The following is a 144,179-nucleotide window of genomic DNA, read 5'->3' as shown; positions in this document are numbered from 1 at the left end:
TTCCTGCAATCTTTACTCTTGCAATTCAATCTGCTGCTGTTTGCATTTGCACTACTTTTGACTTTTAATTAATAATAACAGGCAGAACTCTCATTTGTCATCTTCGGTAACAGAATGATAGCAAATGAACTTTTCCAATTAAATTCTCAGTGATTTTTTGGGTGGCAAAATCAAGTGTTAATAAAAGAGTGCAAGAGAGTATTGTGGGAGAGAACCCTCAACCAAGGACAAGGCTATTCCTGAAGGGTACCTTTCACATGTATCTGCACTAGAAAGAACACAAAGAGTAGCCATTTCAAATACTTTCATGAAATATATGGAATGACTTTAGAAAACATAAATTGTCTATAGTTTAGGAGAAGATCTAGACTGTGAATGGAGATAACATTTTACAGGGTGACCTAAAGGGTGTCACAATTCCCTATCAATCTCTCAAATAAGTTCACATCTGCTATTGCTGAGATACAGTAAAATCTACAAGCTTGTAGATTTCCACAGATATTAATCATTCAATAACTAGCACAGAGAACTATTTGAATTTCATCACATTAAATCAATAAAAAGCACAGATATTACATTAAAATGTTGTTAGATGTCTGCTAGCATGAGTGAAACTAGTATTTGGCACAGGATGTTAAATTACATGACCTGGAAACGAGAAGCATTTAGAGATCCTGTATCAAATAATGTCTCTAGTACCTCCATTAAAATGGAACTATATATTTGGGAGGGGGGGGTAAGGATTCACTGTATGTAAGTCAACTATGAAAATAAAAGGTTTGTTGTAAACAAAGAATGAAAAATAAATAATTCTGAATGTATATAAATTAGTATTATGCTTTCCTGTTGAATTGATTTCAGTCCTGACAATTTTATCTCAAAAGATTACATCAATAATAAAAAAGGGTTTCAAAACACATTACTGAAGACATGTAAATGGCTTTGCAAATTTGAGTAACGTGAAAGATCAGCAGTTTCATTAGAGTAAAGAAGGACAGAGTAAAATACACAGAACAAGCTGAAGGAAAATATATGCCATAGATATTCAACCTAGGGAACATATTGATATGAGATACTACTAATGCCTGATGAATTTGAGACTTGAGAATTGTATAAAATTTCCTGTTAATGAACATAAATCAGCATATAGAAAGTTAACAAAAAGTTGTTTTCCTCTGATTAGATTATTTCAGGTATGCTTACTGTGGAGCCCTTCATGACTTCCCCTGAATCTGCCAATTTATAGAGGAAGGAACTGGACTAAAAGTGTAGCAAATTTCTAGTTCATAGTATATTTGTGATTGCATTTTACTACATAAATTTCCGAATATTCTGCTGAAGAAGGGTCAAACAGAAGCTTGATTTTTGCACCAATATATTGCATCCTGTCTGTTTCTGATCTCTCTGCCTTTGGAAACATGAAATCAAGAAATTTGCTGATTTTTCCTGCTTGACAATTTTTTTCTTGTTTAGATATTCCTTTTTCTGTGTTCATTGTAACACAGAGATAAATACTATGAATACTTGAAAGTGGAAATACGCTGCAAAACACTTCAGCGTCTCTCTTTGGATGTTTCATATTGGGCCTCCCTCAGTCTCAAACCTTTCATAATCACGGTGCTTTACAGGAGAGAAATGTAATTTATTGTCACCAGAAACAACATCCTTAATACAGCACCATGAATGACTGCTGTCGCCGTTCAGTTGTATCTCATTTTCTGAGAACTAGTTCCAACAAAAACATCCTTTGTTCCCAAGAATGCACACATAGATCAAAGTATTAGCAAGGCTACCATAGCCGATCTCAACTCTAACATTCTGAATGTCTGAAATTATTATGATATTTTATTTATGTAAACACCCTTTTAAAACTTACAGATGAGTGTTAACCAGTTATTATGGTGTTTCACAAGATCTTTTTGCAAAGAAACCTCTCTCTGATGCTAGATAAAGCAAGATTTTTATTCCTCAGCTATACTGGTGGTTTCCAAAGGAGTGGTTACCCCAAATATCACTGACAAATCACAGTCTTGGGGTAAATTGCATGGTACTATCAGAATATTCGTAATTCATCACATTCTCTTTTATGTTTACTAACTTTGCTGTTGATCCATGAGTAGGATATCCTTCAATGAATGCAATCTATTTTTACAGCTGTTTTAAAATTGATTGGATTGTGGGCACGCCTATTGAAATCAATCAACTAATTGAAGAAACAGAATGAGATTTTTATTATAGGGTTTCAGATAATACCAAGTCCCTTGTAAAAAGTTTATTTCTTCTCTTTGTTCTGCTTTTGGAAAACTATAACTGTGGGGTTTTTCAACTGTATAGGTCATAAGAATTACAAAGATTTCCAAAGCAAAATCACTGAATAATCCCTGACAGAGTGGCTTACAAAGGTATTTAGTCTGCTATATATCATCATCATCAGTGTTCTTTCACAGACATAGAAAGATATCCTTTAGCTATCTGCTCAAAGCAATTCAAATATTTCAGTTTTGATGATTATCTAACCATAGAACTTTTTAGCAAACCTCTTAGAATGAATGACACTACACAATACATCACACAGCCATTAAGGACAGAAACCATTTTTGTTAAAGTGATAACCAAAGTTGGTTTCTTACATCTGGGATTGAAATTCTGCTGCCCTGCTAAGTTCCTTTGGGTCAGTCAGTTCTAGAAGAGCACAAGACTCAAGGGATTTCAGCATTCATATCTTCATGAGGTGATGGTGCAAAAAAATAGCGATGCCATAGGGAAAACCAACTGGCTACAGCTGGCAAGTTGGAAAAACTTGGCATTTTTCTTTCAGAAACCTTGAGGCCTATTTGGTTACCTATGGACTGCTAAGGCACTAAAATTGATTTCAATGTAGATTTTCATATACCTCTCTCGTTTTCCAAGAAGCTTTTCTAGTGTCAAGAGATATGCATGAATTTAACTGTATTTTTTGAGTAATGCTCATTCATCTGAAATAGTTGCATTCATTTACATTCTGTAACTTTTGTGTGTTAAAATCCATCGTTTGAATATATCCGTGCTAATGCGTAATAAAAATGTGTAAACTTGTTTGGATACAAATATAATAAGAGAGTTAATTTATAATGCTCTCATAGGATTTTCAGCACTATCCACAATAACATCATCATAGCAAATTAGTGTACAGTGGTAGAACTAATACCAAATGAACTGCAAATCCTTCCACATTATCTAACTAGAATGATACACCAGTACATAACCCACAAGGGTCTGTCTAGTGTTTTGTTCCATATTTTGTTATTGATTTGCTTCATGAAATAGAAAAGAGACATCATATTTGAAGATGACACAGCTTAGGATGAGGTGCAAATATAACGGAAACCAAAATTGCATTCAAAAGGTTCTTCATAAACTGAAAAAGTGATGCTGCAAGGAGGCTACTGCTCTAAAGGAACAAATTTCAAAGTGTTACATATTAGCAGCAATGATCAGCTGTACAGACAGGGTATGGGCAGTACTAAGAGAGGGAGAACACGATTTACAGAAGTCTAATACCTTGTTGTTCAAGTCATGTGGAATTATACTTTTGGTCTGCCCAATATCAGCTAGAAAACTCCACCCAGTCTCTGAAAATGATAGTCAAATAAAGTTATGTACAGAGTCCAGAAAAGAGGAAGTAAAATGGACAGAGATCCAGAAAACATGACATGCAATTACAGGTTGGAAGGAAGTAGCTAAAAAAGCTGAGAAAAGGCAGTAAGGAAAGGAATGTTATTAACATGGCATATGCTGGATATGATGAGAAAGAATAGTCTGAAATTGCAGAAAATAAGAGTTAAACCAGACCTTACAAACTACCAAGTAATTATAAATTATAATAATATATTGCTGTAAATACATTTAGCAGATTGTAGAATCACCGGTAGCTACATGAACCTTAAAGACAGGTTTGATGGCTAAGTTCATCCCAAACTCCATATCATCCAAATTCAGTTGTAAGCACCCAGTCTTAACCAAAAACAAGTAAAGTGGCACAATCTTAATTAAAAATAAGCATTAATCCCAGCTGAAGGAGTTTAATTGTCAATTTATACATTTACATGTAATGTAAAGTACAGTTTATCTTTATAAATATGAAGGTAATAATGACTAACTTTAGGAGGTAGGAAAAAATATTTTCAATTTCATTTTGGTAGCGACTCACCTCTGAGCAACTGAGTATTTCAGCAGGTTATAACGCCCAGAAGTCCTTTGCATTTTCAAAGCTGGTAAGGGAAGGCAATGAAGTGGTGAAAGGAAACTTTTCACCACTGACTTAATATTAAGGAAACCAGAAAGAGTGAGAAGCAAGGAGATTTTGAATATGAATAGCTCTCATAAATAATCTGCATAAAAATAATTACGACTTGCCCCTGACAGATTCCTTTCCATTAATACACCTTGAAGATGCAGGCTTGTACCTCAGTCAGAAACCATGAACCATGTTTCAGCTTTAGTGCTAGACACAAATAGGGTGAGAAAAACTTTCAGAACTAACTACATAGAGCTGTAGTAATCTTTTCATTTCTGTACTATTGTCTCAAGACCCGGATTATCTTTCTATTTTGTAAATAAATATGCTTACTTCACCTTTATCTCAAACCAGGTGTATTTAGTTATTCTGTGAATGGAGATTTATTCCATTCCAAAGTATGTGCAGAACCTGCAGATAGGGACAATCAAGCACTTTAGCATTTCCTATCGTACTATTAGGAAACTGACATTGACCCTGCGCTAACTGGAGAGCTTGTAAAGTAGGCATTTATAATCAAACAGTTTTTAGATGTCAACCAAAAAAATTGTTTAGAATCTGACAGACCATCTTTAAATCCATTCTGGGACGGTTTTAAGACTGGATTTCCGAAGGGTCTTGGAGAAGGCTAGAGCAGACTATTTCTTACAGTCTTTTCCTATTTTTCAAAAGCCTATGAGTATGCCTACTACACAGTCATATAGTATTAAAGCCTTGGTAGGTGACAGAGATTGTCTTTAATCCAATTTACACAAGCAGGAAGACCAAAAAAGATCTCACAGATTTTTAGAGCTATACAGGCTTTCTGGCATCCAGGATGCATGATCTCAGGCTCCATTATTCTAATGTCCTATTTCCTGATGTTTTTACCTCTACTATGTTCTCTCTCTCTCTGAAGTTAACACCACTTAATAAATGAATCTTACTGGAGACCTAGTTATGTTATTTTTCATCAAGTATGTTGGAAGGTCCTTGGTACATGCCTAAATTCATGTAGGATTAATCTTGTCCACAGTGGCTGTCACATTTTGTACGCCAAGGATACAGCCCAGATTCAACTGAAGTATCACAGACTAGTAAATCTGTATGAATGGCTGAACTGTGATTGCTGCCTCTGTAGAAATCCCTGGTCTTCAGAAAATTAAAGAAAATATGGCACTGCTAAGACTGAAGTGAGAAATTGACTAATTGACTACCATATCAAGATTTACCTAATTACCTATAAAAGAGCACAGTTTCTAAGGCATCCCCTCCAGAAAAAAAAACTTTGCTGAAAAAGATCATGGGTATTTCATTTAATAACCACTCTTTGTATGTTTTGGTCTTATTTTCTGAACTCTTTCATAAAGATAATTTGTAAACTAATTGATACTTTTGTAAAATATTTGAAAGTCCTTTTGAGTAAGAAAATATGGGCATTGAAAGGAATTTAAGCAAAGTCTTTTTATTAATAGTATACTCAGTTACCATAGCTCAGCTGGCACATATTTAGTTCCACTGTGGTCTTTTTATTTTTAGTCCAAGGCTTTAGTTTCTTAAGCCAGACCTTGCAGCACTGAATGAAACAATTCAATAAAACCAATTTGGATACAATACTCAGAACTGGTACTTACTGCAATATCCAGTGTTGGGGACAGGCTGCCTGGAGTCCTGCCAATGCTGATTTAGCAGTATATGCCAGCTCAGTGAGTCAGAAACAGTTTTTACATGTGCCAGCTCAATTGTGCAAGGTTGCTCAGAAATCCCTTTCAATATCCAGGCAGAATAATTGCTGTATTTCCAATCTACTTTCCTTAGGAGAAAGGAACAAAGGAAAAGAGAAGCATCAATAGAACGGCTTTTACTATCAATTTTGTAGCCTGCTGTGGAAGGTCACTTTGAAAATATTTCACTCTAAGTGAATATTTAGGTCATGTGATAGTAGGTGCAGCTTTCTGACATTCAAGTATACAAGAGAGAAAAATAGTAATTGAAAAAATAACTGCTTTGAAACAGTAAAAATGAAAGTTTAAAAAGTCACTTTCCTAGGAAAAAAAAGTTTAGTGAAGACTAAGGAATGTACACACGTAGTTTGATGTGACTTTAGCCCACATATCGTAACTGAGAGCAAAAGAGAAAGATGAAGCACAGGTATGATCTTTTTAAACATGTTTTTAATGAAATGATGTGGTAAAGGTACAGCTGTATGAATATTAATTTCCCCTCAGTATAGAATGAGTTTGTAGAAAATTTCTGTTTTAGACCAATTCCTGTAGAGCCCCTCTGTTCACTATGAAATATGAAAACAGCATTTTTAAGAGCCATGTCAAAATACCTATTCATCATTTGCCTGGGACAGTGTCATTACTGATGGGCTGCAAAAAGAGCAAATGGTTATTTAGGAAGCCAGAACCCAATAGGAACAGGTTTCTCTTGTTTGACTTAAAAAATAGTAACTGGATAAGGGGATAAAATTCACATTATAATAGTAACTGAAACCAATAACCATCGCTTACTGAGTACCTATCACAAGACTGGTTCAGTGTAAAACAAAGAAAAGTTGCCATCTACTCAAATTTCCATATAATGAACTTAGAATTTCAGTACGAGAAACATTGTCTGAACATGCAAACCCATGTTCCCTACCCCAAATCAAGTTACAATAGCTGGACTAGGTGATTTGGGAAAAAAAAATCCTCCACTCCTAGGCTTTGAAACAATAATCAGTGTGATTAGTAACACTGTTTTTCTCCAATGCGTTTAAGAGTCAGATAACTTCCTCCTATTATTAACCTCTGAAAAATCCCTGTCAGCATTTTTGTACCAATCTCTCTTTCTTTTCTGCTTCCACCACTACTGACTCTAACAAAGCTGGCTGACCTTCCCATCGGAATTCCTTCTTGATGAGTTTTATATGCCAACTTCCTTTTATTTCATGTCTCCGTTTTACACAATATCAGGCAGGCTAAGTTCTAGTTTATGCCATTCTAATCACTTGAAACACTGAAAAAACAGTTACCTTTCATTTTCTCATAGACATTATTTACCTTTTACCCTTCTTCAAAAGGAAATACTCAATAACTCTTGACGACTGATGATGAGGTGCTTATAATAACCACTTAGATACTAACATTAAAACATCACCAAAAAAATATTACATAGTGACCCCAGTTCCTTCTTAAATATGGTTCACAACAAATACTGAAATAAAAATATGGGAATTTTTTTAAGTTTAAAATTATTTTCTCCTTGTTAGTCAAAATGAGCATTTTAACAAAATCGTCTATTTAGATTAAATTTCAGTAGAGTATAAATTTAAAACAATGTCAATACAAGTAGGTGGATTGCATGGGGTTAACCCACGATTGGATGGGGTTTGGGTCCCTTCAGCTTCTCCTGTGTAACACCTGCATTGAAAGACACACTCAAAAAAGGTAGGTCCAAAAAAGCGTTAAAAACAATAAAACCAAACATATCTTCAGGTAGAAAGAAATGGATATAAAAGCTGAATTTGGGAGTGTCCATATAATCTCTTTTCTACAGCTTTGGTTGTTCATAAACCTCATTACCACGATGCAAAATTTAGCTCATGATAGGAATTAAAATTTTCTCAGAGAAACTTAGCCTGAGGAATGTAGTAGGGGGTCACTGGAAAATATTGCATCATATAAAGATATTACAAGTGTCATAGTGACACACTGTGCCAGATTTGTGGTCTGGAGGTCTGTACAGATCATCTACTGAGCTGTTCAAATACATAACAGGGACACAGAGTGCTGTGGCCTCCTTTCAGGATGAAAACAAGGTTTTTATTGGAACTTTGAAATAACAGAGAGAAAAAACTTAGACTTCATTTCTGAATTACATGTATCTTTACCCAGGCATATATGATGTTCAAAGGCTACAGAGATCAGTAAACTTCAGCTTAATCAGGCATAATCTCAAACCCCAATATTAAAATAACTTGTGTGGTCATCTTTATTAATCAGAATTTTTCATTTTTTTCTATCGTGAACAAAGTCTTATTACTAATGAAATGTCACAAATCATTTCTGCACAGTTGCTGAGGAAAGTGAATGTGTCAGTCAAATAACTTCTGATATAAAGTATCTTTCTGCAATAGCAGCTTTGAAATGACTGACACAAAAGGGAAGGTTTGACCATGGCTGGCATGTGCAATACCAGGCACAGTGTGTTAATCATGTTGCCTGTATAGGTGGCAGGTTTTTATGAGATTTATATATGTATATGCAATTTAAGAAAAGAATAAATGTGAGAGCATGGAATTTTGATAGTGATGGATCACTGAATTCCCAAGTGTATAGGTGATATTCTCAAGAATTCCCAACATAAACATGTGACAATCATATAAACATTCCCATGCTCTAATCTCTTCCTGCATTAAAACTAGTGAAGAGTGGAGTAAATCCAGGAAATTAACTTGGAGGATATAAAACCATCATCCACTAAACAGAATTTTATTCCAAAACCTAAAATGTGTAAGATTAGGTGGCCATCAACCTGTAGAGGGAACAGACATACATAGTATAAGTGAGTTAACGTGCAATGGTTGGACTGTGAGAGACAATCCTATCCAGCCATTCTTTTCTCCCCATTCATCTTAAACTGTTTCTAGCTGCACTGGTGCTTTTTGTTCTTTTGAGGAAAGTAACCTAGGTTATATTGGAAATCAGTCAGAGCAAGAGGGAAGATTTTCCCCAATTATTATTAAAGGCATTTGATGAGAATAATTAGTTGGAAGTTAGCTGTGATGGGATAAGTAAAATCAGGTTCCAGAATGTGGTTGGGAATGAGCACCATGATCAAGGGATGTGATACACTTTGTTAGTAAAGCCTTTGCTGTTTCTTCTCTATATGGTATCTTTTTGGAAAAGAAAAATTTTGTATCACACTTCAAAGAGAAGAGCACTGAGTTTGTATAAGTGAGACAATTTCTTGTAGTGGCCCTTTGGGGGAACTCTCTGTGTGTATTTTCGGGTATATAAATTCAGGGATACTTTTTTCCTCCTGATTTTCCTTATCATTATGTATTATACTTATGTTACACTCTAATATACAATAACCTCTCTGTAGACAAAAGTTACTAGGAAAAAAATATGTGTAAATTGTCTTATGTAGAATTTTCAGGGCTTAGATATAGAACTGCTCTTCAAAAATGTTTACACCAGTCTTGATTCTCCCTCTGATTTGCTATAAAATATCAAACTCAATGTTCCTGCCAGATTTTTCAGTAAGCATTTCTGTCCTTTTTAACAAGGCTCTTTTAAGATGTTGGAGCATGTCCTCTGCCATTTTCCCTACTACTCAGAAATCAAGATCCTTTTTCTACTGATTACACTCATATAATATAGTCCCACAGATCAGAAGAGGATGAGATCTGCTTGAGAGCTTTTGCAGTCACCAAAAGACCATGAGGCTTTCAGTTGCCTGTAGCTTGTCTTGCCAATTTGAGCAATAGCAATATTCTCATTCAGTAAGAAGACCCATAAAGCCTAATGTTTTCAGATTGCTCAGATGTTACAAGATAGGGCACCCCTGCTGCTGATTAGAATCAGGTGAAATAATTCAAGTAAGTCAAAGTAATTATATCTGAAAGTTCTTGGCTGTAAAAGCCAAGATTGAATGTATGAATGGTAAGATTGTACCTTTGGGCTGGTTTGTGACAGTGGCAAACAAGCACTTTTTTATCCTTAGTGAAATCTGCTTACACTGGATAGACCTACCTACATATAAGGAAGCAATAAAGTAATGGTCCTGACAAATCTAAAATTCAAGGTTTGATTTTACAGATTAAATTTGAAGCTATTGAAACATAAAAATTTGAAGGAATTATTGGAATGGAGAGAATAAACACTGAAAACAAGGAATCTTCAAGTAGGATGACATTATTATTATTTAAATGAAGAACATACAGGATTACATCATAATCAAGGCTTTATGTGTGAACCCATACGGGCAAAAATGTATATATTTTTGCATTAAACTGATGAAAAATTTCAAATTTATCCGCTATAATTTTTTGGTTTTCAAGTACATATCTGTCAAGCTCATGATTACTAAATGCAGTTCTGTCACATTAAAAAAATGTATCTGTGACAAAGACGAGATGACTGTGAACAAGGCCAATGACACAGAGCTACACCAGGACAGAATAAAGCAGAAGGTTTGATAATGAGAGATTACACTTTCCAGCTATTCTTGAGGACCAGAGGGAGGGAATTATTTGTCTTATGCTGGCAGCAATTTCCCTAAACCATGTGAGATGGCATACCTCAAGCTGTTGCAAATGTAGGCAGAACAACCACAGGCCATGGCTCTTGGTTGGATCTAGGTTCCCCAGGGTATAAAATATATTGAAAAGGCTCCTAAATAGGGGATGAACACTTAATTTGACTGTTTGAATGGAAGTCCCGTATATTTTTTCAATCACTAACCCTTGTTCACAGCTCCCTTGAAGCTTAATAATCAATTCTGATTATTTTTTTTAAATTAGATTAGCTGCTCATGGTTACAGTTTTGCAACTGTAACATATCAGATGTGTTAAGCAGAACTTCTGCACTGTCCCCCTTTTTAGGTTCTGTAAAGCTGCAATGGACAAAGGTTATTAAGTTCCTGCTGTGTTGAAGTTTCCTACAGGTTAGTTTTAATAAAATGTTTGTTTCTTCAGAAATGGGGCCAAATTAATCCCCAGTCCTTGCAAACTTTAAAGTTAAGCCAAGGTTTCCCCAAGAACATAGGAAAATAGAAATATATTAGTATTTATTTTGAGATATTTTATTAGCCCATGATTCATCATTTTTCTGTAAGGAAATTGTGGTTAATTGCAACACTTAAAGATTGCGTTGTGCATATTTCTGAAGTGATAATACTCATAGCTTTTTGTCCTTTATAATGTCACTACAAGGGAAAAAATCATTCAAAGTTTTCAGTTTTAGTGAACAAGAAACACCTTTATCAAAACACAAAACCATCTATTCTTATGCAAATTCTTGTCAGACATCTAAAAGACCCCTTTTGTCATTCCTCTACAGGAGCTGATTGATTCATGCTACTAGTTTAAAATATACATACAAATCAGAGCTCTAAGAAATTTTTTTTATAACATCAGATAATGTAAACTTTATCATAAAATACTTCACTATTATATATATTTTATTGCAATTCAAACCCAGTCAAGTGTTCTGTAAGGATAATGTGCCTTAGACTGAAGTAAGGTACTTATACTAAAAATGTACTGACTTTATCCACCTCATTCTGTGAAGGTAGATAAGAATGTAAATGTGTGTATGTGTGTCTGCTTGTGTGTGTATCATGCAGACCATTCATAAATTGTCATAAAGATTAGTCACCTAATTAGTTGCTACTACATATTATTTTTTAAAAGATCCAGATAGAAGATACATTGGCAAATGTTCAGACCATCTTTATGTTATTACATCTAACTGTAAACATCAACACATTTAATTATCATGCAAGCATGAACAATTATGCCATTACTTTGTAAACATACATGAAAGGTTATTCATCACTGCCATACATTATAAAATATTAGTAATATCATGAAAGACAACCATACCAAACTTCTACCCAGTCTCTGGTTTACTCATCATTTGAGAAGGTCACAATAATATGGTTAGGAACATACAAGATAGTCTTTTTCTGATGGAGAATATGTATCTGCTCTATCTGAAACACTGAGATTTATCTGTATTATTTTGTCATTAATTCCTCATTGAAATTACTTATAGAAGTTTATACATCCATATTTAGTCACGTACTTGCCCCCACAGGAAGAAAAGAAAACATCTATTTCCCATCTGAAGAGGCCTCATAAAACCTGAATTATATGTGTTTCAAGGTATGGGGGAGAAAAGAATATAGGATCATAGAAGCCATAATGTGCTTTTTAGTTTGTTTGAAAGCAGATAAGCAGTAGGCTAACAAAAAAGTAGCAGTTTTATATTACCATTTTTACACATGCTCCTACACATAAAAGACACTAATTTTAGATCATATCTAGACTTGAGGTTGTCTAACACTTCACTATTTTAGTATTCAAATTTGACTTGCATTTAAATTTCCTAAAATTTCAAACTCTGGACCGAAATTCTCATGTCAGGTGTTGGCTGCTGAATATTTTTCAAATATTCAAATGCTACAAAAGCCTTTCATAAGGAGTTCTTAGCCTATGTCTGCTTTGAAGCAAAACCTTGGTTTTGTCCACCAAATACAGTGAAGTTTTGAACTTTTAGATGCTACAGTTCATCTTGTAGTAAGGAATCGTACTAGATCTTAGTAAGAAGCTTTTAGAATTGAGCAACATAATTTCCTGAACAATAAGCATGCTTAACATTGCATGACACTGTGTACTAGACATGCTTCAACTCTACCCAGCAGCCAACATGCACATACAGTCCAATGTATTCCAATTTAAACAGCCCAGAAGTGCTTTAGGCATGTCAGCTCCAAACTGCATCCATTCTAATACATAAATTCTAAAACACTTAGCCTGTGTTAAGACCACAGGCCTATTAGCTCCAGGGCATCAATTTGCCAACATAACTATATTATTTCCATCTTAATTGCTCCAGAATTTTTCTGTTGTGAGAAAAATACCTGTGAAGCATGCTGGGAATATGGCTATAACATCAGCTTGAAAACAACAGCCTATTATTTACCAGCTATTTTTCCAGATAAGCTACTAAAGTTCTGTGCTGTTGATTACATGCAAGATGCAACATGGTTACTTTGCAGATAATTTTTGCTATTTATTTTCTGGCATAAAAAAAAAAAAGATCAGAAACTACATGTATTGCAGTGCAAGAATGTCAATTTTCTAAGTTCAAAACTTAGGAAACCCAAGAATTAAGGTTGATTCAGCAATGTTAATTCAGGCCTTACATGTATGTTGTATGTATGTTTAAGTTGTAAATCCTTATTTATTTGTTCTTGGAAGAAAATTTTCACATTTTGCCTGATTGAATAGACTACAGTCTGTTCTGGAAACATATCAAGGATAAAATGTGATGAAGAATAAAGATCAAGAAAACTGATTCATCCATCGTGTAACTAGGAAAGTCTGTAGGACCAGAGTGTGTCTGGAAACAGCAGGTGAAGGATAATGGATTTGAATTGTGACAGTGAGAACTGAATCTACCACAAGGTTCTAATGTGATGGTAATTGAGATACTTAAATCAAAATTTTTATATGGCTGCTAATGACTGCTAAAAATGGCCACATTTTCTAGGTATCTATTTGAGTCATCCTTTGCAGATCCATACAAGTGCCAAGTGATCACAGCTGTGACTGAAATGAATTGGATCTATACTTGTTTTTTAAAATGCTCTGAAAATTCAGGCCCAAATGCATTCAATTAGCAAAATATTAGTGAAAACTTGATCATTTTAGCCTCTTTCAAATCTTTAATTTTTTGCAGAGATTCCTCAATATTTGGCAGAATTATTTTACAAGTTTTAATCATCTTAGATTTTTTTTGTTGTTTTGATGTAACTTACATAGGCAGACTTGAATGTTCAGACTCAAATGACCTATAACCCACCAAAGTATCTGTGCCTAGCGTCAAATTCAGAAATCATATCAATGCTTGCAATACTGTTTTCACTTGCAGTAAACCAATTGAGCCTCTGAATGAATTTAGCACTGTAATGTTAGACTGACTGTAAACCTTAGCTGGTTAAATGAAGTTTCAGATGGGCAGAGAGATGCTATTTCTATTGCATTATCCAGGAAGTTCACTTTCTTGCTTGTTTTCACTGTTCCTACACCCACTGGAAATGTGGAGTGTCTTCACCATTTTCAGAAACTTACAGACAGCATCATGCAAGGACATATGTTGAAGACTGAGATAATCAAGCATACATCAAAGATTTCAATTTCTGACCTCTGGGCTACTTCCAAGCTAGCTTTCATCTGAGATGTGTTTTTATTTTTTTAATTAATTAAATTAACTGACAGTTTATTTCCTGGTGGTAACAAGATCATATTTATAAACAGGATATATTCTGTATATCCTACTTTGCAGAAACAGAGTTTTAGTAGAAAAATTTGGCTGTTTCTAGATAATGAAAGAAATAAGCCTGGGAGGATCACAGAATCACAGAATGGTTGGGGCTGACAGGTCATTACTCCCACACCTTACTCAGGCAGGGTGAGCTAAAGCAGGTTGCTCAGGACCATGTCCAGCCACGTGTTAAGATTATCTCCACAGATGAAGACTCCACAACCTCACCATACAACATACCTGTGTTCAAGTCAGTTTATCTTTACTTCCACATTTTTTTCTTCTTCTTAAATTGTTTGAAGTCCTCCCTAATAAATGGTTATACCATCATAACATATTGCGGATGAATACTCATCTGTTTTCATCAACCTCTAACCTACTTCTAGGACAACTACTTTATTAAAACAAATGCAAATTAAACACAGTACCTTCCAATTCTGATAACCAGAAGCAGATTGAAGCCTTATGGAATTAAAGACACAATTATTTTGACTGAATTTAATTCCGTATTTGCAGACTTCTATTCACTGTACAGATTTAAATGGTATAGTCTGCATTTTCTACTCAGGTGCCAGGACTGTAAAGGTGTAATGCATGCTTAAACTTAATGGATTTTATCTCCATCGAATCCCAAAGCATTAAAGTTTCTCATGTTGCAAAGTTTCCCATGTTGCAAAGTTTCCATGTTTCACATGGTTGTTCTGCCATAGTAGAAGAGCTGGTGATTGTGGTCTGAGAAACAATGTTTTGAGCAGTTTTGTTGAATAACATCTGTTCTTCCTCAAAATTGAACTTTGAGCACTTACAATTATGACCATTTATAAATCAATAGTAGTATTCTTACTATGATGGGTTGCCAACTACATTCTTTTAAAAGTCTAACATATTTTCCAAGTTATTGCTGGATATCTGTTAGGCATTCCTCTTCCATCATTGCTCTAGGTAGGTTTTCTGAATTGTTTTGTGACTATCTTTTGCTCACCAACATATTGAAATATGGTTATAAAGTGTATGTCCTTCTTATAAAGCTGATAATTATTGGTTCTGATTAAATATTGTGAAAGATATTGTAGTAGTTCAGCAGACTATCCTCTCAGGGAGAATGAAGAGGTAGAAAAGCCTGTTTGTAGCAAACACAGGCAACCTTCCTGCATGCAAAATTCATCATTGCCTTCAAAGCTATATGCTCAGACTCTTCAGTCAGAAGTGGCAGTGCTGAATGGGGTATACATGTGTGAGGTTTAGGGCTATCGTGAGGTTTGGGCTTTATTAAAAAGGAAAGTGAGTTTTTAACCTAATTAAAAGCTTTGGTCTTTCAAGAGAATATAGAAAAAGAAAGAGAAGAGAGTAATACCCTAAGCCTCAAAGTGTCAGATGGAAGTTTCAGTGTTGAAGTGTTAGTCCTGAGTGTAAAATGATCAATCAGGAGGAAGGGAAATCATAACATGAGATGGGATAACATTTCTGAAGACAGAGCTTAATTTCTCTTGGAGACCTTAAGTATGAGCTAAAAATGGTTCAATTATGTTGTCAAAACTCAAACTAGAAAAAAATGTAAAATAAATCACATACAGAATTGATGGTGTGCATGTTGACGTAAGAGGACAAGGCTTGAGCTAGATGTGAATGAATGAATTTGAGAGTGAAGACAGGGAAGAGGTGACACAGTGATAAAAATTTTTCCAACCTGTCCTTACTACAAGGTGTCCCAGTTTTCTATTCTAGCACTGAAAGTAAGATGGAGAGTGCCCCCTTTTTCTTCTTTTTCTTTTTTTTTTCTGAATTCCTGGCCAACTTCCCTTTTCCCTGTACCAGAATGTTTCCCTGAGAACCCCTGAACACAACACCCCAGTTTTTCACTTTAAAAATATGATCAGTCTGCAAGAAGATAGAATCTGCAGATTGCTACTGACTTATCAGTTAGTTTGGCATCATTTTCCACATGACCTATCTTCGGAGATATTTTAACTCACATTCTGAGTGACACTTCCAAATGGAAACCTCGATGTTTAATGGTTGATTTTGCAGCACCAGACAGTCTCATAATTTTGATCTGAGTAACATCTTGGTCTGATGCTTTTCATATTTGCTATATTTGCTTTCATCTACACCAGTGTAAATATACTTGTATTGTGAAGTGTCTCAGTCTACTGACACACAATTTATTCTGAATACTATATCATGAAGGACAATAGAGGTTTGAAGTACACACCAAATTTCTAGAATGTGGGTAGTCTTTTCGTAATCATCCACCTTCATTAGCTGAAAGAATACTTATTATATCTATCTGACAGATAATTACTGATTTTCAGGCAAAAGGATTCCAAATATCTGTCATCACAGCTAGAAATCTAGAATCTTATCAACAGTCTCCAGATGTAAATGTAGATTTGATGTTTTATGGATAGAGGCAGATGGTCAGAAAGGGAAATAAAACCACTGATCTTTGGCAGAAAATATAAAATAGATTCTGACTTTCTCATCCCTAGTTACCTAGGAATTACTTGGAAATTCCTTTTGAGCATAAGTCTAGCGGGAAGGAAAAAACACAATCTACATCCTCTTGGATCCTCAAACATTTGCCATCCTACTGGGATGATCCCTATTTTGGCAACAGAGGAAAAGTAAAATAAGTTTCTTTATCCGTTTGTGTCAGAGAGTATATTCCACTACCATTTGAAATGCAGGAAGAAATACCTCCACAATGATTAAGTCATAGTATTTAGCCTCCTAAAACAGCCTCTGGATGGAAGTGCAATGTGTTCCAATACAGTTTGCTTTCATATGTGCAATTTGTTTGTGACTCATGAGTCCCCATCAATATGCCTTCTGTAGAAGATGTTATAAATGCCATCAATCCTTTATTTGTATTTGAATCTCATGCATAAGGCACTGAGATTTCATAAGATACCAAGCAGATTTTGAGAGGACAGCAGTTTTCATCTTCGGGGAAAAAAAAAATCATGTATGAGCAAGATTTTAGTGAAAAGTCAATATGAAAGAGCAACAGAAATTCCTGACAAAGCATCCTCCCCTTGAATCCCTCCCACTGCTTCTCCGTTGTCATCCTTCTTAAGTATCACCTCTCCTTTCCATCAGGACTGGCACTCAAGAATAACAGATGGCAGCCTCAAGATTGTAGCACCCTTTAATGTCTGCCCTTTACTGTCTGGCAAAAGTGTTGACATTTCTGCCTTGAATGAGAACTGAAAACATGTAAAAATATATTCAACATGAACAGTCAGTGTCTAAGATGTTGTTTACACACTGCTAATGGGCTTTGACTTTAATAGAATGATCCTTAGGTCTGCAGAACCCACAGTCAGGTGTGAACTGGATATTTTCTTCTGTTATTTCCCTTACATTAGAGAAATAACCAGTCTTACTGCCCATGGACTCAAGAGCTGTCCCTACTATTTCCATCTGCAAATAAGAATGCACTGTTGTGGGTTTTCTTGCAAGCATCAACCAACCTCTGGGAGTATAACCTCCTAGAACTGTCCCCAGGAAACTCTGCCTCCTCCTCTGGTAATAGTTGCTGAATGGGTAGAAAGAGATGAAATGAGACGCTCCAGTGCTATTACACATTGGAGTCTTAAGCAGTTACTGAACTTTGATATTCGTCATCATGGGATTTTGTCTTTAGTAGTGTATTGATGATCAGAAGGTAAATTGTACAAATGCCTCTTCATTGCTGAAAGCAAAGTTTATTTATTTGTTTGCAGAACTGAGCACAGAGCGAATTGTTCCTTTCTAAGAGCAATCTTCAGGGAAATCTCTGGAATTTTTTTTTTCTGAAGTACTCAAAATAGGTACCCAAATCCATAAGTTCAGTATTTTCTGTAAAACATCAAAGAATCTCAAAGTACAGTGGAGCAGAGTTACATCATGGTATTGGGCACTGGCTGAATGCACCTCCGGCACTTTTGAAGAAAGCACTACAACTCCTGCAACTCATTTACAGCACTGATTTATTTCTGGTGGACATTAAAAAACTCCTGTCTCGGCTTCATCATAAACTATTAGATAGCTATTTCTATAATTTTTTGAGACAGCATATCATGTTTTATATGTTTGCAGAGTTTTCTTTTTTGTTCTTATTTGTCTTTTAATTATTCCCAGTTGTTATGAGGCAGAAAAACCCTATTTAACAAAATACATGGTTCTTTGATCCTCAAATATGTGGAACAATTCAAGTCAAACAGGTGACAAAATACAGGACAATTTACCAACAAATCCCTCAGATTAATGTATACTGCTTAAAGATTTAGCACAGAAGGACTGCATATGTCTGGGAAATGAGTACTACTTTCTGCTTGCGAACCCTGTATTTTGACAGGCCATATTGTCTTGAGATAAAACGTCAGAAAAAGAATGAATAATTTAATCAGAAATAAATGAGACAAATTGTATAAGGGACAGTACATGGATTTCCTTCTTGAAAGCTGAAGTCTAACCATGCTTCACATGACTGGACAACCATTCCACACTAAACAGCGAGCTGATCAGAATGAGGTTTCTTCCTGCTAGTTTTTAAACCAAATAAATAAAATATTCAGATTGCTGGCAGATGCAGGGAGATATTCTGTGGATTTAAGGAGGCACACAGCTTTTAACGCCCTTACTAAAAGTCTGCAAGGTGATTTTAAAATTAAAACTATTACCCAACTGATTTGAAAAATTTTAAGAGTTTCTTTTTTATTCAACAAAACAATGAAAAGGATAGGTTTCACTTCTATAAAAATATTACAAGACTTACTTTTTGTATGCAAGTTTTTATCTGAAATAATATTCCATACAACTTGATATTCTGAAAAAATTGAATACTTCTGTACTTCATTAGACATCTCCCTTCTCTTCCTCAGCAGCATGAAAAGCTGTAGCACAGGATTATTTTTAGATGGAGTGAGCAGCATGAGAAAATCTGTGCTTTATTTAGGAAAAAATACATATATTAAGAATTAAATGTGAATGGTCTCTTTTGATCAAAAGAGTTGGAATAAGCATGTGGGCCACAAATGTCTGATGTCGAGGCATGCTATTCCCGAATTTCCTAACTGTTCTTTCATATTTCAAACGCTGTTTTATTTCATCTTCACGTTAGGACATACTGAGTGATAGGGTTAGAGAGAACTAGCGGTTTTAAATTTGCACGTGTAAACCCTGTTTATTGATATTTTGCTGACATCTAGTGGTGACAAACCTGTTAGCCAGATTTCTGTCCTGTGCTGATGCAGCAGGATCATCGCTTTATGAAGAATGTTTGTAACTGAGGGTTTAAAACTGGCATTTCATAAGCTGCAAACGAAAATGTTCAGCAACCATCCTCTTCTTTTACTGCCTAATCAAAGGGAACTGCTAACTTCTGGTACTTTCAAATACAAAGGAACTGTTATTCTTGTAGATTGTTTTAGAATTTCAAAGTCAGGTTCCATTAACATTGTCCAAAGCAGTAGCAAAATAGAAAACTAGAACCGGGGTTAGATGGTGCCATAGAGAAACCTTGATAGCCAGCCTGTTCTTCAGTCTCCACCCGCTGCCAACAAGTTAAAAATATTGTGTGCAAATTGGAAGTGTTTGCCTGCAATAAAGAAATACCTGGTGCTGACAGAGTCGCATGGTGGTTTGGGATGTGTCTAAATCAAAGAGAACAAATCTCAGCTGCCCTAGTTGTGAATACTAAACCAGTTACATATATTAGATAGCTGCCTTTGTTAGAATTCACGTCCATATCTGCAAAATCAGTCTCAGGCCCAATGTATGCAATAAAATAAAAAAAGGAATCAAGCTGTGAGAATTCTCTTTTCTCTCCCTCAGAGAATTAGTGTTGAATAGAGATACTTTGGTTGAACAGCACTATTTTCTACAACACAAATGTTTTATTTTTAATAAATATTTATGAGGAGTTGGCAGGGGAGAAAGAGGTTATATTTTGATGATTAGAAAAAACAGTGATTCAGTAAATGACATTAAGCTACTGGCTTTTCTGCTTTTGTTTCAAAACTATGAATATGTAGTGAGAGAGCGTGTGAGTGTGTGTGTGTGTGTGTGTGTGTGTGTGTGTGTGTTTGAAAGAGAGTGTGTGAGACAGGTGGCAGCAGGGTTGCTATAGCAATTACTTGTCACTAATGATAGGAGGGTAATTACTGCAGCAAATTCCCACATAGCTATTCAGCACACAAGTTAGACTATTTCCCATCCTAAAATATTCTTTCTGTATGTGCAAGATTACCTTTTTCACCAGATGGCTACCCAGCTACATTTCTAAAATTTATAATAGTGTAAAACCAGAAGTTCATTAATTATGGTCTGAATGGAATCAGAATATAGCCACCACCATCAATTTTGAAAGATGTAGTGTCTTTTGGGGTATACTTTTCTTTAGATGCAACACAAAATTTTGTTTGTTGGAACGCTTTTCATAAGTTCAATGTCAAAAGCATATTGAGGTCACCTTCAATGCTGCATTCAAGAAATTGAGATTAGTACGTGATTGAGGCTGACTCATTTAATTGCACAAGATGTAAATCAGGTTTTTCTGCAGTGAACTAATAAAATTAAACTATTAATAACTGTACAAACAACTCCAAATCGGGCCATGTTTGAAGGAAAATAGATTCAGGCACTGAGAGAGTCATTGGGAGAGTTTCTTTGCAACATCATCATTAGTATATTTTTCATTTCCTCTCTTTCCATTATTTGTAGCTTAACAGTGGCTTATCATCTCCTGCAGATCAGAAAAAACGCTACATTTCTCTTCATCTTTAGGCTGCTTCAATCTGCAGTGTTAGAAACATTTCCAAACTAACAGAACTGAAGCAACTTCTTTCCTAATATATATAATGAAAACACTTATTTTGTGTAATCAGCACTAATAAAATGGTCTCAAAGGTGTCTATCTAATTTACACAAAAACATGATGTTACCTGAGCCACAGTATTCCTTAATGATTCACTTTTCTTTAATGATTCTCTTCATCCTTTTATTACCTTTGAAATGAAAATATGGTTTACGGGCATTACCTCTTAATTAACTGCTGGCAAATATGTAGAATTACAAGCTACTGTAGAGAGTTCATTTTTGCCCCCCAGTTGGCTGGACTGTGATGACTTCAGAGAATACGTAATATTTTCTCTCTTTCCAAGATGAAGTAATGAATTTCAGAACTAGGAGCTGGAAAGACAGCACTTAGGCTTCCTAGGTGGATGAGATTATCTACTATGCCATAATTAACAACCATTTCATGCATTCCTAAAGTGTATTTCTCTTTGATTCACTTGTTATGAAAAAACTGTTCATCTCTGGCTATTCATATTAAAAACAGTACAAATCTGCTTACCTAGGCTTTGCTCATTTTCCATCCATCAAACAAAGTATTGATAATTTTTTTGTATCTGCAACAGTTAATTTTATTAATGCAAAAAAAGATAACTTTCATTTGGTGTACTAATATTGCTAGAAAAAACCCTTATAAAATGCAACTGTTTTCAGATATTTTTTAGTACTATTGAGTTATTTCAATTCCTTGATAAAAGTAGGTGAATATGCTGAAAGTTAAAATCCACTTGTCAGCTGCTGACCTTGTACAGTAAGTAAAATAGTACTTGCTGTTACAATATAAATAATTGTATAAATAGGTATTGTTTAAATAGGGACTATCACAATTTTGTTTCTTTTATTTATGTCTCAGGTGAAGGTTGATTTATAATCTGCTTCTGATGTGTAAATCAGTAAATCTTATGAATCATTTTATCCTCAAAGACAGCACTTGAATTCCAAGAATTTAATGAAAAGCATTTTCCATTTTTCTCACTAAAAATACATAGCTTGGTGCCAATTAAAATTCAGTGCACAGTGTATCCGGTAACCCTGATAATCAGTAAAAACATGTCAGAGAGCAAAATGGTTTCTCCAACTGAATGGAAATTTCAGTGAGCAGTTAAACTACAATAGGAAGAAATTCATTACTGGAATACCTTGCTGCCTTACAGCAGTTGAAAAGGTGATTAAAGAAATAAGGACACGAAACCATATAAAATCCTGGCAAAAGTGGCAGCGAGGACAATGACACATATTTCAGCTTGTACCAATACTTACTTTGGCTCAGAACATCAACACAACATATTGATCCGACTGCTACATGTTAGATCAGTGTACAAGAATGACAATTTCTTCCCTGAACCCCCACACTGGTTTTATTTTTTCAGCTCTTTGACTCTTGTGGACTTGAGTTCAAGTCCCAAATGGATTTCTGATCAGCAGGGTAGCTGATTTCAGAATACAGAGAGAGAGAAAATGTGTAAACTTCGTGAAGTACTCCACAAGCTCCAGCTTGCAAAGCTCACAGAGATTGCAGCCCATCCAGCTCACAAGCTCTCACCTAATACAACATGCTGTAAGTTGTGAAGAAATGTGTTTAAGTATAAATAGTCTCTACTGGCTTCAGGAAGTAAAACTGTTCCCTTAGTTTAGTCAACACATTGCTTGCTGGGGAAGCTGAGAGGCCGATGTCCTAGGCTCACCAGCAATTTCTCCCTGTAAAATGAAAGTTAGCAATAATTGTGTGTATAATATTGTCTATTAGGTGGTGCATAAGGGCTTGCATTGTATGTACATACTGTAATTGTATAGAAAACATTACAGAGTGAGCCTGCTTTTAGCTTGATGCCTCATACAGTGGTAATTAAGGAGAACAGTCTTTCGATTTGCTACTATTTGCAGTTCTGCAGGAAAACTAGGTTTAGGCTATCTTGTGCTGTGCATTGTTGCCATGTTTAATCTTCTGATTCTCTATGAACAATTACATGTGACACCTATGGGGAATTTAATTGCTCTGCTCCTGCCTCTATGGCAATTGTAATTATGGTGCAGTACTATTGGGGGGGGGGAGGGGTGGAGCAGGGAGGAGAGAAAAAAATGGAGTTTTTTTAGAATATAGCACTGAATAATGCCAAGGTTATATTTATACAACAGCATAGCTCCAAGAATTAGCTTCCAGAATTAACCCTGTGTTTCTTTTCATGAGAGGCTAGACAAAATAAAAGCATTGGTTATTGCGGATATTCTCATGTAAAGCTTTCCATTCAAGCCTATCAAATGCGTGTATCCTCCCAACATATGTGGGAGTTATCACAGCTTCTTTTTTTCCCCCCTCCTTCTCCAGCTGAGGAAACTAAGGCACAGAAATGTTCTGCCTGATTTGTCTTTATGAAAAATCCAAAGGAGAGCAAATTAGTATGTGAGAAATTTTGAATTTCTAGCATTTCCAAGCTCCTTTTTCTTTTAGTGGATGCAGCTTTGAAGGAAACATAATGGGCAAAACACATGGCTTTTTAAGCTATAGGACCTTAAAAAAGTCTGTGAAATGGAACATTATAAATGCATAAATGTTGCTGTGCACTATTCTGCAGATAAATCCTGTTGAGCAGAATTGAAGATGTCATTGTCTGAATCACACTGTATGATCCCAACCAAAGGAAGTTGTAGACAGTGTTATGCTATTGCATTCTGAAGGAAATTTTAAAGAGAATCCAAAAAGCAGTGCTGTATTAGAACTTCTTTTGTTCCTTATAAAAAAAGGAAAAAATTATCTCTGCTTCATTTGCAGCAAGGCCTTTTGATTTCTTTTATCATCTTGATGATTTTCAGAACTGATCTTGATGGCAATTCAGTTAGAAATTAAACTGTCATCGAGGAGTCCTCCAGTGGCTTTACAAGTTAACACTCTTGGAGAAGTGGTGTACAGATTAAATCAGGACAAATGCTCCACGGAATAGAGGCCATTCTGGCTAAAGACCTCATTTAATAATAATGCAGAGGCTTATTTGTCTTAAATAAACACTAACCATGCAGAAGTGAAATGCACTCACAATTCTTCATAAACCACCTGTTCACCTTCAGCACCTGTAATAGTCCCCCTAAAATGAAACAAAACATGGCCAAATGTAACCTATAGATAGCAAAAAGCCAACCCACAGCTTTGGTATAATTATACTGTACAAGAAATACAGATTTAAGATAACTACTAGGTTTTTCTCTTTGCAGTCTAACCAACATAAGTTTAGTCATGCCAGAGAAGGTATAATGCTATAATTGCCTGTATGAATCTTGGTAGACAATGTGCTGCAGAAGTGAAGGTGCACAGTACATACCCCTGCAGATCTGCTGCTGTGATTAACCTGAGAAATTTTTTATGAAAAAGAAAGTAACTAAGAGAAACGTGTTTTCTTCAGATAATTATCAACTTCTTTTGATACTGACATCAACAGAACTGACAAGATCTCTTTGAACATCAAGATTACCTTTCTGTGCATTCTTTCTTATCAAAAGAAAAAAATACCTACATTGACATGTTAAGCTTTTCCCAATTTTCCTCTTAAAGAAGCAAAGGAGTTGATGGAAGATCTTTTCTAGACCAAAGGGAATGATTCTTTTACAAGAGCCAGTCTAATTTTTTCCACAAAATACCTTTTTTTTCTCTCAGTTATGAAAACAGCTAGCCTTTTCACTGAATAGTAGTTCCATGTGTGAACTACGCATATCCATTCTCCCCACTGTGTATTTAAGTTGTAAAAGACTTCTGGACTGGTACAAGACCAGTCAGGTTTTCCACTCAGAAAACAATCTGTGTGTTCACAGCCAATGTGATTATCTCCTTGAGAAGTCAGCACATGGGAACTGTCATTTGAAGACCTGCATTTTGCCACCATCTGGCCAAACAACATTGAATAAGTCACTTGCAGTCTTTGTTCTTTGAATTTCTCATTTATAAAGCTATTATCAACCAATATTTGCACAAATTCTTTTGCGCTTCTGTTGTACATTTAAAGTCATTTTTGTCTTTAAAGTCATTAAATGCCTTAAAACCATTTTCTGGCCTTGTTTTCTCCAAATTTACATATCTAACCCTCAGTCTAGCCCGAACTGCATCCCTTGTTTTGCAATGCGAACAGTGCAGGTATAGTACAAAAGAGAAGAGACTCCAAACAGTGAATCTGAATGCACTTTTAAACATACTTTTCCATTGCAGATATTTACAAATGAAACCCTGTAATGCAGCATTTAATTCCCACAAGAAGTGTTATACTCATTATATCTTCTGTCCGTATACAAGCTTCTGCTGTGTTAGTTGTATTGCCATTTTCAGCAGGGACTCAGAAGAGAGAAAGGATAGGAACTCAGACAGAATTACTAAACTGAAACACAAAGATAATGAACTCTAATGCAACAGGACAGCAAATTAAAAGACTGGGAAGTTGTTAGCCCTTGCAAAAATAGGAAGAAAAAGAGCTTTATTCCATACTTTTGAAGCATTCTTCAAAGCTCAGAGAGCCTACTAAACGAAGCAGTCCAGTTAATCTGCCTAGAGCTCCTCAGTTTGGCTCTCTTTACAAAAGAAATTCAAGCAGACATTTTTAAGAGCAATTATTTTTTTATGAAAAGGAAATAACTAAGACCTAGAAAGGCACATTAGGGGCTACAAGACACACCAATCAGGAAATGGTTTAAGATGCCCATTCAGCTCAATTTGTTTTAAAGTATTTCAAACCCCCTGAATACAGCAAATTCTACAAATAACCAAGTGGCTGGGAGACATAGTGCATACTGCCAAGCAGATTTAAATGCAAAACCAAGACTCCTGTTTCCCAAAGCTGTGGAGGGTGATTATAACATTGTCTAGTCTTAAGGCAAAATTAGTCTCTCTGTTTCTCTGTATTTCCCTACCAGAGTCCTAATGTTCCCCTTCTGTGCAAATATATCTACAAAAGAACAAACTTATATAGAAAATTGGTAGTTCCAAAAATGGCATGGATTTGGCAAAATTGTGCCCTGGTTCACAACATTATCAGATAGAAATAGTCAAGCATTATAAAACACCTCCTGTCCTTTCCTTTGGGATCAAAATTAAAAATACTTAAAATTATGCGTTTAATAACATTTTCCAATTTTATTTACTTTTCATTTTGAAAACCTTATGAAAATCTTTATAACACCTTAATTTTTTTTTAGAAATATGGAGTCTATGAATCTGTCTTTTATTTTAAAAAATCCTCAGATTCCCTCTCTATCCAAATAATTTTAGCAGCTGAAATATACAGAAATGCATCATGTATCACAAGGCTGTGAAAAAAAAATGGAAGATGACAATATTGGATCCATTCCCTGCACTTTAGTTCCATTGTTCCAGAAGTTTATGGGTGCTGTCATATGAAAGGGTACAAACCTATTATAATACTGACTTTTCAAGTAACTAGCGTTCTGAAAATGTTCTGACACTTACCTGGGACTGGGGGAATTTTCTTTTTATTCTGGAAAAAATAAATTCTCTAAATCTCTTAGTCTGGATAGGAACTTAAGAACTAAAAGAAATTAAGGCAATGTTTCCAGATTTTTGTAGGGGGAAAAAAAAAGAACTATCACTCAGGAAATCAGATACTCAGCTGTGTCTGCAGGTTATGGAAAGCTACAACATAGTCTTTCTGCAGAATGAGAGTCCTTTGCAAGGCTTGCAAGACAGAATAATTCAGAATATTTCTAAGAGTATTGATTTTCTTTCCTATTACCCACATTTCTGATTTTAAAAGCCTACACAATAATGGTGAAATATATGAGGCTTAAAACCCAGTAAAAGCTGCATAAGGAATCCCTGATTTCTGATCAAAGGCAAGCTATTTGAGAAATGTCATGAGCAACCACAACTATTTGAAAGATAAACTAAAACCATCTATTGAGAGATAACGTGTGAAATAACATCTTTTAAATAAAAAATACTAAATGGGCTTTAAAGCAGAATATGAATATAGTTAAATGACAAATATCAGATTTGTTTCTAAGACATAGGGAAACAATTCCAGCGATTTTCAGCGAAGAAGCACAGAGTGACACATAATAAAAGCAGTCAGCTTCCACATTTCAGCACAAGTTTCACCACAAAATGCAAAGAATAGAAGGAATGTATTAATAAGCATGTAACTACAAGACAAAGCTGTTGTGATGACTGCAGTTGTGCAGAAAAAGATTCTTTATTGGATTTCATAAAAATCAAAAATAAAAAGTTGTTCTTCAGATCACATATGTGTGATATAGGAAGCAAATTAATATCAAAGATGGGTCAGGAAATATGATGATCTGGTGGAAAAAGGTAGAATTGTGCCTCTTTTATATGTCAGTGCATGTTGCAAATTCACAGTGGCACTTTTCTAGAATACTGTCCATCCTTTTGATTGTGAGACAAAAGTTTCTGAGGGGAAAACCCAAAGTGCGTTCTCATTATCTGAAGAAAAATGTGGGGAAGAAAAACACCTTAACTAGCTTAATGACATCCAAAATTATGATATGTTGAATATGTATAATACTGAAAACCTTGTGAAACACCTGTATTACATGTAAGTTTTCATAACCATTCACAGTACGTAAAAGCTCACCATGACTGAATTCTCAATCATGTGACTGGAATATCAGTGTTTACCACAATAAAGTGAACTATTCAAGAAGAGCTCTAAGTGAACACTTTTCCTTACACAGAATAGCTGCTACCAAGGATAAGGGACTAAACTTTCCACCCCAACAGGTAGAACACAGTTACCAGACATGGGTGTGAAAACAGAACTACAGCAAGAATTATAATTGCGTGTAGAAGAAAAGTTGTGACTTTAACCTTTCAAAGTAATGGTGAAGTGATTAATTCCATGGTCATGATAGCTATTCTTGCAGAACAGTATGGTCACACTCATTCCTGAGGATCAGTCCTGCAGAAAACACCAAAGCTAAAGAAAACTAAAGCTTACAATGTTTACAGGTAAGTCAGGATACTCAAAATACTACAGCCCAAGTTCCTTCACTGAGAAATTGTTCCCTTATCACTAATAGCAAAAGTCATGGCACACACAGCAAAGAAATGCTATGATAGAAGCCTAGATGGTTTGGATTCAATATTTAAACCCTATGAACAAATGTACAGTGGAACATAGAATCACTTTGGCTACAAATATGCCTGTCTGCGGGATAGTTATATCGAAGTGATTTTATTGGGTATTTGTTGCTATTTCTATCTGGCATTATGTTTAGGTTTCACTTGCAGTTAATGGTAAGCAGAATGAAGCCTCAACTTAAATGTTCAATTAGTTTTATTTAAGCATTAAAAGAATTTCCTGATTCATGGAATCTAGTTTCATTTGAGCCAGATTTTATATATATTTGTCATTATCTTTTCCTATCCTTCAAATAATGTTTCAAGAAAAATGTTTATAAAACCTCATTTTGTTCTGCTAACCCTGCAAACTAAATATGTTTCATTTATTTTTAAATTAAGTGAAAATTAGCCAGGTGTGATAGATAAGTTTTCTATACACAGGTCTAAATATTGACAAAAGGAGACGTGTCACTGGAAAAATCATCAGTCTAGCAATTATCACGTTATCATGTTAAGTGGAAAAAGATGTGAAACTTCCAAATGTGTCAATACAGATTATTTCATTTCTACCAGCTATCAGCTATACTGTGAACATCAGTGCCTTAGCGTCTACTCAGAAGCAAGTCGGTTTCTGCAAGTAAATGTCTTAATGTGACATCAGGAATTGTCAAATCTCTGGCAAAACCATGCATATGCTCTTCAGAAATGGTCTGCCAAGCAAATATTAGACATTTCTAGAAGGTCAGACAGTACAGAGGTAGAGCCAGAGGCCCAGAACTGGAACAACCAGACTGCAAGAGCTGTCTTTCTCACGGGCATGGCAATGATTTTCAGCTCCAAATGTGAGTAGAGAGGGAACAGAGGAGAAGGAGCTGCTCACCATGTCCCCATAGAGGAAGTAGCAGCAAAAACATGCTACAACTTCTTTTAATAGCAAGTCCAAAAGCCAGCTGTGATTTTGACAGCTGGTTCTTCCAAATTAAATTACATCTCCTTCAGCACAGTCTTGGCAGTTTTATATTTCCTTCCCTAAAACTTCAAATTTTGGCAGCCACAAAAGAAAACCTTTCTTCACCTTCTTCGGATCTCTGCTACTCATTTCAGATTCCCTACACATTAATAATTTCTCCTATGAGGAATGTATTTGTCATTTTCATAATCTAGTCGAAATCACATTATTTGCAAGTCAGTTTAACCTTTTCTACCACTGCTGTCCATCAAAAAATGTTTCAAGAAGTTAAATTAAGGTGCATTGATTAAAGAGCAGCTGACAAAGCAAGGAAGATAGAATGACGATCCTTGTAGCTGAACAGGGTGCATTTAAAACACATATTTTTCTTTACAATGTAAATAATTAATTTCAAGAGCCCTGAGTAGACTAGTGTCTAAACTAGTGTTCAAGTTTCAACTCTTTCTCTTATCAAAAATAGCACTGATAATTTCATAGCAGCTTATGAGAGCCACAACTCACAGAATTCATTATTTTGGAGGGAGGTCTTAGAGAAAGTTCTCAACCCAGTGAGAAAAAACAGCATGATAACAGGACACTTGAGACGAATAACACTTTCTTGCAAGGATCTTGCAATGTTGCAAAATGTTGGATCTTGAAAAAAACCTCTCTCAATGATTTTTGAGTGGTCTTGGAGAGGTCCCAGCTGACTGGAAGCTGGCAAATGTTACTCCAATTTTCAAGAAGGGCAAGAAGGAGGAGCCTAGAAAATACAGGCCTGTCAGTCTCATTTCAGAGCCTGGTAAAGTTAAGGAAACATTATTCTGGAGCCATTGAAAAACACTTGAAAGACAACACAGTCACTGGTCACAGCCAGCACAGCTTCATGAGAAGAAGGACCTGTTTATCAAGCCTGATTTCCTTTTATGACAAGGTAACCCACCCAGTTGATCAAGGGCAGCCAGTTGATGTAATCCTTTTGGATTTCAGTAAAGCTTTCAATACTGTCTGTCACAGAATCCTTCTGGACAAAATGTCCAGCACGCAGCTGGATAAACATATCCTGGGATAGGTGAGCAGCTGGCTCATGGGTTGGGCACGAAGGGTTACAGTGAATGAGGTGACATCAGACTGTCACTAGTGGGGTTCCACAGGGCTCCATCCTCAGCCCTGTGCTCTTCAACATCTTCTTAAGTGATTTGGAAACAGGACTAGAAGGGATATTGAGCAAGTCTGCACAAAGTACAACACTGGGAGGGGGTGTTGACACCCTCAAGGAGAGGCCCTGCAGAGTGACTTTGACAAGTTAGAGAGCTGGGCAATCACCAACCATATGAAGATCAGCAAGGGAAAGTGCTGGATTCTGCACCTGAGACAGGGTAATCCTGGACGTACAGACAGGCTGGGGAATGAGATGCTGGAGAGCAGTGCCATGGAAAGGGACCTGGGGGTCCTGGTTGATGGCAAATTGAATCTGAGTCAGCAGTGCCCCGGCAGCCAGGAGGGCCAAGCGTGTCCTGGAGGGCATCAGGCACAGCATCACCAGCCTGGCAAGGGAGGGGATTGTCCCTCTCTGCTCTGCACTGGGGCGGCCTCACCTCCAGTGCTGGGGACAGTTTTGGGTCCCACAATAAAAAAAAGGCATTAAGCTATTAGAGAGCATTCAAAGAAGGGCAACAGAGATGGTGAAGGGCCTGGAGGGGAAGCCGTATGGGGAGCAGCTGAGGTCACTTGTTCTGTTCAGCCTGGAGAAGAGGAGGCTGAGGGGAGACCTCACTGCAGTTACAACTTCCTCTTTAGGGGAAGAGGAGGGGCAGGCACTGATCTCTTCTCTGTGATGACCAGTGACAGGACCCAAGGGAATGGCCTGAAGCTGTGAATGGGGAAGGTTTAGGTTGGTTATTAGAAAAATGTTCTTCACCCAGAGGGTGGTTGGGCACTGGAAGAGGCTCCCCAGGGCAGTGGTCACAGCGCCAGCCTGACAGAGTTCAAGAATCGTTTGAACAGTATTCTCAGGCACAGGGTGTGACTGTTAAGGTGTCCTGTGCAGGGATAAGAGTTGGATTTGACTATCTTTGTGGGACCCTTCCAACTCAGCATATTCTGTGATTCTGTAATCTCATATAATCTAAGAATTTTTAATACAACTTTTAAAAATTACTTTTAGAAATCCAGCGTTGCATTGATGTGTGCTGAAAACATCAGATATTCTTGGTAATAATTAATCCGGTAAGTATTAATATAAGGTAAGCAGAATGGGCAGTGCTTCAAACAAAGTCTGGGGACATCTATAGAGAGAACACCACCCATTTCAGTGACATTGGGCCAGACCATTACTGAATGACTCCAAGCCACAAGTTTAATTTGTATGGGTAGTTTTGTAAAGAGCTACAGTACACCAGTATTATTTTCTGGCTGAATTATGTCCCACCTTTGCAACTCCTTGAGGAGGCCTTCTAGAATGCATGTGGGCAAGACAGAATTTGTGACATAGTTTGATCACAGAAATCCAGTTACTGAAGTGCTGATCTTGCTTATAACAGCATTCATTATACCACGGTCTAATAGACCTTTTTAGGTGAAGAACAACAGTATCTTCTTAATTTTATTTGCACTGCTTTTTCCTTAGAAGCATCCTTATTTGATAGTTTAAGCGTCTTTTGCATTAGAAGTGCATTATGCAGGCTGCTGGTGTGATAGTGCAAGCATTATTCAAAGTTTTAAACTATTTGTCCAAGGAAATAAATCTGCATTTGCTAAGTTCTAATAAGCACTAACATTTTATTAAGATCTACTGCCTTCCCATTTATTTCCTTCAAAATTTACTATTCTTTGACTTCTAAGCAAGAATTCTCAAACACATAAAACAGTGACAGATTACTTTCATACAAATATCATAATTTTTATGTAAAATGCCTCAATGAACAAATAGGTTTTTCTTATTTTTAATGGCAAACAGTTTGCATGGTATTAAATTTAAGATATTGCAATCATCCCATTCTTCTCTTTTTCAATGTTCTCAGGAGTCCACAACTTGAAATCTCCTTTAGTATTGAATTTAAGATAAAATTTCAGTAGCCAACAAGAAAGATATTTTAGTATTTCATTTATATCATTTTTACTCTCCCTTGGTGCTCAGCATCAAGCAAGATTTGGCCCCAAGTTGTGGAGATTTTGGGCAATAGCTTCCCCATGCTTAAATTTTAAAAGTAGTTGCCATAGCAACTGCCAGACACGGCATATGGTGTGTCTGTTACCTCCAAGATAACAGAGCAAGTTCTAAAGAATTTTCTTTACAATATGTTATGAACCTTTGTACTTTTTACAATTTTTCAGAGTGCAGTATAAGGTACTGTTGTTCCCTGACATTCTCTTCAAGTTGAATGCTCATTTTGTAATTCTCTCTTTCATATTAGGGAAATATTTCCCCCTCTCACTTGTATTTTTATTCAGCAAAACAAGAAAGAATAAGGTGAGGAAATGGAGACATTTATTAAGTTTTATCTAAAGATTCTACTTAGTTTTGCTACCGTGTTCCCTTTCCTTCACAGTGACAATCCAAAAGACAAAAATACAGAAAAAGACAGAAATCTTGTTAAAAATTCTCTATTATATAGTTGCTGGGCATGCAAGCATTTTGCAGAACTCTGTACAGCCTTTCAACCCTTTGACTCCCATACCCGTTCAGCTTCTCATCTCAAATGAAGAATTAATATCTGTGCAAAGTGGCCTCAAACAAGAGGAACTCAGAAACACACCTGTCACGTCCTGTTTGGTAGGAGTACATACCCCTTGTATAGCAAAGATTTATGTCCACATCCCTTTCCAAAATGGTTTTTCACTGCTGTGTGTAGTTCCTAAAAAGAAAAACCCCTAGAACAGCTTGTGGGTGGGATGACACCACCTACCTTCCCCCACACACCAAGAAGATGCCTCTGTCCATCAGGGCTCCCAGAAGTTCAGCCTTTCAATGCTTGCCTTGCTTTGCAGAATCACATCTAGATTTGAGAAATAAGGGTAATAGGCCTTTATTCCTCCTTCTGCACCTCTGTGGTTGTATAGGCTGAAACAGGATTAAAAGAATAGTTACTAGGATACATAATAATGTTCTGCTCTATAATTTTCTGTCCCCCGAGTCCTTCATTCTGACAACTTTCTGCAATTCAGGCACCTTCTGCAAAAATCTTCTAAAAAATTAAAAAAATAAAACTCCACCAAAACAAGATGTAAGAGTGCACATTTAATTCTCCCCCTGAGGAGAAGCTAAGGAAGGCAATGAACTATTCATTATACACTTAGTTTAATGCCCAACTACAAGATGGTGACACTACTCTGATGAAGACACAAGATAGTGTAAGAACAGAGTAAAATATTTTAAAGGGAACTTTGCATGTTTGTGGGTAGTTTTTTCCTCTATTTACTCTTATTTTACCATGGTTACTTCTCAAGGAAGGGGTAGTCATTCAGTAATTGGAACTGCGTGTTGTTACCTTCAAGAAATACTTGGTCAAATGTCTTGCAAAGAAATGTTGTATTTATTTAACAAGTTGCAAGGTTCATTACAGCAATTATTAGTGTAGATGTATTTTTTTAAAATCCTCTTTGCTGCCTGATCAAGGGGAGAAAGAGACTAAAGAGCATAGCAGCAGGTACTATTTCTGGACACTATCTTTCAGTGTAGCTTTCAGTAAAGGCTGAATGATTCTACTGTGGGAAAAAAAAAAGAAGACATTTTTGCTGCTAAAAAGAGACTAGTGGAAGCATTTTTTTTTCCTAGTAATAGCAGTTGAAATTAACTAATAACCACAGTTTCAGGAAAAGCAATGGTAGAAACTTCAGGTTTTAGCTACTAAATGGCATGTAACAGAGAAGAAATATCATGCGAGTTTCACCTCATCTCGGTCATGCATTAACAGTTTATTAGTCTGGAGCATTTAGGAGAAGAAAATTACTCCTGATGTCCCAATGATAGAAGAATGGTGAGAAAATATGGTAAATATGTTAATTTTTGAAAATATTGTATTTATTATATATAATGTAAAATATTATAAAAGTTACAACAGATTTTATTAAAATTATATTAAATATATGAATTATATATTTAAAATTATATAATATAAAAATCTTTATTACATGAATATTCTATCATGTCGGAAGACATAGCTGTCACCCACCATGCCCCACTTTTATTTGTGCTGTAGGCAATATCAGAGTACATAGAATATCAGTTTAAATCACTTCAATACCCATGAATGCCATGTTTCTCCTAAATTTCAATTTCATAGATTCATATGGCTTAGTTTTCCTTGCCAGCTCATGGACAGCATTATTTTTTGACATTGGACATAAACTTGATATTAAGGTCTCCACAAGCTCCTAAGGGAACAGCTGATGTCTCATACTTATTCACTTCCTTCTTCTGAAACCACTTTCTTCCACTTAATCCTGAATTTTTCTAGTTCTGCTCTTAGCAACCAACCATTTCCATGGGCACTGGCAGTGTGTACCAGCCAGCCACCAGGCCACACAGTGTACAAGAAGGGGCTGAAAGAGGTGGGTTTGTTCCATCCTACGAAGAATAACCAAAGGGGAGATCTTAGTGATCTTCTTGCTGTTTACTGCTTACTAGGAGAGTCTGGAAGAACAGAGCCAAACTCCTTATAGGGAGCACAGATTGCAACATGGGAAATTCCAGCTAGATCCTAGGAAAAATGCTTTCATCATAGTCAAACAGTGGAACAGGTTTCCCAGAGAAGTTGTGGCATTGCCACCACTCAAAACTCAATCAGGCAAGGTATCGAGTAACCCAGTGAATTGATCCTGCTTTGAGTGAAGCCAGATGACCTCAAAAGTTCTCTTCCAACCTAAATTATGTGGTGATTCTGTGATTGTATTCAGTTCAGGAAAGCTCAGCAGGCAGTGTTTACTGCTGAAAAAACTACTTTAATTGAAAACCTGAGTATCCCTGAGAGTTTTAAGTGAAAGGGTGTGATTTATCCAAAGTAGTTTGTGCCACACAGGGACAGGTTGTTATTGTTCTCTTTTGGATGGCTTTTTTCTTTATTACCATAGAGTATGTTGAATTTAGTAAAGTTATTCCTGGTGAAAACACAAATAGCAGAGAATCAACTCCTAAATACGAATGCACCAAAAATAAAATAACTGATAAGTTTCCTTTCAGCGTGGCTTATTCTATTTCAGGAAACACAGAACCCAATAAAATATATGCAAAGCCCCTCTGTAATTAAGTGTCACTGAAGTATATTGCTACAGTGTATTAGTGACTCCATATAAACATATTTCCTCCTGAATGGTTATAAACAGGCACACCATAACCTCGTTTTTAGCTTTTTTTCCACATTATAAATTCATTTTTCTCTTTGCAAAATGTCACTTTCTTTCCAGCAGGTTAATCCCAGGAGGTCTGGTAACTACAATTACTCCATTTAAATATTCCACAGATCTGTCAAGACTCAAAAGAATTCTGTAGTGTCAGTTTAAATATAAATATATATAATTCTAGTTAATAATCATCACTTCAAGTCTGTTATGAAAACTGTATTACTCATTCAGAGTGTGTGTGATGTTGTGTATGTATGCAGCATTTGTTGCAGCATTGTCATTGATTTAATTGTTAAAAAACCAACCATACTAATGGCAACACATCAATGACCTCATGCAGATAACAACATTGCTTTTAACGAGGTTAACTGGTCTATAAGCGTTTTTTTCTAATTACTTAAGGGAAAAGCACGAGAAATTTTCTAGCTTTTCATATAGAGTATGTACTATTGTAAAAGCAAATACCAGCAAAACATATTCTATGCTTTTAATTTCTATAATATTTCCATCTGAAGAAAATACTTTCATTTACCAGTTACCAGAACTCTTTCTTTTTTCTTGATGGTGGGCAGAGAGGTTTGGAGAAGTCAACAATTTTCTGCTACCTTATAAATAGCCCAGAACACTACAGTTAGAAGAAAACCTTCTTAATGGCTTCAAAATAAAAACTGCTATGTTGATCAAAAATAGAAAACAGTTTATTTTTTTTAAGTCTAATGTGCCCATTGGATCTTTATTTACTTGTCCTGCTAGAATAGCTCTTGCAATACAGGTAGAAATGTAGCTCTTTACAACAAAAGTTTCAGGGTAGCAGAACGAATATGCCCTTATGCCCAGCAAACTAATACCAACAAATAGCATTTTGAAGCTTTTAATCTCCATGACAACCCACCTCAGATTCTTCAATAAAATGTCACAAACATACTGATTTATGCACACCTACCATAAATATCACCAGTGTTGTGCATCTTATAAACATATATAATGCCATTGATCTCTTACTCTTGGAAAACTCATCAATCAGCACTCCAGCTAAAACTTCATTTGTATCCTTCTATTTATATTAAGTGTTGAGTAAACAGTTCAGTTAAATAAAAAGACAAAGAGATACATACAAAATACGTCTCAAACATATAAGGACATTCCTTGAGTTTGACAATCATCAGGAAAAATACCTGTTATATAAATAAAGTGGAGGAATTACTTCAAATATCTACAAAACAGAATCAGAATTCATACAGCAGAACTTTTCAAAGTACTCCTTCTGCCTCAAAAAGGAAAGAGTTGACTTAAATATTATAAGCAGAGTATTCACTAAGCTGTGTGAGTAAGGATCTAATTATTGATATTAGTCACATTCTGATGTAAATGCTGCTTATGCTAATGCTGGAAAAATCACGACAAATGTTCAAAGAAACTGTCCCAAGACCAAAGTTCAATTCAAGCCACTCTGGGAAATGGGACATTACAGACATCTACCTATGTAAAGAAAACAGATACTCGCTGCAATTTACTCAGCACTCACAAAATTCACCAATTACAGTCCATTATCCTCCATGTTTTCAGGACTGGTTCCCTGGACCAGCCGTGCTGCCCCAGCTGTAACATACCTGCTGGGGGCATGCACGGCATCGATGCAGAATTCAGTACTGTTGCAAACCAAAGAGCAATGTATGCTCAGGCCTGCACGCAAGCCTGCCACACTTGGCTATGCATGGCCTGAATGGCTCACCATAGCTGCCACCATACCTCCCTCCCAAAGCCTCTGCCCCCTCCCCCAATCCTCTGGAGCCTCTGCTCCAGCACATTTTGACAGCATTTCCACATAACCAGTTTTAACAATCTCTCATATCTAACACCTGACCCAACCACATAGACTTTATTATTCATGGTTAATTGAACATATTTCAAGTACAATTTATATCTGTTTAGTCATTCTGCAAGGTAATAACTGACAAACTGGGCAGATTTCTTTTTCCTCGCTTCTCCAGGGACTGTCAAAGGGTAGCCTACCATCAGTATCAATTTTGGGAAAAGCACTTTTCTCCACACACACCAAAAAAAAAGAACCAATAGAAAAAGTCAGACATCAGCCTTCTCTGTGGCACCCCAGGCCATCCTTCACTTTGTCATGAGTCTGCTTATCACAAGGCCTTTTATCCCAATTGGAAGCACAGCTGATAAACTCAGGTGAGAGATCTCTGAAACACCATCAGGTATCTTTTGGGATAGACATGAACAAAAATTCTCAGCATTCTCCTCTTCTCCGATCCTTTCCACCATCCCTGCACTGAGCTCTACTACAGAACAATACCATACATCCATTTAGAGAGGAGCAAAGGCCACTTCAGCATACGTATATTTCCATGGTATTTCACAGGCCCTGAAGGGCTTAGGATGGACTCAGGACATGTTGAAGACCTTCAGCATACATGTGCATGTCTTGATCCCAAAAAGAGTCTCAGAAAGCATCATGGATGCAGGCGGTTGGTTCCTATTTCGCTAGACACATAACAGCAATGTGCTTCAGAAAACGTGAGGGGGAAGAGCAGGAGGGCTTCTTTGCAGTCTTGGAGTAACGCATTCAGCACTGTCTGGCTATTCTGCAGACATCCTCCAGCAGTAACCCATCAGATATGTAGACTCTACCTTATTCACTTAAGATTAGCTGTGAACTCTGTAATAAAAGTGCCAGCTTTAATATCAGCAGAGAATTCTGCTTTTGCTCTACATGTCCATCCAAAAACAAAAGCTTCCTGCAGCCAAGTACATCCTATAATGTATCAATACTAACAACGCTGTCTGTCCCAAAAACCTCCAGTTTTGCCACCCCCCTTTGTATGACTCTATCAATAGTGAAGACATATTGTGCATTCTGAAATGGCATTGCATTATACTATAAAATAAAGGTAACTTTCTTAAGTTTCATGGATAAGTGCCAAATTATGTTTATTTTCAGATTTCAGCACAGGAAGTCTGCAGTCCATTTCACTGCAAGCCAACAAAATGAGTCTGTCAAGATGTATTCCTCAAAATTTGTTGCTCTGCTCTGTAACTGCTTCATATAATACTTTCCCTGCTTGAGAAACTGCAAAACAAGACAGAAACTCATCTGCCTTTTAATTAGCCATTTATGCTCAGCCTAAACCTGGAAAAGGGACAGAATGTCTGAAAAGCCAAAACCTAATATTTTCCCTAAGAAGACTGTAATATTTTCCCTAAAGAAGACTTCCAGTATTTTCTCATACTAAAAAGGTTCCAGGATGACAGGGTTATATATAAGAGCATACAAGGCAAAACGAAATGCTACTACAAAAAAGGTATCTTGAAATTCTTCCTCTTCTAGCCTTTCCTCGCTTACGGCCAGTTGCATCACATCCAAGTTTTCATTATCTCCCTGCATTAAAATGACAATGTAAGTTACCAAAAGACAATGTATAACATACCTAATCAGCTTTCATGTAAGTTGAATGCCACATGCAGCATCAAAATACTAATGCTTAATTGTCTAGATTTGTCTACCTGTCTAGATTGACCATCTAAATTTCATACTTAAGAGTTCCCTTGAAATGCTTTATTTCATAAACCAGTGCTGATGGTGCCAAAAGGGCTCAACAACATTATTTAGGTACTCATTACTTAAACACAACAAAAGGTAGGAGTTATCTTTTACCTGTAGACAGCCCAAGGTTGGAGAGCTAGAGCCACCGCTAGAGCATGAATCTTTGTAGAAAATAAACCCATAGAGATTAGCCTTATTATTTTCTCACTATTTCTTTAAGGCACTGTTAAATTAAAAGACAGTGAGCTGGACTTCTCATGGCACCTGAATATAGCTGAGAGTAGATTGAGAAAGTCACAAGTTCAGAGACACTAACTCTTATTAATCATAGTTATTTTTTACTTTACAGCAACCTCCTGGGTAACAACTTCATTTTAGATAAAAAACTTCCACTGCTCCATGTGCTTCTAAAGGAAATCTAATACAGGGAACTCAGGTTTTATATGGCTTTAGCAGAGCTTTTGAGCTGTCAAGACTCAATGCAGGCTATTAGAAGATTTAGCCAGGCAACTCATAGAAAAAATAAGCACCTTCTTCCAACTGAATAAGTTTAAGTTTTAAACCAATACTTCACTTTTTAAAAAAATGTTTTATCTGTTCATTTTATAACTACTGCACCACACAGTTAATTCTCAAGTCCAAAATACCACTTGTCTAGAATCCTAATGACATTTACAGGGTCTACAATTAAATAAACAAAAGATACATTACCATCTCTCAGTGTCTTGTCCCTGTAAAAATTACATACTGCACTTCTACAGAAATGTATCATTTCTTCTATTTAGTTTATTAGCTACAGAGAAGAAGTTTTAGGTATTTTTATGTCTTGTAGCAGTAGTCTCTAAACTATATGCAAGTACTTTCAATGAAAAGAGAAAAAACTATAGTGGGAATAGCTTTATTGTCATATTTTCACTAGTGGGTGTGAAAAGTGATTTAACTTACAGGTACTGATTATTTAATTGTATTGATATAGAGCATAGAGCCTACCATGACTAGTGAATCATTCAGACTGACAAGAGGAGGTGTAAAAACTCTTCTTACTTCTATTCTGCCACATCCTTCCAGCTTTACAAAAGAAAAAGCTTTATTCACAGGTGGGGGTTAGTAAGCCATTAAAGTTCTTGATAACAGCTATGAATACATAAAACAAACAGGTCAAATCCACACAGTATAATTCTGTAATTCATTGGATAATGAAACAAATTATTCCAAGAGATGACTATAACATCAGATGCACAATATAACTGACTCTGAGCCCACATATGGTTTAAAAATAATCTTTGTAAACTTTACAAAATTAAGCTTATATAGTGTGTTCCATTTCATTTGTTAGTGTGTGACCTTTATTCAATACAGTTTTATAAGCCCATATACTTGTTTAGATGTGAAAAGATACCATAAACTATTAAAGTCTTAGCTACATTGTATGAAAGTAATTGTCCTTTGTATTTTTAAGCCTATAGGCCTGCAGCAGTTAGTCTGTAAATAATTGTGCTTTCAACAATAGTTAACCAAAAATTAATCTGAGTCAGCAGTGCCCTGGCAGCCAGGAAAGCCACCTGTGTCCCGGGGGCATCAGGCACAGCATCACCAGCTGGGCAAGGGAGGGGATTGTCCCACTCTGCTCTGCATTGAGGCAGCCTCATCTCCAGTGCTGGGGACAGTTTTGGGTGCTGCAAAATAAGAAGGATGCAAAGCTGTTAGAGAGCATCCAAAGAACGGCAACAGAGATGGCGAAGGGCCTGGAGGGGAAGCCATAGGAGGAGCAGCTGAGGTCACTTGGTCTGTTCAGCCTGGAGAAGAGGAGGCTGAGGGGAGACCTCATTGCAGTTACAACTTCCTCTTTAGGGGAAGAGGAGGGGCAGGCACTGATCTCTTCACTCTGGTGACCAGTGACAGGACCCAAGGGAATGGCCTGCAGCTGTGTCAGGGGAGGTTTAGGTTGGATACTAGAAAAATGTTCTTCACTCAGAGAAGTGGTTGGGCACTGAAAGAGGTTCCCCAGGGCAGCGATAACAGCACCAGCCTAACAGAGTTCAAGAAGCATTTCAACAATGCACTCAGGAACATGGTCTTGGGGCTGTTCTGTGCAGGGCCAGGAGCTGGACTCAATGATCCTTGTAGGTCCATTTCCAACTCAGGGTATTCTATGATTCTATGCAAAATAATTAGCAGAATTTAGATAAATTCTCAGTCTGGCTTTCAGCAACATGAATAGAAAAAGCTACCTATAGATAGGTTTGAATATGACTATTTGTGTCAGATTTTAGAAGTATAACAAAGCACAGGTTTGGAATCAAAAAGTCTGTTTTTCTTTTCTTCCTCATCAGTTCTATGTTTTTCACTAAACTCATGATGCTGAAAAGCAAGCAAGTAAGGGATTCAGATAAATCTCTTCATTTCTTTCCAATATCACTTTATGATGAGGATAATTTAAAAAAAAAAATGCAAGGTATCTGCTTTTCCTTAAATACTTATAATTTTGATTTTTTTTTTTTTACAGCCAGCAGTAGATTTTAAAATTATACCTTTCTCATTGTTTTTCCTATAGTATTTAAATAACACATACCTTTCTGTTTGTGTGGGTTTTTCACTATGTATTATACATATCCAAAATTTTTATCTTCTATTTTTGGTATCATTAATATTTCCTTTATTAGTATAAATGAATATTCTTGGAAGATGGGTAAAAGTAATACACTGAAGGCATTAACTAATTTGCCTAGTAACAGAAACATTAACTGTAAGGTGAGGTTTTAATTTTTATTACTTTTTTCCTTGCTATTATCAGAAGAAACAAAATAAGGTAAGAGCTGTATTATATAAGATTCAGTGCTAGTAAAAGAGTTCTGAATTAGTGATCATATTCACTAAAAGGTGGAAGAGTTCCTTTTAAGTACTGTCATGTATTTGTTTTGCAAGAAATTAAGTTGTTTCTTCAACAAAACACTAAAAATCTGCCTGTTACTAGTAGTGCAATACTGAAGGGAAATCTTATCTCCATTTTTCATTTTGTACAAAAGACAACTGCAATGAGTCTGAATGCAAGACAAAATCATACAAAAATGAAGTTGAGAATGGTTGTGTATCCCGCAAAATTTCAGAGACAACACATTAGTAATGGCCCATTGGAAGAAAGCTGGAACATCTGGACAACTCTTTAGTGAAAACAAGTTTTATTTTACAGAATAAAAGTTAATGACATTTCTGACTGGCTAGCTATCTTCAGATAAGGAAGACAGACTTTACTAAGTAATGCAACATGAAAAAAATATTACAGTAATCCTGGTCTGAGGTGAAGTTTGCAGGTCCTAACAGAATAATCTTTGTGCTTGTAAATTTAGCACAGCTTACTCTTAACAACTGGCATCTCATGATTGTTGATGACATCCAAGCTGCTTTTCAGAACAATGCATAACAGTATTTTTATTTAAGCATGAACTAAAAATTATGTCTGGCAATTCACCCTACTTGTCAATTTCTAATTAATAAAAAGGATGAAACCACTAGAATTGAACTTACCCTGCGAAATGACAGGATTGAAGAGAATCATAAGAACAACTTAGAGACATGAATAGCAAAAGTGAGCACTGATACAGGATGTTGTAAGTCTGATAAAGAATTCTATTAAGATATTGTTATTCAGCACCAAATTGTAAAAAATCTTTTTAGATGAACTGAAAAATCATAGAATTGTAAAGTTCAAAGAACAGATAATGCAATTATAACAGGATACAGGTGAGCTACTTAAATTATCATATTCCACTTATCTCAGTGATCATAATCATTTTGCAACTCTATTATATTGAGCTATGTAGAATAATTTAGAAAATCATTGACTCCATCTAGTGGTAATTTTCTGCAATTTTTTACTTGCAACTGCATCAATAGAGAAATCAATTCCAAATTTTCATTTTAATTTGTTACAAGTCAAGAAACATCAACAGATGACAACAATCAAGAAGATCGGCCTACACCTCTTGAAAGAACAGTGCTCAAAATATTCTGCAAAGAAAGTCAACATCATTTTTCATACATTATAATTTAGGAAGCTGAGACAGAGGGAAATGAGACAATTTTGGCCAGTGGCAGAATATGGACAAGAACCTCAGCTTCCCCAACCACAAGGTTGTCCCCCAGGGAACCAGGATGAGGGAGGCAATCTTTGTCCTTAGATATCTTTGCCTCAGATTACCAGTAGACTACTGGTGGCTGGTATTTGGAATGGAATGGAATGGAATGGTATTTTTCCTTTTCATAACTTAGAAGAGGGAGGCATATCACTGCAGCCAGCACCTTAGCCATGACAAGCAACCACATTTGCAGCCCGCTGAGACAAAATAAAGAATCAGACCTCAGAACATGCTCTGCTTACTCAGCACCCACAATGTACAGTTTAATCAAAGTGGCAGCATGGTATGAAGAAATTTACACTGCAACTCCCTAATGATCTAGCTTATTCCATAAAATTAAAAAACAACAACAACAAAAAAAACCTACAACAGGTCAAGTCTCCAGGTCAATAGCTGTATTTTTTTTTTTTATTTTTTTTAGTTTTTCAAAAATTTTTCAAAAGCATTTAATCTAGATGAAGTAAATTTGGATCATCTTGTTTATGTAACTACTAAAATGTAAGTCTGCTGGAGAAGCCTGAGACATGGAAAGCCACATGTTTATTCAGGGTCATTGAAAGAAAAATTAAGTTCAAAGTGATCAGAATAAAAGGAACTATAGAGAAAAGTGATTTTAACATTGTGAAGCATTGGGGTTTTGGGGGAATGTGGATATCAAAAAAGGTCAATTTTTATTCCTTTTTTTACAAAAGTACTTCTAAATTCAAGCAATATAGTGGACCCCAGGAGGGAGACACAGTGTTCATCTCCAGAGTTTCCATGACAGGGCAACAAAAATATCACTGTTCCAGTCTATGTAAAGTCAAACACATTACACTTCCCAATTAATAATTTGGAAAACTGTTAATAAATTCTGAACTGATCGACAGATATGAGGAAAATATCAACTACTGATAGGAATAAACATCATTCCATAAGCAGGATGAACGGAGTTCAACTCCAGCTTGAGCTGATTGACACTACCTTGTCAGCCACAGTCTGCACAGCCAAAAGAGCTATGACACTGAGCGACGGATTAACACTATAGTGACCTGGGCTTTCAGAGCTAAAATTTGAATGTTGAAAGCATTCACTGGTGAAATTATCCAAAGATTATTTTGAGGAAGTAAACTTGGCAAACACAGTGCTCTCCTAAAAGCAGTATAATTGTACATGTCAATGAAGAAGCTTACTTCCACTCCGCTGGTTTTAATCAACCACAGTTGACTCACAGAATTTCTACCACTAAACCCCATCCCACTCAAACCTATCTTCTCTTTGACAAGAGTACTAGTGAAAGTTCACTGGATTGAAGAAATTCTTAGCTACTAACACTTGTTCTCCCAAGCCATTATGTTCAGTGTTCAGTACACTTCTTCCAGGACAAAGTAGAAGTATTCTATATGCTGTCCTTATCAACACCTATGGACAAACAGAGCATTGTTAAATAATTCTCTAGAAAATCGAGAGTGATTCCATAGCTAGTCAGTTTAAAAATGCTGTAATTTCATAGAATAGTTATCTCTCAGACATGATTACCAAAACAAAACATGTGAGGAAAAGTTCTTTTCAAATTTTCAAGTAATGGAGATAGAAGGTGACTTCAGATCTTCATATGAGCTAATTGCAGCCTTGTAAGAGATCTGTCAGCTAGGATATATTACACCCTCCACAGCATCTGATTAATATTTTGGTATTCATAAATAAGATGTAGATCAACAAAATAAATGCAGTACTTGAAACAAATACAGTAACTGTATTTTTCGTTGTAAGCGATGCAGCAAACAGAGTTCTAAGTAAAACAATAATGTATTAAAAATAACAATCTCAGGTACTGGCACTTTTCTATTTCCCTTTAAAATTATACCATAGAGATGATCCCCAGTGCATAGCTCTAATACTGTGGTCTTATAGCTGCATATTAGAACTTTCTTCTCCTATTACAATCATACCTTAGAGAAAAGAAAAATGTCTGAACAGACTTTTTAATAGGAATAATTTTCCATGCTTCTAGTTTAAAAACTATCCATTTTATAATAAAATTCTTTATTTGTAACTATTTGTACTTTTGAAAAAATAAAGGCTGTTTTCCCTTGATAGTCATTCAAGTATTCCAGGAATTAAGTAATCACCTGCTATTTTTAATCTTTTGTCTAGCCAATTTTCAGATCCTGGGCAATTTGCAAAATGTGAGAAGTCTGGATAATCACAGATTGTGGTAGTGAGTTTCAGCTCTAAATTTCTGCAATGAGATAACACTTAAGAGACAACATCTCAATCTAAATTGTTTCTGTTCTCCAAAGCAGGTCTTCCTCAAGAGGAAGAATTTGTAGAGGATAGTAGTATAAACACAGAATGCCTATGTAAGCATACCACAGATAAAGTCAGGTGCAGAATATATCATAATCATTAAAACAGTCAAGATTTCAGGTTGTCTAGCCATTTTAGAGCTGAGAATTTAATCTCATCTCAGCACTTGAGAAGAAATAATAGAGATGTTTATGATCAAATTTCCTTTCTCTGTAAATACAAAAGAAATCACTGATAACAAATACAAAAATCAGGACTCAGACTCATTTGTCACCAGGAAATGATGCTTCCTTGGCTGTTTTTAGCTCATCTGGTATTTTCCTTACATCTATCTGTGAACTTTGTAAGAGCAGTGCATAAGTCTTTCCGCCCCAGACTCTTAATTGTGGCAAACAAAGTGTAGGTATTGTGACCTCCCTGATACCTTCCTGCTTTTTACTTGTTGCGGGTCGGCCCTGGCTGCATGCCAGGTACTCATCAAAGCTGCTCTATCACTCTAGTCCCCTTTTCAACAGGACAGGGAAGGGAAGAAGTATAATAAAACGTGCGTGAGTTGTGATAAGGGTAGGGGAAATCACTCACCAAACACTGTCACAGGCAAAACAAACTCGACTTGGGGATATTAATTGAATTTATTACCAATCAAAAGCAGAGAAGGATAATGAGAATAAAACAAATCTTAAAAGCACCTTCCCACCACCCTCCCTCCTTCCTCAGGGTTCTATCTCCTTCCCCCCTCATACTCCCTGACATGACCCAGGGAGACAGGGAATTGGGGTTATGGTCAGTTCCTGCCACTGCTCAGGGAGAGGAGTCCTTCCCCTGCTCCAGTATGGGGTTCCTCCCACAGGAAACACCTCTCCACAAATTTCTCCAGTGTGAGTCCTTCCCAAAGGCTACGGTTCTTCACAAACTGCTCCAATGTGGGTACTTTCCCACGGGGTGCAGTCCTTCAAGAACAGCCTGCTCCAGTGTGGATCCTCCGAAGGGTCACAAGTCCTAACAGGAGACCTGCTCCAGCATGGGCCCCTCTTGATGCTGACATCTTCAAAAGTCACCAAAAAGGTTAACAATTTGCCCAGAGAGTTACAGGGAATGAGAAGGGTTTATGAAAGAGAGTCCTGCCTTATTCTTGCAAAATGTGGAATATGTAAAAATTTTCTTAAGAAAGGGTGTTCGTTGATGTTTGATCTTTGTATACTTTCAAGCCTAACCAACAACAAAGATTTAATCTGTGAAACAGATAGCAGCCAACAATCAAGCTCTAAGTGATGTCCAGGTGTTAGAAAAGCAAATTACTTGTTCGCCTTGTTACAGTTTAGGGCTTGACATGCTCTAATGATCTCAGACCCTAAAGGGAGGTTAAACAAGGCTTGGGAAGAAGGGTAAACTACAAAGAATGCATAATTTATGGGCCACAAGGACATTTGGCAGAACATCCAAGATAAGGAAGAAACTAATAAAACCAACCCAGCAACTGTGCTGAATCAGCTCCAACTGTGTAAAAGGTAATTCCGGCAGAGGGAACTCTGCAGCCACCAACGCACAGACCACCAACCCAGGAAACCCACTGATTCTAAAGAAGAGATAGACTGAGCATGCAGACTAATTAGCATGAGAAGCAAAAGAATCATTAACCAATAGAAGATAGGCTATTAATTAATAAGAGAATTATGTAATTAATAGCCAATAAACATTATTGCCTTTGTTTGATGAAATATATAAATATTAAAAATTTTTGATAGTTGGTGTGCTTGATTTATGGAAACCTTGCACCCTCCACAGAATAAACAATTTCTCCTTTCTAAACTAGACTCTGTGTCTGTGTTTGGAGAGCTCCCAAAATTGGCAACACTCCCTCCACAGGTCTGCAGGTCCCTGCCAGCCCGCTGAAGTGCAGGCTTCCCAAGGATTCACAGTCCTCTCTTGGGCATCCACCTGCTCCAGTGTGGGTCTCCTCCACGGGCTGCAGGTGGATTTCTGCATTCTGGTGGTCCTCCATGGGCTGCAGGAGCACAGCCTGACTCACCATAGTCTTCACCATGGGCTGCAGGGGAATCTCAGCTGTGGCAGCTGGAACATCTGCCGTCCTGCCTTCTCCATTGACCTCGGTGTCTACAGAGTTGTTCCTCTCACATTTTCTCACTCCACTCTTCTCTGGCCGCAGAGATGTGTTACATCTGCACAATAACATTTTCTTCTTAAATATGTTATCACAGAGGTACTACTGCCATCACTGATGGACTTTGCCTCGGCCAGCAGCAGGTCCATCCTGGAGTCAGCTGGCATTGGCTCTGCCAGACATGGAGAAATTTCTGGCAGCTTCTCACAACCATGTAGCCACCCCCAGCCCCAAAATCTGGCCACACAAACCCCATAAATACTTAAGTAAAATACATCAGCAGAGCAATCACTGAGGCCATCACCGTTTTTCTTCTGCTTTTGTCAGACTCCAGAACTAAGCTTTTGTGGCAAAATTCCTATATTAGTATCTAAATCTTTTTAAAGAGATTAACTGTTACAAATCAACAAAGTTGCCAACAGACATTCTGGATCTTGGAGCTGAGATCTTCATTCTTATGTAATTCAAAGGTATTTGTGCTGCAAAGGACAATTACACCCTCGGGGTGCACCAGTGGTTTCATGTGGGAGTGGACCTGTATTTCTGTCTTGTCTGGGTCTGATGGAAAAAAAATGTTTGCATAGTGCACTGAAGGATGATTCACCATTGCCCAAGAAGGCAAAATTAGCATCTTGATTGTCACAGTTAAACACAAAAGTCTTAAAAAATATATATTTTTAAAAACCCTACCACTCATTTTTGTAAGGGCAGATTCCTTTTCAGATTTGTCCTTGTATCTGTAAAAATTTGTGGATGATATTCAGGGCATCATTATGAAAGGAAAAGAAAATATGATTGACTGGATACTAGATGAAAGGAATTTAGAGTCAACTCTGAATGATGGTCAGCCCTCAATGACAATTCCGGGGTATGTTTCTAAATGCTTCCATGCTTTCCAAACCCTGGGTCTCTTTCTGACATTTTCACTGAAGAGCAGCATAAGTCCTAGACTATTAAGAAAGAAAAACTAGTACTAATCACCTCTTCAGTAGGGGGTCTCCGTAAGATTTTGGCAGAAGTAACATGCGAAGGGGAAAACAGACAGAAACCTTCAAATTTAAGAAAAAAACCCCATCATCTAACACACACTTTTGATTGATTTCAAGGTTTGAATTTTGACTGATTTCTGTGTCCCCTGACTGCTCCCCCATCTGAGTCTTCTTGGATTGCTTAAGGTAAGCTCTTTCGCTCTGCTCTTGTTTAGTTTCTACTGGATGAATAAGCTGGCTACAGTCTATCCAACTGAAAAGCTTTGGTTCAGCAGATTTCAGCTAAGTTTGCTCACTTCTGCTTATTTATAAAACCTATAAGATTTCCACAATAAATTAAACAGAAAATACCAGCCCTTAAAGGAACAACCCCTGTCCACCTTTAAAATAAATATTTATTTAAATGCTCAAAGAAAATGTGTTATATTCTACTTTACAAGATTCTTGCCTGAGGTGGATTAGGAATTTCATAAACAAGCCTACTTATGTCCCAAATTATGCTAAGTATCTGTATGCTCAAACAAACATCTCAAGAAACATTAACCTATTTTAAAGGTTTAAGAAATACTGGAAGGCTTCAACATTCAGAGAACTAAGTGGCAGTAGAATATCAAAACATTTTCCCAACTAACTATTTTCCCTAAAGCTACTTACCATGCAAAAATAGATATTATTTTCTTTTGGAATATTTTATAAGTGTCTGAATCAAAAGTATTTCATCAGCCTCACCCACAATCGACTCTACAAAATGCTTTCTACAAGGCAAGTATTAGCTGATACTTAAATATAACTTTCAAACATAAAACAAAACATGAACTATTGAAGTAAACCAGCACATTCGCATCTACAAACTAGAGTTTGTTCATTTGGATTGGGAGAAGTGGAAGTTTTTCTGACTCTTACTTACAGGAAGAAAAAGGAAAAACTTTTAAAGTTTTTTTTACTGAATCTAAAAATATCCACAAACTATCATGTAAAAAATCAGATATATATAAACTATAGCTGGTCATCACATGTAGAAGGATAATTTTAAAGTGCTTTGTCAGCTTCAGGAAGGATAACTGATACGGTGTGTGCAATCACTTTCACTCAGTAAATGCAGTTGTTTTCCCCCACCCCGGTTCTTATAAGTATCCAGATACAAAAAGACCCATTTATAGTTTTAGCTTGGGGAGGGAAAATTGTAAGCAATTTTTCTTAGGTCCCATCTGAAAAGCCAAGGAGTGGAACAGTGCTGTTGCATTTGTACAGGCCCATCAGGCTGCTGACCCGGAATGAACACAGCAATGAAGGCAGCAGATGATCTCTGCGGGGTGAAGCCCCGCTGTCTCACAGCAGGAGAAATATCACCCCAACCACTGCTGTTCACACACCTGCCTGTTACCAGAGCAACCCAGGACCAGGAGATCTGAAACTGCTGTTTTGTGAGGAAATTTCTGCTGCCAAGAGGTTGTATGCTTGAGTTTAACAGACCCCAAGAACAGTGAGAAGTGATTTCAGATCAAACATTCAAACAAGAATGAGAAAATATAATGGGGATAACTAGGAAAACAAAACACTTGTGTTTTGTGGTAAATAGTAAGCTAGTACTTTTTAAAGGGTTATGTGAGAACAAAAGAATAAGACAGTCCATGATTAAAAAACACATATATATATAAATTTTACGGTAACCTGGCCACCTTTCTTTTAAAAACAATTAAAGAATAAGGACTTTATTAGTTATTATGTTAATTTTATTATTATATAACCATGTAAATTGATTATAACATGCTGCCATCATGATTAGGTCCTGAATACCTTTTAAGCTAGGATATGATTACTGAGTGTCTCCATATGTGATTTGGAGTTTTAGACAGCTTACCGTACTTCAGTACATTTAGAGGATGTACTGCTTGTCAGAGTTTTACATAAATATAGAAATACGTTTGAGGCTGTCTCATTAAATAAAAAAAAAATAATTCATAAAACCCAGCAAAACACACAGATATATTCAAATGTTAATTCTTCCTTTAGAGCTCTTTCTCCCTTATGGGTAGGACTACCTGACTGATAAAGACTGAACAAAACCAAAAATGTTCTGGTTTTTTTCTGACTGAGAATAATAACAATAATAATAATAATAATTTTCATAACTAACAGAACTTAACAGCTGAACCAAAATGAAATATTCTGTATTTGGAATCATATAGCATACATAACTGTATACTGTATAGGTATACGTATACTGTATTCTGTAATATAGACCAGAAATAGTGCTATCTATTACAAAAGATGGAGGTAGTATAATAATAACATCCTTTATTCAGCAGACCGTTACTTGGGACACATATATCAACAATGTGGCAGACTGGGATCGGCCTCTCCAAAGACAATATTAAGGCTTATCATTTTCATTGGCAGTGTGACAATTCCTTTTATATATTTGAATAGTCAGCAAGCCGGACAGGGTACGGACAAGAATGATACTGTACACTTCTTGAAAATGTGCATTTGAATCCATGTAGGAGAATGGAAGCTCTTCTGGGTACCAGGTAGGTCATCAGTTATCGGATAAAATGGGATACCCCCCATACTGAGGTACATTTAGGAAAATCAACATAATTTGTCAAAAATAATTTAACATGCAAGACTTGGGCAACACACAGAAGAAGTAGGTAAGCCCCAGATACACAAACCCAGGAGATAACAGACTAAGACAAAGACCAGGCCTCTGATAGGAGCCATTGAAGGAACCATTCCATCCTCTGGAGATTAAACTGGAACTTTCTAACTGATGAGGGGGAAAGATGATCACAAATTTGTCAGGAAAGAACACACTCATTATGGGGTATTTTAGGTTATTTATATGATTGCGCAGAATGTGTTACGCGATGTTTAGGGGAACGGGTGTGATGAAGGTACATGACAAGCAAACAAGCACAGGAAAATTGAGAGGTAGTGGGACAATGGAGTCAGTTGTGTGGAAACAAGCTGCCGGTCAGCACACCTGCCTAACCAACTCCAGATCCCAGATAACCTCTCTGTTCCGTCTCTGTGTGCCGCTAGAGAACTTCCAGCCACAGCCAGTGACCGGGGATGTAGCTTGGCTGTGGGAGTTCTTCAGAGACTCCGGGCTCAACAGCCAAGTTACCAGGGGGAATAAAGGTCTGGACCAGGTGTTGGAGAGACCAGCCTGGGTAGCGCGGGGATGAGCGGCTCTGCAGAGGGTGGGTGTTGACCTGATACCCGCTCAGCATTCCCACCGCATGGACCTCGGGACTGCAGCATTCCAGCTCTACTGGACAGGGAACGAGCACTCGCCTGCATCCTAAAGCCGCTGGAATGAGCTCCCTTGTGACACAGTGCACCACCAGTGGCGTTCCAATGGAAAAACATCAGCACAAACATCAAATACAGAGCTTTATTGAGAAACTCCATTTTATTGCAGCTATGGGGGGAAAAGGGTCAGCACTGCTGCCTTACACTGTGACACCTTAGGCCCCTCGAGAACAAGCTGCAGAAGATAGAAATTTAAAAAAAAAAAAAAGTGGTTTTCCTACAAAAGCCTCAACTTCTTGTTTCTTCAGGTAAATCCCCCCAAAGGGGCTTGTGGGGAGGCTGCCCGCTGTTCCGGGGCCGCAGGGCCGCTGGGCGGGGCGGGCCGGGCCGCGCTTCCGGCAGGGGGCGGATGTTGGGGTTTGAATCGGCCGTCGGTTGGCGCGCGGCGCGGCCTGAGCGGTGAGTGCCGCCCCCGGGCTCCGCGGCGTGCGGAGGCGAGTGCCGCCCGGCCAGGGGCCGCGAGGGGCGGTGGGGCGCTCCGGGGGCTGTGTGGGCTGCCGGGGCAGGGAGGCGGGAGCCCCTTTCTGCGCCGTGCCGGGAGCGACGTGCGGCAGCCTCCCAGCCCGTGCTTTGGGGAGCCGCCGCTGCTTGGCTCCCGCCGCTCGGAGGGGCAGGAGCTCCGGGAGTCGCTGACCAAAGCGAACGTGCTCCCTTTCAGCTCCACGCGAGCGGGAGACGGGCGGCATGCCGGGGAGACGGGCGGCATGCCGGGGAGACGCGGCAGTGCGGCCGCGGGAGGGGAGCGGGCGGCGTCGCGCACAGGACCTGCCGTGGCCCCTGTGCCGGGCGGGGGTGGCGGCTGAGCCCTGCGGGGCGCGGGGGGGCGCGGCCGCCTGAGCCCCATCACGGGGCTCCTCGGGACGTGCCGGGGGCTGGATGCCGAGGGACGGCTCTTTTCTCGGGACACGGAGCCGGGCAGTAACCGCGGGGTGACCTGGAGGCCCCGCCGTGTGGAAATTCAGGACACACAGCGTGCACAAATGAATTCCGGGAGGGTTCCTTTGTTCCTGTGCTGGGGGAACGTGTGCCTGATACCGTGCCTCTTGGGGCTGGCTTCGATTTTTCTTTTTTCAACATGTAGTTAAAACAATCCTGAAATGCCTTACGTTCTGGAGCAGTAAAAAATTACAGAATTTTGCAAAATCTAAACACCCACTCTGAGGACTTTTCTAGCCTGTTTAGGCAAAGTAGGTACATTTTATTTACACCAGTTTTCTAGACACTGGGCGATGATGTGTTCGTTCCTGTCTTGCAAACAGACTGATGGGAATTGCTTTGTTCTGTGAAAAGCCCTATAGGACTTATGCAGGGAGCCTCAATGGTTGATCCGTGTATCTTTTAACTTGTAAATTTGAACTTTGGATTCACTTCCCTGAAAGAATTTGAGAAAAGTAGAAGGAATTAGGGGTGGGGGTGGTGTAGCTGTTTGGTTTTTCCTTTCTATTTTACTAGAGCCAAGGAAAGGTGGGAAGGTGGTTTTCTTGTTTGCAGCCACATATGTGCTTTGTCGACCTGTAGGGCTTTCTACCAAAACGGCTTGTGTGGCCGTGTATAGGTAGCTTCTTTGTTGTAGTACCGCAGGAGCTTGAGAATGGTGAAACTGACAGTGACCATCCTGGGGAAATCCTGAAGAAAGGGAATGTGTGTGAGCTCTGTGCTTGTCTTTTGCTCCCTTTGAATATTTATTCCTTTAGGAAAAGGGAAGTGTGTTTCTGGGAAAACAGTAATCACTTATTTCATTTGACTGTCAGTTCGGTGTGTCTTTAGAAGCCTCATCACCTAATTTAGTGGCGGTGCTTTTTGGTTTGTTTTCCTTTTAGATTGTTTTCTGGCCAAGGTCTTTCGTGCAGCTACTCAGGTTCTTAGTGGTATAGGCAATTGCCTTGTGCCTGAGACTTCTGCCTCTCTTTCTTTTCCTTTCTCAATACAATTCTCCTTCCCTAAATCTCCAGTAAAATTGCTACAGTGCTTTATTTGCAATAGTTTGGATTAGCCTCAAGTTTGTTCCTGAAGCTGATATCTGGCAGTCATCAAAACTGTAAATACCAGACCGCATAGCTCGCAGTCTGACAGGCATCTGGTATGGACCTTGGATTTGTTACTGGTTGCTCCCCTGTTTGCTTCAGCATGTGAGAGGGAGTTGTTTGCCTACCTGAGATATAGCCTGGAGATTCAGGCAATCACCCATGATTCTTGGCTTGCAGAACTTAGGTAATGCCTTCTTCAGCTTCCTAAGGGAAGGCAAGTCAGAGACCTACAGATGTGTTCCTAGAAGGATTCTGAGAAAGAATCATCATCTTGGTGCTGTGGTGAAGAAACTGGGGATTATTTGGTTTGGGTTGGGTTTTTTTTGTCCAAGGTGGGATAGGGTGCATGGCATGGCACACAGTGGAGGGCAGTTCACATGATGTTTGAAAGAAATGCAAGTTAGATCAGTGTTTCTAAATAAATTACTTTGCACTTCAGAATTTAAAATACATAGTCCTACATGGTGTAAATTCCCTTGTATGCATGTCCCAGTTTTGGATTCCTCACCCTTTTTGGGGTGGAGTTTTTTCTGTTTGGCTTTTTTGTGGATTGGGATTTCTCTGATTAGGCCAGGATCCTGCATTTTCTCCAAAGAGTGGAGACTATATTCATAGTTACATCACTACTCTACACAGCTAGTTTTTGTTTCCAACTTCTTTGTACTAGTATAACCTTTTTTTGAGCAGAAGTCACAGCTACTCCATAGATGGTCTGTGAGCCATTATTTCTGACACTTAAAATAAGTAAGAACTCTTCTGTACAGTTAAGTTTGTACATAACTAGGTGTTTCATTGGACTTTATTTTCTCTTCTGAAAATAAAATATATTGTTTGTTAGTTTGGGGAGATAGGTAAAAGTTGCTGTATCTTTCATTGGTCTAGGAATTTTTTTTCTGGACATTTGCATCCTGCTTTCTGAACCCCTATCTCTCACAATAACAGTTGAATTATAATTCAATTATAATTCAATTATAATTATAATTCAAGTCCTAATCCTGCTTTTAGTTTATTGAGTTTATGCGCTTTTTTTTTTCAGGTTTAAATAAAACATAAAAGAGGTATATAATGTTCATTAATGTACTGGATGTATTTAATACCTCATTTCTTTTGCATGACAGCCAGAAGAACTCAGGATGAGTAAACCAAATAATTTTGATGTTCAAAGTACATGTGAGTAAAGTTTTTATTAAATCATTTCAGAAATACTTAATCTGCATATATAATGCTAGTTATAACTTGTTTTATTTAGGCTCAAAGAGCAGGTGAGTTTCCAAGAATCAAATTACTGTGTCCATTTTGAGGCTCTTCAGTACAAAAAAGACAAAGACCTCCTGAGAGGGTTCAGCAGAGGCCACAGAGATGATTTGGGGTCTGAAGCATCTCAGTCTGAAGGAGAGACTGAGGGGGATTGGCCTGTTTAGTCTGGAGAGGAGAAGACAGAGGGAATCTCATTAACACATATAAATATCTCAGAGGCAGGTGCCGAGAGCATGGTGCCAGACTCTTCAGTGGTGCCCAGCAACAGGATGAGGAGCAATGGTCATGAACTAAAACACAAGAAGTTCCCCCTCAACATGAGGAAGAGCTTCTTTACGTTGAGGGTGGTAGAGCACTGGAAGAGGCTGCCCAGGGAGGTTGTGGACTCACCCTCTTTGGAGACATTCAAAACCCACTTGCACAAGTTCCTGTGTCACCTGCTCTAGGTGACCCTGCCTTGGCAGGGGGTTGGACCAGATGATCTCCAGAGGTCCCTACCAACCCTAACCATTCTGTGAAATTGTGTTGGAACCACCACTTGTCTCAGGAAATGAAAAAGAAATAAATAACTTACAAACTTCCTTGCATTTGTTTGCTGTGATTAGAATATTTTAAAATAGTATTTTCTGCAGATGTTTTAAGAAAGTAACCTTGTGACTTTAGCAGCGAAATAACACAGCTGTGTTTGAGAAGTACCACTCAGGACTTTCTTAGGCTGAAGCAGTTAACCCTATTCTTGTCACTACTGTGACTGTTCTTGATCTTAGAATATTTTAAATGTATTTTATATGTCTCCTGGGAATTGAAGGGAAGCTGTTAAATGTCCATGGAACTATGTTAGTGGGCTAGAAACTTCAGTAAGTGGTAAATCCTCAAGGTTTTAGTTGAATGCAGTGTTGTCTCAAATTGTTAAGTGTTTTTGAAAACTGTGGTAGCATATGGCTTGGCACTATTCACATGCTTTTCACCAATGTTATCCCATAGGTAGACAAAGAAATGGTTGATTCATGGATTCTAATATGGGGATAACTTTATGTATTGTACTAAAAACAACTAGGTGACATTTCACATGCACCTGGACATTGTTGGCCATTTGACAATTCTCTTTGGGTGTTTTGGGAAGAATATTTCAATTGGGAGCACAGTCTGCTTTGTGAATTCAGCTTGGCTGATAGACCTCTCCTGAATCAGCAGGCTGGTTAAGTATTTTCTTTCTAGTAACTAGAGGAGGAACAAATAGTACATTTTTCTGTATCTACTATAAAATTCAACATTAAGGAAAGGGATATCTACTGTCCTTTATCCAGTAATCTACTTGAAGATTGCATGTGATTAAAAGAGGTGAAAGCTACTGCTCTATAGCTGATCCATAGTAATTCCAGTACACTCACTGTGGTTATAAACATGATTCTACATTTTAGTCTGTGTTCTCTGTGGACGGACAGATGACTGCCCTGAAAAGTATGGAGAAAAAAGGATCTATGTGGAATACAATCTCACTGTTCATTATTACTGTTTGGTAAGTGTGTGGTGTTGATCTTGGAGTTTTCTGTTTTACCTGGAAAAAAAAATGTGCAGTAAGTATTTAATAGTGATAACCTGTCCAGTTGTAACGATTTTCTTGTTGTAAAGCTTGAACTGTGAGCTTTAACTCACAGCCTTGAAGGCTTGTACTTGTCAGGTGCAGCAGATAAAATAAGTAAATCCCAACAAGCCTTTATTCAAAGCTGAATTCTGTTTGTGGCCCATTTAAAGGAATTCATTAATTCTCCCAACCTATCATAGCAAATAGCAATGAAAGGTACATATTAAGACAAGGGGAACAGTTTGCACCTACTTCCATAACAACAGTGGAGTTTCAAAATTTGAAATGTGAAAATTCCACCCCTTGTGGAAAAAGTACAGAAATGTTTTCTTTTTTCCTCATTTCTTATTCTTGTTGGCTGTGAGCTGTTCTCTGACATTACATAGGACATTGTAACACTTTTAAGTCCTAATTTTCAGTTAAGTTATATGTACTCTGCTGATCATGTTAGTACAGTATCACTAATTAGTAGAAGCTTATAATTTAAACAAAGCTGTGGATATAACCTGCAGCTTTTGTTACCAACCTTGACATTTTCCAAAACTCACATTCTTAAAGGTATACTTAAACTACCTTTCAAGCTCTAAATTTTCACAGGTCTTTAGAATAATATGGCTACTTTACCAAAAAAAGGTTTTTGTTTGTTAATAAATAAAATTTTAATTTTCTCCCCAAATTTTAAACTAAGTGTCTAGTATCAGAAGAAATGTAGGGGGTATGTTTTCTTAACAAGTTCTTCAAAGAGTGTTGATTGCAAATGGTTTAATAGTTTAGATACTGAATCCTTTAAAAACTAAGGAGAGTGGAGGTTTTCTGAAGTTGCATAAAGATAGAAATATTTGTTTTTAAAGAAATTTTAAGCAGCTGGAAGGAAATATAGGTCATTATACTATTTTAGTGGTAATTTTGTCTCCTATATAAGGCCATATCAAATTATAGGAAAAAGTCCTATCCTGATGAAAAGCTAGGAAAAGGCATGCATGCAACACTGAGCCTTATGACTTACAAGATATTTTAACTGCAGGAAGCTCATCACAATATCTTTTACATCTTGTTGTCTCTACTTTGAAAAATGAGCAAAGCCCTGTGATTTTACTTAAATATAGTATATGTTATATAAGAAAAGAGTTCTACAATGAAACCCATTAGTGATAGTTTAATTATTTTTGCCAAATGTCTCACAGTTGGAAAAATATATTTACTATGTTTGAGTATATAATCTTACATTTATTTGACTAAAATATTGATAAAGCTAGTTAAAATGGTGCTATGTTGAAATTAGAGATTGTAAAGAACATAGATGGCATCAAGTTGTGAAACTCTTCAGTTATTTGAAGATTGTAATGTAGCTGCCTAACTTTAAATTATCATCAGGCTCTTCTGATTTGCCTAGTTACTTGATTCTGTGTTTATTTAAATCTCCTCTAAAGTGAATTACTTTTCCTCTTAGGTGACACTTCAGTACAGTTACTTCCTACTGTGTTTCATTATCTCCACAGCACAATTGTCATTCATATTAACTAAGCTAATTTAATTTTACTTCCTCTGAAGATTTATATGCTGAAAGTAATTGTTTGACAATTATCTGAATAGTCTGTATACTTCAAAAAGGAAGGCAAAATACACTGTCTCGGACCATACAGTATTATACAATACATTGATGTTATGAAATATTTCTTTTCATGTTACTGGTTATTGTCATGTCAGACAAAAATACCTAGATGTTTTGTATCAGCTTTTTAATCATTAAAATGTTTCCATATGAGCTTTTTAGACTAAACTTCTCTCTTGACAAGCATAGTGTATGTAACTTTAAATCTTTAGGTAGGTGAATGTTTTAAATTGAATTGTTTTCTTAGTTGATGTCAAGTGGCATTTGGCAGAGAGGGGAAGAAGATGAAGGTGTGGATGGATTTTTAATCACAGATATTAGAAAAGAAGTAAACAGAGCTGCAAAACTGGTAAGAATGATGTCTTTGGTATTTACAAGGGGGAAAAAAGTTACTTTTAAGTGCTCTTAGTACTGCCCGTGGGGTTTGTTTTCTTTCTCCAATGGACAATGTGCTGAGCCCATTCTAACATCTAAATTTTACGTTTAAGTAACAAGTATATTGGATTTGTGGAAGCCACAAGGAAAAAGCCCTGCAGAAATTTTAACAATCCACCCTTAAGGGGAAGGAAGCACCTAAGATTCGTAAATGCTCATTGGGCAAAAGGAATAACGAGTATCAGATGGTTGACAAGAGATCAGAAGGTTTTATTAGTAAATTACACACTTGGCATGGAAACTAGCCTGGGGTTTTTGGGGGGTACCTTTTTAGGGATAGGTTTTTCCACCCCGAAGGTAGATTTCTTGCCTTCTATGTAAATTAGTTATCATGAGCAGTCTGTTCTTTCAGGCCTTTCTGAAAATGGGTTGGAGGGCTTTGGGGGTCTTAATCCCACCCTATAGTCCATGCGCACTTCCCGCCACACATTCCTGTGCTTGCACTGTGCTGTGTTGTGGTTCTCTCTCACAAAAAAGTGAATCTCTGCCTGGCCCTCAGTTCCAGTTAAATCTTACTCTTTCTCACAGTGTGCTAATATCGATAGTCCTTGGTTTATCACCAGCAGTTCTTCTTTGTTACTGCCAGCAGTCCCTGGCTGGCTCCAGAGCCATGTGGTTATCAGTGCTTGAGACATGCACATTAGCCCCTTGTCTTCTGGGAATCGAAAGCTCTTAAGGTCTCACTTTGGACCACTGTTTATAGGGTCACAGAGAGTGGGCTTTAGTTACAGTAATTTTCCATCCTTGTTGCGGTGAACCATGGCCAAAGCCAGGTTCAGCTGAACCACAGCCTAAAATCCCTGAAATTACAGGGAGCACCCCAAAAGCTGCAATCCGTGCCTTACCTTTAGCTGCAGCTTTCCCTTTCCCATATTTCTCATATCTGGCTGCTTTTCCAGAGAGATCTAGGTTCTTCGGTTGCTATTTGGTCTCTGTTACTTCTCCCCGCCTACCCCTTCCCCATTTGCTGTAATCCCTTCTCCCCGCCTCTGTAACACCCCCTGATTGATGTATCATTGGTTACTGTGCATTTTCCACACCCCTTTGGCAGGGCTACAAAGCGCCCCCGCAAGCCACGTGGCTTCAGCTTGCTCAATGGATTTTGCTCCTCCTCCTCACAAGGAGTCCTTCCGCTTTATCCTACCTCCTTCGGGCGCGCTAGACATGGGAGAGCGAGGCGAACCCGTGCGGGCGATTCGCCCACTCCCCCGCGCGCCGGGATCAGTCTCCATCTGCCCCGCTCGGGCAGGCAGAAGTTTGCTCGGTGCCAGCACCTCGTGCTAGCCCGGGAAGGCACCGTTAGCACATCCTGGCTGCAGTTCGGGTTGGTAACTTTCTTTGAAGTTTCAGTAACAAAAATACTACTCCGCCTGGGTTGTTATTCAGGCAAGAAAAATAAGTTTCCAAGGCTGTTTGTTATAAAACAGGAGCTCATGAGATGCGTGTTAGTTCCTGGGAACATACAGTGTTTCTGATGAACCTCAAGAGAGGCTTAGTCCAGTACAGTTTGTCCAGGCTGAAGCCTACCGAGCATTTCTGAGATCACGGTGTGGCCTGGGGGGCAGGGATGCTCCATTACAATCCATCCCAGAACTGAAGTCAGCTTCCCTGGGCCTCTACAGTTTGCAACTATTTTTATTCTCTGGGTATGTTGCAGATAAATAAGAGTGAATTAAACTTTCATAATACCTCATGACATTGTGCTGAGCTTGAAGCTGACAGTAAATAATTTATAGATGCAACTAAACTATAGGTACTGATAAAATAGCTCGTATTTTAGCTTACATGTCACAAGACAATATGCATATAAACCAATACATAAAGTCTGTGAAATAACTGCATATGTTTGCTCTTGGTAACAGAGCTAAACCACATTAGTCTTGTCACAGTTATAATCTATGAGCTGCTATTCTTTCTTACACACTTTCTGTAATTTTTCTATTGGTTTAATTCCTGTAATTTTACTTGTATTTAAGATGCTAATATTCTGTTCCCAAAAAAATTATTTCTAGAAATGTAATATCTGTAAGAAAAAGGGTGCTTCGATTGGATGTGTAGCTCCTAAATGCAAACGAAGTTACCATTTTCCTTGTGGGTTACAAAGGGAATGCATTTTCCAGTTTATGGAAGACTTCAGGTGAGTTGTTTTTCCATTTTCAATTTATTATATTTATACCGGACGTAACTTGGGTTTCTTTCATGGCTTATTATTGGATAGGCTGCTAGTTACAAATGACATCAGATTATCTAGGAACAAAATACCCTATTTGTGGAAGACATGGAAGTCAAACAGTTATGTTGCATACCTAATACTTATAAACTGAATTCTCAACACTTTTAAATATGACTTTATGCTTACAGAAGTAGTTGAGTTGTTTATAAAATTGAGCAGTAAATTCTGAACTGGAATAAACTGCATAATGGTTGATTTGGTTTTTTTGTTTGCCTCTCTCCTGTGCCTTTGTTGAAATGGCAGAGGTTTGCCTACCTATACATCTCAGCAGTAAAAACACACTGTCTGCCATTTTGTTGTGTTTCCAAGTTTATTAGAGATGGACTGCAGGAGAAATGGGCTTAATATCAAATGTCTAAAAAATGTTTTCTTTTACTGTCATCTGTCTAGCATCTTGGCTGTAGTCAAAATACTCTTGAGTGCATTTTCCTTATTATGAGCTGAGTTTTAGGGTGGATGAAGTCCAGCAGGCACTTAATAAAAATGGCTCACATTACCTCAAGTGCATGTAAAGATAAGGCATTTTCAGAGAAGTTTCTTCTCGAGCTGCATTTCTTGGATGTATGGTATGGAATATCCCCTAGGTCAGTTGGGGTTAACCACCCCAGCTGTCTCACCTCCCAATTCCTTGTGCACCCCTAGCCTGCTCACTGGTGGGAAGGAGTGAGAAACAGAAAAGGTCTGGTCTCTGTTCAAGGTCTGCTTGGCAATAATTAGAATATCACTGTGTTTTCAACACTGATTTCATCACAAATCCGAAACACAGCACCATACAAGCTATTATTAAGAAACTTAACTCTAGCCTAGCCAAAACCAGTATGTCTACATTTTTAGCTTGTTGCATAGCACTTATTCATAAAAAATAGAGTAATGAATTAATTTTACTGTCCTCAAATTTTATGAAGAAGGTTCTTAAAATGTTATTTTGTTAAGGGAACCATAAATTATTATTTTTAGATCTTACTGTTGGGAACATAGACCAGTCCAAAAGTTTACGGACAAAGAACCTAGAGGAGCTTCACAGTGCACAATATGCCTGGATTTGGTTGAACATCTTCCAGTGTATACTGTATTGAAAAGTCCTTGCTGTAAAAATGCTTGGTTTCATCGAGAATGCTTGCAGGTAATACAGGTTCTCCCTTTCATTCTTTTTGCATCCATGGAGATCACATTTCTGTTTAAAAAGTAATGGAACAATTGCTTAGTGTTAAGTGTAGATAGTAGGTATGAAACATACTAGGTTTGAAGAACAGTGCTGAAATTGTGTTATGGACACAAAAGGATTTTGGGGTTTTAATGCTGTTAGCTTTTTCTCCCTCAATGGCCCCTCCATGTTTCTGCATGTATGATATATACTGTATGCCTTTACTACTTTTAGGAACTGAAGTTCAGCCTATGTCGTTGCTTTCTTGCAAGTTGTTATGTGCAGAATCTGAGTGCCAAAACTATATCCATCATCAGTTCTCTTTGACTAAATCCAGGACTAGAAAAAGTTACAACATTCTTTTTGTAAACTTACTCTGGATCTGGGGAGGTTGACTGAAAAGGATGGCGCTTTCATTTATGAACCTTATTCTAGCGTATGAGCCCTTTCCTTTAAAGGAAGAGAAAATCCATTCCATTTGCTTTAATGTCAAGTCATATCACAGTTTGATACTAGCTTAAACACCCGTGTCAGGACAGTATCCGTGAATGTAATGTTTCTCAATATTAAGACACAATTTATTGGCATCTTAAGGATGGTAGTAATTCAATAATTGGTCTGGTTTTTTTTGTTGTGTTTTTTTTTTCTTGACACAGTATCAAGCTTTGAGTGCTGGGATATTTTTCTTTAGGTGCACAGTATGTAATAACAAGGACAAATTTCAAAAAGAAATGTTGAGAATGGGCATACACATTCCAGAAAGGTAAGTAATTTTGTTAATAATCACTCTTGTATGAAAACTTTGACAGGCTGTTATAAACATTTTGATTTATTCTACAGAACTTCAACTATTAATATGTGAAATGTTAGTTCTACCTTCAGTTGTGGGATTGTTCAGTTTGGTAAGGAGTGGCCTGTGTCCTTTTAGATAGGCATAAAAATTGGCAAAGGTCAAATTAGTTATCTCAAACATAAAGCAGGAAGCTCTGAAAAGTCATTTTTAATGCCATCATTCAACTTAAACTCTAAACCCAATTAAAAGATAAAAGCACTTCTTAAATACAATAATTTTTCCTTAACATAGGGATTGTTGAGAAGTGTATTTTCTGTGCCCAAGTTTAATTATCTGAATTTCTGTCAAGACAGAATTGTAACTGACTGATTACTCAGCCATACAGCTTCTATCTTCTGCCAAGGGATTGCAAAGGTTATGTTTGCTGTAATACCTGCTTCCAAAATTCCGAGCCGTTTTTCCTGTTTCTATAACCTGATGAGGCTCAAAATATGATAGAAAGAGATCAGAATGATGCTTCTTTGTTAGAAGTAGTATTCCTTAATAACTATTAGTCTTTTCAGAGAGCACCATTAATTCCCTCTTGAGGCAGAAGCTTAAGATTCTGGAGAGGAAGAAGAGTCAAAATATTTGATGAACTTTGCTGTACTGGTTTGGAACATTCTGAGTTACCATTCATGAAACCAGTTTCGGCGGTAACTTGAGTAGGCTGCCTAAACAAATATCCTTGTTTTCTGTGAGAGAAAAAAGGGAATAATATGAGACAGAGAAAATGTGCACTGAGGTCATGTGAAAAATAATAAATACTTGAAATCAAAGTAACTGTGCAAGAAGTCCGTCTGTGTGTTTTATAGTATTATTTTAGTTACTAGACTTTTCTTCCCCCTCTCTGTTGTCTGTTACATAGAACATGACATGATTGAAATATATTCATGTGTTTATTGCATATATATTTTTCAAAATATAGAGTAACCCATTGAAACGATCATAAATCAGTTCTAATATCCAATCTTCTGCCTTGTGTATAGGGATGCATCTTGGGAACTTGAAGAAAATGCATATCAAGACTTACTGCATTGTTATCAACACTGTGATGTTAAAAGATGTCTCTGTAAGAAAGGAAGAGACTATAATGAACCTGATAGGTATGATACTTTAGCAGGAAAGTATAATTTAGGATGGAATCATTTTTTGATGTGTTTTTCATTGTTGTTATTTATTATTATTTTTAGTTACTTAAATGCTTTGATGTTTTTCAGCATCAGGTTTTAATATCAAGCCAGCACACTGTCTAGATAATGTGTTTGTTTTACTCATTACAATCATATTTCAATACTAAATTTCTCTAACTTAATCTGGTTATAAAAGCCACGACAGCAAAAGTTAATGGATTATCAGTTACCTTGTCCTTGTCCTCATTTTATACAGGCTGAAGCAGAATTTGTGCATCAACATAGCATGTGTGTAAATGAATGTTGTGTATGTATCATTTGGAGTTTTAATTCAGCAATTTCAGAAGTGTTAAAATACTTAGAGCCTTTACAAGAAATTATTGTTAAAGTAGTAGACTTAGGTCAGTAGTTTGAATGTTTCTGTAGAGAGCTCTCCTTTAAAAGAATTACCATTTGGAAAAGCTGACTGATGGATACCCATAGAACACAGAGGATTTTGCTGACTAGCAGCATGAGAAGAGAATAGTGCCCACAAACTATGGACTTCAGGGCAGGGGAGTACCCTAATACCCTCATTCAGTGCAAGGTGCTGGAACATAAGTAGCTTTTTTTTCTTGTTGCGGCCAGGTATGAGTACATCTTGTGTGAAGAAAGTCTCCCTGATTAGAATCTGTTCTACCAGACTGATAAAGTTATGCTTTGTTGGTTTAGTGTCTGGATTGCGCTTACTTTTGAATATTCTTTGTTTTAATTAGCCTCGTTCTTCTGTCTAATTCTAAATACTTAAGTTTTTAATTTTAGTAAATGGGAAATAAAGCGTTGTCAGTATTGCGGTTCTCGTGGGACTCATTTGGCCTGTTCGTCTATGAAGTCATGGGAGCAAAACTGGGAGTGCATGGAATGCAGAAGTATCTTTGCAAAATCAGGTAAAGTTATGGATGTGACAGTGATTTCTTAAATGATAACTTTAAGTTATGTAAGTATACTTTACAATGAGCAAATTCATTAAATTAATATAATGTAATCGTACAGGAAAGTATAGCAAACGGAAAAAGCGTGCTTTGGCTACCTCTGAAAAGACAAATGGGACGACTTGTTTGCTGGAAGAGCCACCTCCAAAGTCCCCTCGGCAATCATCTGGATCTCCACGCAATTTTCTACTCCAGTGTGTAATTTTCTGTTTTCTCGCAGAAACTGATTATTGCATAAAATAATACTTAAACATGAGGAAATGGTGGCTTATTCTGTAGCAGAAACTTACATTTAATTGCAAATCAAATTAAATTGGAGTAAAGTTTAATAATTGAAGTTTTCTGAGTAAGCCATGAGCTCTGGAAATTTGCTGTAGTTATTTGGATTTGGTGGCATGTAAACCACTTTTTAGTTGGTAAGGATAGATCCTTGTTAAAGGAATTTCAACAATTTAGTGGTAACTTAGATTATACAAATGGCAAAGCATTGTTTGCTTATTGGTATTTTTTCCATTTTAAGAGTGTTCTAGAAGTCTGACTTAGAGATGTTCATATTAATGTTTTCCTCTGCTGTAATAAAAACTTCTCAAGTTTGTAGAAACTAATACTTTTAGTTTTTGCTTACTGTATCAGTCAGGACTTTCGTCTAATGTATGAGATGCAACTAAAAACAGATCCTAAGGCCACCAAGGAATAAAATACAGAATTGTTACTTTTAAAATTGTTGTTCAGGCACTGGTGGACTTCATGGAAATGAAGATACAAATGAGATTCGGTGCTGAAGTAGGGGGAAACTATACTGCTACCTTGAAATAGGAAGTGTTCATGTATTCTTTAGTTGTATCTCTTCTTAAAATACTGGTTTGTCTTACAGATCATCAAAGATAATGTGCCAGAACTTGTCACCTTGCTCACACCTAGAACTTCCAGCATCTGACAGAATGACAACGTCCTTATCTCCAGTGAAGTCAAACAGGAGCTGGTCCCTGACGCAAAAGTATTTTCTTCTATTTTTCTTATTTTGAAGACTAATCTAGCACATGGCTTTATACTATATTTCCTACAGAACATGCAGGGGGGAGGGTCTCTGTGTGTGTTTGTGTATATACAGTGTGCATATGTATTTCTCTGTGTGAGTATATATAGTATCCCTATATATTTGTGTGTGTGTATGTTTATAGTCACTGCAAAAATGAGATCAATATACACTTACAACCTGAAGTCATAGCTTGAGAGAGACTTCTGCTGTTTCTAAATGCTAGAGGGGCACGAGGAGAAAAGAATGAAACCTAGTGAGAATTTGTAGGTTAGGTAATGAGGGGATCCAAACCCAGAAATGCATACTTGCCCTTACTGATGCATGGCTAAACGTTCTTTAGAAAATAGGGAATAAAAATAATCCTAATTGCTTTCTTCTAATTAGACGTCCTAAATTTTAAATGTGTTTGTATTTGTACCGTATGAATAGTTCATGATTGTACTAAAGTCAGTGCTAAAACAACATGTTTTAATATAAAATACTCAGTTTAAGGACATAAAATTCATTATCTTCTTGTGAGTAGTTAATTTATGGATTTTGCCTTATGTGCTAAAAATTCTGATGAGGGAGTAAGTTATTTCTAGTAGATATGGTATTTGAGATAGTTTTGGTTGGAAGTTAGAAAACAAAGGAAACATCTTGTTTTTTTAAATGAGAACTTTCTTCCCACTCAAATATATTTTTTATTATAGTGACAAAGATTTTTCTAATTTGGTTGCAAAACATCTTTAATGTAAAATGGTAAACTCTTAATTTCTCACTTGTTTCATTCAGATTGTTTAAATGTCGAATCATTGTATGAGAATTGTTTGGCACTGTACTAAGAAAATCACTATTTTCTTTATGCCAGGGTAATTATTTCTGCCTCCTTTTTTTGGTTCTTAAGAGATATTTAAACTTACCACTACAGTGTTAAAATTTTTTAATTCTATACTAAATGTTTTAATAATTAATAATTTAGGCAATACCTGAATGTGCCACAGTGTTTAAAGAAGTGTTCTCCTTAATAGACTGTTAAAATGTTTTTTGTAGAACTGTTGCTGATTATGAATCATAGATTTCATCTGAAAATACATGCAATTTTCTTATAGGCATTTAAGAGAGCAAAGAAGGGAAGTTTGTAATATACTGAAGGAGTTAAAGGTACAAGTTAAAACAAAAACAACAAGACTTAACATCAATGCAGAAAGTATTTGGAGTAATGCTTTAAAAGGATTTAGACAGCGCAACTTCAGTCCCACAAACACCATTGAAGTAAATTTCTCAAACTGCAAAAATAGATCAAAGACAAATACTTCTGCTGCATCAAAATACCATTTCTTCCAATTATTAATTCTTCACCTTCAGAATTCATCATTGTTTGAGGGCTCTTCTGGAAAGAACTTGGCCCTTGATTTTCAAGGTAATTGGTTGCTTGGTTGAAAAACATATTGAGAAGTATATAACTTAATTTTTAATCTTCAGCCAGTATGAGTGTCAGTTCACAAGTGTAGTCCTGAAGGATAAAAATTGGGGTTTGATTTTTTTTTTTTACTTTTTCAATTCTGAAGGGGGATGGTGTGTGGATTTGTAATTAAAAATTTTGGGTTAGTTGGAGAAGTTGATGACAACCTTGGAAAAAATACAGCATATAACTAGACTTGGAACTTTTTAATTAGGGTATTTGTTCTCTTTAAGTGAATTTCTTTCTTCCGGACTCACTTTCTCTGCTAATTATTTTTCTTTCCTCAAATTTCTAGAACATTATTTCTCATAGCATGCTTCCCAAAGACCCCAAGTTAGCTTCTTTGAGTTCTTATGTTTCAGAATTAAATATGCATTGGGTGTAAAGTAGAAGAGGAAGTTACATCTTCCAAACCTTGATAGTGGGTGAAGAGTTGGTGTAAAAGAATGTGATACGCCTATGTAAAAATGTCATCTTAGAGTTTGAACTATCAGGAGACAGCAAAAGTCATTAAGAAAAAAAAGCACTATGACATTTTCTATTATGAAATGAGGATCAGAAATCATTTCTATGCATATAAAGTAAACATTTTTCTATTTGCAGCTGTAAAAGAAAATCTTTATTTTGAAGCTGGTAAAATGATTGCGGTTTCTCTGGTTCATGGTGGTCCATCTCCTGGTTTCTTTTCCAAAACACTGTTCGATTGCCTTGTCTACGGTCCAGAGAATGTGAAGCCAGCTTTGGAAGATGTTGCTGATGTTGATGTAGCACAAACAATACAAATGGTAACATGCAATAAGTTTCATTTTATTTCTTGCTCAAGACTATATTTGGAGATAAAGAAGAACTTACTGAGTATAAATTTTGTTGAAATCAAAAAGCTTATTTTTCGCATATATGTGTGTACACGTGGTATACAACGGCCTGACTTATCTTTTTATGCAGATAAAATATGCAAATAGTCTGTCCAGCCTACAGTCTACACTACAGGACTGCTGTGAATTCCTCACTGCTGCTGGATGTTTAAGACCTGTAACAGCTTTGTGTGATAAGAACATGCTGGTGAATGACATATTGATCTATCATGTAATCAAGAGAATTACTTTACCCTTAGAAAGGTTTGTTTTGTTTGAGTTTTCAAACTTCTTGGTTCTTTTCCTCACTGAAATACTAATTAATATGTTGCTAAAACTAACTTTCACATGTTCTCACTTATTCTCAATGAAGTGTACTGTAATTTTCAGTTGATTAAGTAGCAACTGTTAACTAGGTAGTTAAACTGAAAGACTGAAATTATTTCTCTGCATATCTGCTCTGTTCCACTTCTCCTTGGTCACATTCCGTTTTCAACCTTATGAAGAAGGCAGATTCACAGTTTTTAAACTACAGCATCACAAAGACCTTTGCACTATAAAATTTCTCTAGCTTATGTTCATTTCTAATTCAGAATTGCTCAAATTTAGAATCTTTACATTTTAGAAATGTTTAACATATGTTTAGAATTCAAATGAGTTTTCCAGAGTTCTAATTAGGGAGTTTGTCTGTGCCATTAGGAGTGCAATACTGTCAACAAGTGTAAGTTGGCCTGCTTAGAACATAGGCATTGCATTGATGTTTCTGTGAGGTAGTGATGACCTCATTAGCTGGAAAAGTTGCAGCTCTTGACTGTTCTTTGATTGGTCTCTGCCCTTACTTCCAATTCGCATTCTTCATCTGCTTGGTAAAATGTATTGGATGCTAATTTTTCCAACAAGCATAGCTTGATTTAAACTTCAAATATAGTGTTATCTTTGACAAATTTGAATCAACTCAATCTCCAAGAGCTATGAAAACTAATTGTTAATGTGAGGATTTTTTTTTTAATGAAGGTCAGAGCAATTAGTCTTTCCGCCAAGGTCCTCTGTCATGATTGAACAATCTATATCTTATTTTAAAACTAGTGAGCTAAAAAGTAAAACTTAATAATTAGCCCATTTGTTTATGCGGTAATGTGGTTTTGTGCATTTTGGGAGATGGACATAAGATGTGCGTAAGTGAGTAGAACAAGAAATCACTTGTCACTATCAAGGACTGAGAGTAACTAGATTGTTGGTTATTTTAGCTGTTAAATGTTCTAGGCCACTGGGCACCACTGAAAAGAGCCTGTCTCTGACTTCTTTGCACATTCCCTTCAGATACCTCTACATGTTGAGATTCCACCTGAACCTTCTCCAGGCTGAAGAGTTCCAGCTCTCTCAGCCTCTCCTCTTAGGATTATGCTGTAGTCCCTTAATCATCCTAGTCATCCTTTGCCAGGCTTTCTCCAGTATGTCTATATCTCTCTTGTACTGGGCAGTCTGGCACTGAACACAGCACTCAAGTGTGGCCTTGCTGCTGCTAAGCAGAGAAAAAGATCACCTCCCTTGAACTGCTGGCAACACAATTCCTAGTACAGCCCAGGATGTTGCTTATCTGCATTCGGCACAGGGAGAAATAATAGCATGTAAGCACAAGCAGACTGCAAAACCCAAGCAAAGGCTATCTTTTAAGACAACTCATTTTGTCTATGGACAAGAAATTTAAACTGTTTTCCAAAGAGCTATTTGTAAGAAAGAGATTTGCTATGTTCCCATATAAAAGTAAACCTTGCACAATCAAGTACCAGGAAATAAGGTTAATTTCTACATACCACTGGTATTTCTTTCATCTCCACAAAAAGCTCCACAGAAACATTTAGATTGTTAAAATGAAAGTTAAATGCATTTTCCGAGATAAAATGGGAGTACTGTGTAACTTTACTGAGAAGGTACAGAGACTGCAGATGGGGAAGATTTATTATATCCCATCTTGCAGCTTTATAAAATGCAGAGTTCTGATGCATGGTCTTTTTTTTTCCTCCCCTCCTAGTTTTAGGCAGGGTTTGAAAACTCTTGGCGTTCTAGAGAAAATGCAAATGCACCCAGATGCATTCTCTAGCATATTGTGCCACAAACCCGAAAGACTTTCAGCGGAAACTATTTGTGATCTCTTTACAATCCATTCCTCATCAGATGTAAATAAACTTAAAGGTGCTGGTTTTTGGATGGGCTATTTGCGAGATGTGGAAAGTAAGTAATTTTTAATTTTTTTTTTTAATTTCAAAATCCTCCCCTTTCATGTGCAGGCTATTTAGTTGCTGGTGTACATACAGAATTTGATTTTTTTTTTTAGAGTTCAGTAGGGTAAATAAATCAAGGTTTTGTAGTCACTATCAGTTCCTAATTGTTCCTTCTTCCCCCTCTTTCTTACTAGTTAGAATTTCTGAAACTGTTGCCCAAAACTTTAGAGGGGTAAATACCTGAAAGATTGGATCTAGGACTCCTGTGAATTAAAAAAATAATCCAACACGCAACCTAAGTGATACAGAAAAATCCTTTATTAAATAGTTTGTGTAAAGTCTTAAAGACCACTGTTTTCTATCTTTTTCTTGCAGAAGAGGATTTTGTATTCACTTAAGATTTTTCAGAATTAACTGAAGTGGGTTTTTCTTGCTAAACTTTTTCTTAGGTGGCCATATAACTGCATGTTTATTCAGCATATTGATTTGATTTCATGTGGGTTTTTTTTTCCTCTTAGCACTTAACATGCAGGCTAATGGTTTATGTGTAATAGACAATCAATGATAAAAACTTATTCCATTTTTTTAGGTGGTGAGTCTGTAGTGACATTGGAGGATATTCTGCTCTTCGTAACAGGCTCCTGTTACATACCATCCATTGGTTTTGATCCTGAACCTACTATTAAATTTTTGCATATAAGGTATCCCATTGGAAAGAGACTTCTTAATTGCTTAGAGCTTCCTATAACAAAGACATATCAGCAGTTCAAAAATAAAATGGAGCTCACCATCAGAAACACACTAAGAGTTGAAGGGGAGTAAGTATTTTTGCTGTTAAACTGAATGTTGGAAACTTGAGTTTTCTGCAGGAACATCTGCTTTCAGTTCGCTACTGTATTTTTGGACAACATACTTTTAGTATTTTCTGACCCTTCCCCCAGAATTATGCTAAAAGTTGTAATGTTATGAGATAGAATACAATTTCCAAATTAAAAAAAACTTTTATTTTTTCAGTAATTTTCCTTTTGAAGTCAACTTTAAGAGTCAGCCATCTCTTGCAGAAGTAGTTTAAATGTCAGCTTTTGCTGTAGACAGGTATGAAATGTTACCAAACTCTGTAACAGGTAAGTATATGGATTGTATCAAATACTTAGGTAACTTATTTATCAAAAACAAATCAGGTACATTTTGAAGATAATTGCTACAGAGCATTGTCTTGCATAAAGCTGTGATGCAGTTCTTTAATTCCATGTATATTTTTTCAGTAATTGTTTTGTATTGATTCATTTACATTCCAATGGTTCATAGAAACCTAGGAAATTCAAAATACTTTTAGTTTTACAGTCGTTTTGGCTAGTGCTTTAAAGGTCTGGAGAAAACATAGGCAAAATAATGCAGCGCAAGAACACAATCAGATTGAACTTGTCTCTGTTCAACAAAATCTTTGACATTCGCACATTTCTGCATTCTACTTCCATACATTTTTAATTACTCATAGAGCCAAAATAGTAAAAATCAGAATAAAATCTTGAACATGCAACAATAACTGGTCTTTCAAGGCGAAATATAGGAGTTAATGTTGTTGAGGATGAAAAGAAGTTTGTCACTCATTAGAATATGTAAACTCGTCTTCCATTAAAGTCAGTATTTTCCTACGACCATGCTCTAAAGCTCTTAGTTAAACTAAAGGCAGTCTACCATCAATCTTGTCTGGGCCTGATACTTTTCTAGCTTCTGTTCTAAACTCTTTCTGTTCAATCTTAGATGAATTCTGAGCACTGTATAAAATATATGTTAGTGCTGTAGTAATTTGTATAAATGGCTGGGCCATTAAGCTGTAAAAGTTAAGTAGTGAAGTTCCTACACAGCAACACTTTAATGTTACTAATGCTAAAACTATGAAATTAAAAGGACACTTAAGTATGTTCTTTTTAAATGTATGCTGCTCTCTGTTTTGAAATTACTATTTCCCTCTGTCAGTTTTGACCACCTGTACTATGTGTCCTGAACATCAGTTGTGCTATAGATGTAATATAGATACATATGTATCTGTATATATCTGTATGTATCCACATTCTTCAAAATACTGAAAAGTAATCATATACTTTCTTATTTAATATAGCTTGGTTTGAATTGAAAATATAAGCAGGATTGCTTTATATTTGAATACCTTCGCAAGAAAGTACATCCACAGTAATTACAAATGGATAGGTGCTTCTGAAAAAATAATAGAAAGTCTAAGGAAATTATTGCAAGTATTAAATCAAACATTTCTCACTACTTCTAATGGCTAGAACAATCTAATCTCATCAGTCTTGTCATTAAAAATTTAAGAGTATGAGAAATTAAGACAGCATTAGCAGTGGATTTTGCTTATTGGCCAAAAGCATATTCAAGTCTCCTTTAAAATAAGTGCATGATCTCTTGGAGAATGTAATTTGACTGTTTATATACTCAGCATTTTCTCAGTGTCTTCTCTCCAATAATATTCTGTGTTTCTGATCTTTGCATAATTTTTGACTCTCATTCTGCCAATAAATGCTTTGTATTCTTAGCCTTCAGAATGGTTTATTGCCATTATAGGGAGTGGTTTGGCACAAATTTGTTTACATAATAAGGATTCATATTGTATGTTTGTATTTTTAAAATGTAATGAGTTTCCTGCAGATATAATATTATACTTTAAAAATGAGTAGTGTACTCAGTGCAGTATTTGTTTTTCTTGCCTAGTTAGAGATATATATGTTCTGTAATATTATTCTTCCATGTGAAAAATACAGAAATTACAAAAGTAGCAAGCAGAATGTGAGTAATTTTGAAGGACAGTTCTTGGACTTTTGGTACCTGCAGTGACAAGAGAAATTGTTCAGAACCTGGAACTAAATAAACTGCATTTTAAGACCTTCAATGGAAAAAGAAATAATAAAATAATGTGAATATAAGCCTTCAAAACATACCTGAGATTACAAAAATAGCGTTCACACCTTTTTTGCTCATTACTTTTGAACTCAACAGTTGAAAGGTTTTTATATAAAGGCAGAATTAACCTATATGTTGGGTGTAAAAAATGTTAACTTTTAAAACTATCTGCTATACAATGCTATATCCAAACACTGAATTTGTAAAATCACACAATGTGTAATATTGCTTGAAAGAGTTTTTCTTCCACAGAATTTGCTCCCATTTTCTAATACTGACATGTACCCATTCAGGACAAGTTGTCTTTCCTTTTCTGTTGTTTGATCAGCTCTATCTAGACACTCCAGTATAATACTTAATATATTCAAGTTGTATTCCTGGAATATGGAAAGGAATTTCCTCATTTTCAGCATTAATTTATGTAGACCAATCATAAATTTATTTGAACTGTTCATTAGAATTCCACTGAATAAGCTAACTTCCAAATACAGAATGGTCTCCCTTGTCTTGAAATTGTAAGAGCAATTTATGTAGCTATAAGGGCCATAGGTTTTTTTATAGCAGATCACTGAAGTGCAATATTATGGGGTAGTTTTCATTTTACATAAACATAACCTGAGGCACACCTGGCAACTAGGGAGATTGCTTACTTTCAGTATTTCTGTAACACAGGGAGAATAATTGATATGCATCAGTTGTGTATTAAATATATTCTTATAGAAGCTGCATCTTTTACAAGATTTGTCAGCACCACTAAAGAACTATTGCAGTCCTTTTTGTGTTTGGCCAAAGAACTTCACCCCACAGTTTGTGCATCAAACCCTTAGCTTCCATCTGGAATTAGCACATCAAATAAGCTATTTATTTTCTAGAGTGATAATTTTCTACTAAACAATAATCAGTGGGTTTAGTACGGTCTCCTTAACAATGCACATATAATTAAAAAAACACCCTGAAGTATTTTAGCTCTATGTTTGAAAAGCCAAGGAATAAGAAATTTCTGTGACTTGCTTTTTTACTCATTCAGAGGATGCTTACAGAAAAGCTGTTAGCCTTTTAAACTGGTTTAAGAGTGAAATATATTCCAAAGGAGAAAAATATTTGTTCATAGTAAAAGTCTAAACCATTGCGTGCTGCAGCTTTGATTTTTTTCATTAAGATGTTAAGTACTGGGATTTGAAAACAGAGGATTTTATACCTTCCGAGAGTATTAGTTAATTATTCACACTCACATTCTGCATATGCATTTTGAAAATAGTATCAAAAAAAATCTGATTTTAATTGAAGGAATTGCAACTTTGAAGCCTGCAAAATAAATTTGAAAATCGTATCTTGAATCTGTATTATATAGTAAAACGTGTTTAAAGCTCAAACTTTACCGTTTCTTACCTAAGGCAATTTCTAGTTGGACAAAAGAAAAATTAACATGCAAAAACTTCTGAAGTGTCAAATCATATGTATACAGAAGATCATTTTCCAAATGGTGATATTTGTTAAAAAGCTACAATGTAACCCTCTGATTTTTGTATTACATAAACAATGTTCTTTTTTAAAGTTACGGTATGTAGAATGTTATGCAAGAAAATGTAATTTTGTAAATATTTTTAGCTCTAACTTGAACTGCAGGATCAGTGCCTGAACTGTTGCATCTTCAAGCAACATTTTACATGGCAGGTGTAGCATCAGTGTTCAAATAATTTGTAATTGTGGGAAATACTATGTATATATTCAAAGTGCAATAAAAGGTTAAATATGTAGCGTCCGTGGTTTTATTTTGTTGATTTAATAGGGTTTAGCCCTACAAGTGTTATCACTATTTTCTGCAGTTTAATTTGTGTACCTATAGATTTATATAAAGGTGTATATGGCATGTTTACCCAGGTACCTTTGTATCGAAAGCTGAGCTAGGGCGAGTGGGGCTCTTCCCCGGCAGGATTGCTGTAAGGGCATGAAGGGAGGCGGGCCTGTGGGCTTGTGCGTCCTGAGGCAGAGGAAAGCAAACTCGTGACTATATTCCGTTGTGATAACTCACTAAAATTTCACTACTTTTTTTGTAGCTAGATGCCTGGTTTTGAAACATCACTCCTTTCAGTTAGTTATGAGGTGGTCGTATTAAAGCTCTTTCTTGAAACTTCAGTCCGAGAGCATAAACTACCACCTACTCAATAGAAAAAAAGATGGAAAAGGCCGTCCCCGCCCTGTTCTCAGCCAGGGCAAAGCACAGGCCCGTGTTTTCAATCGTAGGCGGGCGTTCCCGGCTCGCCGCTGCCGAGGAGCCGGGCCGGGCCCGCCCCCGGCCTCAGGGCCCGCCACGTGTCGCGGCGGCTGCGCAGGCGGCGGGCGGGGCGGGGCGGGGCGGCCGGGCCGGCGGCGCGGGAAGATGGCGGCCGGGATCCGGGAGAAGCAGACAGGTGAGCGCCTGCCCGCGGTCCCGCCGCGCGGGCGGCACCGGCCCCTCCCGGCGCTCGGGCGGGGAGCGGAGCCGGCCGAACGCTGCCGCTGCGGCGCCTGCCTCTGTCCCCCGGGGCGGGCTGCGGGCGCCGCCGCGCCTCCGCCGGGGATTCGCGCCCTCTCACCCGGCTTGGGTCTCCCGGCAACGGGGTGGCGGCCCCTCTACCGCCTTCTCTTCGCCTCTGCAGCGGCGGGCCCGGGACGGCGGGGCTCCGGAGCCTCGGCCGCAGTTCTCGCAGAGGGACCCCGGCCCCGCTTGGGCCCCAGGCCCCGGGGACGTGGCCATAGGTGCCGCCGAGGTGTGGAAGGCGCCCCCGGGGCGGGACTTGGCCGGGCCCGGGCCGTGAGCGGTGCCTTCTCCCGCGGCCGTGGGAGCGCACCCTCCGTTTCGGCTTCCTTCTGCCGGTGGGAAGGATCGACGGAAAACAGCGTTTAATGGTGCAAAAATAAAGCTGCTGTTATTATGCCCTTGTTAAGACAATACAGCAGCATGCGAGCGTGTGCTGACCCTCAAGAAACTGAGAATACGATATTAACAACTAAACTGATTGTGCATTAGGATTTCTGCGAGTAAAGGATTTGTTATTCCATCCCTTCTTACACATGGGTGAGAATCCTTAATTGATTCTTCTCTACCTTGATGCTGTTTTGTAAAGCCTTGAACATACTCCTAAAGCACAGGGGATGTCAACTCTGTAGTCCTCTACTTCCCTTGCTTGCAAAAGTTGTAGTCAGTAGTTGAGCTGTAATCATGTCACTTTCTCCTTGACAACTGTCACAGTCTCCGTGGACCTTAAATATTTACTAGTATGCTTCACTTTTTGGTACCAGTTGGTTTGGGTTGAAAGGGACCTTGAAGATCATCTCATTCTAATTCACTGCCTGCTATGGGCAGGAATGCCTTTCACTAGATCAGGTCGCTTAAAGCACCATCCAGCCTGTCCTTGAACACTTCCAGGTATGGGGTATCCACAGGTCTCTGTACAACCGGTTCCAGAGCCTCACCAACCTCATAGGGAAGAATTTTTACCTTATATCTAATCTAAAGCTACTCTCTTAGCTTAAGGCCATTCCCCCTTGTGCTGTCCCTACATGCTCTTGTGAAAAGTCCCTCTCCAGGATTCTTGTTAACTCCATTTAGATACTGGCAGATGCTATAAGGTCTCCCTGGAGCCTTCTCTTCTGCAGGCTGAACAAACCTACCTCTCTCAGCCTTTCCTCACAGAAGAGGTACTCCAGCCCTCTGATCATCTTAGTGGTCCTCGTCTGGACTTAATCCAACAAGTTCAAGTTCTTCTTATACTGGGCCCAAATGTGGACACGGCACTCCAAGTAGGATCTCACCAGAGGAAAACAGAGGGGGAGAATCCCCTCCCTCACCCTGCTGGCCACACTGCTTTGGATGCAGCCCAGGGTACAGTTGGCTCTCTGGGCTGTAAGTGCACATTGCCAGGTCATGTCATGCTTCTCCTCCACCAACACCCCCAGGTCCTCCCCAGGGTTGCTGTAAATCCATTCTCTGCCCAGCCTGTATTTGTGCTTGGGATTGCCCTGCCCTAGCTGCAGGAACTTGGAGTTGGCCTTGCTGAACTTCCTGAGGTTTGCACAGGCCCACTTTTCAAGCCTGTCAGGGTGCCTCTGGATGGCTTCTCTTCTCTCCAGCTTATTGAGGAGGAATTTCTTCGTGGAAGGGGTTAAACATTGGAATGGACTGCCCATGGAGGTGGTAGAGTCACCATCCCTGGAGGTGTTCAGCTGGACATATCACCTGGTGCTGTGATCTGGTTGACAAGGTGGTGATCAGTCAAAGGTTGGACTCACTGATCTTGGAGGTCTTTTCCAACCTAAATGACTCTGTGATTTTGTGACCACACACAGCTTGATGTTGTTGGCAAACTTGCTGCAGGTGCACTCAGTCCCACTGTCCATGTCACCAACAGTTGTTACTTGATTATTTCAGTCAGCCTTTACACATGAATCCATGTTGTCTTCTGTTGGGAGCTAGATTCAACAAGTAAAAGATACTCAGAAAAATGTTTCTTATCATTTAGTGATGGTATTACCATGCATGTGCACCATCTGTTGTGACCTTTATGCTGGTTCATAACCAGGATTGGTTTCATAACCAAAGCATATCATTGTGCAAGCACAGTAAAAACGTGATCCTTGCCCCAGAGAACATTTAGCATTAATGTAAATGAAATGGCAGTGTGAATACAAAAAAAGAAACTTGGACACTTGCTGAATGTTAACATGATTGTCACAGCACATTACTAGTCTGATTACTCTTTCTTAGCAGAGAGCTTATGCCAAGTTTTACTTTAGATGATAAACTCTGCAATGTAGCTGCTGCAGCTCCAGTAGTTCCAAAGTACATAGCCATACAGCTTTATATAAAATTGTTCATATGACTGAAGATGTCACCAGCAGTGAGGTGCCAAAGAATCCAGGAGCAGCCTGTAATCAACTTTCAGGGCTGCCTCCATGGTCTTTAAAAAACAAGAAAAAAGTATGAAGCAAGTGGAAGGCTGGAGCGCAGCAAGACTCAGAACTCAGTGCTAGCTTGGATTTTCCTACATTCGTGTTTCCCTGCTAGTAATGTCATTTGAAAGGGCAGTACACAGGAGGAAGCAGGACATCAGAAACACTGCCTGGCCATGGATAGAGGTGGTGTTAGGAAAGCCAAAGTTCTACTGAGGTTGAGCTGTGCAGCATGTATCTAAAGAAAGGAGAAGTGCTTCTGATGTAGCATTAGTAGCAGAAATGTGAGTAAGAAAAAATGTTGGATCATTGCTAAATGGAGCTGGTCTTTTAGTGGTGATAGACACAGATAGGGCTGAGGTAACCAGTGCTGCTTTTGCTTCAGTCTTCACCTACAAATGCTTCCAGGCCTTAGTGTCACTTTGGAGTCAATCATTGAGTGAATCCTATTGGAAGATACTTCACATCACATAAAGGAAAACGCATGCATGAATTTATGTATGGTAAATCATGCCTGACCAGCCTAATTACCTTCAGTGATAGAATGACTGGATTTGTAGGCAACAGGACAGTAGAGTATGTGATTTACCTTGACTTCAGCGAAGCTTTTGACACTGTGATGTTACAGCCAAGTTAGGGTATCATGGACTACATGAACGAACAACCAGCTACATTAAAAAAACTGGTTGGATGGTCAGGCTCAGAGAGTTGTAATTAATCAGACATAATTACCTAGAGGCTGGTAACAACTGGAGCACTGCATGAGTGTATTCTGTGACCTCTCCTGTTTAAAATGTCTGTCAGTCACCTGGAGGACAAGTCAGAGTGCAGTCTGATTAAGTGTGCAGGTGACAGCAAACTAGGGAAATCTCTTCTACTTGAGGGCAGAGCTGCCATTTAGAGGCACCTAGATTGGCAAGAGGAATGGGCAAGCAGAGATCTTACGAAATTTAACAATGACAAATGTAAATTCCTGCACTTGTAAAGGAAGAACCTCTTGCACGTACAGGCAGCAGTGTAGGGGGTTGCCAGACCAGAGAGCATCTCTGTCGAAAAGGCTTGTGAGGGGTCCCAGTGGACCATTAGCTGGAGGGAGTCAGCAGGACTACCAAGGTGGTCAGGGTCTCTGGTGAGGTTGTAGCACTAAAGCTTGTTCTGTCTGGAGTTTTGTCCAGGTGGCTTCAGGGTGGACCCTACAGCAGCTCCCCAAGACCTATGGGCAGCACTGAGAAGATGGAACCACACCCCTTTGTAGTGGTGTATGGCAGTAGGGTGAAGCACAACAGGCATAAATTGCATAACATAAACAAGGTGTTCAAACTGGATGTCCGGAAAAGCTTTTTCTCCTCAAGGACAATCAGTGCCACAGATTGCATAGTGTGGTTGTGGCATCTCCATCCCTGGAGACTTGACTGGATAAAGCCCTGAGCAGCCTGGCCTAGCCTCAGAGCTGAGCCTCCTTGGGCAGGAGGTTAGACTGGAGGTCTTCCAAGGTCTTCTCCAGCCTGACATGACCTGTGATGCTGTAGATCCCAAGAACTGCACTGAGTATGTTCATTCAGCCAGAGTCAAAAGTTAATAGTTTCTGCACTCTCCATTTATGAGCTAAGTGGTATACATCGCTCTAATCTCTGCAGGTTTTTCCTCTTTGCAAAACTCTGTGATGATTTTGTTACGAGTTTTAAGAGAATAGCCACTATAGCACATATAGTCTGCTGCTGCTAGTCAAAAGTTGGGAGATCAGCACATACTGTGTTGTTTAATCAGATAAATGAGGAAGGATTCATTATATAATAGATTTATAAATTAGTAGTAGGTGAAGCAATCTGCTTTGGTCTGTATGGTGAATGGAAAGTTTAGTTAAAAGTTCATTCCTGTTTCAAAGAGTTTTCCTGCTGCAAACTAAGGCTATTTTTGTACCCCTTAAACTAGCAATTTCTTCATGTGAGTTCTCAAAATCTTTCAAACTGTGTACTGATTTTAGTCAGGCATAAAGGTATTTTTTGTTTGGTGTGTACAGTGTTGTTCCTGTGGGGTAGGAAAAGCAGATCGGGGAATAAAGCAAACTAGTTCCCACTGGACAGAATGCACCTTCAGGAAGATACTGGAATTATTTTTAAGGCAAACCATGTTAGAATGTAGCTTGTATAACTAAGAAGAGTTAGTGTTTTAGAACTTGCTTATTTTCTTTTTGCAGTGTCTTCTGGAGCCCATAAACTCTAGCTGATGTGAGCCACCTGTCAGTCAAAGCTGCATAAAAATAATGAAAATGTGATTTCTTGCATTTATATTTTGTGATGGTTTTCCTCTCAAATGAAATGTATAATAAAATCCTGCTAAGGTGTTTAATCGCTGTTGGTCAAGTGTAAAGAGATTAAAGCATTATTTGGCTTTATTTTCCAGTGGCTTTGAAACGTATGCTGAACTTCAATGTTCCTCCTGTTAAAAACAGCACAGGAGAACCAGTGTGGAAGGTAAGAACTTTTGGAACCAGAGTAAGAGAATTTTATAGTGTTCAGAAAAGTTCCAATTTGCAGATTTTAGCTAAATCAAGTTCATCTGTCTTACGTTATTAACTTGTGCAAAATTTTTTTTCCTGTATTGTAAATACACAAAATTGAATATCAGAACTGCTGAAAAAATACCTGAGTCAGAAAGAAGCCCAATGGAAGAACTATTGATAGCTTGAAAAAGCTGAGCTCAAGCTAGCTTTATTACCTTTAAAATTACTTGTAGTTCATGAGGAGTTGACATTCTGTCTCTTCATCTGTTTTCTTTTTTCACTAATTCCTTTTTTCTCTTACCTGATTTTCCTGTTGTTCTCTCCCAAATGCAGTCAGAAAAACTGCACATACAATAACAAATTTCTGACAGCAAACTCTTGTTTGACAAGACATTTTTCAGGAGATAGAAGTGATGATTCTTTTTCCCCCTTTATCACTGAGGGTTTTTTTGGGTTTTTTCATATTTTATTTATTTGTAAGCACAAATGGAAGTCCTTGACAAATGAATGATTTATTATAAATTGGTAGATGTTTATTTCTTGAAGCACTTTTCAGGTTAGGATAGTAGTTCCCTAAACCTGAATTCCTGTATCTACTGTATTCTACAGCATCCACTTTTTACAGCACTTTATAAGATGATGTGTATCTGTTCAGGTTCTCATTTATGACAGATTTGGCCAAGATATCATCTCACCTTTGCTGTCAGTGAAAGAGCTAAGAGATATGGGGATCACTTTGCATCTGTAAGTACTTTTAAAAAATTGGGAATACTTTTCTAAAAAGAACATTTTTTAATGTTCCCTAAAATAATGAACAAATCAGTGAAAAATCATTTACTAAATAACTGCTAAAATAAAGATTATACACTGACTTGTTCCTAAAATCAGATGGCATTATTCAGAATCAGGGAGTGAAGATACAATTCCAAACACTGTTCAGTAGGATTTCTTGCTCGGTTCAGGAGGCCCTTGTTCAAAAATAAAAACTATCCAGTAGGTGTTCTTTTGGAATTTGTCTGTACAAATCCTTCTCTAATAATACATGTTAAAATTATATTAGCACAAACTGTTTCATGAGACTGTGTATGTTCTTTGTGTATCTTTTTACACATGGATTTTACTTGTCTGCTGTCAAACATATGAAATCTATAAGTATTATTTTAAGAGATTTCTCATTTCTTTTTCACCAGATTCCATTTACCTAGTCCACTGTCATTCCTTAGCTGTGGTAATAGTAGTGAAGAAACTTTGAACATACATTTATTTTTTTACAAGTTTATTAACTTTTGCTAAGTGAAGACTAGAAATGGAAGCACAGTTCAATATGCTGACACATCAGCAGAAACATGAGAAAAACATCTAAGCACCTTGCCTTTGAGCAGGAAAGGCAAGTTTAACAGTGGTTTTTTACCATGTCAACAGTTCACATATGAACTTTGTGGATGCAGTATTTTAGCTTCCTCTTGAAGATTTTTAAAGCCTTTTTTCAAGCTTTGAATAAACTTTGAAAACATCTATTAATATATTCAGCCAAATTATATACAAATGTGATTTTCTTTCTTGCTAAAACTCTGGCTAAATATAGAAAGAAATTGTAGGAAATTATATTTGTCTGTACAAATAAATAGTTACTTTAACTTGTATAATTTTACACATATCAGAGAAACAGCACGTAAGAGATGTCTTTTTTCTTACTGTCAGGCTTTTGCATTCAGATCGGGATGCTATTCCAGATGTTCCAGCTGTTTACTTTGTAATGCCAACAGAAGAAAATATTGACCGAATGTGCCAGGTAACTTGCATGTGTAATGTTTCAAAGGAGTCCACACAACAGGGTGAGTGAAGGAATCCTGCACTCACCAGAGTGTGACTGTTATTAGCACATACTTTTCAGAAAAATATTACCCAAAATATTATGCAAAACTTCAATTTCCCAGCGAGTAGAAGGGTGAATATATCAGGAGGCAGTGGGTACAAATACTCCATTTAACATTAGAAAAAGTTATTTTAATGAGGGTGGCTGAACACTGGAACAGATTGCCTGGACAGTTTGTGGAGTCTCTGTCCTTGGAGAGGTTCACAACCTGACTGGACACAATCCTAAATCACCTGCACAGTTTGATACTGCTTTGAGTGGGAAGACTGGATTAGGCTAATCTCAAATTTTCACATTCCTGGGAAGGAGATGGAAGGTTGACATCTTTGCCAAAGGAAGGAGAAGAGCAAAGGATATTTTTTGGTCGGCAGTAAGGTGTGGAATAGTAATTGCTGTCTTTCAGCTTAAATGTCATTTCCTGTTGTTTTGCAGTTCTGTGTTAGGTTGTTTATATCTGGACATGTAATCAAAACACTGTGTAAAGAGCTGCATGAAGAGACAGCTAAGCACTTCTGAAGATTTAGTTTGACTGTGGATAACTTTAACATCACACAGTAAAAGTATGATTTCTTCTTTTAATTAGTCAGGAATGTATTAGTACTTATTCAGGAAAAGTGTTGTGATTTTTCTTTCTTTTAGGATCTTCGAAACCAGCTTTATGAATCTTACTATTTAAACTTCATTTCTGCCATTTCGAGAAGTAAACTGGAAGATATTGCAAATGCTGCTATAGGTGCTAATGCAGTAACTCAAGTGGCTAAGGTAAGAAAGTCCCCCAGTCCCTAATGTTAATACCATTACAGGTGTTACTGCATTCTTATCTTCAGGCATGCTGGGGAAAAAACAGAACCTACAGGCATCCCAGTAATGCAGCTTAGTACCATACTTCAGCTGTCATTACTCCAAATGCTGCAGGATTTTTGTGCTGAATGATAAGAGGAGAAATAACAGTGGTTTCAGAGTATTCCTGATCTCATCAGCTGAATGAGTGCTTTCAGTGCATATATCTTGGGGTGGGGTTTTAGCTCCTAAATACACAAAAAAAGCAGTGTGAGTGCAGTTCTCATTTGAAATAATATTTCATATATACACACTTTTTTACACTCCTATACCTCTGTGATTTAAAGGCATGTTTTAGGGATTTACTTTTATTTTTGTTGAATGGCTGTACCGAAACCTGTAAATTATTAAGTAATAAATACATTCACTTTTTCTCACTCTGATAAGTACTACTGGCATGAGAGAAAGAACCCATTGTGAAATAAAATGAACACTACTAGTTTTGTTTAAGCCTTAGGTCGTCAGCAGCAGGAAATTGCTGTAGCACTGAAAATTAACTTTCCTAAATCTGTTTTTTGGCTGTGATGTCTCATTAATAGTTTGTGCTATAGAGAAGTTTAACTTTTTCCCGAATGTACAGGTGTGTTACAGAAAAGTTAGAAGTCATGAGTTGTAATATCTTACTGTTCAGATATTGCCCTCTTTCCTCTCTCTTGCCTGAGAGCTCAGTGCTGATTATGTTGTAGTCCTTCATATTCATAAAAAGTGAACCTACAATAATGAAATGTCCTCCATATGCGTTTTTTCAGTCATACTTGGCTACTAGAACTTTGTCCACGGAAACAGTTGGACAGTTCTGGCACTTTTCAGTCCTCTTAATATTTTGTGTTAATCATTGAATCCTTACACAAGCTTTTTAATTCATAAATTATATCTTGCATTTATTTCTTTGAATAGGTATTCCTGTAAAATGTTCAAAATTAAGTAGCAGTTAATCACATATTTTTTTGTTATGCTTCACTCTGGACTATTCTGACCATTATTCCTTGATTTCTAGGTGTTTGATCAATATCTTAATTTTATTACTTTAGAAGATGATATGTTTGTATTGTGTAACCAAAACAAAGAACTTGTTTCATATCGTGGTAAGTAAATTTATATGGAAATTATACCAGAATGTCTGAAGTTGAAATTTACTTTTGAATTTGTAGCTAATAACCAGCAATTACTTCATTTTGCTTTGATCTGCTCAGAATTCAGGATAACCTGTTAGATGTATAAAGTCATGAAAGAAGCAGTTCTTAGATACTCATTTCAGCATCTTTATCACATGGTGATTGGGATACTGAAAAATAAATATGTATTTTTAAATAACAAAGGAAAACTGTGGTATAGACATTTATGGATAATAACACTTTTTATACAAGGAATAATGTTGGAAAAATTACGTATTGTTTTCACATTAGATAGTCACTATGGATGGGAAAGGGCATTCTAGACAATAAGCAATGCTGATTGCTTCTGCAAGCGTGTGAGCCAAGCATGTCAGCTTCTTCACAAAGTTTCAGAGTTGCAAGTGAAGTCAGCCTCCTGGAACTCTTTTTCTTCTCAAGACTTCTGTTCAACTTGATTTGGAACCTAGCGGGAAAAGCAAGTGGCTGCCTTAGGTCAGTTGCTTTGGTGCTATGGCAGCTCAAGTCAACATACATACTAGTTGTCATTATTATCCACGTGATCTTCCTCCCTCCATTGTGCTGATTTTATGTACTCCTCTGACCCATTAATTGTGATAAATGTACAGGGAACTACCACTCCACCGCTCCTGCCCCTTACTCTGGATGTTACAGGGTATGTTGTCTTGCTGCCTCTGCTGTAGTTTCATTCTTCCTCTCCTCCAGAGAACCAGTAATTTCAGAGCTGCAGTGTGTGTTTAATTGACTCTTTCCTTAGAAAATACCAACTCCTTTGTGTGATGTACAAATGCAATGCAACAGAAGAAGCAAAAGTTAAGATAGTCCTATTTTTGCAGCAGCTCCTCATTCCTTTAGTATAGTCACAGTGTCACACAGCTAATTCTTGGTGCGTGGAATACTCCCTAGTGACCAGGTAGAGATGAGAAGTCTCTGTATGTATAATATTTGGCAGTGAGATTTTTCTCCTCTCTTGCCCAATATCCAAAGTCAGTACCTTTCTTTAAAACCGGATCAATAATACTGAGTTGTGTCTCAGTACTAGGGATTGATTCCATTGGCAGAGTGAAGGGCATTTTTGTTTGAAAAGCAGACTTTATTTTTTTCACTAAAACCTGATGTTAAGAGTTTTAAAAATAATTGTTTTGTGATGCGTTCCTGTGTATATAAAGATACTTAATTGACTGTCATAAGATTGCTTGTGCTAACAAGGAATTTGAATTTAAATGACTGAAAACATTTTGCACCCATCAGTTTCTATCTGGCTTGTTTTCCTCTCTGGGGCCGCTGAAATTTGCCACCATGTTTAAACCAATGTAGAAGTGGGCTGTTTCCAAAAGCTCATGGAACAGAAACCTGATCTCCCACAGAGAGTGATGAGTTTTCCATTAGAGCTCAGTGGCTGATCTGTCTTATTGTGTGAGTTCTAGATCTGACACAGACAGTCAGTAGGAGTGCAGAGGTGAGGAAGAAGTGGGCTTTTTTGCCTGTGGAGAGTATAGCAGGAGACTGCCGGTTTCATCATCTACAAAAGTCAGTGTAAATCTGAGGGTACTGAGTGATGGCTGCTGTTCTTGCAGCAGCACTGCCGCGTGCCCACGAATGTATCTGAATGGGTGAACCAAGAGCAGATATAAAAAAACAGGTTAAATTTCAGTTCTGTGATTTCTTGGCTATATGACTGCTTTTACAGAGAGGTAATGTCAGGACAAATAAGCATGATAAAATCCTTCAATTATGTGAAAGACTTTCGTAGACAGAAGGGGCATAATACATGCCCTTTGTTTAGTAAGGGACAAGAAGTGATGAGTTTAAATGCAACGAGAAAGTTTCTGACCAGATATTAGGGGCACTTTCTAATTTTAAAAATAGTGAAATATTAGATTACCTGTAAATGTTATGGTATTTTTATGTCTGGGAAGCTATTTGAATTGGTTTAGATGCAGAAATTACATGGGTTTAACTCATCTTTGGAAAGGAAGACCAACTAGATAGTCCCTCAGGCTCTCTCTGGTTCTGTTTCTCTAAGACTGTGTAGAAGAAAGAATAAATGAGTAATATTGGTATAAAGTTGATATTTGAGATATGCTGTTTCATGCTATTTGAATGCTTCTTTACCATTCTTTACAATTTGATTGAATTTTGCAGTACAACAGAAAAATGTAGGAGACCTATGCTTTCTTTTCTGTAATAGATGCATTCCCCATAACCTTCTTAGAGTGGAGAGAGAGAAATGTATAGAAAACATGGTAGAACATTTTACCAAAAGATTCTTAATGAAGTTTCCCAAAGGTTGATCTAAGGAGCAGTAATACTGAGTATCTGTGTTGGTTGCTATGGTACAAGAAAAGGAATGTGCTCATAAAATGTGCATGTTAGACAAAATTAGAAGGCACTGACAGTATGCAGATTACAGGAACATCAGAAATGAGTACTTTAAACATAATAACATGATGGGAATTAAATTTTAGAATTGGAAAAGGCAAGAGAGTAAAAGTAAGGTTTTTTCACCCCTATAAACTGGGAGACCATTAGTTGGAGATAAGTACAGAATTATAGCCCCAGTGAATTTCAAAGCTTTGTCATTACAGAAAAATACAGATTTTGGGAATGGTCTGCCTTTCTTGGTGCTGGTATTTCAGAAACTTGAAACTTCTATTGCTGCTGTCAGCCTAGTCAAAACTTTGGCTTGCTAAGTATAGTTGCTGAAATATAATCCACATCTCTAAAGTTCTTAGAGGAGAAAAGATGGGGGGGAAAAAAAGCACCTTTAAAGTTAGAGAATGGTTATGGCTGGCCATGCATAAATTTAGAATGGAAGGCTTATTAATGTTTAGAGCTTTGAAATTAATTTTTGAAGAAAGAGGATATGACAGATAATTATGAGAAAAATTTTTAAAGGTAAAGTAAAACAAACAAGGATAGAATTTATGGCATGAATCCTGAGATAGTGCTTGACTTGAGGTCTGTGATAAGATTTGGTTTGATGTTGCCTGTTGGCTCTTATATTCTTGTCAGGGTTAGTTACTTAAGAGAAATGTTGCTGCGTGTCTTCTGTTCTGACGTAAATGTGGGAGGGAAATCTCTCTTTCCTGTCAAGTAAAATGTTTTATAACTTGGGAATTACCCCTAATCTAGAGACTGACAGTAAATTTATGAGAAAAAAAAGGAATCTCGATACAAGAGGTGGGGTTTAGAAATTCTGAATATAGATAACTACATACTATAATTAAACTACACAGGTAATTTTTGAGGATTTTTTTCCTGAAAAATGTTTGTCAAGTGGATGGCCATTTCTCTTCTAGAACATGTTTCTTAGTAGGTTTTTTGTTAATGCAATACTAACACAATCCAAAAGATAACATATGCAGTCAGAGAGACTTGGAAATGATTGTGTAGTGTTTGACCTTATACAGCAAGCATTAATTAAGTTCTCCCAATTTTTTTCTCAAAAAAAAAAAAAAAAAAAAAAGGGGGGTGGAAACTAATAGATGTGCTAAGAGGGGCATTTCAGGATGTAATCTCTTCTGCACCAAAATCTGTTGACTACTAACAGCCATCAGATTAGAAGAGGTTTGCCTTCTCAGTATTAAAGTGGCATGAACTTATTTAACCCTATTTTTTTTTCCACACTGTTTTAGCCATTAACCGACCAGATATAACAGACACAGAAATGGAAACTATAATGGACACTATTGTTGATAGTCTCTTCTGTTTTTTTGTTACACTTGGTAAGTTTCCAAATTCTAGCATATTTTCCTTATTCAGTGAGATAACTAGAAGTCTAGTGATTTCATATAGAAAATTAAATGCAGAATTCAATCTGTGACCAAAATCTCAATAATTCACAGAGTGGGATAATGATCTTGCTCAAATTATTGCTTTATATCACTGTAAAGTACAATAAGGGCTGTCCTTCATGGGATTTGAGTCTTAGTCTTCAGTATGAATGGGAGAAGAATACAGAAATGCAAAGGTTTGGGTTCACTGTTTTAACAAAATCCTAGTTTGCAGTGAAGATAATAGTGCTTTGAGTTTGGATTTGTCATTCTTAAAAAAAAAAAAACAAAGCCAAAGTTTTAAAAAAAACCCACTGCAGAATTAGAAGAAAAAAAACTCCTCTCACAGACCCTGCAAAGATCTAACTGAAATAACTCCAGGAATAGGAAGATATATTAAGTTTGCTTATTTTATTGTGAGTTTCCTTGATGCTTAGCTGATACATTTTTCATGTGATGACATTTAACTTAAGCTCTAACTGAAACTGGTCTGTCTGAGATAGCTGGCCTACAAGGGGAGTTGGGGATTGCTGTGGGGCAGTCTGTTCAAGAGAGATTTCCTTGGACCTATTCAGTTCTTTCAAGTGTTAGTTGATACAAATTGAATGTTTTTCCTCAGTCACTTAAACTGTATGGTTTTGGAATTTTCCTATTTGTATAGATAAGTGAGAAACAGTAGCTAAATATTTCAAAACCTGAAAGCCAATGGAAAATGTGCTTTTGAAAATAGCATTACCATGCAGTGAGTTGTAACAGATATATTGTGCTGGTGGTGGTGGCATAATACTTACTACTGTGTTCAAGGGACTTCTAACCTTTTGAAAAATAACTTTTAATGCATCTGTACAAGATAGTTTGTCCCCTCCACAGTACATTAGCTTTCTTTCTAGTATACACTGTATTTCTCATAAATTGCTGTCTGGGGTATTCACTTACTTTTGTAAAACTCTATTTAATATTTGCATATAGCATTTTTTGTTTCATAGATAAAGACTGCAAGAGAAAAGTTTGTATTTAATCTCAGAATGTTAGTAAAAATTATTTATAAAAAGTAAAGTAATACAGAATCTGAAAATTACAATGCATGTAGAAGTCAATGTATCTTTTATTAGGCGCTATTCCTATAATCAGATGCTCAAGAGGAACTGCAGCTGAAATGGTGGCAGTGGTAAGAACTGTTTTTCTAAACACCTGTCATTGCTTTAAAACTTTCCAAACATTACTTTGACTTTTCTCGGTACTAGAGGCAGAGATCTAGTGTCATTGTATCCTTTTCCTTGTAGAGGAAATAAAACTGGAAAAGAGATACATCCATTTTCCTTTCTCGGATTTCAGTTCCATGGAACTTCTGTAGAAACTGTAATGTTAGGGAATCAAATTATGAGAAACTTAAATAATAATTCCTAAGCTAGAGTTTATCAAGATTTTCTGACAGACATTATAATTAAGATGCATCTACACAGTTTAAAAAGTGGCTGTCAGGCCTGTGTTACTCTCTGTGTATCAGTAAGACATTTTTACCTATCTTGCTGGGAAACCCTGTAAGTACAAGAGGTTTTTAGTATATCAAATTAAACTGACATTGAATTTGATCATCAAATAGGGATAAAATGACTAAAAGAAATCACAATTAGCAATCTCTACAGAACTGTCTTCATTAGGAGTCACTGTGGTTCATTTCTTCCATCTTCTTTGCATCTTCTTTGTCAGTGAAATGATAATACTGATTAAACCTAAGCATACAGTGTGCATACGCTCATATTGAGGATAATCTCATTTTTATAAAACAATTGTGGGGCAGTGTCTGACAGCCCAATTTACTGCTTCTGCTGTGGTTCCCTCTTGATGCCTCCTACTGGTGTTTTCTACTTGCATGTTTAGGGAAAAGGTGCTAATTGTCTGGCAGGAGATGAGTAGGCATAAAGGAAACATCTTCAGTGTAGTCCTGGACATCGATATAAATGCTGGAGGGAGAAAATAGATGTAAGATTTCATTCTTTCCCATCTGCACTGGACCTAATCTTCCTGCAGTGAAGACATTTATAAACTACAAAAACAGCACAATAAGTCTTTTAATGTTGATCATGTAGAGAGGTTAGGAAGCCATTGGTTTGTTAAAAGTGGTTCTGTTTTTCCCCTCCTTAGAAATTGGATAAGAAGCTCAGAGAGAATCTAAGAGATGCCAGAAACAGTCTTTTTACAGGTGACACACTTGGAGCTGGCCAGTTCAGGTATTGTGTTAGTAATTTTATTTTTCATATTTCAGTTGTCTTGGTAAGTCACCACTGTATTGAAAACTGTATTGACATGGATGTGGTTCAAATTCTATATTAAAGGAATTTACATACTTTTAAGGGAGTTTTCCCGTCTCACAGCATAACCCATTTTAAAGCTTCTATAACTAATAAGAGTATGGTCCTAGGACAGTAAGTCAAAAATTATGTTATGAACCAGTTAATTTTGTTCAGCCTCTAAACCCAGCAAGAGCCAAACTTCTGCAAATACACTCTGTTTACAGGACCATGAAATGCCGTCACGTGCCTGAACATATCTCTTAGCAAAAGAACATATCTCCTTTGAAAGAAAGAAGGACCCATTTTCTTGTCTGTGAACAGTGTTACCAGTTTAGTTATGTCAAAAGCAAGTGTTTCTCAGCTGATCCCCCTCTTGACCAGAGGAGGACTGCTTGAGGACTACCACTTGGATAATTAAGGTCTGTTAAAGTCATGACCATTTGAATCCTTTAAAGATGCTTGTGTGCATCTGATAATGTGTTCTCAGTAGCATCCCTGTATACTGTTGCCCCCAGATAGCTGAATACTCCACAGGCTGCCTTAGGAAGGTGTATTATAGGAGTTTATACTGTACATGGAAAAGAGGACATGTATTGGCAAGACTGTAGCTGAAAGAAGTTTATAATCTCCTAACTGGGTATAAAACAGTCATCATACTTTTATCTCAGATTAAAATCAGAACTTGGATAAAAGGCACAAAAACATCAAAGCTGGCAAAAGGAATGAGCTTGAAAGGAGAGAGAATAGTTGTGAAATACCAGTTTCTTCATTTTCATGGGAAGTGAATTGTAAGCACTGCTTTTCCTTCAGAGGCGTGGCTTGTTTTCCTGGTAGTGTAGCATCATTGCCCTCAAAATTAAAATGCAAGGTAAAGGAAGCATAGGAAAGTTTAAGCAGTTGAATGGCTTCAGGTCTCTAGTTTGGTTTTTCAGAATCAGGTGACTAAGGTTTTTGAGATTATATATTTAAGTGAATATACTTTAAGGAAATCCAGAGCATGGAATTTAAATGCTTTTACTCTGTTCAAAGGCACTTTAACTGGCATGTTTGCAGAAATAATGTACTTAAGAGAAATATATGTAATAATGTTCTGTCAGCTCACAGTCTCGCTATCTTCACTATAAATTTTTCATGTAGCTGTAACTCAAGACCTTTAGGCATGAATGCATTCTTTTACCACAAAATTGGGTACTGATGGAATTACCACAGTGCGTCTCAGAAGTTCATAATTTATTTTTTTATGGACTTTATATACAAGCAAAGAGAAAAACTAACTTAAAAACCCTTGGAAGTGAGATTTTATGTTTGAGGATTGTAATGGGAATTAAATATTACCACTGAAACGGTTGTTTGGAACTCAAATGTGTATCCACACAAAGGTGTATTGGTTAATACCTAAAAAGCTAGTTGCTGTTCAGTGTTTTGACTTCTGCTCAGTATTTATATAGTGGTAATTTCACTTAGTACAAAATAAAATAATATTTTTATCATTACTAAGATTTGATTTGTGTAATTTATCATAGTGATCAGACCCAGTGACTTTGGGGCAGGCTGGAGTAGCTCAGCAGTAGGCGGTTTTGCTTTTATCTTGAAATATGATAGAGGAGGTGGCTGATATCACTCAGGATGTTACTGGGATGTTTTAACCATGTTTAAAGAAGTACTAACAAAGTGTCATCTTTTCAGCTTCCAAAGGCCCCTATTAGTCCTTGTTGACAGAAACATAGATTTAGCAACTCCTCTACATCATACTTGGACATACCAAGCTTTAGTTCATGATGTTCTGGTAAGGATAAATCTGATTTTGTTACCAAAACTATTTTTTCACTCAGTTTGTTGTTAAACTTATTACCACATTCTCTCTTAATCCAAAATCTGTTTTGTCTTTTTTATTTGGAAGTTGTTTTAGTAAAGAACAACTTGGAAGATTTTCTCTAGAAGTTTTATTTAGCAATAATTTCTAAAATATTTTAAGAAGTTGAAATCTTGATATCATCTAAAGATAGCTAATTCAGCAATCCTGCCTTTTTCTTCAGTAGCTCGTGATCTGTATGTTATGTAATAGCCAAGCTCCATTAAGTGCAATTCAACTTTGAAAAAGAAGTGCTTTTAATGTGTTTTAAAACCAATTTTGGTTTTAGTTTGAACTTCTAAAAATACTTTTTCCGGTTTTTCTCCACAAGGTGGTGTAGGTGTTCAGTGCAGAGTGGTATATGATCCTACTGTAAGGAATCTAAAACAGATTTTTAAAAAACATTTTTAAATATTTAGATAGCCTTAAGTTGCCTTTATTTCCTCAAGTTTATTTTATAAAACCAATATTAGAAATGTACTTGAATGATAGCTCATTCTGTTTACCTCAGATTTGTGCATTTTGTCTATAGGTGTGGAGTAAATAATAATTAAAAAAAAAAGTAAGAGTAATTAGTATCTGGAGGCTTTTTTTGTACTGAGACCTATTTTTGGGAATAATTTCAAAATCTACCTTTGAGAATTATTTTGGATTTATTACTGAGACTGTTAGAGGCATACATGAAATATGCACGTGCATGTATGCGCTCATCTGCAAAGTTGATGGTGAACTGTATAGCCACACACAGAGTGCATTGCTATGATGAAAATATTTCATCACTAATGGAATGCTTTAGGGCACTTGTAAATTTTATTTTATGTAATTAATTCCTTATCACAAGTCCTTTCCTCTTAAACTTAAGGGTGCTTTATACAAATAAACAATTTTTGGCCTAGTTTCTTCAGGAAAGGCATATCTGAAAAAACCACAGTTTGCACCGAGTTTTCTCCAGTAAGTGTTGAACTGGCTAGAGACTTGCAGGTAGAAGTACTGAATTTCTACAGGTTTCTTTCTGAAGTAGTGTTGGGTGGCCTCAGGTGTGAGTTGGGATAGGACTTCAGTTCATCAGGATGCAGATCAAAGGTACTGGAGACTGAGGACAACTAGTGCTACAAACAGGGTGGGGTATTAAAACGACACTAGAAGACTTGCTCAAAGATCATTGGATATTTATCTCTACTGCACCAGGTTTCAATAGTTCTCTGGACCAACTTGTTAAATGCTGCATCTTAAAAATGAACAGGATTATGTTTTTTTTAGTGAAATTGTAACCAAGTGGTCTGTGGTTCCATGAAAAGGGCAAAAGTTTAATTTCAAAACCAGTCAAGTTATTCATCTTAAAGGCAAGCCTGCAAAACTCTTCACATGCTGAGCATAATATTTCATGAAATACCTGCAGTAGTCTTTTAAGAAGCCATAAATTGTAACCATGAAAGTGTTACCAAGATGTTGATTATGTGAAGTATACTTTCAAGCAAATTGGTTTTTGTTTAAGGTCTCAGTTACAATAGTCCAGGAATGCTGTGCAGTGTTGAACTACCCAGGCACAAAGTTGAGTGCTGCGTCCATTGAGATTATAACCGTGCTGTTTCTACACTTAAACAGGCTTACATAAAGAGATTCCTATTTCTAAATAAAAAACCTTTCATCAGTGGATACAGAAAAATGGGAGGCATGGATAGAAAGCCTTAAAAGGACAAAATGAGGAGTTGAAAGGAGGAACACTAATTAATAAGAATTATTTTAGGAAAACTTGTAAATGCCAAAACTAACTTGAAAACCCAGGTCACTGGTGAGTTAAGCTGAGCCAAAACATAGATCTCCATTAAAAATTACAGCTAAATTTCCAATCACATTAATTCTTTTGAAGTTTTTATCGAATATGTGTACTTGAAAAATACTATTTTTTTGCTAAAACATTAAACATCTCTTGTAAGATGAGGTCTGTGCTCATCAACTGCATGTGTTTCCTTTGAGTAGCTACTTGGTTTTGTTTCTATTCTGGCCTGGGTCATTTGTAGTGCTTAAGTCCCTGCCAAGGCATAACTAGGAACATTTTAAAACTTTATTTGACAGTTTCACTCACAGTGATCCATTTCTGTATACTTTAATGAAAATAATAAAGTGAAGTTTTATTTCTGGAAAAAATATCTATTCTAAAAGGTTCTAACAGATTCTGTGTAGTCGAAGACTTGACTCTATCATTATTTGCCAAGCAAAGAGCACCTCTGAAATTTTAAATGTTCTTGAAAAGGGCTAGGACAAAGTCAGCAAGTGGAATACTTATTAATACTCTGTTGAAAACCAGAGAGGTAAGCTGCAGAAAATACAGAGCAGTCTTTGGCAGTGGGGGAAAGAACTAGAAGACCCACAGGGAGGGAGCTGTGTGGTGACATATGAGCATAACTGTGTCTTCTAGCAAAGCGATGTAGTTTCTATGTTCATACATCTGTGGAAGAAGAAAAACTATATGGAAAAATAGCAGCTTTGTTGCAAAGTTTTGCTTTATCATGCATTCACTATTTTACTAGTGCTTAAAAAATTAGGGAAAGAGCTGTGAAGGTGTAGCTAAATAGTCCTCACAGTGAATAATCCTGTTGCTGATGTCATCAGCTTCTTGGCAGCTTTGACATATATATTGTAGTTACGTGAGTGAACTTAAGCCTTATAAACACTTTTTCTGCAATATAGAAGCTTTTCTATTTCAAAGATTTGGAGTGTTTTAGAGCACAGTCTTTGCTAAGTAATTTATTTTCTATGCAGAAAACAGTGTTCAAAGTTCAGTGTCAGAAGACTGCTTGCGTATGAGATAATCAAAAGTCTTTGCTTAACATTTGTTGCCTTGTTTGGTGTTGGACTGGTCACAGTTCAGTAATTGTGAGTAATTTTGGAGTTCTTATATTTCTGTTTCTATTATCTAGTGAACTAGTAAACTGTTTTCCTGCCTACTTATGAAGCTCTAATAAATAGCTGTGTTAATATTTTTTTAGAAAATATTCTCAAAGGTATTTCGTTGAGTATAAAAGACTGAATAAACAAACCGTCAAATATTTACATAAGTCTCTTCTTTATTTTAGGATTTCCATTTGAATAGAGTTAACTTGGAAGAATCAACAGGAATGGAAAGTACTCCAGCAGGTGCTAGACCTAAGAAAAAAAATAAGAAGTCCTATGATTTAACTGCATCTGATAAATTTTGGCAAAAGCATAAGGGCAGGTAAGCTGTAAAGATACACAGTTTATATTAATTTAGTCAATATAAATTCTAAGTATTCTTCATATATGGTAGTTCTGCTTTTAATCGTATTTGAAAATATCTTCTAGTTTGGGGGCTTTTTTTAAGGTGTACTGGGTCTGTCTGAAATGGTGTTCATTTCCCCACAGCAGCCCTCCCAGTGCTGTGCTTTGCATTGTTGCTAGAAGAGTGTTGATAACACACCAGTGTTTTGGCTACTGCTGAGCAGTGCTCACACAGCATCAGCGCTGTCTCCCCGACATTCCCCCTCACCAGTGGGCTGAGGGTGGGCAAGATCTTGGGAGGGGGCATTGCCAGGACAGTTCACCCAAACTGACCAAAAATACACTCCATACGACACCAAACCACACCACACCAATAGCATTCCATACCACTGTTCAGCAATAAAATCTAAGAGAAAGGAGGAGGAAGGATGCAGCCTTCAATGGGGTTTTTTAAATGTTTGTCTTCTGGAGCAACCGCTCTGCCTACTGAAGCCCTGTTTCCTGAGAAATGGCCAGACATCATCTGCTGATGGGAAGTAGAGAATAAAACCTTTTGTTTTCCTTTGCTTTCACACATAAGCTTTCCTTTTTTCAACTGCCTGTATCTTGACCCATGACTTTGGGAGTTTTTTCTACCTTGCTTTCTCCCTGCCCAGTCTTGCTGAGTAGAGAAGTGATAGAGTCACCTGGTGAGCACATAGCATCCAGCCAGGGTCAACCCACCACATAAGGAATGATCATGGCCAGTATTCATTGTCCATTATTTTTGTCTCTTAGCTCTTTGTTACAGAGCTCAAAATTGTTCTTACCAAAATTACATAAAATTATTGAAAGCAGTGAATATATCTTAGAAAGTTTAAGTAAACCTACAGTAAGATGTCATTATTTTCAGTGATTTGATACTGCTGCATGATTTGCGTGTTGTTATTTCCAAAAAAGGTTTTCATTGTCTGGTTCTAGTATTTCAGTTTATTGATTTAACTGAGCCTAATGCAGACTATTGCATTAGTCCTTTTCCAGAGGTGGCTGAGTCTGTTCAGGAAGAACTGGAATCTTACAGAGCCCAAGAAGATGAAGTCAAAAGACTTAAAAGTATCATGGTAAGTTTTATCACCTGTATGTGTTCTATGTAAAGCGTAACAGGGCTTGTAGAGATGTTCAGCCCACCCTGTCATCCCACGGACAAAAATTTTCAGTGCATGCTGAATTTTAGGCATAATACGATCTTAAAAGTAGGACTAGAAACACCATATTTCATGAGAAGTTTCAATTTCTTCTTCATTGGTGTTGCAGTTATATAGCTTCCATACTAACTGAAAAATGAAATACAGACGTTAACACCACTATGAGAAAATAGTTTCTAAATGTATTGACTATCTGCATGTGTGGTATTTATATTTATTATGACTATTTTTATTCCTCTTTTCAAACCCTTCTTCAAAACCCAGGGTATAGAAGGGGAGGATGAAGGAGCAATAAGTATGCTTTCAGATAATACAGCTAAGCTAACTTCAGCTGTCAGGTAAGTAGTCAGTAATGCATTATTGTTTATTACCTGTGAACCATTTCTAGTTTTTTCTGTCATTGTACTTTCTGTATTCTTTGAAATCAACATCTTTAAATGTAGGCTATTCAGCTTTATAATATAGTTTAAATGCTTTATAATTCTGGTAAAGTTTTATGTGATGTCCTAAGCCAGTGCTTGCATATATGACTTCCACAATGTGTGTGACTTTGGAGTGTTTCCTCAGCAAAGACAAGAGTAATCTAAGTGCATCATAGATTTGCTTGCACTCTTCCACCAAAACCCCCAAACTCTGCATTCTTTCGTAAAAAAAAATAACTGAAATCCCCCTTCTTCACGTCTCTGCTTGCTTTGCACAGTGTGTAATCAATTACATTTTGATTCATGTATTTTCTGTAACATCTGTTTGCGAGATTATAGTCATTCAGAACTCTGAGAAATTTACCCCCCCACTTTTGAAGACCAAACCACCAGTGACAGTGGTTTCATGACAGTGAAAGTCTTAGATTTAGGCTTCTTTCTCATTGTAAATTTGTTTTTCATTCCACTGATGCCTTCAAGAAGGGAGATATATAGTTTGCTGCCTTAATCACTAAGACCCAATCAGAAGGAAGAAGAAACATTCATTATCCAGAGGATAAATGGGGTGATATGCCCAGTATCCTGTGAAATCCAGCATGCCTGTATTAGTTAGTTATCTCTTAGTGAGTTTGAAAAGTTGCTTTGTATGCTATGCCCTGGTTAGAATTTCATTGGAATTACAAAGGATGTGTGATCAGACAGTTTCCAAAAAGCAAGCAGGTATTTTCAAGCTCGCCCTATAAAGTTTTCAAGTTTTGTACTTCTCAAGATGCTGGTTTTCAGGTCAAGGCATTGGTTTTTGGCTCTAATCTGTAGAATTTTGCTGAGAAGTCCTGATACCATTAAGATCGTCCATTTAGGCAGGTTTCTGCTGTAAGAATTGAAATAGGTTCACTTGCTGTTCTGTTGCCCATTTTCTGAAGGTTATCTTTTTCCTGGCTTTACAGCTGCTAGAAAACTTTGGAATATCTTAGAAATTAGAAATCAGAGGTTCTAACATTGAGGATCTCCTGTTGTTTGCTTTTTCTGGTTTTTTTTGGTTTGCTTTTTTTTTTTTTTTCAAAAACACAGTCCTTTACAAAGGCAGTACTAGTCACCTTCTCACATTCCAGCTGTCATTAATGGTCAATCATCATAGGTAACATTGATTTTATAGTTGCTTAAAGGAGGAAATAAAGTATGGCTACTTAACTTCCTGGTTCTTCAGGACATGCAGTCAGTTGTCATTAAATGCCTGATCATCTGCCTACTGTTAAACTGAGTAAGACACTGGTTGTCCAGGGTGCTTTTGGTTCTGAATGTATATAGATGCTGAGAAGTCTTTTGTAAATGTGATTTTCACATGCCAGCAGTGAAAATCATGTAGATCCTAACACCTTAAGTAACAATTTTTCCATAAAGTAAACTTAACCATTCAGTTTCCCATTTCACAAAAGAAAATTTTTCAATTGTGAATCCTGAATAGAGAATTGTGTTCTATGCAGAAGCACCTGACAAATTCCAGGACATCCAGAAGTTCTGTATTTATTTGACAGATACTGTTATTTACTGTAATTTTGTAATTGTTTGATATTCTTTGACAGGTATTATTATTTGGCAGATATTGACACTTCTGTATATATCAGAATAGACTAAATGTAGTAGATCATTTGTTCAGGTTAGCAGGGCACATATCTGTTGTTGATCACAAGCTTTCAGTGGGAATCTTGAATTACCCACATAATGTACGTTTTTTGCTAGTCAAGGTAGAAACCTGGTTTACTACATTACATGTGACTAATGTTCTTCTCTTATCTATTCTGTTTCAGTTATGAGAATCATTACATCTATACTTGTCATTTTTTAGTTCCAATCCTATTCTGTAATTTTAGATTTTAATAGCCTTTAAAGGTCTTTTCCAACCCAGACTGTTCTATAATTCTATAAATGTTTTAGTATCTACTATATGCAGTACACAATTCAACTAACAGTGCAAATCAGCAGGTTAGTTTGTATTTAATCTCTTCAGCTCTCTTCCAGAACTTCTGGAAAAGAAGAGGCTCATTGATCTTCATACCAATGTTGCAACAGCCGTTTTGGAGCACATAAAGGTACAATTGCTCTCTAATTTGAGTTTTGTGTCAGTAGTACTCTTTAACTGAAGGAATATATTTGAGGCTGTGAAGATAAGAAAGTGAGCCTTCTCAATGGTGCTACTTTTTCAGAATTCACTCTGTAGCATTACTTAGTGTTGAAGGGTGAGAGAGAATGAATTTTGGATGCCTCTGCATGGAAAACAAGGAAGACCAGGTTTTTTCTTATCGGAATTTACTAGTATACTCTCATTTTTTTAATGGTGGCCACAAATGTTATTGTGGGTTGAAGTCTTTCTAAAAATAGGTTTATGATGGAAGTGTTTTGTTTCTTTTAGAGATGTGTCATGGCAATTCATGACTTCAGTCTAAGCAATCTTCTGTTCATATGTGTTTATCAGAAGGGCACTGTTGACTGCTCACCAATGAAAGTGATACCCAGAGATGTCGTAATAATGATGCAAGTTACTGAAGTGGTGTTTCCAGCAGGGTCTGTGTTAGATGTCTTGTGCATAATTTGAGCACTTCAGAAGGGTGTTCGTCCCCTTTTCTGTTTTACATCTCCTGCTCTTGTGTCAGAGACCTTGCAGAGGGTTTAGTGTCAAGTGAAGGCCATGGTTACTGCTAGGATAACTTGGAAAATGGATTTGTTTTCACAGTATGAAAACAGAAATTGTAGATGAGACTTTCAGAAACACTGAAATTCTTTTAAGTTTTGGAAAGTGGTTCAAGCACCACATCTCACTGAAAATCAATAATTAGAAAGTTTTACGCCAAGCTACTTATAATTCATGGAAGGCAATGTATTTTGAAGCTAGCTTTAACATTTGTAAGGCATGTAAGATCTGTCTTCAGTTATTATTGCTACTGAATTTTTTTAAAGTACTATATATGTACAAAGGATTAGTTCTGCAATTTAATGGATAAATTAAATTTACATATTTAAGTTGGAGAAGAGATAGTAAGTGTCTCTCTGTGCTTAGCTCATTAGTGTAGGGGCTAGTTTATGGGCTTTTGCACTATTAGGTACGTCAATTTTCATATCTGACAATTTAAAAGCAGTACATTAATACCACTGAAAAAAATTTAACTCAACAATATTGATATTTTGATGCCTTGTCTGCAAATTCACTTTTCTAAGAAAGATACTGGCTTGATAATGGCAGGCCTAGACCAGTAGTATTCTGTATATGATTTATTGGTTGGAAAACAAGTTTCAGAGTAAGATGTAGAATGGCAGTAACATCAGTTTTGCTTTCCAGTGTCCTGTTGGCACTGGGCTGGAGTCAGATTCATCAGATGATAGCAACACACTTAGTTACCTAGAGGTGGAAGGAATTGCCTTATATGGGCACTCAACCAGCCCTTGCCTTGCTGCTCTGACAGGGAGCCTGCTATTAGGGAGTTCCCTAGGCGTGGTGATCCATTCCTCCATGATTCGTAATTCTGGTACTGCAGAGTGCTCAGGCTCTTTACCTTCTTATTGTATAGCTGAGACAAATGGCCATGCAGTTTCTTCAATATATTGGTATGTGCATCTCTATCATCTTTTCTTTTGATATAGAAAGCATCACTTCATCTCCAGATATTTAGAAAACTGTCTTAAACTAATGCAGATGCATGTGGTTTTTCCTGTTGAAATTTGCCTATGGTAAAGCCTTTTAACTGAATGAATGTAAAGTTTATTCCAACTGCTTTCTCTTGACCATCTTCTCCTCTCTTTCCACCCTCCAGTGTTAGAAAAAGTATCTTTCTATCTTGAGCTGTGGAATTCTAGTATGCAGGACGTTATGCTACCTAATGGATTCCTCAGAAATACTCTCAAAAAGAGCCATGTCTCAGCCAGTACTTTTAAAAGAAATTCTGATGACACCTTGACTCTGTGGTTAATAGGTTTTATATACAGTAAATAATGAAACCAGATTAGGATAAGACAGAATTTTTTTTGCAAGTGCTGAGGTGATGAGGAGCTAGTGAGGCACCATGCTCTTCTTCAGGTTACTATATTTTCCCTTCTAAAATAATCAGGAAGTGCATTCATACTTTAAAATAGACTATTTGCATGATCCATTATGGTTTTTTTACTATATTAATTATTTGAGCGTTTTTCTTCACTACATATATAAGCATCTATGCAAAGAATGCAATGAGACCTGCTTTAGATATACTAAGTGAATTTAATTTTTCTTGCAGTCATATTTTAATGTTCAGATTACAGCTGCTTTCCACATTCTCTTGGATCGTTTTCTAAGACACAGCAAGAGGAAACCAGAAATTAATCACATACTTAGGGGTCCTGGCAGTTTTTTGGCTTAAGTGTTTAGTTAAATAATGGAAAGTATGCATCACTTTTTCATGAAGCAAACCATCAAGTATTTATTGTCAGTGCTTAGAACAAATGCATCCTTGTTTTGCATTTATTGGTTTTTCTTCTGCTGAAGCTGGTGATTGAAGGTCTGGACCCAACAGATAACAGATACAGAGCTAGAATTACCTATCTAGCTGCTTTAGAGTTTCAAGTAATGCTTATCTTTGCATGTGATTGTAATATGAATAGGATTACTGATGTATGTTGAATCAGGAATATAAAAAGATGTGCACATATACTTTTCTAAAATGACAGTTGGGGGAGTAGATTACATAACCTCTTGCTAGAATTCTACACATATGAATTTAAGTGGCAGATTTTTATGTGAATTGTTTTCTGTCTTAAATTACTATATTTGTTTACTTTAGGGTTTTGTTTAATTCCTACATAATTTTATTATGTATCTCTACTTTTGCTTGATCTCAAGGTCTAATACTTTGAATGATCCCTTAATTGGGATCCCCTTAATTGGGATTAACAATAGCCTTTCAAATTTTCAAATTCATATTTTGTAAAGGAATTCTGCTATTTTAACTACTCTGTTTTAAATAAGGTTACATTTTTGTCTTACACTGTGTGAAGAGAAATGGTATGTGTTTGTGAAGTATATATGTCACAGTGGGCCAGGCTGGTTTTCTGTAGTCCAGAACTGATAATTCAGTAACCTTCTAGTAAAAACAGCTTTTTCTGAGTTCAGTTACAGTGACCTTGCTATCATCATTCTGTACAGTTCAGTGAAAGGGAATTGGCTATGGCTGCCACTTCCAGCCTTCTTCCAGAGTTTCTCTTCCTCTTGATTGGAGCACACTATAATTACCTGACCAACCTCCCTTGTTCTGGAGGCAGTTATTTCTGCTTGTTTTCTGTCAGCATCTTTGAGAAAGACCTCAAATAGTTTCTTAGAAAACATCTCATCTGCGTATTCTCTCTCTCTAAAATTAAGAACTTTTGTAGTGTAAAGAGGATAGAAGAGCTTCCAGCAAGTCTTTACAAAAATAACCCTCTAAGAGATTTTAATGGGTCCTGCTTCCACTTACTTGCTTTAAGAAGAAGGAACTTTGTGTTCATTTTGGAGTACAGTGCTCAATAGACTTTCCCATGCACTTCAGTAATGTTCCCTAAAATAAGTTTTGGCTTACAAACAGCCTGTTTCTAAAGATGATAAGTTGAAAGCTTTCACAAATACATTTTTTTTAAAAAGCAAGCTGAAGTGTGGCACTTTAACTGCATTACAGAATCCTGTCCCTGAAGTGGCAGCCAGAAAGGTCTCTTGAATGAGATTGGTGTGGAACAAGATGTCATAGTAGAATAGCAATAGCTGGAGGCAGAAAAGGAAAAACTGTAAATGTAAATGCATCTTTATTGTATTATTTTTTATTATTATTGATTTTCTTCACATTGCTTGCCAGTTTGGCACCCATAAGAACCTCTTCTTTGCTGTGTTTTTTATTGAATCTACAGGACTGTTTAGCTCCTATTCCCCAGCTTTTCCTCTTGGCATGTCTGTGAGTTTGCCATTGAGTGAACAAAATTGCACTCACTTAAATTAAATGGGACATCTGCTTCTTATCAGCACCTCTTAGACAAGTTGGCTCTTCAAGAAGTAACTGTCTCATTGATGTGGCATATCTGGGATATCTATCAAAAGGTAACTAGTAGTGTTTAAGGCTATTCAGTAACCCATATGAAATTTGATTAGGTGTCCACCTAATTCCAAGCAAACCAGTGTAAGAAAAATATTGCACTAATTAGCATCTTTGCTAGTAACTTTATTAGTTATCTAGTGAAGAAGCCGCTGAATAGACTTACTATATTGATCCATCTCTTTGGTTTGTTGCATCAGAAACAGTCTCAAAAGTTTTATATTGCTGCTTACCTCTGATGTCCCTATTGTGGATAGGAAAAAAACAGACAAAGTGGATAGAAAAAAAATGTGGACCTGAAGTTTCAGGATTTTCGGTTTGGGGTTTTTTCCCCAAAGAATGCTAAGTTCACACTTCAGAATTAATTGTGCAAAGTTTTTGAAGAGAGTGAGCATACTTGTATCATTAATGTTTCAGTTTAGGCTCGAAGTATAGCACATACATGCAACCAGTGAATTTTCTTTGCTGCTGTTGATCTGTTTTGTTCAGCAGTCACAGTCAAACAGTCATAAAGTTGCACATGGCTGAGAAGAATTTTACCTAGCCTGTGCTCCAAGTAAGTCAACAATTGTGAATCTGTTCTTAAAATTGAAAGTAATTGATGTTTGAATTACATAATTTTATTTAGCAGTTGATCTGTAAACAAATACAAGGAATTAGGGAATCTTTTTATATTGTACATTTTTACATGCCATCTAAATAAATTTCTTGTAAACAGATCACCAGCTAAGATAATACTGGCTTTGCCAAATTCAACAGTATTGTATTTGACTTTATAAGATCAAGTGTCCACATTTCAAGACAATCCCTTTTTTCCTGGATGCCTGTTGTCTGGGAAAAATATTTTAAACTCAAAAACATTGAATTTAGTTTCACATAACAAGATACAAATGTACTTAAAACAGAAAAAGCAAGTGTATGTAATGGAAAGACTAAAAAAATTGTAGTCATTTCTTTGCAGTTGCTTTATGTCTCTAGAGAGATCTAAGGAAACTATAACACAGAAGATCTCCAAGATGCTGTAGAATTGAGGTCTCAGATGGTTTACCAGATACCAAATTGCATCTGAAGTAAGGACTTGGAAAAAGGCTGGTAGTTCAGTTCTATTCAGACTTTAAACTATTCTTCTAACATAAGCTCAAGGTAAATACAGCTTGAAAGAAGCTCTAGCTTTTTTTTTTTCATTCATGCACTTTCTATGTAGTCATAGTCACTATGACAATCAACAGAAGACATTCTTCTGCCCCTAAAAGTAGCAGGGGGTCATTTTTGAGCACTCTCGATGGTAATTTACTTTATAAGCTGTAATTACAAGCATCCACAAAAGCTTCAAATTAAGTTGTTGCTCTGCAAGTAACTGATCTTCTCGAGGAGTTCTGTAAGTGGTGACTGAGAAATGGAAGCATTGTATAGCTGCCTGCATCATAAGCTGATCACCAAATGCTTTCAATACAAAAATATCCTTGTAATTCATACCATTTTACTTTGTTTTCTCCTCTCTAGCTCTTTTTTTGAGGAACTCACAGTACTCAGAAGGTGAAATATCCTAATATCCCTAGGCTAGAGAAGTACTTTGTGGGGGGGTGAGGGGCAGGTAAACTAACTTTTATAAAATTAATTTTCTTATTTGTGATCTCAAGAATAATTTTAGTAGAATTCAGAAATATGTGAAAACCAGACTTTGTAAGTTTTTACGGTCTGTCATTGCAAGAACTACTTCACTGGATAAAAGGTGCCATTGCAGTTTTAAATGCTTTGGCATTATCAGGCAAAATTTCTCAAATTGTTTAACCCAAGAAAAGCAAGGTGACTCTTGCCTCACTCTGGCAATATTATTTCAGTCTCACAGGGGGTACGATGTGGAGCTGACACACTTCCAAAGAAGCAAGATGGAGGTCCACTCTGCCCGTCTCCTTTTTGAGCCAATACATAGCTGAATGTGTTCAAACATAAGGATTTAATTAGTTACCAAATACTAAAACTTACAGGTTTTGTAAGCTGAGTAGCTGTAACATTTGTTCTGATGCTGCATTTTAATGTTCAAACACGCATAATGATCTGCATTGTAATAGAACATTTTAAAATAAGTTCTGGACTGCATTTTTCTGTTTTTAGCTTGTAAGATCTTGATCAATAAGTGTAAAACTTGTCTGTTTGTGCAGATGTGCTGCAATGCAGTCATTACTTGCATGGCCATGTGATGTCTTCCATAAAGCTTTTGCCTCAACAATTTTCTATAGTCCCTGTGCCATCCTCCATAAAAATGATTTTCACAACATCTAGATGTGTCATTGTATAATGAGAGACTTCTTTTCCAGTGTTAACAAGATAATCTAATTATAAACTTCTCCATCTTTGGTGTGAGTGAACTACTGCAAGCCTTTGATCTGAGGTAGTATTTCAGTACCAACCTAAGTTGGCAGTTGCCAACGTTTCCTTGGGATGATGCCTTAACGTATAAAGGAATTTCCCACATTTATCTGCATTGAATAATTGTCTTGTGGTCTGAGAGCCTGGAGGTTCAGAATAAATTTGACATAATATTCACTTGACCATTACTTTTTCCTTTTACAGCATAGCAATGTATATGATGGCATGTAGTTTTCAGCTGTGTCAAAGCCATAGTTGAAAACAAAGCTTCTCTTCCAGTTCAATATTCACATCAGACACCCCTTGCTTAACTTGCATTTTCATTTTTAGTATGATAATCAAATAACCATCAACTTTTTGAGAGCTGATTATAATGCAAGCATTAGTTACTTTTACTGATGATTTATTTTAAAATAAAGTTTTTAAAACGGTCTTTGTAACTAAAACTTCATACCTTTTAAAAGAGGAAATAAATATTCTTTCACAGTTTTAAGATGTTAACCCTAACACTTACTCTTAAACAGAGTCGAAAGCTGGATGTGTATTTTGAATATGAGGAAAAAATAATGAGCAAATCCACTCTGGATAAATCTCTTCTGGACATGATTTCTGACCCAGATGGTGAGTACTTTAAATTTGAACTTGGTGTAAAATTTATTAAGATACACAATAAATCTACACCTGCTTAGATTTCAGGGTTGGTAAAGAGCAACCTGTGCAAGACTTGTAAAGAAAACAGTTTTTGATTGATCTTCAGCAATCAACTGAAGTACTAAACTCTAGAGAGTTTAGTACTTCAGTTGAGTAATATCCAAAATATTAGCAACTTCTGCTGCTCCACTAAAATCCTTTCCTAACTCCTTATTTTTTAGGGTCAAAATATTTTTTGTGCTTTTCCAGTATTTAGGAGTATAGCATGGCATTCTGTGGTCTGAACAATACTAATTTTAAATCCTACTGCACGTTTTGTAACATATACGTACCTCACGAACACGATGAAAATTTCATAGAGTTTGATGAGATCAAAGGGCTGTAATGTAGGGAGCTCCTGCTTGTGCGAGGAAAAAGATGAATGGGACAAGGTGGAGAGAAGGGACGCAAGATGTAAATTGGCCAATTCACTGGGACTCACCTTAAGCTTTGCATGTGTTGATTCAGCTGTGGCATGTCTTTTTTCATCATCTAAGGGCACGAGCAATGCATCCCAGCTTCTGTGTCACATATGGGTCATGCATATCAGAGCATTGCACAGCAGGAGTACTCAGGTTCTCTATTAGCAGGAGTCACTGAGGGTCTTTCTGTGAAAGGCTAAGACCCAAATGACTTCCCAGCTTTTTGTAGTATTGTAACATCAGCTCTCCTTTAACTCTGTCACAGCCTGACATGTCATAACCCTCTGACAGATTTCAGTATGATCTGATACCAGTTGGCTGGAGCAAAATAACGTGCAGAGCAAAAGTGTAAAACTTAAATTATCTCTGACTTGTCAGCATACTGGCAATTATACTGGCAAACCTCAAACATTTAGAGACCCAGGGTTCCTGCCCTTTTTCCAGTGTGCTCTTTAGTTTTGTTACTGCATGATTATGTGTGTAATCTTACAGCTACATACTGGGTTTAATGCCTGCTTGGAGTTTGTATAATGATTCATATTTATAGAAAGAGTATCTATACGTCCTGCTGACTTTCTACAAAAATCTTTTAATAGTGTCCATGCTATATAATCAAAAGGCAATAGAAGAAATAGTGCACAGTTGGTAGAAATTTGAGCTAAAATTTTAAACATCTCATAATGGGTCATGTCTAGAAATTAATAAACTTTCAGAAAATCTAATGTCAGGCGTCAATCTGTATATCAGTACATACATTCATTTTTTTATATGAAGCTAATAAGAATATGTATAATCTGTACTTTCTTTAAGCATCAATACAAACTAGTCCTTTTCCATGTTCAGAATTAATGTTTCATGTACTATTTTGATTTCAGCTTTTATGTTTGCATAAAATTAGATATGAAAACAAATTTTATGCTTGCTTGTATATCCTACTGGATCAATTACTTTTTACCTGAATCCACATTTTCTATGCCTTTTTAGATTGCAGTGTAAAGCAAATTGTTTTCCAAGCCTGATGTATCATATCAACATTCCTATTAGCAAGGTTCCTGGTTTTTACACAAGATTAGATTTACAAGCTAGAGTTTTTCTTCATAAGCCAAGTATTCAGGTTTTCACACTAGTATGTTAGCATTTTATATGCATTGCCTAGGTTTAAGTTTATATAAGAAAAAGATTTAAGTTAAATCAGAGTGATTATTTCCAGGCATGCTGTCTTGTAAAACTGTCCAGCCTCATATTGTGTGATTCACTGAGAAGCACCAGCAGAAAACAATTCGAAGGAATAATACATCAAGTCTTCCAGCGCTTCCACTGGTGAACTATTTATTGGCATTATGTGTGGGGATATTTGTCATGTGGACGATGAGATCTGCAGAGCTCTTCATGAAAGCACTTAGATGTGTCCACTTAACAGCTTCAGGATTCAACCTCCCATTTGTTACCGTATTGCACTAATCTACCACTCAGGACTATTAGCTGCCTCCCAGTTTCATGGATATTATTGTATCCTGGAGCGGTGATAAAATGGGAACTAAAGGCTGCCTGCTGGTTTTTCAATTGAAAATAAAATAGGTATGTTCTAGGTTTGCCAAGTTTTCTTCAGAATGTTTAGCAGTTTGCTTCAGACTGTAGTCTAGAAAAAAGTAGTGAATATTTGACAGGCACTTGGCCTGAGTTTTGCAGCTGTTTATCACAGCTTTTTTTGCCTAAGTGAATTCCAGGTGGATCTCTACCTTGAAAGCTGGCTTTTGGTTTAGATAATACAAAGTGTCTTCAGTTCTTGATCTTCTGATTTACTGGTATTTGGTAAGGGTTAGTAAAACCTACTTTCCAGAGAAGATTGTATCAAGTCATAAATGTTCGTTATGACAGCGCTTACTCTTAACTTCTGCCAGACTAAATATATGCTGACTTTTAAATAACAGTTGAAGATTAGATCAGATGGTCTCCTGCTGACATGATCCACATTCCATAGTAGAGGAAAAAAACCCAAAACAAACTAAACAGAAGAAGAAAAACAGGAAAAAAAGTCGTTTTCTTGCCCCCAAGTGCAAGAAAGTTCATTCTTGTACAACATTGCACTAAAATTATCAGGCTTTTGTAATTAATTTTAAGTGTTTGTTTTGAGATGTTGTACTTCTGAAAACTTCATTTGAAACTATTGTCTTTACTAACAGTGATTCTCTTCTAGAAAAAAAAGATGGTGTTCAAAATCTGGTGTAGTAGTTTATAGTCTAAGTAATGGCTACATCAACCTTTTGATCTGGAGAGATGCATTTTGATTGCATATCAATAGTGCTTCCCAAGAACGGGAAGTGTTTTTCTTCAACAAAAGAGGATTTAGGAAGTAAAATCCTTTTTGAAGGCAAGTTGGAAGTTCGGGGCTTTTTCCCTGACCAGCAGTTCATATAAGTGCTTTTGCAGTCCTCAAGTGTTTCAGTACAGTGAACCATAGAACTGTGTAAGCAAGTTGTAGAGCTAAAAAATAATGTGCTATGGCTTTTACTTCTATGATTTTTCTTTAGTCTGCTTTTTCATGGACCCACTCCCAGATAAGGCTTGCAATCTCCACATAAAATAAGTCATAATTTCTCTACATAACTTATTGAGGATGTTATATCAATAATAATATTTACTACAAACAAAAGGAGAAAGTGTAAAACTTTCAGAAAGAATGACACATCTAACCCAACTCTTCATAAAATTGCTGTATGTCTTTCTTTTTTATATTGAAGAAGGCCATGGTTATAGGTAACATTTATTGTCATGACTAAAGGTCTGCATGTACATATATGTGGCTGCTGAAGGGCAATTAATGTGGCAGCATAGTTACAATTGTAGTTTTTAATTTTTCTTTTTTTTTATTGCAGCGGGAACTCCAGAAGACAAAATGCGATTATTTCTCATCTATTACATAAGCTCAGCTCAGGCACCTTCAGAGGTACCTATGTTCTTTACAGCTTCCAACACCAGAATGTACCACGAGGGATTTTTCTGTGGCATTTCAGCACTAAGTAGATACTTCTGTTTCTTTGCAAAAGGAAGTACGAAATGCCAGGAAATACTAAAACTTTAAATAAATTTTGTAGTATCGCCAGGAAATCTGCTCACAAAGCTTTAGCCACCATTTCAAAGGATACGATTGACTAATAAGAAGGAATATTATATTGTGACATATTTAGATCAGAGTTACTGCAAGACACATCTTAGCATGCTTTCTATTATTCTGCTCCACTGCTCAATAGAAGTAGATAAAGCAGAATGAAAATACGACTCATTTCACTCTATCTTCATATATTCAAGAATGATTGAGTCAGTTGACTAGCAGGTGAACAAAGGAGAAGTGCATCTGCCAATATCTGAATAATTCAGGAAACAATTTCTTCGTATTTCTTTTGAACTTAGGATGATTAATTTCAAGGAAAATTCTTGCATTGTAGGAACATTATCTGATGGAAAAAATGTTTGATTAGATGAATAGAAATTATCTGTATAAATGTATACTAGCTCCTTTGTTTATTGTTTACTGTTTTGACATTGTACAGAAACCAGCATTCTGTTGGTGCTAGTATAAAAGACTGTTCCCATATCTGAAAGTCCCCAGGATTTAATTCCACAAACACTGTTCAGTTTAATGAGATCTACTCATGGCAAATTTTATTTCAAGTTATATTTCCATACTTGGTAGGCAATGAGATTAAGACTCATAATTACTTTTTAACTTGGGTCAATGCTGTAACTTTGCACTGGTTATTTAATATTTAGATAAGAATATCTTGTCTTTCCACATGGATTTAAGAGTAGCTTCAACCTTTTGTAATTTTCCACTTTATGATTTCAGATTGATTTGGAGCAGTACAAAAAAGCATTGGTGGATGCAGGTTGTAATCTCGCTCCTTTGAGCTACATAAAACAATGGAAGTAAGTAATTTCTTTTTTGTCCTTTATGAGGCTAATTGGGTAATTTCACAGAATCTAGCATTGTATTCAGGACTTATGTGTTACTTCTCTTACATTTTAAATTATCCTTAAACATTCATTTGAGATAAGTTTTTCCTTTCATTGTTATGGTAATACATGCAAATCTTATTTTGAAACTAACCTCCAGTAGTGCCAGAACTCTATAGAATATGACATTTAGTAGTGCCCTTAATGAGCCAGGACAGAAACAACTTACTGAATTAAATGAAAAGTTGTGCTAGCTCAGACTCCAAAGTTTTTTTTTCCTCATACCAAAGAGTTGTATATCAGTTATTCTAGTTTTACATGGTATCTGAATGAAATCTTTGTCTTTTAACTATAAAATCTAATTCCTATTGTATTTGTAGGCAAGAGGGATGCATTTAATAAATAGTTACTTCCTGAAAGAGTTTGAAATGCAGAGGTTTTTTCACTTTCAGATGACTAGAGTGGAACGTTCTACAGCAGTGTGTGCCATGAGATAAATTCTTGATTTCTATCCCTGCTTTCACAGGGCTTTCACTAAGATGGCTTCAGCTCCAACCAGCTACGGAAACACTACACCTAAACCTTTGGGGTAGGCTTTTGATTAATTTTCTGTTAGCCTTTGGGTTCTTCTATCTTATTTTAGTAGTGCTGAAAGTGTGTTTAGTGCTATACATGGCCCAGAGCAAAACATCTCCCTATTTGTAAAATTTTTAAGTTACAGACGATTACAAGCACTTATCTTCCCTTAAAAGTGTATAGTACACACAGAAAGGAAAATAAAAGGATTGGGACTAAATTCACAAACTATCTTAATACAGTGCTCTCTGCACCTGCATATTAAATGCACTCTCACAGGAGAAGAATTCAGCACCAGGAACTGGATCTATGACAGCCATCACTTTGAGCCTTAAGCAGTCAATGGCAGAAGATAAGCACAGCCCTGTATATTCAAAATGAGTTCTCTCCTGGATTTGGAGACTGTCAGGGATGCAAGAAGACAGTGCTATTTCCTTGGAGACTCCTGGACTGAGTGTCTGCCTGCTTTTTGAAAGGTGTAGTTATTTATTTCAAGACACAAGAACTGTGCTACAGTTACATATATCCCATACAGGATATCGGACTTGGGTCTTTCCATTCTTCGAAGGATTTCAGTCCTCATTACCAGCTCTGCTTTCAGGAATGCACCATCACTGTCATAAGGAATCTGTGGTGTGGTATGGTTACAGAGAATTCCAGTGCTGTTTCACTTGGAAAAATTGCTGCTTGGTTTGTTGGAGATGCTCAGCATCTCTGTTAACTCTGGTGATTAGACCCACTTGAAAGGAGCACTCCAATCCTTACATTACTGAAGTATTAAAATAAACTGTTCAGTGGATTAAAGACTAGAATCCAAGACTCCCATTGATAGGTGAGGATCTACCTGGTAGATTACAGGTGTATTCCCATACACTTGCTTGCCATGTGATGTGAGGAATATATTTTATGACAAACTGAGTTACTTAGTGCTTAGGTCCTATTGACTTTATTGGGAATTGGATGTCAGTATAAAGCTTAAGAATACAAATTTTTTAAAAAAGGTCCTACACATCGTCTTTATTTTGGTTTTTCAGTCTGTTTTCACGTGTTATGAATACAGGATCACAGTTTGTAATGGAAGGAGTGAAGAACTTGGTACTGAAGCAACAAGTAAGTTTAAAAAAACAATTAAAAAGTCTATCATGAGTATTGTGAAGATTTGGAAATTTCAGTACCTTTGTTATATTAATAAAATTCATTGTACAGTAAACAAGTAAACATAAATCTCTGCTTATGGATAGATCTATCACTTTGTAACTTCCAGTTTTCAGATAAGTGACAAATAATGTTCACATTTTCTTTGAAGACCTCTTTGTAGCAATTAAGACTGATTCCAGCATTATAAAAAGAACAGCTTTGGAATATTCAAAGTAGACTAGACCTTCATAAACAAAAAAATATTAACTATCTGTATCTTTACTTAGAACTACATGTATTAAGTTAATCTATTCTGGAGTGATTAAGAGGCTGAAAGTGTTAGTTCTCTGTTTAGTTACAATTCAAACATTTCTTGTTTTCCCATATAAGTGTAATGTACAGCAACCATAATCTTGTAATGTGCAGGAAAATACAAGTATGTTTATAATGACATGACCACCTTCAAATATTCACCTAAGTTTTTAAAATATTTTTGAGGATAACTTGCATGTAAATGTACACCCCCCAAAGAAAACAAACAACAACAACAGAAAAGAAACTGGTTGTGTAACTTGTAGCTGGAATTTTGAGTTGTGCTTCCCAGAAACCTGCTTCTCTGTAGAGGACGCATCATTTTCCCAATATGTACTTTCATCAGATGGCAATAAATAAATATCTATCTGACTCTGAAGAGTCAGAATTTAAATTAGAAATACAACATATCAGAACTAGATAAAATGAGATCTTAACTAAAGGTTTGTCTTTTTGACCTACTTAATCTTATCATTGTCACTGTTTGTTTATTCAGCCTGTTATAGACATAACATGAAAGGTATCAGCTATCACATAAAAGTTTAAAAATGGGGTCTCACTTTTGTAGGGTAGTTAGTGAAGTTAATTCTGCAGGAATTTCATTATGAGTAGATATGATAAGCTAGCTGCATTGCAGAGTTACAACTCAGTGGTATATCATGAAATGTGATTGAGGAAAATTTAAATATGCAGCTTGCCTGTGTGTTATATATTATGAGAACTCTTCAGATAAACTGTTCCTTGTAATAATAATTATATTCTCGAGGAGACTTTCTCCTCTTCTTGTGTTAAACATTTTGTCATTTCTTTAAATGTGTGGCTTTAAAGAGTTAATATTATTCTGTACAAAATAGCTTGCATTGTTTTCCATTCTGAGTGAGCAAGAAGTCGATTTGCCAATGTTTCCAGGATACGCCTTTTCTGGCTTTTAATTTCTTCTCCAGGTATTTTAGGGTAGCCAGATGAAAAGCCATTCTTCCTCATATTTGTAAGCCTAATGTAGGTCTGTGGTATTTCTATTAAAGCTAACTTTTTATTTTTCCTTCATTAATTCAGGGATTCACATGGGTTTTTCAGTGTAATATGTAGATCATCTTTTGGAATGTCCTCTTTTGATACATTCTGTCAAGACCCATTTCCAATCCTGTTGCTATGTAAACTCACCCTCAGTTTATTATAACTGAAGTAGTTTAACTCTTTAATATTCAGGTATTTCGTGCAAGGTGACATTTTTCGTGTTAAATAAGAACAGTAATCTTGAATTTCACCAGTTTATTCCTTTGCAGTTTATCCAAGCATTTGTTGCCAGGGTTGTTTTATTTACCCATTTCTTTGACAGTATTAGTTCTATTTTAGAATTACACCCTTAATTATTAGCATCAGCTTTAAAATTCTTTCCTTAACTGCAAAGTATTTTTTTAATAAGAATTCATATTTGATCACGTCTGCGTATGTTGGTAATAGCTAAATACAGCTCTGTTCTTATCTTCACACTTTTTTTGCACTTTATGTCTTATCTTTGTCCCCTAGCTATATGCACCTTAGATGTTTGCATTTTTTTTACAGAAAAGTAATTCAGGTGATAATAAATAAGCTTAACCTTTACAGAACATAAGAGGAAAACTGTTTAAAATAGTATTTCAAATGCTCTATAAACTCTTCCGTAAGTAATAATGTGACTGGGAATAGTTCTTAGTAAGCATTTCAGCATTCCATTAATTACACATTATGTTTTACAGAATCTGCCAGTCACACGTATTTTGGACAACCTTATGGAGATGAAGTCAAACCCTGTGAGTACAATTGCCTTCATACAGAGAGAGGTGGAACAAACGAAATCTTAAAGCTGTGATATGTAATATGCTATGGCTAATTTTTTTCATGGTAGTGCAGTTGAATCCAATCATGCTGTATTTCAAGAATAGAACCATTTTCATAACTATTTAATAAGACTTTTTTCACTAGTCTCTAAACAATGGCAATTTATGGTGTCTCATTTGAACTAATATTTTTTAGCTTTTTCCTATTCTGTGCTTCTATTAGACTTGTGTTGTACTGAGCTTCTGTTGCTCCTAAATTTCTGCATTAGCCTGTGGACTGAAATTTTCTTTGTGTCAAGGTGTTTGGTTTTTTTTTAAAGAGCACAATTTCAGAAGTGAAGTATTTACAGAGAGGTGTATTAGGGAAAATTACATTTCCCGCATCTTTAAACTTTGCTATGCAGAGGAAAATATTTTACTACTAATTCAGTCATTCTGTTTGCAAGCAGAGGTGGTTTTTGTCAGAAAAGTCCTCTTCTTGCCTTGTTTCTGTGAAAATTTACCCAGACTATTTTAAATTCATGTTACAAATTTTTGAAATGCTTACGTGTTACTGACACAATCAAGGCATTTACTAGAACTTACAACTAAAAGTAGGCCTGAGTGTTTATGCATGAAGGCATTCTTCTTGCCATGTATTTTGTTCCTTATATACAACCAACCTGTGCACATACTTGTCCTGAAAAAGTCACCTCTTAGAGAAAATCTCCTCATTTAGAAAGCTTTAATGTTTGCCACATCGTATCAGTCTTCCTATTTTAATGCCATCAGCATCAGTCAGAGACATACAATTGTAATATCTCACACTGGTTAGTAGATTTAAAACATTCTTCTTAGTCCACTTTCACCTTCAGGTATTAACTGTATGTACAGAGAGAAAAATAATGGTAAAATATGAAAATTATCAACATGCAAGTAATCCTTTATTTTCTTAAACTGTACTTCATAGATGATATACGTCATGATTCTTAGCAGATAATTTACTTCCTCATAACAAACAAAGGCTTTTACACTGTTTCCAGTGTTAGTGGATTGTTTTTCCTGTTTGAAAGACTTGGAGAATGTACAGGGCTTACTTTATTTAGTCAACCAGCAGAGGTCACCCACAACACTTACCATAGAAAGCTGAAATTAAAACTATAGATAACTTACAAGAAGGTGAAAAATTAAACAGTTTTTTAAGAAGTAAACATTAGCTTCCTCAGGCTACAAGTTTAGGAGTTGAATTAGAAAAGTTTACAAGTCATAGGAGGTTTTTTTCGGACTCGATTTTTTCACATTTTGCTTAGTAGAAAACAGCTACCAGCACTTTGATAATTTGGAGAGAACACTGATCTTCTCGCTTAAAAAAGCAGTGATTGGGCCATCTGTCAGTCAGCAGCTTCCTCTTCCACTGCCATGGCAGAGACTGATACTCAATGGCAAAAAACAGGGAGTCCCACTTTTCAAGTCATAGGAGACCAGGCAATCCCTAAAGACTGATTCTCCTAACCTGCAGGAAAACTGACAGCAAGTTTGGGAGTAAGTTTCAGCTAAAAGAAGCAAGCCAGAGAATCATTGTGGAATGTGTTTAGGCTTGCTGTACCATCAACAGAAGTGAAATTGTATCTGGAAAAGGTCAATGTGTGGAAATACACCATTGTGGCTTCTGTTCATCTTCTGATGTGTGGGATTCTTTTCTATTCCCCAGAATAGAAAACTGCTGCACTGCAGGCAAAACACAAAGAGAGAGTAAAAAAGTTCAAGATTTTATTTTTTTACAACACAGAAAAAAATCTCCTTTGTAGTTCTAGGAATCTTATTAGCCACAGTAATCAGTGTATGAAATGTACATACAGATAAAAGGCCTAATGCAAAATTAGAGCAGATTATTGAGAAGTCAAACAATTATTACAATGAATGTAAGTAATGTAAATTATTTTCTAGATATTAACTGCAACAGTAAAGGAAATAGATTAAATGTAAATACAACTTGTACCACAAACATTCACATATATTATTGTTAGTTGAAATCTTAAACCTATTTAGAATGGTATCCTGTGCAAAACTCTGTGGGGCTGTCTGTAAATTACTTTGTGTGTTGCTTGTCTCTGCTGTTTCTTTTGTCTCCCCAGCAAGGACAAATAAGTCTACACCCTTGCCACCCATGCTTTTCAAGTTTTTCAGAAGCAGGAAATGCTAGAACAGTTCTTAGGGGCCATAATGCCATCTTGCAATTTTTTAAATTTTCCTAGATTAACTATAGTTAACCTTTTCTTGAAAAATGTATTCAGAAACATTCCTTGATGACCATAAAAGTAATCAGTTACTTGTGGGTATTTTAAATAATAATATTTATTGTTAAAAGCACGATTTTAAGCAATTGCTTTTAAGGTTGTATTTTAATAATATGTTCATAATTGATGAAAAATAATATGTTCAAATGTTCATAAAACTAATAACATACGTGCTTTGTTCTGGTGTCGTTAAATAGAGCTTGATTAAAACCTTAAATCTTCCTAAACAAACAAAAAAAATCTTATTGTCAAGTATACACAAATTTTAATCCATAGTTATGAAATTGACCATCATTTGCTATAGAGTTACGGAGATTATTCTGAGTATCTTCTAGAAAATGGTTTGATTACTGAGTGAGGACAGTCTTCGAAAAGTAAACCTTTACAAAGTGGTTTAGCCTCTGTCAGTACAGTGTGTACATTTGTATTGACTTAAGAAGTAGATAGATCTTATTTGTGATGTATATTAATGAATCTGTATTTTGGTTAATACTGTCCCTTTCAGTGTATATGGGACCTTTCAAACTTAGGTAGGATTTATTGTAGGATTACCTTTCATGCATTACAAAGAAAAATTCTGAAAGCAGGTTTCCTTAATCCAAACTAGTCGTGTTAGGTTCTGCAGAAAAACAAATACAGACTGAAAGTCAATGACATTTCCATGGGTCTTTTCCTATTATAATTTGAAATACTGAAAACTAAGTTTATAATCTCAGAAGTATTCATTTTCTTCTGGAATTGCTTAGGGAAGTCACCAATTCAGTTGTGTGTGAGGAAAGCGCCATACAGTTGTTTTTACTGGCAGAGTAGGTATCTTAAAGAAAATAAAATTTAGTGGGGCTTCTTTTCCCTGCCCCCTCAGCACTGATTTCAGCAGGAATAGTGTAGTGTGTTTAAACAAAAACAAAAAAAAATCCCTAGGTTATCACATTTCTATTGCTTTACCACATGCCGTGTGTCTACTTATACAAGCCCACAGTGAAAAAACACAGCAGTAATATGTTCAGGAGTAAATGTTTGTCATGTGTTTATTAACTCTGATTTTTAGTTCTGTTATTAATCTGTAATTCATTCTAATAAGCAGAAAAAGTGCATCTCTTTATCCCAGGTAAAGGTTTCTCAAATACCTCTCAATTTTAGTCAATCAATATCTGTCCATTCCCAGCTCTCTCATTACCCCAGAGTCGCTATACCACCTTTAGGTATGAAGCTGCCAAATCATGAATGCTGGCAGACTCCAGTAGTTGAAATTCCCAGTGGAGCAAATAAAAGCTTTTTACGGAGATTCAGTGTGAAATTAGATCTAAATTATTTTTTTTAAAAAGCCAAACTTCAAGATAAGAGAGTTATTTTCTGTAATTACATAAAAGTTTGTAATATCAAATAGATTTATTTTCTGTGTGTGTAACCACCACATGTATGTTAAATACTTTTTAGTATTAGAGGTAGTCATGCTTTGTGAGCTCTAGTAAATTCCCCAGACAATATGTCTACTACTCAAGAAGTATTATTTCTGCTCTACAGAATCATCAAAACTCAGAGGTCTTTGCATGTAAGCACACAGATGAAATCAACTTAGTTCTGCATGCAGTTTACTGACAAACTGAACTTCACAGTACCTGGATAAAAATGTAGTCTAGAAACAGGAGAAAGCCAAGAAGTTGTCAGAAGGAGTTACTAAGGAGTTTGTTTTTCATCCATACTGATTGGCAAAAATCCTGCTTGTTGCCAGTAAAAATATTGGAAGGGCCTCTCTGTTCTGTGTGAAGAAATTTTTTGCGTAGTTTAGACAGTAAAACTTTTCAAATTCTTGTGGAAGTCATTTCTTCTTCAAGAGCTTAATTTTGGTTTAATAGTAGTCATAAATCATGAAATGAGAAGGATAAGTTACATAACAGTAGCAGATTTTGATCTGTCTTGTCTTTAGCACTCATTGCCACAGAAGTGTTTTGTTTTATAATGGTAAATCAGTAGCAGATCTCCGTAACCTGGAAAATTTTAGTGTTTATAACTAACCATCAGTGTTCCTCTAAAGCTGGTAACAACTTAATTTTTCTTTCTGCATACTGTCTTTCTGTTGGGATTTATTATGTAACCAGTGTATTTTTTGGAAAGTGTGTGATAGTCAATTTTAGATGAACCAGAAATAAAAAGCTCAATAGCACCCTTCATAGCTTCTCACTGTTGTTTATTCTGTACTGGTTCAGTTGTGTACAAACTTTATAAATACTAGTGGATACCACAATTAACGTAGAATGATGTGATGGAAAATGATACTGGTTTGAACAATTAATGTAATGTTTAATGTAATATATACAAGCAAAAATTCATAAGCCAAAATTCCAATCTTTTGAGATAAAATCATACTTTTTAATAGGAGACAGATGACTACCGATATTTTGACCCCAAGATGCTACGAGGCAGTGACAGGTGAGTTTTGCTTCTTTCATTTTACTCCGTGAAAAGACTAACTTAACAAAATCTATTTTTATTTTACTTGCTGACTACTAGTAATTCATTTTAGTCATTAATTCCAAGTCAAGACAGTTGGTGTTGAAGGAATTCACAATTGGGAACTTGGATCAACCAGATAAATTTTTATAACACTGAAAAAAAGAATCTAAAAAAACAAATGCTAACATGTACGTCAGTTTAGTCACAGGAATGTGCATTAATATTTAGCAATAATAGATGTTAGAGTTCTTCATAGTTGTACTTCTTGGTTTCTTTGAAACTCTGTGAGTTCACGCTGTTAAGTTAAATAGTCATTGGATAGTGCATAGAAATTTCTTTGTCACTTTTTAAACAGTTACTATTTTGATTTGAATACAACCCTTCTTTAATAATTTTGTTAATATGTTTTAAAAAAATGATTAAAAGTTGACTTCATTCACTTTTGTATAGGATGGGGCGCATTTTATGTTCATGTGCATGTGAAGGGAGACTTGGATATAATTTATTTTGCCAGTAAAAGAGAGGAAGAGGAATTACACCAGTAATCTTTATTTTTGCTTTGTATCTTTAAACAATAACTGTCTGATAGTCTCACCTAATTTAATATCCTAGAAACAGAGAAGATACTTAATTTTAATATACCTTCTAAAAATAACTGTCATCAAACCTGTGAGAAAACAATCATCTCATTTAGTTGCACCAGTTTATTACAGGATCAATGTGGATAAAGTAGGTTCAGGCTTGGTTTTAGTTATTTGCATGAAAATTCTGTCTCTGCTTTTGTTCTTGAAACATGGAAAGTAAGTGGACATGTATGTTTTATTGAAAAGTATTACAGATTATATCATTTCAAAGATAAGCAAATTTTGAAATTATCAGAAAAGTGCTAGTATTTTATGTTTCATTTTGATTTCAACTGTCACTGTTTTGTTATGCTTTTATAGCATTTTTGGTGGATGTTTTGCAGAAGTGCAAAGATTTATTTCACTCAAGCCAAAGGGTTTTCTCACTTTTTTTCTCCACTCTGTATAGTTCTTACATTGCTTTAAACAATGTAGAAATATTCATTTACAGCAGTTTATAAATGTGGCATTCTGTGTAGCTATAATAATCGTCATAGGGAAGAGCTTTTAATTTCTTGTTTGGGATTTTTATGTAAACTCAAGTTATATTCCTTAAATCATATTTGAGCAAAACTCATAGTGGTCTGTCTAATTCTCCCTTCAAATATTACGTAGACAATAAAAACATAGGTTAGTTGTCTTGACAAAGTGCTATAAAATAGTATAATTAATGGATTTAATTAAAAAGTGACTAATTTTATTTTCTAATCTACTCCCATTTTAAGAAATACTGGCATTTCCACTTACTGTGTTTTAAATAGAGTAGGAACTGCATTGCTGTAATTCAGTCTTAGCAAAACAGTATCTTTCTATCCTGTGTAAAGCCTATCTCAAGTATAAACAGGCCTTGTCCTCTGAGAGGATGACCCAAAATGTATGTGGATTTGTCATATCATACTCAAATGATGCAAGAATTGGGGTAACAGTTTTACTTACGGGAAGTCTGTAGTATTCCTGACAGACAAAGCAACACATTAGAGAGAGCCATTCCTTTTTGAAACCTATTTTTCTGATACACTGGAATCTGTGTTGAGTCAGTCGATCGTGGTCATTCAGAGAAAATGTCTTAAAATAGGGGAAAATGCAGTTTTTAATCTATGTTAGAACATAAGATGCATTTGACTACCTGTGGCTGCAGGCCAGTACAGGGCAGGAGGGCAGTGGTATTGTGAGAGCAAAGGGCAGGAGAGCAGACTGACCCTTCACAGCTTTTTCTTCACTTTCCCCTTCCCTCTGAAGCTGCAAGGTGATGCAGGAAGGGAGGTTTCTCCCACTCTCCCTTCTACCTGCCTGTGTACTCAAATGGAGAAGTCTGTACCACACAAACTTGTGATTTTCCTCTTCCTCCCTTAATCAATCTAATCCTTACATAACTGCTGCCTATAGTAGTTTTTGAGATTTGTAAGCATTAGTAAGTGTGTCTGCAGGCACTGCAAACTGACTGGCTTACCTAGCTAGGACTCCAGGAGGCAGGATTTCTAAGTGCCATGAATTGTGCTAATGCTGGTGACATTTTTTACTCATTGTATTTGCTCCTAACAGCACCGTAGTTAGAGCTTTTAAACTATGGAAGATTGTTGTCATTTAAATCAAATACCTGGAGGATGAATGCAGAAAGGCAGTTATTGTTCTATTTTATATTTTTGTCCAATATTACATAGTAGTCCGTAAACACGATGGGTACATGATGCGTATTTTGCATATTTCTATTAATGTGTAATGAAATTTGTGTTGGGGTTTTTTTGTGTTTCTTTTTATAGCTCAGTTCCAAGAAATAAAAATCCATTCCAGGAGGTAAGTCATGTAGAAATTATTTTTCAATGTTCATGTGTTAAAAATAAATAAATCCTGAAGTACAGTCATTTTTGATGATCATGATTAAGAAAATGAGAGGTCTTATTTGCAAAAAAGAACTTAGACTAATTATATCTGGTATAAATTATCATTAGCTGTTATTCTGAAGCTTTTCATCTTCAAAGGACTATGTAAGTATTAACTAATACTGGAAAAAAAAATACAGAAAATTCTTCTGAAGGTAATTAACAGGGATTTACTAATATTGTAATTGAGTGAGCAATTTAAACCCCCCATCTTTAGACCAGGTTTTCAGAATGCTGATTTAATGTAGATTTAATCCTTTGTCCAGCCTTAAACTACAGTGTTGACCACTAGGTGACTAAGTGACTATTTTAAAGAGTCTCTGCAATTAAACGAAAAAAGCAAAATAATAATGAATGTTACCATTTCATATAAATGCTTGTAACTTTCAGTATTTTTCTACATAAGTATTTACAAATAGTAAAGGTCATATCTGATCTTATTACCAAGTTTCATAAGCAAAATATTTGCCTTGGCAATATACAAATGTCTCGGATTTCTCATGAAACGTCCTAATTATCTTCCATAACTAAAGAAATACCATGTGGTATCATAAATATATGTATGGCTACAGATGGTCGTACCAAAAATGTCAGTAGTAACATAAAGTCTATACAAAAGTCATATAGTATGGTCAAACAACTTTGGATAATGTATGCTAACAACAATAATACAACTATTAAGTCCCCTTTTTCTAGTAATGAATTGTTCTCTTTTAAACACAGCCCAGAAAATAATGGTGGTCTTTACCTGTAATATTATAAATTATTGCTGGTAGTAGGTGGGGAGGGAAAAAATAATGAAAAAGTGTATTTCTTTATGACAGAACTATTTTATTTACAGCCCAAATGATTTCTTAAGCATCCATGGAAATATTTTAACTCTTCCTGTGGTCACATCTCCAGACAAAAAAAGGAACATGTTGAAACTGTATACGTATCAAGTATGTCTTAATAGAAGAGAGTAACACACTAAAAGCTCTCAGCTTGCTATTCTGCATCCTACCAAAACTTCAAATATCTTCTTTCGGATAGGAAGCAGTGGTTCTGTATCCAGTTCTTATGAGACTGCAGTGTGATAGTGATGATTTTTGTTGTAGGTTTAACAATCTGATGTATCACTACTGAAATTGAAGAACTTGAATGCATGCTCTAATAATGTGTCTGTTGTCTTTTAGGCCATAGTATTTGTAGTTGGAGGAGGCAACTATATTGAATATCAAAATCTTATTGACTACATAAAGGTATGTGTACTTCTCTCAGTTGTAGTCCTTAACTTACTGATAGAAACCAGATAGAGCATGTTTTCTGTAATATTTAGTATTTAAAAGACAAAGTCTATGAAATTAGCCTTAACATCCTTATTCTATACAGAGTCTGGGAAAAAAAGAATGTAGGTAGAAATTGTGGATTACTAGTTCAGACCAACAGAAACTTACTGTTTCTTGTATTTTGTTCATGTTGCTCTTTGGAGTTGAGTAAACAAACTGCATTCTCTTTTATTTTGTGTTCATACACACCAACATTGTTGAAAACTGTCAGCAGATGTAGCAAACTGAATTAACCTGTTTTAGGGTCCTGTCAGTAGTTTTCCTGTGCTGGTGTTAAATAAAGCAACTGTAGCATATCATAACCTTGAAAGTAAGGAACTAGAATTCTCTAGTTTTCATAAATCTTGCAAAGAAATACCCCAGTGTTTTTTCATATGCATCTTGGCAATATGGAGTCAGTTCAAACTCAGACCTGCAGATAATAGCATTTGATTGTATGACAGTCTTACTTGAGCATAAAGTATGTTGTTTCAGAAGCCAACATAATGCAAATACTGTGCTATCTGTTACAGCAAATATCAGATTGGCATCAATATCTAAGCATTTATTACTTACCCACATTTAGAAGTTTTCAGTACTGATTTAATAGAAGCTCATTCTTGTTAAACTGCATCATTTGATTCTGTGTAGAAATCATACAAGGTGTCATATACACAAGGAATAAAGTATGTAACCAACTGTGTAATGCTGATGTAACAATTTAATTTCTCTGGTTCCAACTGGCCAGACTAGCAGAACACATGTATACCAAAAATCAGTGGATGGAGACAAATACCTAAATCATTACAGTTCCTGGGAGGCAGGAGTGGAATTTAAGCACTTTCCAGGAATTAAATTATTTAAGCACTTTTCCAGGAGTAACCTTAGTAAAATTCTGAAGAAGGTAATAAATTATTTACCAGCAGCAGCCTACCATTCTTTCTTCCTGATCTTAACCTTGTTCATGGTACAGTTGTCCTGTCCTCTGGTAGACAGGATTGAGGCTTTTCACACAAAAGAATAAATATGGAGCATTAATCAGTGAAAAACATTTATTCTACAAAGCACATGAGAGCTTTATGTCCAGGTAAATCTTGAAGAATGCAAAGTGAGAACATGTGTGCTGAGTTTCTCCCTGTAACAGGCAGCCATTTTGGAACAGAGCTGGTCTGGAGAGGGGAAAGGATAGGAAGAGGAATGTAAATTAAAGAAATCATTTAAATTTGGCTTAGCACTCATCACTATCCTTGATAATTAATTCAGTGAGGCATCTGCCTGTGGCAGAGTGCTTTGTCAAATGTTTAGCTTGCTCCTTAGTCTACCCAAAGCCACTTTAGGTACTATATCAATCCAAAAGATGCCCAGTAGCATGAGTATTTGTTACTTCCTACTAAAAAAATCTCTGAATTCCCTAGAGGTTAGTTCACTTCTCTGGTTCTAGCTGCATGCTGACAGAGCTGAGGTTTGCTGTGTATGTGTATATACAGGGCACTTGAGTGATGACAAGTTAAACACTCAGCACTTCATATAAAGTGGCAGGAAGCTGAAGTTTCAGAGGAGTAAGAGGGCAAACAGGAGGTCATTTCATAGATGGAGAGGACAGAAGGAACTGAAAACTGTGGAAATGGTAATGTTAGATCTTATGGAGAGTGAGAAGTTGAACATACTCTTTCTTCTTCTGGAGCCTGTGAACAGAGGTTTTTCATCACAGTTGTCACAGCTGAGGGGTGCTGTATGTTTCTCCACTCAGACTGTGTACTTGAGCAATGGGAGATGACCTGCCAAGGGGGAAGACTCCTTTATTCCACATAGCCCTTTGCTCTTCAAAAAACAAGGAAGGTTAATGAAAACCTTCATTCTCCCTCCCAGCACCTGGAAACCTGTGTGCCTCTCCCAGGTGACACAGTCTTATCCAACAAAATTTGCTTTTCCATGTGGTAGACTTCCAGCATCTCTTGTTTCCACAGATGTAGCTTATTAATTATTCTCAAATTCAATCAGTCTTTCTCCAGAATAAAAAAGAGAAAAATCAACAGCTCTGTTCTTGCAAGCAGATACCACAGAGATTTTATTCACTGCTTTGTTTTTCTAAGCACTGTCCGTTTTGCCAGTTTGCCTCTGAAACCACAGAGAAAGTATTTTAAAACTTTCTAAAACAGGAAGCAATGTTCATTCAGCTTTGACATTCGGGGGATTTTTTGTAGAAGAATTAAGAGGAGCCCTCAAATCAAATTATTTGTAGTTCTGTGCTAGAATGGACTATCTCACAATGTCAAAAAGCAAATATTTATAATGTCATTAAGGTAGATTGTGCCTTAAAATAAATGTATTGTCCAAGTTCAATTCAACATGCTGAAAATGTGTCATCAAAATTGCAAGCCATAGGGAGCCTCCAAGAGGAGACTAGCATACTGCTTTGTGCAAAAGAATTTAGTATATCCCTTAATTTCCTTCTGTAGATGCTTAAAAAAGTACCACTTGTTAATTTTCTGCTATTCTGTTAAATAATTGATTTCTTATGGACTTCTCTTTTGTAGAGTAAACAAAGCAAACATGTCCTGTATGGCTGCAGTGAACTTTTTAATGCTACACAGTTTATGAAACAGGTAGATAACTTTGATAATCTCTACAATATTTATTACTTCTTTATCTGTAAATCAATTTATATAACTCTATGTCTCCATGGATTTTTACCAAAAAAACCCCAGATTAATCTGTGAGAGATTAATACATGTTCTTGTTACCTATTTTCATTTGCTTGAAGTGGGGTTTTCAAGTCATTATTTATAATTCTCTCTTGAAGGCCTGTTATCAATGTGAGTTCACAGGTAATGCAGGTGAACAAGTTCATAATAATTGCCTTTACATAAATTCTACTGAAAAAAAATTAGTCAGTTCTTGGAACTTTCACAAACAGCATGTCTTTCCAGGGTATTCTTGCAACTTTTTCAAGTTACAAGATCTTTAAACCTTTGTCCTGGTGTATAAATATCTATAGATATACAGATATAAAAGTACTGGCCTAGTGGGAGGTTGGTGTCCATACCTATACTAAAATCTGTCTTTTAGTGATGTTAAAAACATCATTACTTCTCTATGCCTCATTGCAATACAGATACAAAATAAAAATTATTCATGGTGGTCAGCAAATAGCAGCCCTTCAGTAGCTGTCACCACCTATGGTTTTATGTCCTAGTAAGATGAGAACAAGTGATTATTCAAAACTACATTTTAAAGAACTAAATTAATTGTTGTTGCACTTCGAGGACACGAATGGTACTTGCTAGCTTTTAACTCCTCATTCAGCTTAATTAACTTTTTTTTTTGTCTTGACTGTGTACACTGTACCTTTACTTCATGAGATGCATTCAAATCTGAAGATTTGAAGCTCAGGTCTTCTCCTCTGAGGGTATGCATTAAATATTCTATTACCAGCAGATTTTTGATTCTCAGAGACAAACAAAGTTTATAGGACAGAAATATTTGCTGTATAAACTGGATATTAGTTTGTCTGAAAGAATAAGATTAGCAATCTAATGACTTTTTGTCTCTTCATGTTTAGCTATCCCAGCTTGGCCAGAAATAAGACTGAAACACCATTACCTGGATGGCAGCGTGACAACTGAGAATTGTTACAACATTTAGATTATCTTCCTACCTTTAATTTTGTCATTATATTAAAACTTAAACCCATTTCATTAATATGATAACTTTTAAAAAAAAAAACTGTAATTAATACGGTGTATATCAGCATTTCAGAAATAAAACTTAAAACCTGCTGTGTTTCTGGTGGGGGTCAGTTTCACTATTATTCTATTTTAATTGCAGTATTAGCTGTGGTATATGACAGAACTGGCTGAAAAGTATGGCATTTTCAAGTTCTTATATGTAAGTTTCTGATACAGTAAACAGCTTTAAGAAAAGGTCAAGTCTGTCTTTAGGAGTTATGTTCTTCTTGAAGGCCAGAGTATCTTTATTTAACAAAATTCAAAAGAACAGAACTGCCTTTCAGGGCCACAGACAAACAGCCTTAGTGCAAGAGAACTCCTTCTAGTTCTTACCTTTTTATTTTACCTAAGTCATTATTTGATTTGTCCAGTCTTTGCATTATGGTCGAAAGATGTACTGGAAGATACCTTCAGTACAAGTTTCAGGTACAGTAATTTAGCTTTTCTATTAAGCTTAAGAGAAAATTGCTTGCCAACACAGTCAGTTTCAAACTGTAGAATTGAAATCTTTAATAGTTTTCTTCTGCACTTTTTACTGTAACTGCTTTGACTGTTATGTTTGGGAAGAACCCAAGTCATACTCACAAAACAGCTCTTAACTGTTTTATAAGCACATATTTAAAATACAGTTTTTAACAGTTCCATTAGGTAGGAGCAGGTTAGTAGTTTAAAGAATCCAGTAATGAGATCTCTGGAGAAGGCATACAGGAATTAAGAGAGCATAACAAAATTCTTTTTTATAGATGGAGGTCTCTGCCTTTCTAACTTCTCTGGAAACAGCATTGCTACTGGTGAAGCAATAATATGACTTCAAAACAAGGCCTAACACACTCAAAAAGTGAAAAAAAAATTTGTGGGTTTATTAGCAAACTGTGAGAATTACTGGCTTACTGTAAATTTTTCAGTAGTGCTTTTTGCACTGTTTTTCAGTGTTGAATGTTAGTTTTGCACTAAATGCCCTTTCCCCAACTAGATTGTTTTTCAGAACATCTGTACAAGATATGCAGTTGACCTATTCTGTAAAAGTATCACAAGAAAAATGTGTAATCTAGACCATGTTATCAAAAAGTAATAATGTTATTTAATTATCTAAGTGTTGTAAGCTACTCTGCAATACTGCTATAAATTTCTAATTTTACCAAGTCAATAAATATATTTACTATGGTGTTCATTGTAGTTGTTGCATGTGAGCGCTGTCCCAGATTTCAATAAGCAAGGGCTCACTGTCAAATGCAGTTTGTTATTCTAATTCCCCATATATATATATATATATATATATATATGCTATATTTGTTAGCAAAAACAAGGTCAAAGTGTGTCAGGAAAAGAAAATTATATTTAAAGTGTTTATTGCTTCTTGTGGGAGTTTGTTCCAGGCTCTTGAAATAATCCCTCCTCAACTGTGCTTCCTGTGCAAAGAGTTTTAACCTTGCAGCTGACAACCAGCTTATGAAAAATCTGCCGATTGGTTTTTGTCCAGATCTTGGCACTGCGCACTTGAATGAGAAGCACTCCTAAATCCTAGCTTACAGAATTTGCTTTTGCAGTAAACTGTGTAAAGATAGAAGAATTTACTTTGGTGGCTACATTCAAAAATCTGTTTTCTGTCTTTACAGTGCCTCTGGAGACAGGCTGCTTTTGTGCCCAGCTTTATAGCTGGATCTTCAGGTCTGCTGTGTAAGCAGGCACTGGTCAGTTTGGGAGTTGGGATTTTTAAAAAAAATAAATACAGTTTTTGTACTTGAAGCATTCTTCTCCTTCATCTCCAAAATAGTTTTCTGGGTTTGTTGTAGTAATAGTCCTGAAGCTCTCTGTTACCTCTAAGTCAGGCATGTACTGCTCTGTACCTCTAACTGTGTGCCTACCTCGTGCTTCCTCCTTGCTAATGCAACCTGAATTGTGGCATGCTGGTTTTTGTTACATGGCCCTTTTCCCAAGTACTTCTGTGGATTTAGGAATGTGGAAGGTTGTACAAGAAGTCTCTGGTTAATCTAGAGGCAAACAGTGTTAAAAATAAGCTCTCTCTTTGGTAAACTGGTTCAGTTTATGGTTGTCATGGTGCCTTTTGTATCTTCAAAGGTCCCTCAAAGGCCTGTGCTTAAAGGAGAGATTATGCCTGGCTCAGTGAGTCTTTTAAGTAAAGTTGCAGCATTCATGTTGCATGGAAGACCAGTGAGGTTTGGAACTTTTCTAGCCCCTTCTCTGTTCATAAAGCTCTGACAGGGCCAGCTGGTGAGGCAGCATCAACGGCCGTGCTGGCTTCTGGCACAGCAGCTTCAGCTTCCACATCTCAGGACAGGCAATTCTTCATTGGGATCTACCGTCCTATTTAGGTAAGTAAAGACAGCAAAAGGCTGAGTGTCAAGTGCTGTACCTGTTCTCAGGAAGAAAATTAGCAAATTAGCAGTCTAGTCTTCATCTGTGGAAAATTGACAATCGATCTTCCAGGAAGTATGGACAGACCTTATAAATAGTTGCACATACTTCAGAATACATTCACATTTTGACATTTTAATTTGAAGGTTTTAGAATATTTAGGTGGATATTTTGGGACTTAATGGTGAATTTAGTGAAAATTCTGTTTTTTTCAGAATTAGACACTAAAAAAGTAACAATAAAAAAAATGTAACAATCAGAATAAAGGAAAAAAGCTTCTGGAGACCAGCACTTCATTTATATGCTCTTTATTTGTATGATGCTCTCTGGTGCAAATCAGATAAAAATCTTTCTTAAGCTAGAAGTAAATTTTGCTGTTGATTGATGGTGTTTACATCAATCTGAATGGAATGTAAAATAGCAGGTTTTTCCCTAAATCCACAGGTTCTACAGAGAATGGGAACAATGCTATCAGTCACAGTTACAGAGCCAACACAGCTGTGCACGCATGGCTCCAGGACTAGAGCTGAACAAAGGGCAGCATTTCTCTTTCCACATAAATTCTATACTCCAAAATGGAATTGCTTAATGATTAGTTCAGTGTGTTGACTAGAGCAATCCTATGACATTTAGGAGGTAAAAGGTTTATAAGTGGGTACATGGGAACTTCCTTCCAAACTACCACGGCTGCATTCTTCATATCTGAAGTAAAAGGTGTTGGGCTGGAACTATGTCATATCCTGTATTTACTGACAGTGGAGACACCCGCTCCCTCTCTTTGTTTGGATCATTCATTAGTTGTGACTCGTTGCTGACAGATGGCTCTGGCTCAGAGAAAGCCAAGCCTGGCCAGTGTTCTAGTGGTACAGAAAAGTTAGCTGCAGTGTCAGTGAATTCTATGTAGCTTCAGAGATCAGAGAAGATGTTAATATTTCTTACTGCAGATCAGTGGATGAATTGACCCACTTCTGTTTTATTTGGAAGTGGCTTAGTAACCCTGTTCTGTGCAGCAGTCACAGTTGTTTTCAACAATATTCAGATACATTCTGCTCCTTAATATGGTCACGTCGTTGCAACATGTACCATCCTTCAACGGCATGCAAAAATCTGCATATTGAATCCACCAATGCATCATATTTTTTTTTCTACAATTATAAACCATTATAAACCAGGTAGTTCAATTGCTACTAGAATTTTAAATTCGGATTATAAACTTTGTATCTTTCCCTTTATCTGCTCGTGTGTTTCCCCTTAAGCAAACCAAGTAGGACTAAGTTTTACATTCCTAAAATGTTATATTATTCCAGCTCCTCCTTATAATTGCATAGGTTGACTGGTTTGATTTGGTAACGGAGGAGTGATCTTTATCCTGTGAAACCAGACTCATATGCCCAAAAGCCTTTATCTGTCTCTTCCAGATCCTCCTTCAGTCTCCCCATCTCATGTGTACATTCCTATTTCTGGCAATGTAAAAGGGGTAGATCACAGATGTAATGCTTTAACAGAAAACTGATTTTAGCACCTCACCATAGACACGTAATACAACTTTCATTTACTGCTCTGAATTCTTACCTGTGTTATGCATGTATCATGAAAATCAATGGATGAAAATCAATGGATGAAAATGAAGTCCCAGAAGGGGTATATAGCTTTCCTTAACAATAATTGGTGTGGATTATTTCAGTACTTTCTGGGAGGTTTTGATTTGGTTCTAATAGCAGTGGCCTGATAGGAATACAGTTCTCCATAGTGTTTCCTACAGCTAAAACCATTCCCCTACCTTTTTCTCCCTGCCCAAATAAATTTGTATCTTCTTTCTGCATATAGACCTTCAAAGGCTTTCAAATCATACTGAAGATAAAGTTTTAACAAATAATAGGATTGTTCCTATTTCACTTTGGAGAGTAAAACTACACAGGTCAGCTCGAATAATTTTTTGTGTTAGACTTAATTGAGCTGTTTAATTTACTCCCTGAAATGACCTAGGACCATTTGTACATTCAGCTACAATGGCAAGTCTTCCTATGTTCTTTCTGCATCTCTAAACCAAGACAATAATTGTTACACCTTGTATAAGTTTCCAAATGACAATGGGAACTCTTGTTCTGAAATGTTTTTGACATTCAATCTGATACATGTTCTCAAAAGACCTTTTAAACCATAAATCAACACATATGTATTTTATCTGTTTCAAGTGCAAGTATCTATGTACACTTTTTCTAGAGCACAATACTCATCATATGAAATAGATTGAATAAGATCAACATTTTCTTCCATCTACAAATCCCTTGTGATCAGTGCTTGGTTTGTTCATTCTTTTATGTAGCGTGTTCTCTGTTATGTGTCCATAACAAAGACTCTCAGATCGGGTGACAAAACCAAAAGAAATGAGGGAGAGATGATGGATTATGACACGAAATGTTTCACAGGCAAGCACACTTTTCTTGTGTAGAGCTTGTGTAATAGCAAAGCTAATTGTATTGCCAGTTTTGCTAGCACTGAAATAAACCCTCTCTTTTTAGATATCAATGAAGTGAAACACAGCTGGTGCAATTTTTTCTTCAGATTCCCTTACCAGTATGTTCCAGTCATCTTGGAGGATGTCTATTGCTTCATTTTCTTGGGATTGTTGACAGCTAAACTGCTGAGCTTCAGCTGGGATGTAAATTCACTTTTAAACCGGAACATGAGGCTGTTCCCATAGATAACTAATCAGCCATGGGCCCCATTCAGATACAGTTTGAATTGGTAACTCACAAGGAAGTAGGATGTCATTTAGGATGACCTACTCCTAAATGTCATAGTCTGTCCAGCTGCAGTACTGAGGATATTTTTTGTCTTCCCAGGGAAAAAAGCTTTGGCTAGCCAGCCTTCCCTCACTGTAACCATGCTTTGATGAGCTCTTTGAAAGCAAACAATGTGAAGATAAACACTACAACACAGGGAAGGGAACTATATAAGTCTACTTTCTGTGAGTTTTATATCTCTGTCAGGCTGGAAATCACCTTTATCATACGAGAGATAAGTGATAGTTTGAAGGAGAATGGGGAGGAAAAACCCCCACATTATGCTGTGGGACTGTTCTGAAATTCTTACAGGGAAATTGTACAAGTCTTTGCTGACCACATCACCGCTTTCTGATGTTTCTGCACACCACACTTCTTCCCAGGGGAGGCATCTGTCTGTCAGCCTTGCCTTGCATAGGACAAGGAGCCGCACTGAGGTTACCAGCCCAGGGCTCTCAGGTAGGAGAATGGTACCATACTCGCTCCTCACTGGAAAGGTTGAATTTGTGCCTGCTCAGGGCCCAGTGTGAAAACAGGTGAACCTAAAAGAGGTCACTCTTCTGCAGAGCCACTTTAGGGGGGATTTTAATGATAATACCTCTCACTTATTAGTTAGAATTAATTTTCTTTTTCTTATCTCTCCCTCTCAACTTTAATATCAATAATCAAAAGCACAGTCCCCATACTGTAGGATAGGACACTGCTTAGTCAAACAGTCAGTGAAAACTTCATGAAGGCTGGTGTTTTATAATCATGGCAGTCAAATCATGAACAGCAAATCAAACAGTGATGTTTTCCAAATTGTTTTTCCTCCTTTAGGTGTCATTAGTAATTTGTTCTGCTACTCTCCTGGCCGGCCTCCCTATGTGCAGTCTCTGTCTGGTCAGGATCTGGGCTTCAAGTGCCAAGCTCACCTGTATCCAAGCCAGGCTCCAGTGTCCCAGCAGAGACAAGGATTTAGCCCCAGAATACTTGTAGTGATACCTCAAAGGAAATGACTGGTTCCCTTCCCAAACCCACAGAAATATTTGTACAGCTAAAGTTCCTGAAGCAAAAACACATCACATTTAGAAGAATCCTTTGGCACAAGATGACCTTGCTTTCTGTTACCTATTTCTAATAAACACGCATTTTGGGAACAAAAACAGTGCTAAGAAAATAAGTGCAACTCTGGCTACAGAAAGGATGAGATCTGGACGGCATTCTTTGGAAATCTTCACAGTAAGATATTAAGGACAAATATCTCTATAATTTAGTTAATATGCCACATTTCGATGCTGTTCATATAATATATATTTACTTTTTCTACAATGACAATAGAAAAGCTAGGAGACCTTTAAGTGTATTCACTGAAAGGCAATTTTCTTTGTTCAGTGTGATGAGGATTGGTAACTGAAGCGATTTCAGCCTATCTTACAGAAGGAAAATGGAGAGCAAGGCCATTCCCAAGGCATCAAGGTGTAGCAATCACTGAGGCAGCAGTGTGTGAAGGGGGAGGGATCATAAAAAGACTCCACCACAAGTCCAAGGGGATTTGGATTCTCCCCTAAAATGGAAGTAAAGGAGAGAAAGTAATCCTACCAGTCAGGAAACCTACAGCGACCCTACACAGGCTCCCATGCCCTTCCCACAACTGTCATGAGTAGGGGACCAAGAAATAACAGTGGGCTCCATCCCAGGGGTGGTCCCAGGATACAGAACTTCTCTCTCCCTTCCTTCTCTCTCCTTCACAGAAGGATGGCCGGGGAAAGAGCAAAGCACTAAGTCATGAACCTCAAGTGACCACATATGGTTGGTAACATCTGTCACCAAACAGAGCCAGGAGGGAAACCCCAGCATCTAAAAATGACACCCTGCTGGGCCAGGTGTGAGACCAGGTCTACGCTGGCATTCTTCATGAGAAGAATTGTCTACCAAGGAACTGGTGAAAAAGTTCACATATTTAGGCACAGTACCAAATACCAGGAAAAGATGAATGCTGCCTATACAAAGAGTATTTGTTGTCAGCAGAAGATGTAAGCACAAAGAAAATGCAGTTCAAGTGACTGCAGGTGCCTCTGAAATCTTGCATGCTGTTTGGTGCCACAGCTCCAGTTCCACTCTACAAAACTTTGTGGGTATACAAAATAAAGGTGGAGACAAAACACATTAGGTTGATCCTACTGTTGTTTTATTGGAAAGACTGGACTGGAAAGGAAACAGAATCTCAGCCAGGTCAACATATCAGGCAAAAGCTGGATATAAACTAAAGTCATCTTTTGCTACGAATACCACTGCAGCTATTTTGAAAGAAAGCACAAGAAAACATCGGTTTATGCCAGTGGACTGCCTTGCAATGCACACAATCAGGTTCCCAAGTCTTTTGGAGCAACTGGTACTCCTACAGGGTTATGCAACTCTGTGAGGATCCAATTCTTGAAAAATAATGGAATACCTAACTGCAGCATCTTATGCTGTTTTGTGTGTTCTTTTGTTCATCCCCAAATTCATCAAAACTCATAAGAAACATCAGTATTTTATGTACTACAACGGCAGACCTGCAATATATATTTCCACACACAAATTTCATTATTAAATACAAAACATGGTTTTAAGAATCTTAACATTTTCCATACCACAGTTATACTTAGATTAATGTGTTGTCTTCCTTATGAAGTGCTTTTATTTCATTACATGTTTGAAAGATTCCCCACATCTAAATTTAAGAAGTCGGTAGTCAGTTGTTTTGAAATGGGAAGAGTTGACATGATGATATGAATTAAAATAAAATTATTACTCATCAAATTACATCAAGTTCTTTTGCTGGCTATTTAATTTAAACCTGACTGGTAGGTCGATATCATAAGCTATACTTTAAATGGAATGCAATTAACTTGAAATAGATTTTTTTGTTATTATTTTGATAGAAGTGTTTTTCATAACTCAGTGTTCCTTTTTCCTTTCCCCACTGCGATCAAAATGTAACTGTCTGAAAGTTCATCTGGCAGCGGAAATGTTGTTTCCAGTTTGCCTACAGATACAGTCGTTTCTCAGGGGCTGGCTCATAGCAGACGCTTTTGTAGACAGTCTTTAAACTTTGCCATTTCAGGGGCAAGCACTCTTGATCAAAGGATGAATAAAAAGAAAGGCCTCAGGAGATTCCTTCTCGGCTGACTACCTCCAAAGGGTGTTCTTGGGTTATGAGCTCTCTGAATCCCAAAGCTACCTTTAGTTGCTATTTTTATCTTCTAAATTTCTAGACCTGTAGACCTAAAAGCAACTACAAATCTTCCTTGTAGATTAAGCATACTCCATCTCATTTCACACACTACTTTTGAGGAAATAGGGAAGGGGAATCATGGATGGAAGCCAATGCTGTAGTGTAAATACCCAGCTGATCCGGACATCTCCTCCACAGGACGGTGTTGTCCCATGGACCACAGAAGAGGTTACGTTTGTGGAAAAATGCACATTACTTGTTTTGAGGGCTGTGGATGTGGTACAGAACCCAGAGAGCAGCAGATATTTAGCAAAGAGCAAAGGGAAAATGCACCACAGCCACCCGTGTGAACACTGCCCTTTTTTAGGCAGTGAGGCAACAGCAGTGGTTCAACGGGGGAATGGGAATGAAGGAGAGAGACATATGCACGGTAGGAAAGAAACAGCTAAGAGGAGTAAACAGCCACTGTTTGAGTTAGAAAAGCTCTTAACTGGAAACTGTAAAAGAAAAGATGTAAAAGAAAGAACTGGCACGCACGCATACAGAATTATCCTTGTAGAAGGAAAATTTTTCCTACTTCAAGAGAAAAGGGCCCTATTCTACTGAAATGAAATACTGGCTACTTAATAGGACTTAACAAAAAAAAAAGAAAAAAGGGTCTGAGAACAATGTATCTATTATAGCCTTGTTTTCCAGCAGATGTTTTGAGGTGACACAGAACATTTAGTGGCTGGGTGTTCTGTTTTAAAGACCATGCTGTGAGTCGTTCCGGAACAGAGCAATTTTGGCTGTACAGGGCTCTGAAATTACCATTTTTAAAGTGTACTTAAGCTAGTAAGCTATGTGTAGCTAAAGACTTTTGTTTGAGGAATAGGGGCAGGAGGCCAAGAAAGGTACCTCCAAAAGGAAAATGGGCTTTATCAATAAATCAAAGTATACAAAAAATACTAATCTTATCTGGTTTTTAACACATCACTCTGCAGCCTTAGTAAAATAGCATATTTTACTTGAATTCAAAACTAACATTTCTAGCACGTAGAAAAAGAGCTTTTGCCTTGCAAAAATATTTTTGCAACAATCAGGTGTCTGAATGCCCTTCCCAAAGAATGAGCACATGAAGAGAATAATGATGCTATAAACTATGTTTGACCTTTAAACAGCTTTAATTTTGAAACCAGGCTTCACTGAAGCAATGGCACTATTCACAACGAAAAAAATTAAGCAAGGTCACTCAGCATGAACTTACCTTCTAGAAGTTTGAGTAAATGAACTGTTATTTCAGTAGAAAAATTTGAGAAACGCTCCAACTTCATTAGTTCTTCCTATGTGACAGAGGCCTGGGAGAAGTTGCACTCAGTTTGTCTGAAGCCCTGAGTTAATGCCGTGAGCTTTTGAATGTATCACGTTTCTAGTAAGAAGTCCAAACATTTGAGAAAAATCAGCTGAGCTAAATCAGCTGAGTTAAATTACTGCACCTATTAAAACCTATGATGGTCAGCTTAACTATTTCCACCAATATCGAAGAAATTACGGTTGCCACCACTACGAAACAAAATTCCAAACTATTGGTATCTTTGCAAATAGTTCACTAAGAAAATTTTAACAGCCTTAAATGCTTAGTAATAGCAAAGAGCACTTAAAACTCAGCCAAGTCTGTTGCAGGTTTGTGTTCATTGTCACCAGGTATCATGTATTCTAAAGGCTTGTAAGTTGAGAGGCATTTGGAAATTACTTTGATTTTACTAAAACATGCACAGGCTTTAAATAAAAACAGATTTTTCAAAAGGGCTCGTTCTTATCTTAATTCTACTGCAAGTGAAGTCAGAAAAACACAGGAAACAGCAACAGCTATATTATAAAGATCAGGTATCCATCCAGTCTGGCACCTCCAGCCAGGTCAGTACCAGCAGTTTCAGAGATAAAACATTTCTGCAGCCCAGAACTTGGTTCTAATGCAGGTTCACATCCACTGTTGACTGGTGGCAACAAATTAGTCCAAGCTACCTGTATTTCATACAACATACTCAATAATCTTAGGGTCTTTTCCAGCCTTAGCGATTCTATGCTTTATAGCCAAAAAGCCTTGTCATTAAGATTACTCTGTTTGAACATTTGATCTCACTGACATTTTGCAGAGAGGACAGCTGTGTCCTAGCTTGCTTGAAATTTTTTTTAATCACAGGTTTAATGGTAACAGTCAAACTGCAGTCCAACTTAAGTCCTTCTTGGAAATTTGTAATATACATGCATAAAACACACAGTCATTTTCTCCAAGGAAAATTACACCACCAACTGCGAGTTCAGAGCTATGCATTTGCAAACACTGAGGGCAGCAAAAATCCCTGCCCATGAGACAAGGTAGTGGGAGATCAACACTACAATATCGCAATCACCTCTCTCACTTCCTCACAGTTGAATAAAAGAACAGAAATAATATTAGTCTTCTAAAAATCAAATGCATTGGCAGCTGTGGGAAACAAACCCAAAATTTAAAAGGATGCTGCCTCTGATAATGGGTCACTCAGGTATTGTTCACAAAAACAACAGAAAAAATATGCAATTTAAATGCAAGGAAATTCTTAGTGCCTTTATTTCCTGGAAAGTGCAAGTTGTATATGCATAGTAATCCTAAATGTGACTTTTATAATTTCAGCTCTTATTATGCTGCTTCTAGGAAACTAAATCATAGAATTTTTTGGACTGGAAGGGATCTTAAAGATCATCTAGTTCCAACGCCCCTGCCATGGGCAGAAATGTCTTTCACTAGACCATATTGCTCAGAGCCTTGAACACTTCCAGGAATGGGACATTCACAGCTTCTCTGGGCAACCCATTTCAGTGCCTCACCACCCTCATATTAGAGAAGTTTTTCCTAATCTAATCTAAGCCTACCCTCTTTCAGTTAGTCCTTGTCCTGTCTCCTGTCACTACCTGCTCTTGTAAAAAGTCCTTCTCCACACTTCTTGTAGGCTCCTTCAGGTACTGGAAGGCTGCAATTAGGTCACCCCAAAGCCTCCTCTGAGGCTGAACAGCCCCAGCGCTTTAGCATTTCCTTACAGGAGAGGTGCTCCCTCCCTCTAATCATCTTGTGGCCCTCTGAACTCACCCCAGCAGGCCCATGACCTAAGAACTAAAATTATTTCCCTATTAATGCTAATGGTATCACCCATTGCTGACTTGCTAATTTTCTCCAGACAAATGACTCTATCAATTTCTCTTCTCTCTTTCCTCTGCTCACTCACCAGACATTTTTCACACACATATTTTCTTTCTCACTCAGTTGTGACAATGAATGCCACTTGGCATTCACTAAAATAGTACAGGGCATAGTCAAAAGCCAAAGGATGAAAATCTATTTAAATCAATTTGATAGAAAAGCAAGAACCAGAAGGGGTGGGTAAGATAATGAACTGTTTACTACTGATCTGATGGCAAGTGTCTCCCCCTGAGATTTCAGGGTAGAAAATCCTCCCCAACCCCCCGCACCCTCAAAAATCAGCATCCATGTAAGGGAACATTTTTATTTAGATCTCTACTAGTGTCTTAATTCAATCACATGAAATAAGAACCATCAGATATGGCAATCTTAAAATACATCCTCTGCCTTCAAACACCTCTCTCAGGCAAGCAAGGGTAACGATGCATTTTTCTGCCCCTCTTCTTTGCACAGCCATCCATAGAGATACCCACCTACTCTCAGGCAAGGGGACCAGTCCATGCCACACCAACCCAATTTGTTTCAATGAAATTTTCACTACAGTTAAAGCACAAATGGTTTGAGACTCTTAAGTTTGAAGAGTGCCAGGAGAGTAAGAATTTTTTTAATTTCTAAAGCCTGAAAATCAGTAACATAATGAGACCATAAAGACGGAAAGGCCAAGGGAACACTTTGAATTTTTTTTTCTTCCCCAAACCACTTAAATATTGAAACGGCCAAGTGATTCTCTTTGAAGTCACACTTGAAAACATTAAACATAAGAAGGTAAAATTCTAGTGGTAAAAACTGTTTTGTTTCTTCCTGACCCTCAAGTAATCCTGCCCTTAATTTAAAGTTAGGATAATATTCACAAGTTCTAATCAGAAGATAAAGGTTCACAATCTAGACTGAAACTAATAATAATAATAAAAAACCACATGGATTTATTTGACATTTCTACAGAATTTCCAGAATTTCTAAATAGCGCCGCAAAACTGAGAGTCCGATTGCTGTACTACCCACAGCTTTGTTCATGAGCCTTTCTGAGCCTTTTACATATGTGGAAACTGTTCTATCAACAAAGTCCTTTTAACCACAACTGCTTAACCATTATCAGTGAAAAGAGAATCTCGTCAACACTACTAATAGTTGCCAAAGCTAACAGATTATGCCAATGTACTCATCTGGAAGTCCTATGTCAAGCTATTTTGGAGATACTATGAGCCAAAACAGAAAGTGTTCAAGCAGTGAGTAAATCTTATTTTTCTGAAGTAGGAAAATTTCCCAAATGCCTTTTCTAATTTGTATCAATATTCATAAAATAAAATGACCCTTAGTGAAAGTTTACAGATGTACCAGATTATTTTGGTAACAGTGAATACGACAAATGAAAAGATATTTTTAAACATGGAAGTAAAGCCAGTCTTTGAAAAGTGAATGTGGAATAAAAACAAAAGAAAATTTATTTATAAGCATAAAACACTCTCCACAGAAATTTTCCATACCTACTACCCCAAACCACAGGACAGAGAAAATAAGATTAATTTCTTAGCAGGTAAGCAAGTAGAAATATTACAAGAATCAGGTACTCTCCTCCTCTAATCAGCCAAGTCCTTTACAGAAGGTCCAAGACCTTCTGGTCTTTACAGACCAAGAGTTTACAGAAAATTCAGGCTGGGAAAAGGGGAGAGATGAAAGGACTTGAAGTTTCAGGAGAGGAAATTGATCGCTTCCAGAGGCCTATGGCCTCTGACTTTTTTGGCCATTCCTTTGGCAAGAAAGATTAAGTCCAAAGTATAAAACAAATAATCAAAGAGGTGACAAAAAAGGAAAGGTAAAAGGTGGGCAGAATAAATCTTTCTGAGAAGAAATTCATATGGAGAACAAAAGATCTGGGCACTAAAGGAAAAAGGGAATTGTTTAACTAATGGATATCAGAAAATATCCTCTCCAGAACACCTGACAAAGAGGTGTTAAATATAAATCATACTTAAAATAAAGCAAAAGTTGTTTGGGGACTAAGTCTGGGGAAAAAACCTAGTTACTAGATATTGTGCAAACTGGGTAGCATTCCTAAATTTCATTGGAAAATACCGAGTAGTATTTATTACAGTAAAGGAAGGAATCTTGCTCAGTGCTTGCTGGAGGACCAGTTACTATTGAGACTGTCAGGTGAGAAGTATTCTTCACAACTTGCTTGAAAATTATCAAGTATATTAATAATGTAATAATAATAATAATCCTGGATCAATGTAATTTTTAAAAAACCAGTCACTGAGAAATAAGACAGAAATCAAATAAATAAACAGCTCATTGAAATAAGGGTAGAGGGCTACCTATATTTTTCCTGAAAGGTGATGGTTTTAAAATGTCCATTTTTTTTCTGACTGCTAATGAATTACCTACATCTGTGTGAATCAACACATACAAGTAACCAAGGGCAACCATTAAACCACAGCTGAAATTTAATGAGTAGATTTATTCCATTACCTCCCTAAAAACACTGGGAGGCAGAGACACAGGGACACCAGCTCCATTAGGCTCAGTTCATCCTCGCACCTGCCTGTGAGAATGTGTTCTCTCTCCACAGGAATTCTACTTCTCAAAACAGCCAGAGGATGAGAAACACTAGGCATAAGAAATAGAATTTTCCCACACTGACATTTTTAGCATTCCCAGCTTCAAGGTCACTTAGACAGAAACTACACTCTCGTCCTCTTATGGTTTTAATGTTTCATCCCAACAACATCCTAAAAATGCTCTGTTTTCTGTTAAAATTTAGTTAGGATAACAATGGCAGTGAATTTTTAATAACACTCACAGTGGACATTGCAGTCACAGTCGGAGAAGCTACTTGACATTACGAGAGATATTAAAGACAGAATATGAAAAAAACCCCTTTATTTACACAAATTTATTTTCTTCAGTCCTAAATTTCTTTTATGAGCTAGTTATGAGGTTGATGAACATATTGGGGAAAATTTGTGAAGAAAAGGGGATTTACATGACAACTCTTCCAGTGCTGTCAGGGGGTAGTATTGGTGTATATACATGTTAATACGCAGGAAAACCCAGTGTTTCCACACTGCTTCTGTTTCCAGATAAACCCTACTGCTGATGTTATTCAACACACTCTGCAAAGCACTGTCCTTTTTCCTCTAGTTTGTTTGTAGTTTTTCTTCTGTCTGATTTAACACCAAAACCATCAGTCACATGCACGTCAAGGCACTCCAAAGGATTTGTCCTTTGCTACATTCTACATTGATTCCTCTTCTACAGCTGCCAGCCACTCAGAAGATGGCTGGTGGCAACCAGGACTTAGACCATGCAAATCAATCTTTCTGGAAAAAAAGGGAGAGCTGAGCTGATTTATGCAGGGCAAGAATATCTGTGCTCAGTGTCTAGGGTTAAGGAGAGACCAATGATCCTGCACTCCAGACCATCTATCCCTTAGAGCCCTTTGCTCTCTAGGGTGTTAGCAGCTCTGAGGGATGTGATTCACACTGTGGTAACCAGCTGCGACAATATCAGAATGCAACAAATACAAAGGAGAGTCTGGAAAACTGTGAGTCCCTTATGCCTCACTGCTGTGGTCACAGGGCACAAAAGAGGCCGGAAGGGCAATGTCAAAACAGGCTTTGTTGCTAAAATACTGAGATGTGGGACTGCTTGTGCACTGTGGAGTGCTTCCATCAGCACTAAAAGGCTTTCCAAGAAGGGTATAACCCAATTCAAATCACTTTCCTCAAAAACTGGCACATTCTTCAGAGCACATACCCAAACCCAACAGACTTCAGGGCTACCTCTACACTGACTAGAGTAGATCTGGTGACAGAGCACTCTGGAGATCCCGCCAGAAGAAAATCTCAGAGCTGAAGATCAGAAAGGACTTTGGCTTGGGTTTAGCCCCTGGAACACTGAAATCTGTGATTTTAGTTTTTCCTCTCCCTCAGTCACACTGGTCTTAGACTAATATTACATTCTTATCTTTCTTACTCAAAGAGAATAATTAACTCTATTAAATACATTATGTAAATAGTTTGATGAAGGATGTAATTGCAGTAAAATGCAACATATAACTAATGTATCTCAGCATATCTCAGACTAATCTCATGAAAACTCAAACGAACATGCCTTTGATTGACTTGCACAAACAATGAAACATGTTAAAATATAGTCTTTGTAATGTTTTTATTTTTATTTCAATATAATCACTTTCAAATAGGAAGCTCTTTGGAAGAGTGTGGCTGAACAGTATTTTGGCTGACACCATGAAATCTGGTGAGGATGACACCAGTTGAAAAGCAGCTGGTAGGTCACAGGTAAAGCTGATTAATCACAGCTGGATCGTGTATTTATCATCTTTCTACTTAGTAAAGATTAACTCCTGCATCCCTCTCCTCTTCATCTCTAATCCATCCAGCAAACTCCGCTATGCCAGCTCTGCAGATACCCAACTAGCTCCCAGCAGAGCTCTCATTCAGGTAGAGATCACCAGAGGTGCATTGCATTTGGTGGAGCAGTCACCCCGAGAAGACAGAAATGTGGTTTTTATGGGTTTAGAGCAAGCCTTTTGCAAGAATCCGAAGAGCAATGGACCTTTTCTCACACTAGGACATATAGCATAGAGTGGTCATTTTTCCTTGTTCATGATGACACACCTTTGCCACACAGAGGATGCCTTTATTTTACAGCAAATTCCCTTTACCAACACCCACTCCTGTCTCTAGCTGGTTTAAAGAGAACCCACCCAACATACTCACTACTTCTTATTCTTCACTAGCACTTCTCTCACACTTGTAAATGTGCTGGTGAAATTCTTCATTTACTTCACCAGCCTGGGAAACATAATAAAAAAGAGTTGAAGATTATGTGCTAGGTAAATGTTCCAAAACTCTTTTAATCCTTTAATCTTCAAAATAATCCAAAATGTTTCTTGAATCCTTCCCAAACTTCTCAAAAAAAAAAAAAAAAAAAAAAAAAAAAAAAAAAAAAAAAAAAAAAAAAGAAAAAAAAAAGCAGCCCAGTTACACTCTGTCCTTATTTACAAGCACTTATATCTCCGGTTTTATTTATTCCTGTCTTCCGAGGTATCACAGCCCAAGATGTTTTCCTTTTCTCACATAGAAGACAGTAGTAACAAACCTTTATATAAGAGAATATTTCCCAGAAAACTACACTAGCAATTTTCTAAGTGAAACCACCAAAATAAGTGACTAAAACAAAGTTAAGCTTTGATCTCATAACTTTTCCCACCACTCTTTTCTTCCAGTCCTCCTTATTATCCTGCCACGTTGCTTCTTCTCAACCTTT

The 144,179-nt window shown here is 36.8% G+C and overlaps 2 protein-coding genes and 1 long non-coding RNA gene across 5 annotated transcripts; 2 read left to right on the top strand and 1 right to left on the bottom strand.

The window, feature by feature from the left end:
* The first annotated feature begins 52,244 nt into the window (after positions 1-52,244).
* Positions 52,245-75,387, top strand: G2E3 (G2/M-phase specific E3 ubiquitin protein ligase). 3 transcript variants are annotated; one of them, XM_039552338.1, is made up of 16 exons: positions 52,245-52,317; positions 55,064-55,115; positions 56,624-56,721; positions 58,647-58,748; positions 60,847-60,971; positions 62,025-62,190; positions 62,868-62,974; positions 64,033-64,149; positions 64,978-65,102; positions 65,209-65,341; positions 66,022-66,144; positions 67,278-67,588; positions 68,234-68,415; positions 68,576-68,748; positions 70,517-70,716; positions 71,296-75,387. In XM_039552338.1, the coding sequence occupies exons 2-16, from the start codon at positions 55,079-55,081 to the stop codon at positions 71,526-71,528; spliced, it is 2,232 nt and encodes a 743-aa protein (XP_039408272.1). In that variant the 5' UTR covers positions 52,245-52,317; positions 55,064-55,078; the 3' UTR covers positions 71,529-75,387. The 3 variants fall into 3 exon arrangements, with proteins under 3 accessions (XP_039408272.1, XP_010390216.1, XP_019139095.1); XM_010391914.4 differs by lacking the exon at positions 52,245-52,317 and having other exon boundaries at positions 52,741-55,115; XM_019283550.3 differs by lacking the exons at positions 52,245-52,317; positions 55,064-55,115; positions 56,624-56,721; positions 58,647-58,748 and adding an exon at positions 58,755-60,158.
* A 586-nt stretch (positions 75,388-75,973) lies between these two features.
* Positions 75,974-128,485, top strand: SCFD1 (sec1 family domain containing 1). The gene is made up of 25 exons (XM_039552467.1): positions 75,974-76,036; positions 80,961-81,031; positions 81,716-81,804; positions 82,762-82,852; positions 83,576-83,698; positions 84,774-84,861; positions 88,548-88,637; positions 89,798-89,853; positions 90,831-90,916; positions 92,666-92,765; positions 95,909-96,048; positions 97,081-97,171; positions 97,520-97,593; positions 99,686-99,767; positions 106,655-106,751; positions 110,119-110,189; positions 111,090-111,169; positions 111,723-111,785; positions 112,807-112,882; positions 114,961-115,014; positions 119,695-119,747; positions 122,155-122,188; positions 123,450-123,515; positions 126,119-126,187; positions 127,144-128,485. Exons 1-25 carry the CDS (start codon positions 76,006-76,008, stop codon positions 127,165-127,167), a joined length of 1,899 nt encoding a protein of 632 aa, XP_039408401.1. The 5' UTR covers positions 75,974-76,005; the 3' UTR covers positions 127,168-128,485.
* LOC109144176 lies at positions 115,943-137,090 on the bottom strand. Its single transcript, XR_005601976.1, has 4 exons — positions 136,917-137,090; positions 124,158-124,224; positions 117,870-117,936; positions 115,943-116,748 (listed from the first exon to the last, which is right to left on the bottom strand). It is a non-coding gene; the product is annotated as an uncharacterized LOC109144176 (long non-coding RNA).
* Positions 137,091-144,179: the final 7,089 nt, after the last annotated feature.

The sequence above is a fragment of the Corvus cornix genome, chromosome 5 (genome assembly GCF_000738735.6).
Source record: "Corvus cornix cornix isolate S_Up_H32 chromosome 5, ASM73873v5, whole genome shotgun sequence".
Classification (NCBI taxonomy): domain Eukaryota; kingdom Metazoa; phylum Chordata; class Aves; order Passeriformes; family Corvidae; genus Corvus; species Corvus cornix.
Note: the sequence above shows the minus strand (reverse complement) of the source record. Positions and strands in the feature narration are given on the sequence as shown.

What these genes read in the sequence shown, in the direction of transcription:
- SCFD1 (XM_039552467.1), top strand. Translation starts at nt 76,006, where the DNA reads ATGGCGGCCGGGATCCGGGAGAAGCAGACAG. An exon ending in ACTACACCTAAACCTTTGGG is followed by an intron (nt 111,786 to 112,806) that starts GTAGGCTTTTGA and finishes TTGGTTTTTCAG; the next exon opens with TCTGTTTTCACGTGTTATGA. An exon ending in CTACACAGTTTATGAAACAG is followed by an intron (nt 126,188 to 127,143) that starts GTAGATAACTTT and finishes CTTCATGTTTAG; the next exon opens with CTATCCCAGCTTGGCCAGAA.
- G2E3 (XM_039552338.1), top strand. Translation starts at nt 55,079, where the DNA reads ATGAGTAAACCAAATAATTTTGATGTTCAAAGTACAT. An exon ending in TTCATCGAGAATGCTTGCAG is followed by an intron (nt 62,191 to 62,867) that starts GTAATACAGGTT and finishes TTCTTGACACAG; the next exon opens with TATCAAGCTTTGAGTGCTGG. An exon ending in CCACGCAATTTTCTACTCCA is followed by an intron (nt 65,342 to 66,021) that starts GTGTGTAATTTT and finishes TTTGTCTTACAG; the next exon opens with ATCATCAAAGATAATGTGCC.